The 144179-nt window shown below is 41.2% G+C and overlaps 1 pseudogene; it reads right to left on the bottom strand.

Annotated features, from left to right (window-relative positions):
- Window positions 1-44063: 44063 nt before the first annotated feature.
- On the bottom strand, window positions 44064-98037 carry LOC148028193 (protein translation factor SUI1 homolog pseudogene; annotated as a pseudogene).
- Window positions 98038-144179: the final 46142 nt, after the last annotated feature.

Raw genomic sequence — 144179 nt, 5'->3', positions numbered from 1 at the left:
GAGTTGCCAACCATACGGTTTGCAATTAACCACTCCTTGGGAGATGAGGATTCACTTTTTGAACGCTTTATGACCATAGCCCACCTGGATGAGCTAAAATTGCAGAGCTTATTACGGCAGGAGGTAGCTAAACGTTGGATGAAGCAGCTGCACGACCTTAAAGCAAAGAAGTATACCTTTAAAAAAGGGCAATTAGTTCTATACCATGATGCATGTAGGGAGTTGTTTCTAGGGAAGCTAGAACCTAGACGGGATGGCCCCTACAAGATTGTCAAGATAGGGAAAAATAGGTCTACGACTTTACTAGCTGATCTGCAAGGAGTAGAGTTTAAAAATAAGGTTAATCTTAATAATATTAAACCTTATTATTTCTAAGTATGCGAACACGGGAAATATGCATTGCAAGTCTGCATGCAGTAGGCATGTGGTAGATATCTTCCTCGCATAGCTCTTTTTAGCTTCTCCCAAGTAACTGACCCTTCCGAGATCCCTTGATCTCTGCACCATTGCTTTCACCAAAGTCTTGCTTTGTCGGTAAGCTTCAGTTTGGCGAGGATCGCTTGGTTATCGGGTGTAGTACCGGCTGCTTTAAAATAATCCTCCATGGATTCAATCCAGATCTAGGCATCCGTTTGGACGGTCCTTCCCTTGCCATCAAATTCTGGTGGCTTGATTTACTTGAGAAGAAAATTCTTCTCCTGAATCATGGCCGTGCTTAGTGTAGGGGTCGGACTAGGAATCTGCACTTGAGGTTGTGCCTGAGCAATGAGATTCTTTATGTTAAAAACTTGCTAAGCGTTTCTCACATTACATTAACATGTCTAGTTTAGCTTTTATCCAAGTGACCTAATCACTTAACTTCTTTACCAACCTTACAGCCATGACAGTCATTGATAAAAAAAGTCTATTCCATTCATGTGGGCATAGCCCTTTTTTCGAGTACAATTATTTTTGGGAAGATGGAACAAGCTGATACATTAATTCTGGGAGAATAAGATTGTGTTACATTTAGCTACGGGAACTGAGTAATAGTATGGATTGGGGTCATGGATTTTCAGGAATCGATAGGTCATAGGAAGCTTAGGATATCCTTTCCTTTGATACACGTTCTTCTCATAACGTCCCAACACCTTGATTCTATTGGCACGGATTACTCGAGTCACTTCCTTGTACACATACTTGTTCTGCTTAACCTTTTGACCATTGACATGTAGGCTTGCATTTGCATGAGCCTCAACAAAGATGAACAGCTTCACGATCTTTAGGTCCTCCATCCACTTGATTCTCTTCAAGTTGGTTCGAAGGTACACAAGTCGGTGGGCAACTATGTAATAAATTCTTGAATCACCCATCCATCTCCGTTCCACCTACAGGGGTGAAGGATTGTAGATGCAGTCTGGGATATTCATTATATCGAGCTTGCATCAATAAGTCGAAGCACACATCGCCGTCACAAACATAACCTGGAACACCAAGAATCTGTTCCATGCTTTGCAACTCTGCAAGTCAGCATTGATAAGTAAGTAAGGAAATGTTCTTAATAGCAACATTTGCTCTACTTCTCCTGTAACGTGTCCACCTGTCCACTAGTCGATCACATCTTAGCAGCCCATCGGGAAGAGAGTCCAAAAAGTGTCGCCTAGCAATCCCACGAAATGTCATGGGGTTTGCGATCTAGGTCTTCCTAAGTCTGCCACGAAGTAGAAGCATTCCGGTCGTTTCCACTTAGGACTAACCTGAATCAGGGTTTTCCTAGTGGTCAAAATCCTAGAACGGTAGCTAGCGTCGAGCCCCAGGTGAACTACTTTACGCAAAAACGTCAGGGTCAAAGCAGATCCATGCTGCACTTGGTTCAAGGTGAATGGAAAATGAGAGGGATGCAAAGCTTGACCTCTCTGCCCGTAAGGCATAGTCCCATTTTGTTCCCCTAAAACAACATAAATCGGGACTCTAGTACTCTAGATTCTAGGGAATCATTCCTTGCTGTCAATTTCCTTTGAGAAAATTTCCTGGCCAACCGAGACTAACCTTCCATAGGACGGACCCATGGTCGCATCCACCGCACTTTCCTCAGGGTTGCTTTAGTTATCTAATTACCTATCACATTTAGTTTGACATGCAAAAGTAGCTTCCTTAATTAGCCAATTATTCACCGGTTCCTTCACGTAACTTAAGCACTGACATAAAAAAAGTAATGTCAAACAAGTTCCTTTTCAACAATTGATCTTATTTATCAGTCTTTGGAATACATCATATAATCCAGCCCAAAGGCTATTCCATAATTCCACCCGAAGGCTAATCCATAATCCGCTCGAAGGCAATCCAACAATCCTCAAGGATCGCTATTCCAAGTTTCCGCCGGTAGACTAGTATGCAGGCCTCGAGATCCAATCCCGAGTCATGTTGGCCTCTTGTGCAGGACCCGGAGGCAAGGGATTTACAATGAGAGCCTCCTGGCACCCAAGAATCCTCCTGCTCCAAGTAGCACCCACGAAAAGACCTCTCGTAGTGGGTTTGGTCCACATACCCGATGCGGCTAACAATCCCCTTGGATAGGGTCAGGCAGACAGTCGGGGGTAACTGAAGCTGCCTCTCCCTCTAGGCTTTTAACTTGAAGCATTAGATATTTTTCGAGCATTAGATTCTTTGAGCAAAGAAGAACAAACATGCTCCTAACTGTACAATCACAATCAATCTAGTGGTTGTTTATTTGGCAAACTGCTAAGGAGTGAATTCCTTCTCTCCAAATGCATCCAGCATTCGATCTAGGATCAATTGCGACTTGGCAAGATCCCCTAAGGGTTTCATAAGCTGTGTTTCTAGTTTACCCTCCTTCCTTGGGCTAGGGTTTATACCCTATTAACCCAAATTAACAAACACCTTAGGTTCCTTATATTAAGGTCCATTGCTTGCCAGGGAATCCATAGTTACCCTAACTTGGCAACTCAGCCTCACAGAAGGGTGATGTAGCAGGATGACTACTCATCCTCTTGCAAATTAAACTTGTACTTAGAACCTACCAACCTTGTTCCAAGGAGTGGAAAATCTATCTTGTGATTTAAACACAAAGCCATGTGACGTTGCAACTTGTTGCATGAGACAAGTATCGCACCTAACTTGTGGGATCTTTTCTCCCATTGCATGGTATTCCTTGGTCAAGGATACCTTGGTCAAGATGTAGGGTTTGGGAGTCCTCTTGACCCAACCCAACCCTAATCTTACTAGGCCGACAACGTTTGGCCGTAGGGTTTCTAAATCTATACGGAGGTCTAGTCTTTGGTTAATTGATCGTTAGGGTAAAACCCTAGATCATTCTTGCATAGGCGTTCAGCTAACCCTAGCATTCTATTAATGTGGATAGGATCTTTGGGATTGCAAGTCTTGACTTGGCATCCCAAGTGCAATACTAGGCAGAATTTTTAGCATACTCAGCTCTAGCTAGTGCATTGAGGTAATCATTGTTTGAGTTACACCATTGCAAGTGAATTACCTAATTGAACTAATTGTCTTGTGACAAGAAGTAATCTTTCCTTAAAGATGCTAATAATTTTTCCTAAAAAGATGTAAATAATTTCAAAATGCAACATTCCATGCAAATATACGGTTCATGGACTTTTTTCTTCTATGCAACTATGATATTTACAATGACCATTTCTTTTCTTTGCCTATACTATAAATATTGAAAATTTAGGACTAACTCGTATAGAAACCTACGTTGAATTACATCAAGAACTATACCTATAAATCCTTTGTCCAATGCATTGAATTCATGATTTAATATGAAATGCATCTTTTTCTAAAACAACTTTGATAAAAGAAGTTCATGCATGAGTGAATGTCATAGGACTATTTATTGACTTAATCCATCCTACATCATTTAACCCAACCTAGGATGTAATTAACATCGCATGCAATATGGATGGTACATAAATCCCTTTCATGCAATGCAACTACTTGGACAACATTTTATGGACGCCAATGATTATCTCGTACGAATCATAAGTAGGAGATTACTATCAAAATGCATTATGCGCTGTTTCTTTTTTTGCGAGGAAATCAAGGATGCATTTGGACAAATCCACCTTATAACCTATGCAATATGCGTCTGGGATTGCAACTTGGAAGTGTAAGCATTTTTCAAAGGCATGACGTGCACTAACTTTGTAAATGAATGGATAATTGCGTTTAAAATTTCCAAATGTATTTAACTCGACTACGTCTATTAAAGACATGCTTAAATGCATTCTTTCCATGCAAAATCAATTTCTAAGAACCTGGGCATTGAGGTTCGGGGTGTTATCCAAGTAGAAGCTTCCGCGTGTGCGCCTCACATCTTTTGTTTGGGGGCCATGTGACACAGTAATTTCATTCTAGCAATTCTCCTTACCCTTGTTCATGATTTCCGAAACTACCTATTAGGCAGATAATTCTCTCTCCTGCAGAAACTGGGGCCTTTCAGTTATGGTTTTGAAAACCCGAAAGCATGGGGTGAGTAAGGATTATGGAGAGCTTCAATAGAAGCTTCCAAGCTTCTGTGTCAAGCTGAAGTCGTGGAGAGAGAGTGATGATGAATAGGAGAGGGTGATGACGCTGATGACGGTAATGATGATTATGACAAAGATGGAGATGGGGACGTAGGATGCATAGCCTGGTGGCAGCAATATGGCCGTGTGAAGGAGCACGGCATCCTCCTCAGGCGGTAGCAATCCATCTCCCTCCTCCCCCCAAGCTTAAGGGGGAGGCTATATAACCTTTAGGGGGGGGGGAAATAGTCACCCCTGTGGAATAATTGCATGCCTTCTCCCTCCACCATGCTCTCCACCTCACAAGGACTTCTCACACTCCCTCTCCTCGCCATGCATCAGCTGAGGGGATGGAATTAATAGTTAAGAAATTTGCACCAAAATTATCCATTACCCTTTTGCCTTTCTCGTGAAGGGTTTTCGTGCGTGGGCTTGCGGGCTTTTAGCCACGGACTCTTGTGTGAAATGCGGGCTAGGATTTGATGATGCACGCAGGGTAAGTACTTAGCCAATGTCTTTTTTGTCACGGGAAGGTCACTTGAAATCGCTCACTACGCGGTGTGTGCAGGGTCTAAAATTATTAATATTTCATGCGGAAATATTACATGCAGGTAGAGCAATTTATTCTATGGGTGACCTATATTCAGGATATGACCAGTTTTAGCTTTTATTAGAAAGCCGAGACATTACCACAATGAAGACACCTCGTGGATTGGTCTGCATGTGCACTCTACCACAAGGTGCAACAAACTCCGTAGCCCATATGATGAATGCCATGCACAAAGTCTTAAGGGACTTTATTCCACAACTTACTCTTCCATTTCTTGATGATATACCTATCAAGGGATGTGAAGTCAATGAAAAGAATGAGGAGCTTGACAAAGATGGCTACAGGACATTTGTAGTTAACCATATTCATGATTGTGACAAGATTTTGACAAGGCTAGAAGAGGTACATCTTACCCTTTCTAGAGAAAAGTCAATTTTTGAAGTAGAAGAAGTCCTAATGGTTAGTCATCTATGTGGCCCCTATGGACGCAAACCTTCTCCAATCAAGATAGATGCCATTAGCAGAATGCAAGAAAAATGCACAAATATCTTAGAGGTGAGAAGATTTCTTGGCACATGTGTATTCTATCTCATATGAATACCACATTTTACTCATGTAGCCAAAAATCTTTATCAATTATTAAGAAAAGGCCAAAGATTCTCTTGGAATAAAGTGTATACTCTCACTATACGTAAATCAAAGAAGCTGTTAATTTTAGCCCCCACTCTCAAAAGGGCTGATTATTCAAATGGTCAACCCATCATCCTTACTGTGGATAAAAGTCCCATTGGGATAGGATGGGCTATTGGCCAAGAGGATCTTGAAGGTAACAGGTATGCAATTCATTTGGGAGCAAAAGTTCTTAATGAATGCCAAAGAGGGTATGCACAAGTAAAAAGGGAATTGTAACATCATTAAAGTATGATCGTGAATACTTTATAGGTGATTCTGTAGTGGTAGAAATTGGTTTTCTTTTCGACTCTTAGGCATGATTGACAATTGCTCTACACCCGGCATTGCTATGCTAATATGGATTGCATATATTAAATCTCTCAACCCCAAATTAAAGCATATTGCAGGAAAGGCAAATCAAGTTGCTGACATACTATCACGTGCAAGATATGATAATGAAGAAGAGTTGATGGAAGAAGATGAAGCTGAAGAATCTATACTTGTTGAATTTCATTCCATGGTTGCTGAAAATACATTTTCAGTTATAGCATATACTGGTCCAAAGCTGAAAACAACAAGGTGGTCAACTAGAAGTGAGCATGCTCATTGCATTGCTCAAGTTCTAGTTCATTTCCTTGAAAAAGATTATGAAGAAGATTGGCTGAAGATCGGCCAATATTTGAGCACAATGAAGAAGAAGGAGACTTGGGCTGATGAGGAGTTTAAGCATATCAAGAGGAAAGCTTATGGTTTTTTTCTTAAAGAATGATATCTATGGAAGCATGCAAAGAAGAAGAAAGGAGAACATGTCCGAGTTATAGGTAACAAAAGGTTGCAACAATAGATAAGGAAGGAATCTCATGAAAGCTTTTGGGCAGGACATAGAGGCATATGGGGAACCTTTAGTAAAGTCAAAGAAAAATATTGGTGGCAAAACATGTATCGGGACATAGCACATTTTGTTAAAACCTGTTATGTGTGTCAGATGTATTCTATGGTCAAGCATCAAGATGGGTTACAACCAACTTATCCCTCATCTATACATTATAGATGGGCTATTGATATTGTAACCATGCCTACAGAATTATGGAATATGGGGTATTTAGTGCTTGTGATAGAGGATTTAACCAATCAAGTTGAAGGCATAGCCTCAACAAACAAATCCACTCAAGCTGTTTGTCGTTTTTTGCTAATAGCACTCCGAAGTGGGAGATGAAGAAGGAGTGATCTGGCTGAATTTTGGCCAAGTTTCCTAATATTCAACCCCCCTTTTGGATCTAATGAAAGCATCTAATTGGCGATCTAAGCAACATAGAGGAAGGTATAATTTTGTACACATTTTTGTCTATTAGAGTTATATTTTCTCATAATGCTGAAAGAAACTGATAGGTTTTATCTCTGTTAGTATTATTCTATATTCTCTAATTCTTTTTGGGAGTATTCTTCTACATCTTCAATTTCTTCAAACCCCTTCTCTTCCCTCTGCTCCTCTCCTTAAATCTACCTTCACCCTGCTGTCTTTTATCTTTAAGAACTTGGCTTAAAACCTTCAACCCTTCTCTTATCTCTACCATCTTTGGAGTCTAAGCTCTTGAACCCCTGAGGTGACCTTCAACTCTATGCACTGCGATATTGTGCAGTAAATATGCGATGCTAATAGCAACGATAATAGGGACTTTTTTTTGTGGCAGGACTACCCTACCACAAATAGCACTATGTGCTTTATTTGGGCCATACAAAAGAGTTTCAGTAATGTGTATAATGCTCGTCTAAATGAAGGCAAAGTATACTTGAATCATAAGACTGATACATAAAATAAATACAAGATCGCGTAATGAAAGTGACAGTACAATCATGGCAAGATACAAAGGATGATAATAACATAGTGCATAGAAAATGTCTATATAAATCACATGGCCAAAAAAGAAGAGCATGTGTGCCCCACGGTTCCAAGGTCGAGCTATAGATCCTCGCCATCCGAAAGTTCATCCCGCTGCAAAGAAGCATCGAATGGACACATCAAATGGACTCTGCACAAAAAAACAACAACTACACATTAGTCTACCATATAATAATGCATTTTAATTAAAATTTAGTAACTATGGACAAGAAAGATGAGTGACTTACAGGGCTGCCATGTCCATACAATCAGTCAATCAATACAGTGAGACTGTGTCTCTCTGCATATTGAGTCTCTAGGCCGGTGGGATTGCGGTTTGTAATGTAGTGCTGCAAAGAAAACAAAATACAACTGTTAGAAACATGATTGTCAGTACAAGGAATATTGCAAAAAAGTAAGCAAGCAGAACAAAATAAAATTTACAAAGTCCTTCAGATAAGTCCTGTGGCCACCACTCCCAAGATGATGGACCACTCCTACCTCCAGTCACGCCCTCTCGCTACTGTCTCCAATGTCTTGGAGAATCTGTAGTCTTCTCCCCTGAATCAGCACTAGTCATCTGCATCTATCCACTCCGGCTTTGAGATCCCACTCTTAAGTGCCTTGCGTGCATTCGATCGTCTATGTGACATGTAGCATGCAAGCACTCCATCATCTAGCCTGTGGAAAACCTATCTACTGTGGCAAGTACCGGAAACTCCTCATGGAAGGATACTACTATGTAGTCCCTTCTGTTAACTATATATAGCTAACACCTTCTCACCTTCGGTGTGTTCTTCCAGTGATCTAAGACATTGTGCCGAAAAACTTGTTGACACAATTCTCTCATACGGGCCATCACCCTCCTCCCCTCATCATTCATGATGATGGCTCCTGTCATATCATCTACAAGGTATCCATACCCCTTTGGGGTATGCCTGATGGACCTAAAAACGGGCTGGCACTGGCTCATGCACTAGCCGGACCTCGTCACTATGCACAAGACAACCCCTCGGCCTCGCGGCCAGGAGTGTCTATCGAAATCTCTGCCTTCCTACACATTGCGTTCGTAATACGTTGTAGTCCAACTGATCCTAACCTAATATTACTCCTCAGAGGGAGTCCCTTTCACATAGCCAAAAGGCTCGAATCACATACACATGGGGTTCCTCCTACGGCTGAATGCAGTCAACCCTCTGCGACTCTCCTACACCTTGGGGATTGGCCCCTCGATGCGTCGCTCAACATTTAGACATTTCGCACAAACGTCGCTCAAGGTACCCAATAAGCGTGTCCAGGAATGTACCATTGTCCTTATTTGATTTCCCCTTTAGGATCCCACGACTAGCCTACAGCATGGGTATCTCACTGCCTCTCAACGTAGGTCATATCCTGATAAACCAATTGCAATGCATGTTCAGGAGCTGATCACTGATACTTTTAAATTATTTTTCATGCTCCATGAATTTGGTGGATGCCTAGTGCTCAAACATTTAGCAAAACAGTATCGTGCACAAGTGCAAAACATCCTTTTCATGGATCCTTTTTAACGATTGTGCTTCGTTGCTGGAACCTAGCACCGAATATTCTTCGTGCTACTAGGTTCTTTATTAAATAACCGTCTTTCTCTATATGCCATGCAAAGAAAATCAGCAACTTTCCTTCATTTTATGTAGCATTTAAATGAATTTTCATGCCATGCTTCCATCATCCACTTATTGCTTCGTTGTTCGCTATTTAGAATTTCTTCCCTTATCATTTTATGTGTAAAAATATGGAAAAAACCCACTAAAACACACAAACAAGGCTGAACTGAAACAAATCTCCATGCTTCAGCCTTGTTACACATCCACAAACATTTATCTTAATTTTTCTAATCTTTTCCCCCCCCCCAAATGTGGTTTTTCCCTATTTTTTGGGGGTTTTCCATCATTTTATGGGTATTTTCCCCTATTTTTCCCATTTTTTATTGGCTGAAAATAAAAAAAACCGGTTCATGGACTGTGGCCCTTAGTTCATTCGCTGAATAAAAAGATATTTAGTTGATGTGTATTAGCATTTTCCCCATTTATACGCCCAAAACCCTTGTTTTCCCCCATTTTTCATGCGTTTTCGGGTTTCTTGACATTATTTCAAGCCATGAAATGCATGTTTTTTATAATTTTTGGTTATAAACAGTAAGAACTCAGAAGAATCAGCAACATAATCAAATCTTAGTCCATATGAACGGCATTCCATCAATCAAAAGCATAAAACACTAAATTTTCTTTGTAATTTTTAGTTTACCGCTTAAACGCGTGTTTTGGGTTTTTTTTCCATGCTGCAAATCAGGAAATCCAGCAGCCTTCAATGCTTCTGACGGTCACGCACCATTGTCTTCAGCCCGTGGAACGATCCGATCCGTGTCGGACAAGCCTTCGTCGTCCTTTCTTCATTGCTCCTTCCCACACACGAATTGCCTCTTAGGGGAGAGAGAGGGAGGAGAGAGAAAGACTGAAATTTTATCTCTCTGATTAGTCCACCGTTTTGCGCGCGAGGAGTGGCGATTCGATGCCGAGAAATCATGCAGTCTGGCCCTGCCATCACCTACATCGAGTCTTCATGACCCACATCCATCATTTCATGGGGGGGGGGGGGGGGGGGACCGTTTTTGTCGCGCGCGTGCAGGTTGACAACCTCCTCTCGTCCTCGCGCGAAGTTTTGTGGGGGGGGAGCCCCCAAAGGGCACCCCCCACTAACTATGTCTTTTCATTCCTCCAATTTTGGCCTTTCTTGCGGGCGGTCGGCCGCTTTTGCGCAATCTTGAGCATCCGGCATCGAAACTGAGTTCTGGAAATTTCTGTGAGTTCATCTCGGGCCCTCGGACAGGCCTGCAGCTTCACTGACTGGCACGGGCGCACGGAAAAATTATGAAAATTCACGGAGTGTCGCACGGGCGCCCATCAAGCACTTAATGCTTAAAATCGTCCTAGGTCGAGCTGCCGCCTTCGTGGTTGAGCATTTTCCCCCACATTTCCCCATTTTTCTCCTATTTTTAGGCACGTTCCGGGGCCTAAACTCCAGCTTTCATTGGCGACCACGGGATAGGACGACTCAGGCCGTCGAACCCTCGAACATATCTGCACATAAACAACCAAAGGAGCATCAAACTGCTACAAAACAGATACACAACAAAACACAAGCAGCTCTCACCCATCCCCTGCCAAAACCAAGGCATGAACTCCACGAGGAGAAGTCCAACAAATGGCCAGAGCTAGTCACAACTGACTGCTCCAACACGGCCAAGCTAAAAAGCCTATCAAAGGGGTCACCCTAAGTGGTGGTCTGAACTACCGTCCTAACAAAGGACAACCTAACCAGGAGTCCCTCCTATGCGAGGTCTCCTATAGCCTGAACGAAAGATATTCTTTTTTATCTTCTTTTCTTTCCTATCAGGGATTTATCCCCCCTACTCTGGCGTGTAAAAAGGAGGGAGCTGAGCGTAGCATCCCAAGGAGGACAGGGCATTGGCCTCAGGTCTAGTCTCGGTACCCAAGAGCCTACCAAGCCCTCGCAAGGCGACACTAAAATATTCATTTTTCTTCCAACGCTCACTTTTATTTTCGCTCCAACCGTTTGGATTTATTCTTTTCCAGCATGATGCCACCCCTAGGAAGACAAGGCATCGGCCTCAGGTCTGACTCATCCCCAGGAGCCTACCAGGCCTTCGCTAGGCGATAGACAACCGCTTATAATTTTCTTTTCTTTTCTTTTTCTATCAGAGGGGTTAGAACCCCTTTTTACACACCTTCGCATGGTGGCTTATCTTCTTGATTTTTAAGGTTTATCATGCTGCTCATTTTTCTTAGGCAGGTATTTCTATCTGCCTCACAACTAGAAGATACTCCTAACTCAGCTGCCTAGCAGGCTAGCAGGACAGGGTCACTTGGACTACATCTGAGATAGGTCTTTGGCGCCTAACAATGCCTTCACAGACAACTGCGACTAAACAGACCGCTATCGGCTATGCTCACCTAATCCTGGGACTTCATGCCTTGGTTGCCGGTCCCCAAAGAAAGAGAAAAAACCCTCACAAGTACCCAGACACCTGCAACAACAAAACTCAGTACTCGTAAAGGGTGGATGTCACCTGGACTGTCCATGAGAAGCGTTGATGCCGCGCCAAAGGCTCCCTCCAGCTCCACAGAACCTGTCAAGCACAAGACTAAATAGAACACGGTCAAAAGCACCCGTACTCGACAGACACACGGCCCTCTTGGCCTAAAGAGATCAAACGATACTACTCTAAATAGAGTCGGCCCTCTTGGCCTAACGAAATCAAGCTTTAAAAACATACCTAAATGGCCCTTTTGGCCTAATAAAATAAGATAAATCAGCACCTAAAACCTCCTTAGGATAGGAAAGATACAAAGACTGCACGCCATATCCGAAGGAGAAAAAGAGGGCTCGTAGCCCTAAGCTAAATGCATAAGGTTGTGACCCATCCCTCCTGCATACAAGGCAAGGGGGGTATGAATAATATGCTGCCTAATTAACCTATGGGTCAATGATAGTAACGGCAGATTGGTCTCGGCTATTCTCTGCATCACTCATATCAACCATCGCCTGCCAAATATAGCATGTTCCAGCAATATCCCCATAGAAGACCGGGTCCTGTCTCATCAGTAATAACTATATCCGGACTAGGACCACAATTGAAGAAAAGATCTTCTTCATAGGCCAGATTTGCCAATGAATCCGCAAACTGATTCCAATAACGTGGAACCAGCTGAAGAGACACTCTTTCAAAATCCTCAAGAAGGGTCATGGCAGTGCGATGATACATTGAAAGGATGGGATTTCTCACTGTGTATGTCCCATCTAGCTGACTCAGAATCAACTGGGAATCCCCTTTGAGTAACAACCGTCGGATACCACCTTGCTTGGCAATATTCAGTCCCATAATCAAGGCTTTGTATTCCGCCATGTTGTTAGTAAACCCTATCCCAAGATAGGCTGCTAACTTCATAATAACCCTATGATGGGGATCACGGATAACTACTCCTACGCTTCCTTTCCTTTGCGGACCCCTAGACGCTCCGTCGAAATACAATGTGTACGTCCAGAAGGGGTTCACATAACCAGCCATCACTACCACCTCTATTCGTACTGATGATAATCAAAGTTCAGCATACGCAGAGGGTGCACTGACGGCTCCATCCCACCATCCTCATTGAACTCAATAGGGATGCTAGTCAATATACGCAGACAATGATGGCAGAAGACTTTGATCTCCCAGACAAAAGTTCCGTCCTCTTGCTCAATCACCTTATAACCCTTGCTCCACCAAATTAGCTTTCCCTGATGATATCTCTGCTCTAGATAAGGGTGTTCTAAATAGGGGATTAGACGACCCATCAACCTCTATCACGATTTCCTTGCAGATGTTTGATCGATCTTGCCTAGACCTGCAAGGCAGTTATAGCATTAGTGTAATCAGAAGTAATAAGGTTTAATCTTATTAAGATTAACCTTATTTTTAAATTCTATCCCCTCAAGGTCAGCTAACAACACTGTAGATTTATTCTTTCCTATCCTAACGATCCTATAGGGCCCATCCCATTTGGGCTCTAACTTGCCTGGAAATAATTCTTGTCATGCGTCATAATACAGAACAAGCTGTCCTTTCTTGAAGGTGTATTTCTTGGCTTTGAGGTCGTGTAGTTGCTTCATTCGGCGCTTCGCCACTTCTTGGTGCAATAAGCTCTGCAACTTAAGCTCATCTAAATGTGCCAGTGTCGTCAAGCGCTCAAAAAGTGCGTCTTCATCACTCAAAGAATGATTGATGGCAAACCGAATAGTCGGCAGCTCAATCTCTAAAGGCAAGACACACTCCTCCCCATATGCTAACTTGAACGGGGTATGGCCAGTGGCTCGTTTGAAGGTCGTATTATAGGCCCACACTGCCACGTATAACTTTTTATCCCAATCCCGTTTCTTTTCCGACACAATTTTAGACAGGATGCCCACAAGCTGCTTGTTGGTGCTTTCAACTTGACCATTGGCTTGCGGATTATATGGGGTTGTCTTGTTATGCTTGATTTGCCACATCTCTGTCAAACCTTTGATCACCTTATTCAGGAAATGGGTTCTGCGGTCCGACACTAATTCTTTTGGCGGACCAAACCGGCATATTATCTGCTCTAAAAGGAAACTAGCAATTTCTTTAGCATCATCTTTCCTTGTTGCACATGCTTCTGACCACTTTGTGAAGTAGTCAATTGCAACAATGATGTACCTCTTTTGCGTAGTCGACGACGGAGTAATAGGACCCACAAAGTCTATTCCCCACTTCTCAAATGGAAGTATCACCATAATAGGGGTGAGTGGTCGTTTCCTATTCTCTCGGCTATCATGTCGTTGGCAAATATCGCATCGCTTAACATACGCAAACGCATCCTGGAAGATGGCAGGCCACCAATAACCTGCTCTTAATGCCTTTTGTGCTGTGAGCCCTCCAGCAAAATGGCCACTGCAAGCAGAATCATGGCACTCTTCCAAAATGAATGGCACCTCGTCAGGCATCACACACCGGCGATAGATGTCATCAACCCCTTGCCGATATAATGTACCTGCGATCAAGGCAAACTTTAACGCTTGCTGCTTAATTTTCCTTTTCTCAGCCTTAGATAATTCAGATCCCGCCTCTCCCGTTGACAAATAATGTGTTATTGCAGCATACCAGGAGGGAATAGATGCCGTATCTATTCTAAATAACCACTCCATATCACTCCCTTCAGCCACAGATTCTTTCGGCTCCCCAAAGTCCACAAGACATTCCACGATGCCTTGCAACCTTGGTGGCTTACTCTTGATTTCATAATCAAATTCTTGCAAAGTGATTAACCACTTCGCTAAACGATCAGGCGGCTGTAACTTATTCATCAATAGTCGAAGTCCCTCCGCTTTCGTATAAAGCACGACTTTCTCATAGAGAATGTAATGCCTGAACTTCTTGGTCCCAAAGACCATCGCTAGACATAATTTCTCCATGTAAGTATAATTGATTTCGGATACCCCCAGCTTCCGGCTGGCAAAAGCAATCGGGTGGTACCACTTCTCTTCCCAAATTTGGGCTAAACAGCAGCTGATACTATACATGGTGGCTGCCGAAAATACATAAAACACCTCACCTCTTTTAGGGGCTTTTAACACGGGCGCTCTTGCTAGCTCTTGTTTCACGTCCTCGAATGCTACCTTACAAGGGTCACCCCATACAAACGAACAGCTAAAGGACAATAAATTTGTAAGCGGCAACGTTCTTTCTACTAAGGCATTGATGAATCTACGATAGTAACCAACCGAAGACAGAAAGCTATGAACCTCTTTCGGAGTGCGTGGTGGACCCATGGCAACTATAACTTTAACCTTCTCAGGGTCTGTTGCAATTCCTACCGAACTGACCACATGACCCAACAATAGTCCATAAGGTACTCCAAAAACACACTTCCGTGGGTTTAGGGCGATGCAAAATTGTCTACAGCGCTCAAAGCATTTTCTCAAAATGATCAATTGCCTTTCTCTCACGGTGGCAGCCCCTAAGTCATCAATAAACACCTTCAACTCTTCAGGAGATATGTCACCGAATGTCTTATCTGCTGTTCGTTGCCACGAACTAGGCGCATTGCATAAACCAAAAGCCATCACATGGTACGCAAAAGTACCAAATACAGTAATGAAAGTTGTTTTCAACTTATCCTCTTCTGCAATTGCCATTTGGTTATATCCTGCAAAGCAATCCATAAACAAATATATCTCCCTACCTGCTAATTGATCCAAAATCTGGTCAATAAATGGCAACGGGTAATAGTCCTTAACTGTCTGCTTATTCAGCTCCCTAAAGTCTACACATAAACGGATCTGATTATTCTTCTTCTTTCTAATCACAACTGGTGAACACCATTCCGTGTGTTGTACAGGAAAAATCAAACCTGCTTCTCGAAGCTTCTGTAACTCTTCAAACAGGCCGTCCCTCAATTCGAAAGGCATACGCCTTACTTTCTGCCATACAGGACGACTGCCCTCTTTCAACGGAATTGTATGAACAACAAGACTAGGAGGGATGCCTCTCAATTCATCATAACTCTAGGCAAAGATATCACGGAATTCCTGGATCAGGGCCACATAGTCCTCCCTTTCTGCTGAACTGAGAATAGAACCTAATTTGATTGGCCGCGAATCATCAGGCGTACCAAGGTCTAGCGCGATAACATCTGCATCTCTTATACGATCTTGGCCCTCTATCGGCTCATTCAAAGTGATCTGATAGATGTCCTCCGTGGTGGATCCCTCTTTGGACTCATCGCTCGATGATGTCTCACTGGCAGATAAATCTTCTAATGTCTCCAATTCTGTAGAAGATAGAGGAGCTCTCTCACTCTGTGGGGACTCAGGATAAGCATCAACCACCACACGCTGGGCACCTCTGCCGAATATCAGTCGACCGGCGGGTATATCTACTTGGCAGTTCGCTTGCAAGATCCAAGGTCGTCCGAGTAATACTTGGTAACTTGGATGGCCTGCAAAACGAATCACCCTAAAGTCCAACATGCATTCTACATTTGCAACAGTGACGTGGACCTTAGTAATGCAGCCTTCCGGCTGTCTCAAACTGTCATCTGCCATTCTGAGAATTGTGGAGGTATCTTTCTGGATCGCAAGACCCAACCTTTCCAGCAGTTCAGAACTCATAATGTTAACAGATGATCCCGTGTCGACAATGGCATAATCTACTAATATCCCATCGACATAGGCTGCAACCCTTGGGCAATGCTTCTCAGCATGCTCAAACCAGTCATCACCAACTCGCGCAATACCCAAAGGTTCTACAATATACCCGGTACGTAGGATCTTTCTAAATTCCTTGCGTACTCCTGGGGAAAGCTTAATAAGCTGTAAGAGGTTCACATCCGGATTGACTTCGCAAAGAGAGCTCGCCAAATCAAATTCATGATAGTTTGATAGAGCTCGCTTTTCACGCCAAACCATCCGCTCTTTAGGTCGCTGAACTGGCTTTATTGCCTCTTTCTTAACTTTCACCTTCTTCTTTGGTGGTTCCTTATCGGCTCTACTTTCTACGGGCTTCAAAGGTCCCCCTTCCATGGCAGGATCCAAAACTTGCGTTCCTTTGTCGCCTTGTTTAGGGTTTCCGTCGACAGGCTTATCCTTGTTGGCTTCTCTACCCTTTTGACCTCTTGTAAGGACAGCTCGCAGATTAGAGGTTTCAGCATCATTAACGCGTACAGCCTCAATCAAACTAACCCCGCTGCCACTTGGTAGCTCCTCCACTGTAGTCTTTGGTCGTTGAAGTATTTGTTTAGGCCCATTTTCTGGCTGGGAATCATTTCCTTGGGCACGATGATTAACAGGCCCTAGTTGCCGACTTCCTCGCTGGAGGGAACTGATCTTACTCCAGCAAGTAGCTGCTAAATGGCCAGATTTTCCACAAATGTCGCACTTAACATTTGGGCAATTCCTTGGATAGTTGTAACGTGTCCGCTAGAATCATTCCGGACACATCTTAGCAGTCCATCGGGAAGGATGTCCAGAAAGCTCCGCCCGGCACTCCCATGGAATGTTACGGGACTTGCGATCTAGGTCTTCCCGCGTCTGCCACGTAGCGGAAGTATCCTGGCCGTTCCCACTTAGGATCGACCTGAATTTGGGTTTTCCTATTTGGTCACTAGCTAGCAGCAACTAGCGTCAGCCCCGATCGAACTACTTTACGTAGAAACGCCCGGTCTGAAGCGGATTCAAGCTGCACTTGGTTCAAGGAGAATGGGAAACGAGAGGGATGCAAGGCTCGACCTCTCTGCCCTCTCAAGGCATAGTCCCATTCCGTTCCCCTAAAACAGCGCGAATCGGGTAATAGTTAATTCTAAGTCATCGTTCTCGGTACTTGTTTCGGTGATGACGATCATCCTCTGTTCGTTGAAGACTTTGAGAAAAGTTCCCGGCTAACCGAGACCACCCGTCCATAGGACGGACCCATGGTCCATCCTCCGCACTTTCCTCGGTTTGTTTTAGTTATGTAATTACCTACCACATTAGTTTGACATATACAAATAGCTTCTTTGATTAACCCTGTTATGCACCGGTTCCTTCACGTAATCTTATCACAGGACATAAAGAAAACAATGCCAAACAACTTCTTTATTATCATTTTATCCTTTTATCTTTGAAATACAAGGAGTTCCGCTCGTAGGCATATTCATAATCCGCCCGAAGGCTATCCAGTAATCCACCAGGGATCACTAATCCAAGTTTCCGCCCGTAGACTAGTATGCGGGCCTCGAGATCCAATCTCGAGTCACGTTAGTCTCTTGTGCAGGACCCGGAAGGCGAGGGATTTACAGCCAGAGCCCCCCCTGGCACCCAAGCGTCCTCCTGCTCCAAGCAGAACTCAACGGAGAGACCTCTCACGGCAGGTTCGGTCCACGTTCCCGGCGCGGTTCACAACCCCCTTGGTTAGGGTTAGGCAGGCAGTCGGGGGTAACTGAAGCTGCCTCTCCCTTCAAGCTTCAACTTGAAGTATTTAGATATGTTTTCCTCCTTTAGTTCATTGAGCAAACAATGCAAACAGTGCTTTTCTAACGGTTACAAGCACAAACAAATTCTAATGGTCGTTGTGGTTGGCAAACTGTCAAGGAGTGACTTCCTTTCCTCCGAATGCAACCCGCATTTGATCCGGAATCAATTGCAACTTGGCAAGATTCCTATCATTCTTGGGTTAGGGTCATACCCTACCCATACTTTAGGTTTGTTGTGGTAGGTTCCAGCGACCATGTCGCTTTAGTTTATTGTCTGGTCATTTGCAAATACCTAACTTTCCTTTCCCTTGGCAATTATTTCCCAAGGAAAGTGAGTAACAGGATGATTACTCATCCTCTTGTAAGTTAAATTCCTTCAATAACTTGCCAACCTCATTTCGAGAGATGACAAAAACTCTCTTGTGGACAAATCTCAAGTCTATACAATGTTGTAGCTTTTTGCACATGTATTGCATCTAATTTCACGGGATCATTCCACCCATTGCTTAGCATTTTCCGGACACGGAATTTACCTTCAGGGTTTTAGGGTATTCTCCAAACCATTCCTAGTTATGTGGCCCATGGTACTAAAGATAGGCAACTCCGTCGGGGTTCCATCATTTTGAACGAATGATCCTTAGGATAAAACCTTAGATCATTTTATGCATAAGCACCTAATTGACTCGACATTCCGAATGTGTGTAAGATCTTAGGGTTTGCGGTTCTAACTTGGCAACAAATGTAAAACTAGGTCAATTCTTGCCGCACCAAACCCTAGTTAGCACTTGGGATACTTATCATATCGATTGAACCATGCCCAAATGAATCCCTTGTGGTTTATGCGATTTAGACAACACAATATACTTGTCTTGCGACAAGGATGAACCTTTCCCAAAGGTGATAAACTAGATCAATAGTTACAACTACACCAATACGTGTAAACATGCGATTCACTGCTTCTACGCATCACATGGTTCACAATAACCCTATCCTTTCTTGGCAAAGTAAAAATGCCTGATAATCTGGACACTAACTTTCCTAGGTCCTACTAGGATTTATGTCAAATAATCATGCCACTTGCAAGTCCATAGATCATTTTCATGCCTTCTATTCCTTTTCGAATAACATCTTATGGGTGTTAACTTATTACAAGGAAGATTTATCCAAAAACGGGACATGCCAATAATCTTTCCATGCCTATTAAAAAGGTGTACCTCAATAATTTCAACCTTGTAATGAGGCAACAGATGTCCTAGGTTCGTCACTTTTGAATGCACAAAAGGAACTTACTAATAAGGTCCTGCGAATGCATAGACACCTTATGCTCTTTTCATTAACTCCATTGAACGTACCAATGATCAATTTCCATATCTTAGGCTATCTCTAATAAATGTTCAAATAGCCAATTCATTTTCCAATTGCACTTAACTTGACTAGTTGAATTCGAGCATGCATGAGTGCTTCCTAATCCGTGAAGTTATCGTGATTAATTCAATACTTTTGTGTGGAATCCAAATAGATCAAACCTGGACTTGTGAATTCCGGGAAATGTCCACGTATGCTCGGGGTGAACCTTCCGCATCGCACCTTGTGATCTTTTTTAGAGGCCATCGCGAATTCGATCTCCAGTTAGCCTTTGTGGGTTTCAACTTTTGGCCTTGGCTTGCAGTCTTATGACCTTGGTCCGTCTCCCTTGTATGAGCAATTCTCTTTGATATATGGCTTCCTTGACCGAAGTTCCGACTTGCGGAATTTGCCTTGGGAAGGCCTTAGGGTTCTTATGAGGTCCTCTGGACAATGGAGATTTGAGAGCTTTTAATCCACCTTGAAATTTCGGGTTTAGGAAGGATTGTGTGGGCCTTACGATGATGTTCGCGGAAAAAGGGCTCTTGCGAGTGGGCCTTGCAAGAATGGGCTTTAGAGTTCTTCTTCTCCTTCCCAAAAATCCTAGGCCCAGCCTTGGGGGGATTGGTGGGGAAGGACCTTTATAGGCTTCCTCTTTTACTCTTCAAAATCCCGAGGGTTAAAGATATTGTGGAAAGGTGTTAAGAGATCCCCTCTTCTTCTCTACAAGATCTGGGCCTAGAGGCCTTATGGAAAATCGGTGAGAAGGTTCGTCGCCTCCTTCTCTTCAAAGACCCGAGGGGTGTGGATAGACTTATGGGCAATGTAGAGGAAAAGACTTTTGTCACCTCCTTTTCTTCAAATTCCGGGATGGGCTTATGGTGATTTGGTAGGAAGGGGTGTTATGGAAGCCCCTTGGAAGCTTCCAAATAAGAAGCTTCTAGCTTCTGAACATGGACAGCAGCGTCCACGTGTGGAGGAGGAGGGTCGTGATCCAGGCGGCCGGCAGCAGACTGCAGCAGTCGGGCAGCCGTGGCGGTCTGGGCGGCAGCTATGACAGACGGCGGCTGGCGGCTCCCTTCACGTGGCGACGGCCTAGTTTCCTCCAGCTCCTCCCACCCTCTCGTCCAGCAACCTCCTCCCCACGGCGCGTCCTCTCCTTCCACAGCCCGTCCACCTCCCTCACGTCAGGCACGGCGACCTCCTCCCTTCACGTCCGGCACTCTCCCATCCTTCCTTCACACGATCTTCTGCCCACGACCGTCTGTCCCTTTTTGTCCTTCCCCCACGCCAGCCTTCCGCCCATTGTTCCTCCACACGGCCACTTCCCTCACACTTTCGGCACCCCTCACGGTCCCTTCCTTCACCTTCACACGGCCTTCCACAGCCTTCTGTCCCTTCCTCCCTTCACGTCCGGCCTCCCCCTCCTTCACACGATCAGCACGTCCTCCCTCTCACGCTTCCTTTCCCCCCCCCCCCCCCCAAGAGGGGTTCTTATAGTCCAAGGGGGGGAGAGGGGACCTCCCCACGTGGCCTGTTGCATGGCTCTCTCCCCCACGTCCTCATGCTCCCCTAGCCCATCCCTTTCCCCCAGCCACACATCGGCTGGGGAGAATAATAAAAAAATTTGCAATAATTCCACCTTTATCCCCTTATCCTCCTCCCAAGAGGGAGTTTTCCCGCGGCTATGTAGGATTGAATCCCCGGCCTTATTTTCGTAAGGTGGAGTGTCTCCATTTCCCGCGTGTGGCTATAGATTAGCTACTGGCACTAGTGATAATCTTTGCACGAGATTTACACGACGTGCGGGAAGTCAATATTTACGGCACGCAGTGTGCGGAAATATTACAATAGTGCTGCCCACCACACCATTTGCAACTAAACCTCGAAGGTGCACCCTCCTCTGGGTATCTACTTCCTATTAAATTTTGTTGTTTTTTAAGGAAGTTGACATCAACGGCTATTTGTCGATACTGTTCCGTAATCATGTCGGTATAATGCTTCATCATGTCCTTAACCTCGCCAAGAACATTGGAAGAACTCGACTCATAGCCTTGGTCATTACCATGTCGTTCAATCGGCCTAACAATTCGATTAGGCACAGGTTGTTGAGTCACAGGCATGGTATTAGGATTGACCGCCTGGCCTCCACCACTTGAAGCCATTTGACTGCCCGTAGGCATCGACATGCCGGGGGGAGCTGGTAATAAAGGCACATTCTGCATCATGTTCCCTCTCCCATTAGGGTTAGCCATTGCTATCCCTTGGCCACTACTGCCATTGGCCATTGCCATATTGTTTCCCAGCACTAAACCCATATTCGAATTGCCTCGAGAAGCATAGGCTGCTTGTAGTCGGGATTCCACCTCTTGTGCTCGTGTAATGGCAGTATCTATATCCCCCAAGGGAACACTACTCAACTGCAATTGGATATTAAAGTCTAAACCATGTAGGAAATATTGCAATTGGGCAGCTGTGGGGATAGGGATAGAGGTGTCCAACTTACGAAAAACCTCTTTTATCTTCTTCGCATAAGCACGAATATCTTCGTGTGGTTCTTGGCGGGTCACGTTGAGTACACGCAACCAATATTGCCCACCCCTTTCAGGGGCAAACTCCCTTCGAAAAGCTCCATAAAATGCATCGATGTTCAATATGGTTTCGGCTTCTAAACCATGATACCATATAGCAGCTCTTCCTTTGAGAGTCATATTGAAGAACATCATTAAATGTCCTTCCTCTTGAATGCGACAGTTAAACATCAGTTTTTGAAACTCCCTAATGTGGAGTTCTGCATCTTCCTCAACTAGTTCATTAAAAATGGGTAGCGGGTAACCTAGAGCCGGCAAATCCGTCGTTCCTGCTGGAATTGCAATAGGCTGCGCCATGACGAGGATTGGATTTGCACTAGGAATAGGGGACGGTGGGGTTACACCTCCCACAATTAATATGGACTAGCTTATGGCAGGAAGGGGAGCACTAGAGCTTCCACCTTCTCCTAACTTACTGCTTGTGGTCCTAAGACCACTAGATCCACTCCCTCGTAAGGGTTCAGCACCGCTACGCTTAGGGGAATATCTCCTAAAAATTTCAGCACGTCGCCTAGCTCTTTCGTCTCTTTCTTGCTTTTGGATTTCTGCTAGACGATGCTTATCAATAAATAACGGATCAATCTCAGTGTCCTTTGGCATAAACTGCTAGTTGGTCCTTAAACAACTAGGATTCGAGAACCGCCACTTTTAAGCGGCTCCCGGCAAACGCACCACTGATGGACCTAAAAACGGGCCGGCACTGGCTCATGCACTAGCCGGACCTCGTCACTATGCACAAGACAACCCCTCGGCCTCGCGGCCAGGAGCGTTTATCGAAATCTCTGCCTTCCTACACATTGCGTTCGTAATACGTTGTAGTCCAACTGATCCTAACCTAATATTACTCCTCAGAGGGAGTCCCTTTCACATAGCCAAAAGGCTCGAATCACATACACATGGGATTCCTCCTACGGCTGAATGCCGTCAACCCTCTGCGACTCTCCTACACCTTGGGGATTGGCCCCTCGATGCATCGCTCAACATTTCGACATTTCGCACAAACATCGCTCAAGGTACCCAATAAGCGTGTCCAGGAATGTACCATTGTCCTTATTTGATTTCCCCTTTAGGATCCCATGACTAGCCTACAGCATGGGTATCTCACTGCCTCTCAACGTAGGTCATATCCTGATAAACCAATTGCAATGCATGTTCAGGAGCTGATCACTGATACTTTTAAATTCTTTTTCATGCTCCATGCATTTGGTGGATGCCTAGTGCTCAAACATTTAGCAAAACAGTATCGTGCACAAGTGCAAAACATCCTTTTCATGGATCCTTTTTAACGATTGTGCTTCGTTGCTGGAACCTAGCACCGAATATTCTTCGTGCTACTAGGTTCTTTATTAAATAACCGTCTTTCTCTATATGCCATGCAAAGAAAATCAGCAACTTTCCTTCATTTTATGCAGCATTTAAATGAATTTTCATGCCATGCTTCCATCATCCACTTATTGCTTCGTTGTTCGCTATTTAGAATTTCTTCCCTTATCATTTTATGTGTAAAAATATGGAAAAAACCCACTAAAACACACAAACAAGGTTGAATTGAAACAAATCTCCATGCTTCAGCCTTGTTACACATCCACAAACATTTATCTTAATTTTCCTAATCTTTTCTCCCCCCCAAATGTGGTTTTTCCCTATTTTTTGGGGGTTTTCCATCATTTTATGGGTATTTTCCCCTATTTTTCCCATTTTTTATTGGCTGAAAATAAAAAAAACCAGTTCATGGGCTATGGCCCTTAGTTCATTCGCTGAATAAAAAGATATTTAGTTGATGTGTATTAACATTTTCCCCATTTATACGCCCAAAACCCTTGTTTTCCCCCATTTTTCATGCGTTTTCGGGTTTCTTGACATTATTTCAAGCCATGAAATGCATGTTTTTTATAATTTCTGGTTATAAACAGTAAGAACTCAGAAGAATCAGCAACATAATCAAATCTTAGTCCATATGAACGGCATTCCATCAATCAAAAGCATAAAACACTAAATTTTCATTGTAATTTTTAGTTTACCGCTTAAACACGTGTTTCGGGTTTTTTTTCCATGCTGCAAATCAGGAAATCCAGCAGCCTTCAATGCTTCTGACGGTCACGCACCATTGTCTTCAGCCCGTGGAACAATCCGATCCGTGTCGGACAAGCCTTCGTCGTCCTTTCTTCATTGCTCCTTCCCACACACGAACTGCCTCTTAGGGGAGAGAGAGGGAGGAGAGAGAAAGACTGAAATTTTATCTCTCTGATCAGTCCACCGTTTTGCGCACGAGGAGTGGCAATTCGATGCCGAGAAATCATGCAGTCTGGCCCTGCCATCACCTACATCGAGTCTTCATGACCCACATCCATCATTTCATGGGGGGGGGGGGCGTTTTTGTCACGCGCGTGCAGGTCGACAACCTCCTCTCGTCCTCGCGCGAAGTTTTGTGGGGGGGGAGCCCCCAAAGGGCACCCCCCACTAACTATGTCTTTTCATTCCTCCAATTTTGGCCTTTCTTGCGGGCGGTTGGCCGCTTTTGGGCAATCTTGAGCATCCGGCATCGAAACTGAGTTCTGGAAATTTCTGCGAGTTCATCTCGGGCCCTCGAATAGGCCTGCAGCTTCAGTGACTGGCACGGGCGCACGGAAAAATTATGAAAATTCACGGAGTGTCGCACGGGCGCCCGTCAAGCACTTAATGCTTAAAATCGTCCTAGGTCGAGCTGCCGCCTTCGTGGTTGAGCATTTTCCCCCGCATTTCCCCATTTTTCTCCTATTTTTAGGCACGTTCCGGGGCCTAAACTCCAGCTTTCAATGCCTAAGATGTGTTCTCTCCCACCTACAACCACGCTCTTGGGTATATCTAGGAGACCCCTGTACATCTGGTGTACCTACGGGGGTAATATCTCTCAGAGTAGCACCATAGGGGTGCCACTTGCAGACGGCTGAGCAAAAGCTGGAGTGACTGGAGTAGACATCCCCACAGGTGTGACAAATCCCATAGGTGACACAACTCTAGTAGAATGACGAGACGGAGACATTGTGTTGGTACCTCCACAACAACCACTTGAGCCACCCTCTCTCCAATGTGCACGAGAGCCAAGAGTAGCACTTGTATCCCAAGGTGACCGTGGGCTCACTACATCCACGTCTCTGCAGCATCCCCTAGAACCACTCCCTCCATCCAGCCCAAGTTTGGAGTGTCGACCTCGTTTACTGGAAATTGAAGCATCAGAGCACACAAAAGTAAATCTAGTAGAATGGCCTGATGGTATCCAAGACATCTCCTGGTCCGCTATATCTCTAAATTGAGCCATCTGATCTGGAGACATATGTATGAAGATCTCCTATACCTCCTCCTATCTCATCCTCAACTCATCATGCTGATCTAAATATCCACAAAGGTCACCTGCACATACAAAAATTCATGTTAGTATAATCAATATAAATCAAGCAAAGCACGATAATATAAACTTTAAAAAATGATCTTACTTAAAATGCATATTTTATGTACCCTTATAAGTGATTCAACAACGAATTGAGTAGGTGGATGCTCCAAGTATGAAATACCCTATGGTCCCATGTCAATCTTCTGGCACAACTTCGCATACATTGGAAGGTGGATAGACATGTCACCACAAAAGTATAAGTCCACCTCATTCTCAAAGAATTCTTGGACTTCTGTATTTTCATCATTGCTACCTAATTCTGGCTCCTCTATATGCTTCAAGCTTTCAGTGGTCTCCACCCCTTGCAATATCAACCCCTCTATTTGCATACTATCCTTATCTATGTTGGGAACATCGCTTTGATCATATACTCTCACACTTTGAGGAGCTAAAGGTATAATATACCACCATCGAGGTTGTCGAGCATTTTGATAAAAAATTACATGTTCAAAATCTTGTATAAGGGAGATTTAACTTTTGTGACATGTACCATGTGTCATAATAAAAGTAACAAAAAACATGAGTTCATGCACCTGTTCACAATGAACTGGCAACACAAACATGTTGCACAAATCTGTTCGTCTTTTTTTGGAATCTAGAGAGATTTAACTTTAGTGACATGTACCATGTCGTAATAAAATTAACAAAAAATATGAGTTTATGCATCTGTTCACAATGGGTTGGCAACACAAACATGTCGCACAAATCTGTTCGCCTTTTTTTGGAATCTATTTCGAGAAATCTAGATGGACCTCGTCGAACTGTTGCTCCAGCTCCTTCAAGTACCACTTTAAACCACTACACATGGAATAGGATCAAGGAGAAGCTACAGTAATACATCATGATAATACTTTTCAATTTTCCAAAATACTGCATCTCATATCTATAATCGTGTTTGGATCCGTTGCTCATCGTCGGCTCTCTTGCTCGAACTTTGCCATGATAGCACAATCTGTTGTGGAGCGCATTTTGTTGATACCCTCCACGTGAAAATGCTGTCTGCATGACCATGCCGCATTATATATTTTGTATTGTACATTGAAACACTCAATTATTTGTTGCATATGAAATGTAGCTATGACAAATCCTAAACACATCGTCATCTTTGGACTACATCCCCTCGAGAATTCTCACTCCTCGGTTGAGACCTCTGCCCCTTTGCGAGATATTGTGGTCAAAGCTCCATGAAACCATCGCGTTGACATAAACCGTGGCATCTCCTCCATGCCCTTGGGATATCGAATCAGTCGACAGCGCATACTACATCGAAATTTAGATTGCGCTTCTTTTCGATCTTTCCTAGCTTGCTTCTACTTAGCGAGCCACATCTCCATACAAACATGGTGCAATATACAAAAGTGATTCAGTTTCTCCTCCATTGCAACATCCATTCTTTTTTCTACTCCATTTACAACCACATCTCCGATCAGTCTATCATCGTCCTTCAACGACCAAAGCATATTGTTGCCTAAATCCACTGTTGGTAGCCATTGTGAAATATGCACTAACACCTCAAACACCAAATAACCTTCAGCTATGCTACCTTCTGACCGAGCTCATTGTCCCACAAAGTCTTTCACGGTTTTCATGAAGCGCTTCAATAAGAACATCCATCGCATGTGGACACATCCATCAATCTCCACTTCATCTACAAGATGTACAAGAAGGTACATTTGTATCATGAGTATGCTGATGGGTAGGAATTTCTCAAAGAGACAAACTGTCTTCACTACTCCCTGCCTTGTGGATTCAATAGAGGATGTCTTGATCTCCTTTTGTGAGATCCATTGCACTAAATTTGACAATCTATAAATCACTCCACGTATTTTTGGAGTAAGGTATCCTGCGATTGCGATCGGTAGTACAAACTACCACAAATAAGGAAGCATTATGAACAACGATTACACTCCAAATAGCAAAATATGTGGGCCACTTACAATCCATTCGTAGTACAAACTAATTTTACTTCCTTTTGGAATCAAGCTACACTTATCATTAAAATCTTTCACAAAGTAACATTTTGCATTAAATCAAACTTGCAACCCTTGCTCTACCACTTGACCAAAATAGACACTAATTTTTTTGTGATGGATGGCACATATAATTCATCTGACAGATTCTTTATCTGACCATCATGCAAGGACAAGGAAACTTTTCCAATGTGTGAAAATTGGGTGGCATGAATCACCACCAATCTACACATAACTTGGATTTTGTAAATATTACATCTCTCCAAACAATTCAACATGACTATTCATATGATTAGATGCACTGAATTGACATACCATATATCATCATGTGTCCCCTTTCATGTAACAATATTTATTATATGCTACATAACAAACAGATACTCATTTTTGTCTTCATTCTTTTGTGAAGATGATACATATTTACTTGTTGTAATGTACTAGTGCGAATATAATCCTTCTTAGCATAACAATGAGCTAAAATATAACCTATTTTGCTACAATAATGACAAACAATACCAGGATTGTCAGAACCTTTTTTCTACCATCCACCTCTTCCTCTAGAGCTCCCCTTGCCTCTAAAGTTTTCACAGCCTCTTGAAACTTGTATTTCACCAATCAACATACAACATAATAAAGAAAGAGAGAAAGAGAGAGAGAGGGAGAGAGAGAAGAGAATGAATGGATAAAAAACAAAGAGGCTTACAAAAATAGAATATGTCTTTATTGTTCTAGGCCTGGGATGGTTTTGGGGATGTGTTCTTGGAGTTCGTACTTTATGGCTCTTCTTGTGATTTCCAGCTTCTTCTTTAGGCCTTCTATGTTGTCCTCACCTCCTACATGAGTTACATGAAGCACAATATTTAGAAAGGCTTGTTGTTGGACCTCTAGCACTACTACTACTACTACCACTACAAACAAGAAAAGAACAAATTAAAGAACTACTACTACTACTACTACAAACAAGAAAAGAAGAAATTAAAAAACATGATCTTACTCTCTCTTTGTTTTTTATCCATTCATTCTCCTCTCTCCTTCCCTCTCTCTCTCTTTCTCTCTTTCTCTATTATGTTTAATGTTTTTTCCCTCTCTCTCTCATTCATTCTTTATTTTTTTCTCTTCCTCTCCCTCTCTCATTTCCTCTCTTTCTCTCTTAGTACACATAAAAAACAAGCAAAAGAAAAGGAGAAAAAACAAAAACAACCAAGAGGGAACAATGCACTCACTGCAAAGGCCTAAGGATGGATTTAGCGGCTCCTCTTCGCAATGGCGGTTCCTCTTTGCCCTCCGTACACTTCTTCCTCTTCTTCGCAAATGGCGGCGGCGGCAGTGAGAAGCTCTCCTTCTCCCTCTTTCTCTCTTTCTCTCCCTCTCCCTCTCAAACGCAAGATACAGTTTACTCTCCCTTTCACTTCCTCTTTCATTCGTTTGCGCAAAATGCCGTACTCGGGTTTCGGCCCGCTTTTTTTCATGTGAGACGCAAATAGCGATGCCGCTAATTTGCGTCAGAAATGGCAATCACTATACTCTTGTATCCTTGTAGTGGATTGACCAAAAGTGTATTGAATGATTACTGAACTTTATCTATCTCAACTGCCTTAAGCAAAAATCTAGGACTAGCAAGGCAATCATAACTTGAGTCCCCCTAAGTCTCTTTGCAATTGAAATGATGAAGGATGAGGATGCTATCTTAATTTCCATCAATGTCATTATAAGGATAAAAATCAAGAAAAGGGAGAGCAAGCATTGTTGGACCAACAATTGACAATGGATTGGTGGTAGAGAAGGGGAGTGCCAAAAAAAGAGAACCATGCAGAGATCAAATTAAAGAGTAAAGTCTTGATAGCACTCCAAGGATTGACCACCATTTCAAGTGCAGAGAGTAGCTTTAGTGCATCCCACATAAAAAAAATTGGTTGGCAAATACCCTGATCTAGACAACAATTAGGCTTAATTGATAAAGTAAAACATTGGCTTAAGAAGGTGCAAAAGGAGTTCCCAAACTAAAAAAGTAGTAGAGGGCATGAATATACCTATTATCATAAATAATTCCAATTCCATGACATGGAACCTAGTATCATTGCAAGTCTCGCCTCCACTACCATCATAACCCCCTTAAGAACCTATTGAAAGGGATTCTAATGATTTGGAGGAACTTTATGAGATAGATTAATAGACATGAAACAATTGAACTGACCACTCAAAATCCTCCATAAAAGAGAGTACCCATCCTACCTAGCACACCAACCTTAATATCCCTAGGTGTGAACACATTTTAGCAAGGATACAAACTCCAACCTACCCACCATAGCAACCTTAGGATCCCTAGGTGTAACCACATTTTTGGAAGGAGCCAACCTCTATGCCATGAGTACCCATTCTACCTACCACACCAATCTTGGATCCCTAGATGTAAACATATTTCAAGAAGGCACAAGATCCATGTCATTCTTCTTGTGAAAGGCTTTGGTGACTCCATAAGGCAAGGGATAGTCGATACAAGAGGAAGAGTTAGTATTGAGAATGGAAAACTACTCATGGAGGACCTTTAAGAGCTAGCTTGGTGGAGATGAAGTAACTAAATCAACCACTCAAAATCCTCCACAAAAGATAGTACTCATATTACCCATTATACTAACCTTAGGATCCCTAGGTGTAAGCACATTCTAGGAAGGAGCCAATCTTCATCCTATCCTTTGATAATTTTTCAATAGATAAAGCTAATAATGCATGGGAAATTTTCTATTCTAATATTACTATTGACACTTGAAAGAAGAGCTTTATAATAATATGGAGCACCACACTCTCTTTTAGGATTAATATAAGAATTTGGAGATTTATTACTGAGAAATTGCATATCAAGGATAGAATGAATTTTATAGACCTCTCATATGTACCCCCTTTTGCATGAAAATTTGAGGAATCTATGAAGCGTCTTTTGTGGGATACTGAGAAGTGTATAAATGCTAGAATCTAATTATGAAGGATACTATAGCTGTTTGCCCTGATTACCAACTTAGTTGGAGGCAAGCTTTGCTTTGTGATAAGACACTCGAATTGAAATCTTATATGATTAGGATTATAGTTAGAGCTATCATTGTAGGGCTATATGCATTCTGTAGAAATGCCATTCTCTTTGGCCATGTGAACTACAAAGGTGGGGTGTAGGATTTTAAAAACCCCGTGTTCCTTTAAAGATTTTTTCCTTGTTTAACATTTTGGGAAGAAAGAACAGAATTTTTAAGAGTGGTGAAGAAAATACTTATAAAGCTAACCTCATCTTAGATGTTTTGATTACTGATGTATACTACTCTTTAAATTTTTTTAAAAAAGAACATTTTGCATGCATGTAGTTTTCCTTCCTTACATGAGGCAAGAGAGGGAAGGTATCCCAAGAAATTTTCTTGTCAATGTTTTTGCAGTTGTATGTATATTCAATTGCAACATCTCAGCTTGATCAATCAACTAACACATTAATCCCTTGAGAGCATACATCAATGCCATGGCAATGAGCTCTTTCCACAATGCCTTTCCATCTTCCATGTAAGAAATATTTATAGAAGGTGACAATGTTACACTATAAGGATATAGGGGAATAGTGACGGGCAGTTGTGATGCATATTAGTAGCATCACAACTATTTGCAATGCAAATAGCGATGATACTTGTAACAAGTAGGATACACACCGACTAGGGTTTAGACACCCCGTCACAGTGACTGGGGTATTTAAGGTGTAAGAGCCCCAGATTAGGGCAACCAGTTATTATCAAGATCACACTCTTCACCTTCATCTCTAGCTTCCATGGCTTCCTTCTCCTTTCTCTCCTTTTTTCTCTCTTTCTCTCTCCCCTCAACTTCTTTCATTACAAGTGGTATCAGAGCTTAAAGCTTTGATCCTTTTCCTCTTTCCCCTTTCTCCCTTTTCAAATGCCAAAAACCCTAGTTACTCAGCTTACAGATACAGGTACAGCAAGAAGGACTGCAGTTAACTCAAGCTTTTTGGAGCAAGCAGGAGCTATGGCTGGAGACTCAGACATATTTGGTGGTAAAACAGTTAAAATAGCAGGTCGTTGTCAGAGATGCGGGATCTAGAGCATGGCAAAGGTGGAAGCTATGGAGGATGGAAGATAAAGGCACAACTCATGTTGATATGACAATGTAGACAACTGTTACACAAGTGAATTAGGTTTCAAGATTGAGACTTGAACTCATAAACACAATCTTGTGTATGGACAACAATGACACAGACACTTGACAGAAAGAGAGAAGTACTATTGCATTATCATCATATGAAAGTGATAGTTCAAGTACATCATTATATAGAGTTCTTTGGTAGCACTTAATATCCACTGTGCATATGGGATTTTGTCTCTCTTCCTAGAATGGACTACATCTTCCTAGCCTAGCTGTCCTATACAAAGGGACTAAAGTAGGTGTGATTGCAAATATCTCAATACCCTCCTAAATCACAACCAAAAGTACAAAGTGTGTAGAGGCTTTACTAAAAGCAACACTTGAAAGTGTGGGCACACCATAAACATGGAAAAACACCAGAGGCTGTCTCACAGAAAAGGGTAAGTGTGGGTACCACAAACATGATGGACATCCAGAGGCTGTAGCAAGGGACTTACAAAGTGTACAGAGGCTGTAGTACAAGGATAACTGAGGAGTTTTACAATTTTATGTTTGAGACATTAGGACTAGGAAATACAAAACTAAAAAAGTCTATTTGAATAGAAGGACTGATGAGGTTTGTCCTTCTCCTAGTGGTCTTCTTCTTCTTCTTCCTTTGCTCCATTTTCTTCTTCTTCTTTGATTGCAACTAGATAGGCCTTTTGGGACATCTTTCTTGCATGGCAGAACTTCTCGGTGTGTGGATCCTTTTACAGAAGTCACAGAAGAGCTGATCCTTCTTGCCTTTATACCTGTTGCCAACATATAATGCATGCTCATCTCTAGAGGTACTTGGTTCTTCCTTAGTTTTTAGCTTCTTTTCCTCTTCTTATAGTGATGCCTGGATATCAATAAGTTCAAGATTTGGCATGTTGATTAAAGTTGTTGATACATTATTATATTCAGGAGGCAAACTCTTAAGTAGAACACCGATGCAAACATCTTCTTCCATTTTAATGTTGATTCCTGCAAGTTGGGTTAGACGTCCTTCCATGTAATTTAGATGTGTGGAAAGTGATGTGCTGGACTTCATTTCAAGCCTGAAAAACTCAATCAGCAAACCATATTTTGATGATTTAGATTGTGCACCGAACAAGGTGTCAAGTCTCTTCCATGTATCCTGTGAGGTCTCACAATTATCCACATGGTGGATATAGCTGTCGTCTAGCTCCAGTTTGATAATGGCCTAATCCTTATCATCATTCTTTTTCCAAGTTACAGCAAGATCTACATCACGAGGCTTCTTTTCTTTTCCAGTGGTAATGGCCCAGAGGCCCTTCTTCATCAGGATGAGTTTGATGCGGGTCTGCGAGGTGTGAAACCCGACTCCTTTGAACTGAGTAGTTGGAGAGTCTTTGCCCATGTTAGACTTACCGGAACAATAGCAAATCAAATTCAAAATTTTGAGATTTATCAGTGGAAGAGCAGATTACAATGTGTCAAGCGACACAAGTAATGATAGTGTAAAAACACACTATGCGAAGACTATGTCTGTGTTGATGTTGAGCTTGAATCTTCTTTGTTCGAGGTCATCGATCCTTCTTCAATCTTTCCAGGTTCTTCCCCTCCTTGATTTGATGCTGGGACAATAGATCAGAGTGGCAATGTGTTGCTCCAGGTGGCAGGAGAGAGAAAATAATGAGATTTTTTAGCTTGAGTGGAAAATTGGCTATGGTGGATTTTAGGGTTTCATGATAGGGGCCTGGTTTTTTGCTGATTGTAGGAGCTATGGTTGATCATTTTCAAAACTTTTTTTATGGAAATGTAGCTCTTTTCAAGGCCTATCAAAGCCCTATGATCCTCACTCAGATCACGGCTTGTAGCGATGGCGGTAGCAACTCGAACGTTAGTAGGCACAATTCTGACATCAGCGATGAATTTCAACAATCGTTGCATACAGTGGCCAATCTCAAGCTATGTTGTGCCATGATGATTCACCTGAAGTTGGGGAACAACTTTGTAGAAGAAAGCATGGAGAGTTATGCCCTCTATTGCAAGATCCGACTCCTCAAAGTTGGCAGGGTCTATCTAGCTATGGCAGACACAGAGGGCAGCAAATGTGTAGACTCACAATGCTGAGCTTGAAATGGCCTAATGTTGAGCTCTGAAGTGATAGAGAGGAGCTCCAGGAGCAGGGCTATAGTTTTCCAGAAGAAAGCTTGTCAAGATCTTGTCTGATTGAAGAGATCTAAGAGCTTAAAGTAGGATAGATGCATGATGGCTATGGCTGCCACAAGGTCAAATGGAGAAGGAGTAGAAGATGAGATCCCAGACTTAACCTGAGCTAGACTGAGCTAAAGCTGAGCTAGATGAGAGTACAATGGAGGTGGAGGAGCAGTGCCATGCCCAGTTGGGCTCTGATACCATGTCAGAGATGTGGGATCTAGAGCATGGCAAAGGTGGAAGCTATGGAGGATGGAAGATAAAGACATAACTCATGTTGACATGACAATATAGACAACTGTTACACAAGTGAATTAGGTTTCAAGATTGAGACTTGAACTCATAAACACAATCTTGTGTATGGACAATAATGAAACAGACACTTGATAGAAAGAGACAAGTACTATTGCATTATTATCATATGAAAGTGATAGTTCAAGTACATCATTATATAGAGTTCTTTGGTAGCACTTAACATCCACTGTGCATATGGGATTTTGTCTCTCTTCCTAGAATGGACTGCATCGTCCTAGCCTAGCTATTCTATACAAAGGGACTAAAGTAGGTGTGATTGCAAATATCTCAACAATCGTCACTTCTTTTCATGCAAATTTTAAGGGTTCCAAGCCAAGTTTAGAGTCCCAAAAGTTGGAAGAGGGAAAAACCTCACTTACTTTTTTCCTCAACCCTCTTTCTCTCTCTTCTCTTGCAAGCTGCCATGGCTGTCAGCCCAAAGAAATCCCAACAAACCTAATCTAAAGGTGCTCCCTGACATCCACCAGCCCCAGGACCTCATCCCTCACCTCCCAAGCTCCTGATCAAGAGGTGGATTGGGGGGATTTTCTGTCCAGGAGGCCTACGGGATAGCCCCGCAATTTGCGGCGCATTTTGCGTTGGTTGTCCTACTCCCCCCCAGCCCTCTTGCCACTTCCCCTCTTGCTGCCCTCCCCTCCCTGCCACTCCAGGGCACTACTCCAGCTCCTTGGTCCTCCCCCTTTGGCATCCTTGCTCCCGGGAATTAGCTCCCATGGTGGACAGTAGCTCGGACTGTTTGAAACAGTTTGGAGCACCCATGGATTCTCCTAACTAAAGCTTCCTTTGACCTGGAGAGCTCAACCCCACAACCCCTTCAGCTTGTGAAGGATTCCTCTTGCTCGGATGAAGCCATTCAACTCAACATGCATGGAAGCTTTGCGGGCAACCATGAAAGCATCACTTGAATCTTCGCGTCCTTGAAGCTCAAGCTCGGGGATAAGCTTGGGAACCTTCTTCATCAGCAAGAGCATTCGAAAGCTGAAGCACTCTTGCACGGATGCCCAACCAACAACCGGACTTAATTAATGGAGCAAGCGGCATCATGATGATTCAGGCTTCAACGGTCATCACAAGTATTAAAGAGGTATGCCACTCTGATCTTAATCTCTCAATTTAGCCACTTGTTGAGCTTAATCCATTGTTGGAGAGATTCAAGATTGCATACAAGCATCATACCTCTTCCCACAATTTCATTGTAATGGCTGACATTAACCCCTACTTTTTCTTATGATCTTGGAAGAATATTAGCCATTGTAAAGTGGGTAAGTAGTAGCCAGTGAGTCACTGGACTGACAAGGTAACCCCTACCCCAACCCTCATCATTCCTTGCATCTCATGAAAAGGCCCAATGTCTCCTTTCCAATGCATCTCATGCTGATTGCTAATTAAAAATGTCTGCCATGTATACTCGAGCTGAGGAAAAAGGCCGATGCCAGGTGAGGTGGTAAGACAAAAGAGAGATGAGCCTCTCTTACCACTTAAGACCCTAAAGGGGTGCACAACCCAGCCCGGGGGGAACTTTGCCCACCTCGCGGTGATCCAGAGCCCAATACTTGTTTGCAAGTGCAAGTAATTCCATAAGCCATACTTCCCTACCCCAATGATCCCCCTTGAATACCCCGCAATGATAATGGCACCCATGTATGCCACTTGAGGTACATGCAGTCTATGGAGATGTATGGCAATGAATGTACTTATGCATGAATGGCAGAGCTGATGGGTATGCAATGATGCTCGGGATTATGCTCAGTATGATCAAGATGCTATTGAGGTGTCAAATTAGGCCCCTTGATTTATGCTCTATCCATGTCATACATTGGCACTAAGGGATAGACAGTGTTTTTTTGTCACAGTCGTGCAAGACTGTCACAAAGATCCAATTGCAAAAAATTGTGTCCTAAATCTGGGGGTGAACCCTATATCTCATCTCAAATAGGGCTTTGTCCCCTCTAATTTGAATAAAAAATCTCTCCAATCGGAGTTACGGTGTGAAAGTTATGCCCATTTTTGTGCTCTAGGGTCACTGTGGACAGGTTGCAGACAGGACAGCCATTGTAAAACCCCTACAGAAAATTCTCATAATTTTCATTCATAAAGGTTAATAGCTCATCTCAAAGAGGCCGTCGTCTTCTTTGAGTTGAGCCCAAAACCTCAGCAATTGGAGTTTCCTACTAAGAGTTACGCCCTTTTTACTGACAGCAGGTCCTGTGGACTGCATCTAGATGGCTGGCCAGAAAGGTAAAAGAAAGGCCCAAGAGGAACTCCAGAGGGAGATTAGAGACTCTCGGACCTCCATGAATGAGAAACCAAGCTCAGCACAAGATTAACATGGTGATATATAGGAGGACATGCCTGAAACAGACCCCGTATACCCTTCTTAATCACACCCTCTATCAACATGAGCTCCGTCATATGGAACGCCACAACGATATGGTCACCAACCACCGCAAGATGATGTCTAAGTTTGATGAAGCGATTGTGCACATGGCCATCTCAAACTCAAAGACCCAACAGACCTTGGAATATCTCACTGCTCTTGTTGCTCAGTTAGTGACCGCTTCATCCCAAGAGAAGACCAATGACTCTAGACATGAGTCTAGATGCCCTCCACATCAGGAACCATCACATGGATCACAGGGTATACTTGGCGCTAAGGGAATTTCCCCTTCTACCTATGAGATCGGGGAACCCTCTCACATGCATGATGAGCCCCTATTTAATTCCCCTATCCACCATGCTGACAACATTCACTTCCCCTACCTTGGGTCTAATTTCACTTGCTGTACCTAGGAGCCTCCATGCACCACATATGAATCAGCCCCATCAAGGACAATATGGTACAAATGCCCAGCCTGGCAATTATGGACAGCATGGCTATAATGGACAACATGGGCTAAATGCACCACAAGGGATGTATGGATAGCAGGGCATGTATGGCCACCACGGGATACATGGACAACAAGGATTTCATGGGCAGCATGGCCCCTATGATTTGCATGACAAGGTCATTCTCACAAAGTACAATGGGCAATCTCTCTCACCATCTAACCTGGAAGAATGGACATCCAAGTTGGAGTCCTACTTCAACATCTACCCATGCACTGATGAGTAGAAAATACTTTTTGCTTCTCTCCACTTGGAAGGTTTTGCCCACACTTGGTGGTGCTATATCAATGGGGAGAATCAGCAGTTCATGGATTGGGAAGATTTCAAAATGCATATGGTCCAAGTTTTTGTGTCCCTTGTGAAAAAAGAACGGTTGGCAAGAAGATGGTACACTCTTGACCAAGGTAACCTCACTATACGTGCCTACACCAATCAATTCATGAACTTGACCATGTATGTGGAAAGCATCAATAATGATGCTAAATTGCACAAGTACATCTATGGGTTGGAACCGAGTCTATCAGCTGATTTCATGGCCCAAAAACCCACTACACTGTTTGATGCAATCGAACTGGCTGAGAGATATGCAAGAAAGTACCATAAGAATGAGTATTTTTAGCAAGGTGTTGGACCTCTCCGCATCCCTTCACGATCAGCCCCATACGGAGGTGGTTTTTGAGGCTCTTCTATGCCTAATAACAGCCCCAAAGTACCCGCTTACCCCGCCTTCCATGTTGAAAGAAAAATGGGCACTTTTGGGACAACATCGAGCTCTATGACTGAAAATCGGTATGCTGAAAATAAACAGTCACTGCATCACCTTCCCATGGATCCAGTAGTCAACTGTTCATCTCCCTAGATATTGTCAAATAACGGAAAGAAAAGGGCCTATGCTTTAAATGTGGAGATAAGTACACTACTGATCATGCATCCAAATCCCCCTACAAGTCAACTAAGGTCAAAGTTTATAGCATGTATGTCATGGAATATTGGCACAATGAGGAGGATGAACTGGCCATTGACTAGATTGAGCCCATGGAGGATGTTGATCATGAGTAGCTCTATGACCTGGAGGATGGGTTTCCCTTTGACCTAGGCGGTGCACCCTCACAGATACTTGATTTAACATCCCACCCACCTCCCACTTCCCTTTGCTCGATCTCCTTGGATGCTTGGACAAGTTCACGTAGCCCCAGTATCCTTCGCATTCAAGGCAGTATCAATGAAAAGCATGTTTTAATCCTTGTGGATAGTGGAATCACGCACAGTTTTGTCAATAAATCAGCCATTGAGATCGGTTGAAATGTATTCCTATTGCATTATACCATCCCTTGAAGGTCCAAGTAGCAAACGGAGAAGAAGAAATCAGCACACATGTATGTCCCGCAGTTGCCTTATGCTTGGCTGAAAATTATGTGGCACTGGTTGATCTAATTGCCCTAGATATGGACCCCATTGATATTGTCTTGGGCTGTGATTGGCTAAAACAATTGGGGAAAATTGCTATGGACTTCTCTAAGCTTTACATGGAGTTTATGATGCATGGACAGCCTATCCACCTAGAGAGAGTTCGAGACCATGCTGATTTTCAGCTCATTACAGCAAAGCAACTTAAACGAAAGTTTAAGAAATGCTCACTGATCTTTGTTTTGTAATTAAATAAAGACAATTCTGATAAGCTCTCCAGTATCATATGACTCTGCCTTGCAGGCCTTATTTGAGGAATACAATGACTTATTTTAGATGCCTACATCCCTCCCTCCCAAAAGACAAGTGGACCATCCACTTGACCTAGAGCCCCATTCCAAGCCAGTGAACAAACTGCCCTGTAGACTCTCCAAGTGTGAGCGTGAAGAGGTTGCAAAGCAAATCAAGGAGTTGCTGGAGATGGGTTTCATCGAACCGAGTTCTTCCCCCTATGCATCCCTTGTTCTCTTAGTCAAAAAGAAAGATGGCTCCTTCCGCATGTGTATTGACTATAGAGATTTGAATAAGATTACAGTGAAGAACCGCTACCCCATCCCATGGATTGATGATTTGTTGGACGAGTTAAAAGGGGCATGCTTTTTCACTAAGATTGACTTGTGCTCTGGCTACCATCGGATTTGTATGCGGGTAGGACATGAGGTCAAAACGGCCTTTCGAACTGATTGTGGACTTTACCATTTTCTTGTAATGCCTTTTGGGTTGACTAATGCCCCTACCACTTTTCAAAGCCTCATGAACAAAATCCTACAGCCCTTTTTTTTCAAGTTCATACTTGTTTTCTTTGATGACATCCTCATTTATAACAAGTCATCTATGGAGCACTTGACACACGTTTGGAGGGTGTTTGATATATTGAGAGAGCATCGACTCTTTGCTAAGGAGAGAAAATGTATATTCATGCAGATATCTGTGGATTACTTGGGACACATTGTAAGAAAAAATGGTATACACGCTGACCCCAAAAAGGTGCAATGTGTTAAGGATTGGCCCACTTCTTCCACCACCATCTCCTTGTGTGGCTTCCTTAGTCTCTCCTCGTTCTATAGACACTTCATTAAGCACTATGCCACCATCGCAGCACCTTTGATTGATCGCTTGAAAAAAGAGTCATTCTTTTTGGATGCCATGGCAGATCATAGCTTCAAAAAATTAAAGGATGCACTTGCTTCAGCCCCCACCCTTGTTTGCCCTGACTTCTCTAAGCTCTTTACCATTCATTGTGATGCCAGTGGCCGGGGTATTGGTGCAGTATTGTTGCAAGAGCATGGTGTGATTGCATTTGAAAGCCGCAAGCTTGATGATAAGGAGATGCAAATGAATGTATACGACCAAGAGGTGTTGGCCATCCTCCATGCCGTCAAGAAATGGCACCACTATTTGTATGGTAGCCGCTTCCAAGTGAAAAGTGATCACCGAGTCCTCCAATACTTCTTGACTCAGTCTACTTTGAATCCTAAGCAAAGGCGATGGGTGGCAACCTTACAGAACTATGACTTTGACATTTCACACACATGGGGCAACGATAATATTGTGGCTGATTCTCTCTCTCGAATGTGGGCATGCACAGTGTCATCTATCTTAGAATTGCATGGTGATTGGATTGAGCTCCAGGAGGCTTACTTGTTAGATGACCATTTCAACCACATATTTCAAAAATTACAGCATGGAGTTATGGCTGAAAACTCCCAATATCAGATCAAGCATGGCCTTATTTTGTCCCATGGCAAGATTGTCATCCCAGATACTTTCCCCTTCATGCAGAAGATCATGGAAGAAATGCATTCTTGCCCCACTTCGGGTCACTTGGGTGTTTTCAAAACATATGATAGGATCACCAAGAGCTTTCATTGGAAAGGCTTATGGAGAGACGTCAATGACTTTGTGACCAAATGTGTTCCATGCCAATAGAACAAGGATAGTGCGCTCAGGCCCATTGGCCTCTTGTAGCCTCTCCCCATCCCTGACAGGAAATGGACTCACATCACAATGGACTTTATCACCAGCCTTCCCGTGACTAAGAAAGGATGGAACGGTATCTATGTGGTAGTTGATCACCTCACCAAAGCTGCCCACTTTATCCCCATTAAGGTCCAATATACTACCTCTCAGGCGGCCACTCAGTTCATGGAAAATGTCTTCAAGTTGCATGGCCTACCACAAGTCATAGTACATGATCGGGATGCAAAGTTTATGAGAAACTTCTAGCAGACAAGTTTCACCTCCATGGGGACCAAGCTTGCTCCATCCACTGCATACCACCCTCAAACTAATGGCCAAACTGAGAGAGTGAACAAATGGCTTGAGACATACTTGAGGAACTTTTGCCATGATGTACAACATAGTTGGGATACGTGGCTTCACTTGGCTGAGTTTGCATATAATAACTCCACATACTCTAGCATTGGAGTTTTCCCTTTTGAGGCCTTATATGGGTATAAGGTTCCCCTTCCTACAGTCTTGTTTAGTGATAAGATCAATCCTCAAAGTCAAGCGGAATTGGATTGCATGCAAGCGTTACTTCAGTAATGCAAAATGAATCTTCAGAATGCCCAAACACACATGAAATTCTATGCTGATGAAATATGCACACATTTGGAATTCCAAGAAGGAAAATTGGTCCTTTTAAAAGTGCCTAAGTCTCGCTACCCCACTCTCAAAGAGGGCAGCAGTAACAGGCTTGCCCACCACTTCTATGGCCCATACCGCATCCTGAAGAGAGTTGGCGACTTGGCCTACTGCTTGGAACTTTCCCCTACCACCAAAATCCACAATGTGTTTCATGTTAGTTAGCTGAAACCCTTTGTAGGCTCCTAAGTGGACTATGTGGAAGAACTTCCCCCCATCAATGAAGAGGGCATCACTCAATATGTTCCTAAAGCAATCATTGGGCAGCGAGATAAGCACTTACGATCCCGATCCATCAAAGGATACCTCATCAAATGGCAAGGCCTATCCTTGGAAGAAGCCTCTCAGCGCCCAGCAACCATCCTCGATGGATTTTCCTATCTTCGTGAACCCCAACGGCTGGAAGACTAGCCGGTCATGACCCAAATTACCCACTTCTCACCCGCAGATTGCGCACTATTTTAGAACAGTTTTGTACTTACTCAAATCCAATGCATGTGCATTCTACATAGGCTGAAAGTACTCATCATAAGCTCCGTTTTGACATATAGTACGCCACATTTGGAGCTACTATCAAAAGTTATAACTAGTTTACTTCAGTCGACCGGTCCAGGACTGCATGTTGTCCCTAGTCTCTCCACACCTATTCTTCATTGTCAGAGGGCTCTAAGTAGTACTCGACAACCCTCCCTTAGGCCACCCATCACTCCCCTCTGTTTCTCTTTTTTTTAAAAAGGAAAAAACCTTTTGAGTGGGAATGGATTGTAATAAGCATGATACACACCGACTAGGGTTTAGACACCCCGTCACACTGAGCGGGGTATTTAAGGTGTAAGAGCCCCAGATTAGGGCAACCAGTTATTATCAAGATCACACTCTTTACCTTCATCTCCAGCTTCCATGGCTTCCTTCTCCTTTCTCTCCTCTTTTCTCTCTTTCTCTCTCCTCTTCTAGTCTTCTTCCTTCTTCTTCTTGATATCATTCTCTCTCCTCAGCTCTCTTTCTCTCTCCCCTCAAATTCTTTCATTACAGTACTGAGACAAAAAAAAAGCAGCTAAAACTCGAGTGTGGCATTTTGTCACAAAGAGAAAAAGAGAGAAGAAATAGATCGTGTGTTTGGGAGAGAGAGGGAGAGAAAGAGAGAGGAGAGCTTCTTGCCGCCACTACCGCCACCACTGTTAGTAAAGAAGAAAAGGAAGTGTACGAAAGGCAAAGAGGAGCCGTCGTGAAGAGGAGACGAAGAATCCATCCTCGCGCCTTTGTGGTGAGTACATTACTCCCTCTTGGTTTGTTCTTGTTCTTTATTCTTTTCTTTTGTTTGTTTTTGTTGAGAATGAGGTCATGCATTGAGAGAGAGAGAGGAAAAATAAGAGAGGGAGAAGAATAAAGGAAAATGAAGAAAGAACAAGAGAGAGAGAGAGAGAGGGAATAAACATGAAACATCATAAAGAGAGAGAGAGAGAGAGAGAGAAAGGGAGAGAGAATAATGAATGAGAAAATAAGAGGAGGTAGAGAAAAACAAAGAGAGGGTTTGTTCTTGTTCTTTAATTTCTTCTTCTTTTTATTTATTTTTTCTTACAATGATGTGCATTGAGGGAGAAAGAGAGAAAATGAGTTAAAAAATGAGAGAGGGAGAAGAAGAAAGAAAAAGAAAAAGAGAACGAGAGAGAGAGAGAGAGAATAAACATGAAAGATAACAAAGAGAGAGAGAGAGAGAAAGGAGAATGAGTGAGAAAACACTAGCTTGGGGTGGGGAGCTCGAGTAACTTACTTATGAATATATGTGCGCATCACGTAGGTTCAAAATAAGGTATTCTTGAAATACCATTTTTATATATTTTTTACATATAGAAATGTGTAATATAAAATGAATAATTATAGATAGAATAAAAAATGATTATATTTTATTTAAAAAAATTCACAGATAAGGATATTTATAAATAAGCCGTGAACGCAACTGATGTGCATAATATACATATAGTAACTTCCCCGAGATGGGGAGAAACAAAGAGAGGGTTTTTTTGGAGAATGAGGTGCATTGAGGGAAAACAATAAAAAATGAGAGAGGGAGAAGAAAAATGAAAAATGAAAAGAGAGAGAGAGAGAGAGAGAGAGAGTAAGCATGAAAGATAACAAAGAAATGGAAAAAGAGATAGAGATAGGAGAGAGGAGAACGAGTGACAAAATATAAGGGAATGGAGAGAAACAAAGAGAGGGGCAACAAAGAAAGAGAAAGAGAGAGGAAGAAAAAAAAGAATAGAGAATGAGAGAGCAAGAATAAACATGAAAGATAACAAAGAAATGGGAATATATATATATATATATATATATAATGAGGGATATGAAAAAAGGAAAAGAAAAAGAGAATGAGAGAAAGAGAGAATAAATATAAAAGATAATAAAGAAATGGGAAAAGAGAGAGAGAGAGAGAGAGAGGGAAGGAGGGAGGGAGGGAGGAAGAGAGAGAGAAGAATGAGTGAAAAAACATAAAGGAGTGGAGAGAAACAAAGAAAGGGGCAACAAAGAAAGAGAGAGAAAGAAAGAAAGATAGGAAATGCCCTAGCCTACGTTTTCAGCCTAGTTTATGAACGGGTCCAGGTGCAAGTTCAACACGATCGTTTTGCCCTAGTTTACGTTTTTGTCCTCGTTTATGAACCAAGCAAGAGATCGACGAAACCTAGTAGTAACGTCACGTTAAACATTCCAGTAGTAGGACGGGTGGTGGAAAGCATAGCAGTATACTCTAACAACCCGTTTATGATCGATAATTGGTGAATTGTACAGTTCAACCGGACTGAAGCGGCCACTGCAGATGATGATGATGGAAACTTCAGAATTGTGGCGTAGTTTTCCTAACATGTTTTGATGACGAATAACAGCTCTGCTGCATACCCCGAGTTGTAACTATGAACACTGAAATGCGGTAGAACTCCTCGTATCCACCCCATCCACCATACATTGCCTTCACGATCAAAGATGTCAGAAACCGTGAATTTTGATCCGGTCTTTCTTCACAAGGCCAGCCTGAAACAGCCAAGGCCAAAGGGAGAATCAGTAACAACAGATGTTCTTTGAGACGAGAAGGGGAGCTGGACGAGAAGCAGATGCCATTTTCAAGAAGTTTACCAGAATGATGAGTAAAAGCATGACGGAAATACGTAGTACCTGTACAAGGAAGTTAGAGACGTTCTTGCGCTGGTCGCCTTGAAGCTGGATCACCTGGCCAAGCTCGGGATCGTTTACCACAGTCCAGTTGCAGCAGAACTCCTTCTTGAAATCCTTCAGTATCCTGTGGTAGTTGTATTGCTTCTCTAGGCCTTGCACCGTGGTCAAGCGCTTCCTGCCATTCCTTTGGTGCACCCTCACATGCACCGAATGATGCCCTTTCAGTCCAGGATATGTTACAGTACCAGAAGTTATATTATTCAGATCAACCTCCCTGAAAGGATCTGTACAGACGTGAAATCAGAAGCAGTCAGAGGCAGCAATGTCCAGACCTTCTCCACAGGCACATACACGTCAAAGGTCAAGGCTCACCTTACACATGTACATGCTGCTTAACCACAAGATCTGAAACGAGAGAGTCCAAGAGACAGATAGGAGGGATTAAACTATCCTTACCTGCCGCGGAAAAACAAGGAAACTACACGAGCTAACTTCCATTTGACAGAATCCCCCACAGGATTAACAATCTGACTAATTAAAGCCCTAACCGCCACGTCCTTGCAAGAGAGAGTGCAGGACGAAGCCTTGCACGAAAGGTAAAAGACATACAGAACACCTCCGACATGGCAACACCCATAGCACCACATGCTATATAATATTTTGCAAAGAAATTACATATTCGATATGTCATCATTGTCAAGATGGGTGCAAAAGCTAGTTAAAAATATAAGATTAATAACTCATAAAATAAGTACGAGACTAGTGATAACAACTCATGAAACTACATAGAACCATGGAGAGGAGAGTCAAAATAAACATAAAATTTTATTTGTAAATATTGTAAAGTGTGATTTTATACAAAGAATGATAAGTACATCCAAGAAATGCTACATGGGAGAGGCTTGCAAATATATCAGAGGAACAAAAAAGAAGATGATGTGTGCTCCATGAATCCAAGTGCATGCTACAAATCCTTGCCATCTGAAAGCTCATCTCAACGCAAAGGAGCATCGAACAGACTTTGCAAAATAAATAACCAAACATTAGTCCACTATACATAATGTATTATTAAAAACCTAATGACTACCGACAAGAAAAAGGATTGACTTACTGCATCGATGCGTGTATACAATCTATCGATAAGTGTAGTGAGACCGTGTCTCTCTATATATCGAGTCTCAGAACCTACGGAATCACAGTTTGTGATGGAGTGCTACAAAGAAAATAGAATAGTATTATTAGAAACACAAGTGTTAGTGCAAGTGATATTCCAAATAAGAAAGTGAAAAAACTTACAAAGTTTTCCAAATAAGTCTTGTGGATATCACTCCCCAAATGATGCACAACCCCTACCTCCAATCGTGCCCCTGCTGCCTCCCGCTACTACTATCTTCGTCCTGGTAATTTGCAGCCTCCTCCTTTAATCTCTACCAATCTTCTACATCTAGCCACTCAAGCTTTGAGGCGTCACTCTTGATTGCCTTTCATGCATTAGATTGTTTTTGTGACATGTATACACACATATACTCTATCATCCACTAAGTAGAAAAGCTCTTTGCCATTGTAGGTACTAGAAACTCCTCATGCAAAGATGCCACTACATAGTCCTTGCTCCCCTTAGGTATATTCTTGCAATGGTCTAGAATGTTGTGCCTAAATATTTGTTGGCACAACTTCCTCATTCAAGATATCACCCTCCTCCCCTCATCATTCATGATTACAATGTCTATCCTTTCATCATCTCTATGAGGTATTCGTACACTACTAGGGTATGTTTAAGGTGTGTCCTCTCCCACCTATAACCACACTCGTGGGCATAACCAGGAGATCCATGTATATTTGGCAAACGTGTGGGGGGTAGTATCTCTTGGAGTAGCACCCATAGGGGTGCCACCTATGGATAATTGAGCGAAACCTAGAGTCACGAGAATAGATGTCTCTATAGGTGTGACAAATCCTCGAGGTGAGAAGTATCCACCAGATTGATGAGATGAAGACAGTGCATCAGTGCCTCCACAACGCCCATATAAGTCACCCTCTCTAGAATTGATATAAGAGCGAGGAGTAGCAACCCTCTCTAGAATTGATCGTTGGCTCATAGCATCCACATCTCCACAATACCCTCCAAAACCACTTCCTTCATCTAGGGCGATTCTAGAGCATCGACCTTGTCTACTAGAAATCAAAGCATTAGAGTGTGGTGAAGTAGACATAAAAAATGACCTGATGATGTCCGTGATAGCCTTTGGTCTGTCATATCTCTAAATTGGGCCATCCGATCTGGAGACATATAGGTAAACATCTCTTGCAACTCCTCATCGGTCATCCCTTGACTCATCCTGCTCTCTCTGGGCATCGTTAGAGGTAACTTGCATAGATCGAAAATGATATTAGCATTATAAATATAAAGATTTAGATGAAGTAGGATAATACAACTCTGAAAAAAATGATACTAATTAAGATGTATATACTAAAGTATCCTTAAAAGCAAATCATCAATGAATTGAGCAAATAGATGTAAATATGACTCGGTCTATGGCCCTATGTCAATCTCTTGGCATAGCTCGACATACAATTGAAGGTCTATAGATAAGTCACCATAGAAAGAGGAGTCTAATTCATTCACAAAAATTTCTTGGCCTCCTATCTCTTTATCTATGTTACATGTGCCTATCTCCTTTGCACGCTCCAAGCCCTCTTCGCCCTCCACCATCCATAATATGGACCCCTTCAACTGTATACTCTCCTTGTCTATGCTGGAAACATTTCTTTCAGCATATACTCGCGCACTCCAAGGAGTTGATGGCACAACATACCACCATCAAAGTTATCAAGGATTTAGATAGGAGATTACTTATTCAATATCACATATAAGAGTGAATCAGCATTTGTCATTGTTTCATGTCATGGAAAAAGTAAAAAAATAGGTAATGTACATGTTCACAATGACCTGATAGGACAAACATGTTGCACAGGTCTGTCCATCTTTTCTTAGAATCTATTTCTAGATATCTAGATGGACCTTGCTGAACAGTTTCCCTAGCTCCTTCCAATACCACTTTAAACCGCTGAATGTTGAATATGATCATGGAGAAGCTATGGTAATCCATTGAGATAACATTTTGCAAGTTTCCAAAATAATCCATCTCATCTACCATGGTATTTGTATTCATGGCCCATTGTTTTCTCTCTTGCTCGAACTTTGCCATGACACCACAATCCATTATGGAGTGCATTTTGTCAATGCGCTCAACACAGAAATGTTGCCCGTGCAACAATGCCACACTACATATTTTGTACTATACACTAAAGTAGTTAGATCAGTTGTTGGACATAAAATCTAAATACGACAGCAAATAAAGCATGTGGTCGCCTTTGGACTACATCCCCTTGATAATTTCCACTTCTCTGGAGAGACCTCTACCCCTTTATAAGAGTCTATGATCAAAGCTCCATGTAACCATTGTATAGACATAAAACATGACATCTCCTCCATGCCCTCAGGATATTGAATCAATCGATGGCATGTAATGTGCAAAAATTTCAATTGCGCTTCTTCTCGGTCTTCTCTGGCATGCTCATACCTAGCAAGCTACTTTTCCATGGATGCATGATGCAACATGAAAAACCGATTCACTTTCTCCTCCATCGCAGTATCTATTCTTTTTTCTACTTTATTTGCAACCATATCTCCAGTCATACTATCATCATCCTTGAGTGACCATAGTATATTGTTGTTTGAATCCACCATCCGTAGCCACTTTGAAATATACGCTAATGCCTTCGATACTTGCAAACCTTTAATCATGATATCTTCTGGCCAAGCTTGTTGTCACACAAAACCCTTCAGTGTTTTTATGAAGCATTCCAAGAAGAACATCCATTGTGTATGGACAGGTCCCACAATCTCCACTTCATCTATGAGATGCACTAGGAGGTTAGTTTGTATCATAAAGCATTCTCATGAGCAATTACTTCTCAAAGAGATAGACCATGTCGCTCCCCATCTTGTAGATTCCATAGAGGATATCTTAACCTCCTGCTATGAGATCCATTGCACTAAATTCAACAACTTGTAAATTGCCTTTTGTATTTCTGGAGTGAGGCACCTTACGATTGCAATCGGTAGAATAAAATTGTCACAAATGGAAAATAGTTATGAACAAAAGAATCGATACTAAATAGCAAAATGTTGAGGCTACTTGCAACCAAGATCAAGAAAAACTTGACATATCTTATGCCAATTATGGGATTTTAGCCTTGATAACTGGTCATCTTTAGAGAAAGTAGACCTTAGAGGATGCATCATACTCGTTGGGGTGTAGATAGACTTGATAATTTGCTTTATGATGCATTCTTCTTTAGTGGACAAGACCCAAGGAGCATGAGGTAGTTGCAAGTGACCATTATTGCTCGATTGTGAAAAAAGTGCCTCCATCTTTCCTACCTCCTTCAAATCCATTGGTGCCCCTTCAGTGTCTCTCTTTCTTGTGATATGGTCCAATATAAACTGTCCACATTCTTGAAAATATGCATGGGATTCAATAAATGGTTGATTTGAAAGTGGGTCCAATATGGCAACTCATTGAAAACTGAGAATCATTGCATTTTTCTTGGATGTGACTCCTTGTGGACCATTTTCAACTCGTACATTTTCTCTCTTGCTTTGTTACATTTCCTATTTTTCTCACTCTTGTTCTCTCTTTCTCTTTCTTCTTCTTCTATCTCTCTCCTTTCCTCTCTTCCTCTCTCTCTTTTAATACATCTCATTACAAAGAAAAATAAAAAAAGAAAGGAAGAAAATATAAAAACAAAGCAAGCAGAGGCACTACTTACCACACAGGCTCAAGGATGAATTCTTTTCTGCCTCCTCTTTGCAATGTTCATTTTTTCTCCCTTGCACTCTTTTTTATGTACAATGGCATTGGTGATGAGGAGGTCTCCTCTCTCTTTCCATCTTCCTCTCCCTCTCCCTCTCAAGGCAACAAACACTATTGCTCTCTCTTTCACTCTCTCTCTCTCAAATGTTTGCTGCAAATGCCACACTCGAATTTTTGGCCTTTTTTTTCCTCAAACCAACATCACTATTTGTGTCCCAATTAGTATCACTAAGCATTTCTATCAACATCAAAATTAGCATCACTATTTGTGTTGAAAATAGTGTTGCTAATGGATTTTAATGATGCTAATGTCGATGCTATTCGCGACACAAATATAGCGATGTAAATAGTGACGCCATTATTTTACATCATAAACTGCCGTCACATGTCCCCATTCCCTTATAAGGTTTCTATCACCAATGCAAGCTTTCATGACTTTGCGAAGTATGGAAAAGATTCTACAGATTGCATCATGTACTTATACATGAAATAATATTGTGAATCTATTTTTATATGGTAATGCAAAATTTTTAGATATGTAAATGATAGTATGCCTGCTCATGTTGTATTCTATTATGTGTAGTTCCTCATCATAATGAAATGCAAGTAAAGAAAGTTTAAGTTGTAGGGCACTTGCTCAAATTTGCAACAATCGAAGATACACCATTAATTGTAGAATAGGACCTATTTTTTTGGGCATGCAAAGGGAAGCAACCACATACTTACCTTACAAAATGGCAAAGTGAGTGAGGTATAGCCTTGTGAGCTTTGCAATGATTCCAACCCATGAAGCATGGTTAGCATAGTAAAGAATGAGAAAAATAATTAATATTGCTTTTTAAAACACTTGCTCATGTCGTTCTTTGTCTTTCTTCCTTTCTTGTACACCTCTTAATTTTAATTTCATGAAATCTCTCTCAACCACATCTCTCGTACATATCTATATCTCTCAAGCAAGAGAGGAGATAGTACATAAATAATGTGAGTCATCAGTTGTGTGGGCACTTGCAGTAGCACCCCCTCACCATCGATACATATTGCTATCAATATATGAAAATGCATGATTGAGCAAAGAGGAGAGAGCTTGTATGTATAGGCATAAAATAATAGCAAACATGCATGAGATGAGAGAGCTAAATAAAAAATAGTAGTTAGGTCAGCTTGCATAAAATGAACAAAATCACATCTCCCTCTCTTTCCCCATTTCTATCTCCCTTTCCTCCATCATTGTTTGAGTGGTTCAAGTGCTGCCTAAGTGCCTTAGGACATGGGGAGGTTGAGTCTATCCAAGATTATAGTATTATGGGTAATGTATCCAACAAGTTTGGATTTAAGAATGGATATGATACTCATGTCTTCAAGTGGAAGAATGCTTTAAGGTAGACAATGGATATGGAAACATCTAAAACTATCTTAATGAGAGTAAAGAGAAGACATGGGGGTAAGAGAGGACCACAAACCTAGAAGTTTTCTAGTTGTAAATATGTTAAAAGTGTGTATATTGTTACCTTCTTATTAATGTTGGTTGTGATAATTATGCATTTTTTAACTTTTACAAATCTAGTTTCATGGGCCCAAGAAGGAAATGTAAGTTCAAAGCTAAGGGGAGTTTTGAATGTGTGTAACCTTTTAAAGGAAGTTTAAGATGAGAACCATAGTACATCATTTTATTCATTTAGGGTTTTTGTTTTGGAGGTTCTAGTTGATAAGATCACATCTTAGCAAAAGATGGGTGGATGGTACTTTCAAAATGAGTTATGATATCTTATTTTTTTGGAGCTCTATGGGCTTGTTTTTTGTCATAGCTGACCATTCTAGTTACACGTAAGGAGTGTGACCATTGGGGTTCCACTTTGGTTTATGACGAAGTATTAAAAAGGTAAATGGATTTGCCTATGGAAGTAATTGATAGAAATCGCATGATTATATTTGAAAGATGATATGAAGTATTTGAAGGCTCAATAGTTTCAAATATACTATTAGTGATGCTATTGGATTCTTTCTATTTGTCATCCAAAATTTTTTCCCTTTAAGAGTCATCTTGATAGCTTGAGAAATATCTTTCACTCTCGAAGAAAAAAAAAACGAGCGAAACTCAAGAGCGAAACCCGAGTGTGGAACTTTGCTGCAAAGAGTTTGAGAGAGAGTGAAAGAGATCGTGGCTTTGGGAGGGAGAGGTAGAGGAAGAGAGAAAGAGAGCTTCTCACCACTGCCGCTGCCACCATCCTTGTTCGCGAAGAAGAGGAGGAAGTGCACAAAGCAGGAAGAAGAGGGGCCGTTGCAAAGAGGAGATGAAGAATCTATCCTCGGGTCTTTGCGGTGAGTACATAGCCCCCTCTTGGTTTGTTCTTGTTCTTTCTTGTTTTCTTTTATCTTTTTTTCTTGAGAATGAGATGCATTGAGGAAGAAAGTGAGAAAATGAGAGAGTGAGAAGAAGAAAGGAAAAGGAAGAGAGAGAGAGAGAGAGAGAGAGAGAGAGAGAGAGAGAGAGAATAATAAATATAAAAGATAACAAAAAAAGAGAGAAAGAGAAAGAGAGGGGGAGGAAGAGAGGAGAATGAGTGGGAAAACATGAGGGGGTGGAGAGAAACAAAGAGAGGGTTTGTCACAAAGAGGAGATGAAGAATCCATCCTCCTCTTGGTTTTTTTTTGTTCTTTATTCATTTTTTGTTTGTTTGTCTTGAGAATGAGGTGCATTGAGGAAGAAAGAGAGGAAATAAGAGAGGGAGAAGAAGAAATGAAAAGAAAGAGAGAAAGAGAGAGAGAAAGAGAGAATAAATATGAAAGATAACAGAGAGAGAGAGCGAGAAAGTTGAGAAAGAGTGAGAAAACATGAGGGGATGGAGAGAAACAAAGAGAGAGGCAATAAAGAAAAAGAGAGAGAAAGAAAGATCATAGAAGGGGTAGAGAACATAAAACGAAGAGCGCAAATAAAGGTGGATAAAATTTGTTAAGTAAATTAGAAAACTAAAGCTACTCTTCGAGGGAAAGGGATGAAGGGGGTGTTTAGATTGCCCATGGATTTTTTATACAACAAAGTTGTCTTGGTTAGCCAAGAGAATTCCAATAAAAATGTGAAATGCTAGATTAGGTCAAGTTAAGAATGATTAAATGTCAACTATCCTAGTGTGTCATCCTAGATCCAAATCAATGTTATTTTAGGGGGCTTCAATTGAGACTATATCTTATTAATAAAGTGGTTGATGCATATTACTCCCCTCATTTCTCACTCTCTTTAAACCAATGCAATGTTCTACTTAAGTTTGAGAGATGATAGCAAAGTAGTTATCTTAAGCTAATATTAGATAACCATGGTAGGAGACTATAGTAACAATTAAGGCTTGCTTTGGGTTAATCCTTGTGGGGTTTTGTACACATCTTAGATTGACTTTATGATCTTTTTACATTATAAAAGATTTTGGATATGGAATGACATATATTGCTTTATCAATGCCAATCACCTTCCCTATATTAGAATCAACATTAAGTAGATATAGTGGATAGAAAATCTAAAAGTTGTTTAATGTTTATTCTGAAGGAATCTATGGTTAACCATACTATTAATGTGTATAATTTCCATTTATCTAAAGTTGTTATGTGTTTTAAACCAAGGCGTTTTATTTGACATTATTTTTATTAAGTTACAAGAGAAGAAATCCTTTCTCAAACAAATTAAAAAAAGAAAATAGAATAAGAACAAAAACCAATTGTTTATCGTAATGTAGACAAAATGAAAAACAATGATGGTCGTGATGTTCAAGATCGCAAGGCATATCTTAATCAATATATCATATGTCCTTGCTCTCAATGCAAGTTGGCAATCGGATGAAAGCATTGGTTGTCTACAGAACATGTATGATGCTTCCAACCGGAGATCACTGATTATGTGATCTCACACTTTGAGCAAACAGTAAGAAAAATATTTATCAATTGTACCTTATATTCACAAACTATTTGAATATCATATACAAAAACATTAGACATGGCCATAAAATTTATACAAGGAGGAGTGCCCAAGCCAATCCACCACTTGGAAGGCACAACACAGTCTATATCGTCAATACTAGAGGAGATAGGTAGCTTGACGGTACCAGAGGAGACAAGTAGCCTTTTAAACTTTCCTACAAACTTGGAGCTTGAGATGGAGGCAATGATTGATGCATTGATGCCCATGGATGCAGAGACATCTGATCCGCTAAGAGAGGAAGTATCCAATATACAACACAATATTAGTGAGTTTGGGAATCTTCCAATTCCCATTTTTTGAATATTAAAAAGGTGGCACCCGGATAACATGCCCATAAGTTTCTCAAAACCATATGGTGTGGCCTATCATTGAAAAGCGCTTGAAAAATAGAATCTATTGAGCTATAGAGCACTCGATTTGGAGTTATAATGTTCAAGTTATGACAAATCCAAAGATTTGACCAAGTGTCCCAAACTTATGGGAATTTTCATATTCTCCAATACGGTGTTATACCATTATATGATGGGTACCGAGTATCTCATCGGAAGACATTTCTTGCACTCCTAAGTGTGCAACCAAAATACAGGTGGAGCGATACGAGTGTTAGGAAAAGTCTGGTTACCTTAGGTTATCATGCATGTCCATTGTGTGGGCCACAGTTAGACTCCTGAAGGTCACGAACCATGAAGAAGATGGTATATCAAAACCACGCCGCTTTTTGGTCTAAGGGTCTTGAACTGAGGGAAGGTTTTTTTGGATGACCTCCAGCATGAATGAATGCCCAAAGCAGGTACGAGCTGAAAATGGTCCACATGAAGTCGCACCCAAATAGAATGTAATGGTTCTCAATTTTCTACGAGTTGTTGTATTGGATCCACTTACAGATTAATCACTTGTTAGATCCCATGCATATTTTCAAGAATGTGGGAAGCTTACTATGGGACCACATCATAGGAAAGAGACACTCCAGGGGCAAGAATGGATTTGAAGGAGATAGACAAGATGGAGGCACTTTGGCCACAGTGGAGTGGTGATGGTCGCTTGCAACTATCTTGCGCTCCTTGGGTTTTTTCCACTAAAAAAGAGTGCATTGTGAAGCAAATTATTAGGTCTATCTATACTCCAACAAGTATGATGCATTCTCCCAGATCTGCATCTTCTAAAGACAACCAACTATCAGGGCTAAAATCCCATGATTGGCTAAAAACAATTCACTTTGTTTCTTAAAACATGCCACGTCATTTTGTATGTTGCCACGTCATTTCTTAAAGTGAATTGTTTTTGTTGTTGTAGCCTATAGTGGTTAACTATAACATCCCGCCATGGCTTTCTATGAAGAAAGGACACCTAATCCATAGCTTGCTCATTCTTAATGCTATAAAGTCAAGAATATGGACGTCTATCTCTGTCCATTAGTTGACGAGCTTAAGATTTTGTGGGAGGAGAGGTCGCCGTGGAAGATATGAGCAAGCACAATGGTTGAGAATCTATCAATATACGAGCCATTCTCATGTGGACCACGCATGACTTTTCAGGATTTGGGGATTGCTCAGGTAAGTAGGCTTTTGTTCTCATTGGTCATATCTATCATAGTTTGTTCAAGTTTGTGTTCACTAAATAGGGGTGTTGGGACATGTCTGGTTACCTCAAATTATCATGCGTGTCCATTGTGTGGGCCATAGTTAGATTCTTGAAGGTCATCTATGAAGAAGATGGTATATCAAGGGCACTCCTCTTTCTTGCCAAAGGGTTATCAACTAAGGAAAAGTTTTCTTAGACAACGTCTAGCATGAATGAATGTACAAAGTTAGTACAAGTTGAAAATGTTCACGGTTCTTATTTTTCTACGAGTTGTCATACTGGACTCACTTGTAGATCAACCATGGATCCCATGCATATTTTCAAGAATGTGGGTAGTTTACTATGGGACCACATCATAAGAAAGAGAGACATTGTAGGGGAAAGAATGGATTTGAAGGAGGTTCTTTGGCCATAGTCGAATGCTGGTGGTCACTTGTAACTACCTCACACTCCTTGGGTTTTGTCCACTAAAGAAGATGGCATTGTGAAGTAAATTATGAGGTCTATATGCACTCCAACGGGTATGATACATTCTCTTAGATCCGCTTTTTCTAAAGACGACCAACTATCAGGGCTAAAATCCCATAATTGGCATAATATATATCATGTTTGTACTATGAATGGATTGTAAGTGATCTGTGTATCTTGCTACACTACAAGGGAATGGGGCAATAGCAATGGCCATTTGCGACGTCAAAAAAGCGGTGTCGCTAAAAGCGTCGCTATTTGCATCGCTAATAAAATTAATGACACAAATAGCGATGCATATAGCAACGCAAATTGTAATGTCTGGCTCTCATTCCGCCCTTACACATTGCAAGGAAACACACTTTTGACATTGGTGCTCACCTCTAAGGATCGGATCTAGTAGTGGTAGTCAAAATTAGTAGGCGTGTTAGTAGGGTGAGATCGAAGGAGTTAGTTGATTAAGTAAGGTTAGTAAGTTAGTAAGGGTAAATTAAAAACGTTAGAAATATAGAATATGTTAGTAAAGGTTAACATTAGTAATATACTATGGTATAGTATATAAAGCTTACCTGAGACAGGTGAACTCGCCATCTCCCGCCACCTTCACGACGACTGAAGCCGACTTCCACATAATCATCATTATTGTCAGTGCCAATGTCATTCTCACCCTCGTCATCATCTCGAGCTGGTCGTCCATGCGAGAGGACACGACTGCAAGCCTGTATACTTATGCCACCTGTCGGGAGCATGAGGAAAGCAACCCCTTCCCCCCCAACTATATAATAATCCTTTCTCCCCATTGCAATGGGTGTTCTCACCTCCATCACCTGTGCCTTCGGCTCGCTGTAGGCAGCCATCAATATCCTGAGGCCTCGCCTTGTACACCATTTTGTTTCCCTCGCCAGGTCTCCAGCGTCGCCACCTCCCTGCAACCTTCGTACGGGTCTTTCTTCCCCCCCTGGACTATCTGCATCAGCGGCAGCCTGCCAGGATGCTCCGCCACCTAGTCCACGTCTTCCCCCCTGGGTCAAACTGCGGCGGCAGTTTTGCAGGCCGCTCTGCGACCCAGTCTCCCCCCCCCCCCCCCCCGTGACATTTTCTTCCCCGCATCAACTCGACGTAGGCCACATAGTCCTTTGACCCTGGTCAACTTTTCCCCCCTCTATTTTGGGACATCATGGACCCCCCCTGGGCCCCAATTCAAACCGCCACCATGGACCCCAACAGACTGTTTTTCCCCAGGTTGTTTTTACCGTGAGGTGAAAGAAGGAATAGGGTGGGAGAAGATAAAGAAGAGTAAGGAGGGAAAGAGAGGAGTGAAGGAGGAAGAGTAGTGTGAAAGAAGGAATAGGGTGGGAGAAGATAAAGAAGAGTAAGAAGGAGGGAAAGAGAAGAGTGAAGGAGGAAGAGTAGTGTGAAAGAAGGAATAGGGTGGGAGAAGATAAAGAAGGTAAGAGAGAGAGAATAGAAGGAGGTAGAAGAGTAAAAAGGAATGTAATATTTCCGTTGTGATAATATTTCTAACCCATGTGATAGTCATGCAAGGGAATTCCAGCATCCAAAAATACACGGACGGTGTGATTTTCAAATTATCCACAACGTATCTTGATCTCCACTTGCATAAACGAGTTAAAAGAAAAAAAAAACCCGTTTAGTTACGTGGGAACCTCCTCCTAGGAGGCTAAAAGGATAAGCTTTAGGAATAATGGAATTTTTTTTTATTATTCCCTCCTCTTCCCCCAGCCCTTAAGAAAACTTTTATCCAGGCACAACCCTAGGTACAGGTTCCAAATTCGCCTCCTACATCAAGTACTGCTGTGACCCAGGAGAAGAAGTTCCTCCTCAAGCAAATAAAGCCACCCGAGTTTGACGGGAGAGGCAGATTCGTCCAGGCTGATGCTGAAATTTGGATTGAATCCATGGAGGATTACTTTGAAGTAGCTGGTACTGCACCTACCAATTAGGCCATCCTCGCCAAGTTAAAACTCACCGGCGAAGCCAGACTTTGGTGGAAGCAATCGTGCAGGGATCAAGGGATTTCAAAGGGGTCCGTTACCTAGGAGAAGTTGAAGAAAGCCGTGCAGGGAAGATATTTGCCACCTGCATATCGTACGCAAAAAATGAATGAGTTCTACGAGCTAAAACAGCTAGGACTCACTCTTGACGCATACTACTCTAAATTTGTCTCACTTTTAAAGTATGCGCCACAGATGGACATGACGCAGCAGGTGTCCAAATTTTGTGCGGGCTTAAATCCACCCGTAAATACCTGTCTCGAGTCTATGCGTCCATCAGATCTTCAGGATGCACTCATTCGAGTGGCGCCTATAATTCAGGAGGTGCAAGCTAGACCAAGGGGTAACAAAACTTGGTCCTATAGTGACCCGAACAGAGGAGCATTCAGACCTCAAATGAAGAGAGTTCAAGGTCATAATCCGGGAAAAAGGAAGAAAGTAAGGACAAATAACGTCAACAACTTTGTTCCTACTCAAAGTAATGGCCAAAACCTCCGTTGTTTCCACTGCAACGAAACTGGTCACTTCAAGAGGCAATGTCCCAAGCTTAGCGGAGGACATCGTCAAACGCCTTTCCAAGGTGCAAGCCGTGGTCAAGGAGCCATTACTGGTGGAAGAGGAAGAACCGCTCGCATTGCCAATAGGCAAAGATGCGAAGAAGAAGAAGAGGAAGATTCGATTATGGAAGCTGATTCGAAAAAGCGACAGTCCATGCCGCTTTACACAAGAAAGGGCCGAATCGCCAGTTTTCGGTAATTCAGACACCGTCGGACTATCAAGGTAAAGGTTTCAAAACCTTGATTGATTGTGGCAGTACACATTCCTTTATCTCACCAGGATGTGCAAAAAGTTTAGGAATAACCACAGTAGAAGCACCTACCCTGCTTGTGGAGTTGGCAAACGGTCGTGAGGTAACTTGTACCAGGAAAACTGCTAAGGTGGAATTCTTTCTGGGATGAAAGAAGACTTCAGTCAAATTAAGAGTCATGAATTTAGGTATCCATGAGTGTCTACTCGGGATGGATTGGCTTAAGCCCAACGACGCCCACATCCACTGTGGAAAGGGTAAAGTTTCCTTTCGAAACTCTGAAAGGGAATTTGTCACAACTCAAGGTGAGGCAGGAGTGCCAAGAATCCAATTAGCCAAAGTATCTCGGATCATAAAAGGAGTCAGAAAAGGATTACCCGTTTACCTGATCAAACTCAACAAGTTAAATCTAAAGCAAGAGTCTCATGAAGGACCTTCTTGGCTAAAGGAATACACTCACGTATTCCCTAAGGAATTAACTGAACTTCCGCCCCAAAGAGAAGTAGATCATGAGATTAGGCTAGTACCTAGAGCTGCACCAATTGCAAAGAGACCTTATAGAATGTCCATACCGGAAGCAATTGAGTTGAAGGAACAACTCAAGCAACTGTTAGATGAGGGTTACATCCGGCCTAGCAACTCACCGTGGGGAGCTCCAGTACTATTCCAGAAAAAGAAAGATGGGACACTTCGACTATGTATTGATTACCGAGGGTTGAATCAATCAACAGTCAAGAACAATTATCCTATTCCTAGAATAGATGAGCTTCTTGATCATCTTCAAGGTGCAAAGATCTTCTCCAAGATTGTTCTCAGGTTAGGTTACTATCAGATAAGAATCAAGGAAGAAGATATTCCAAAGACAGCCTTCAATACAAGATATGGGCACTTTGAGTTCCTGGTTATGTCATTCGGGCTTACAAATGCACCTACCACCTTCAATAAATTAATGCAAGATATCTTTAGACCATATCTTGATGATTTTGTGCTTGTCTTCTTCGATGACACTTTAGTTTATTCTAAACAGGAAGAAGATCATGAACCTCAACTTCGGATTGTCCTTGAGATAGTGAGGTCTCATAAGCTGTATGCAAAAATGAAGAAGTGTGCATTCTTCAAGCGTCAGATTGAATATCTGGGATTCATAGTATCATCAGAAGGAATATCAGTAGACCCTGCCAAGGTCAGAGATGTGCTTGAATGGCCAACACCAGTATCCGTCAAAGAGATACATAGCTTTCTTGGATTGACAGGATGGTATAGGGTCTTCATAAAAAACTATGCTTTGATTACAGCACCTCTTACAGACTTACTAAAGAAGCAGACTTCCATTACATGGTCAACTTTCGAACAAAATAGCTTCAACAAATTGAAGCAAAGTTTGGTATCAGCACCTATTCTAAAACTTCCTGACCTCAATAAGGAGTTCGAGGTAGTAACTGATGCTAGCATTCTTGCCTTGGGGTGTGTACTTATGTAGGAAGGTCATCTAGTAGCATACTCTTCAAGGAAATTGAAGAGTCATGAAAAGAATTATGCCATGCATGATCTGGAATTACTAGCTGTCATCCATGCTCTAAAGCTTCGGAGACACTACCTGTTGGGTAACAAGTTTACTCTAGTAACCGATCATAAGAGTCTCAAATGGATTTTTACCCAGAACGAGCTCAACATGAGACAACATCGGTGGATTGAAGTATTGGAGGAATATGATTTTGAAATCAAGTACCGACCAGGGAAGGAGAATGTAGTTGCCGATGCACTCAGTCGCAAGGCATTCCTAAATTCCCTAATCTTGCAGAATCCATCAATAGCCAGATCTCTGGCTACAAAAGTATCTATGCCAAACAACCCTATACTTGAACTAGCTAGAGAGGAAGCATGCCATTATTTGGCCTACCAAACAATGATAAAGGAAATATCTACCAAGGAGCAGAATCAGAAGTTGCAAGCTAAGTATAAGGAATTTTCCATTGATAATGGACTTGTCTACTACAGAATAAGGCTATGTATACCAGCAAGCCAGTCACTTAAGCAGAAGATATTATGGGAAGCTCATGATTCTCCTTTCGCAGGACATCCTGGCTATGCTAAGACTCTTAATGCAGTTAGGAAGAGCTACCATTGGGAGACGCTTAAAGGTGATGTTCTCAAATATGTCACTGAGTGTTTATCTTGCCAACGTATCAAAGCCAAACATGTCATGATGCCAAGGAAACTGCAACCGCTTGACATTCCCCAAATGAAATGGGAATTCATTAGTGTGGATTTTGTTGTGGGCCTACCCCAAGTCCAAGGAGGATAAAATTCCATTATGGTTGTGGTTGACATGCTTACCAAGGTTGCACACCTGATTCCAGTAAAAACAAACTATAAAGCCTCCGACATTGCAAGATTGTTTATCAAGGAGATATTCAAGCTACATGGGTTACCTAGAAGAATCATTAGTGATCGAGATTCTCTCTTCACATCACACTTCTGGAGAGCTATCTTTGAAGCTATTGGGACTCAACTCTGTTTTAGCACCGCTTACCATCCCCAAACGGATGGCCAAACAGAGCGAGTAAATCAAATCATTGAAGATATGCTTAGGGCATACTGCTCTCGAGAGCCGAAGAGGTGGATTCAATACTTGCCATTAGTTGAATTTGCCTACAATGCTTCTTACCAGTAGAGCATTCAAATGACCCCTTTTCAAGCATTATATGGTCATGATTGCAGAAGTCCCCTAAACTTTTCTAATCCAACCCTAAGAGTTGAAGCATCAAGACAGATGTTGGAAGACATGGATGATCAAATAAAGTCAATAAGACAAGACATACAAGCGGCCAAGGATAGACAAAAGGCATACGCAGATTTGAAACGTCAAGAAAGGGTCTTCGAAGAAGGAGACATGGTCTTCATTCGTGTACGCCCTAAAAAGAGTTCTCTATCCCTAGGAGAATGCAAGAAGCTAAGTTCAAGATATTGTGGGCCGTACAAAATCCTCAAATGCTTAGGACCCAATGCTTATAGATTGCAACTCCCTGAGAACCTAAAGGTTCACAATGTATTCCATATCAGTCTATTGAAAAAGTATGTACCCAACCCTAATCATGTACTTGATGACCAACAAATTGTAATGCCTAGTAAAGGAGTCCTTGAACTAAGGCCGGATAGGATCTTAGATGTTAGGGAGAGACAGTTAAGATCTAGAACCTTAAGAGAATGCCTCGTCCAGTGGAAAGATTATTCCAAAGAGGATGCCACCTGGGTAGATGAAGGCACTCTCATCCATCAGTATCCCAGTTTACCTCGAGATGAGGACATCTTGATTCCTCCAAGGGGGAGAGAATGTAATATTTCCGTTGTGATAATATTTCTAAATCGTGTGATAGTCATGCAAGGGAACTCCAACATCCAAAAATACACTAACGGTGTGATTTTCAAATTATCCACAACGTATCTTGATCTCCACTTGCATAAACGAGTTAAAAGAAAAAAAAACCCGTTTAGTTACATGGGAACCTCCTCCTAGGAGGCCAAAAGGATAAGCTTTAGGAATAATGTAATTTTTTTTTTAAATTCCCCCCTTTTCCCCTAGCCGACTGTCGTGCTGGAGGGGAGGGGAATAGCAAGGATGACTGAGCATCCTTGCTGGATGCCGTAGAGGGGATGAAACCCATGCATGAACTGTGTGGGGGAGGGGAGGTACCTCTCCCTCTCCCATATAAACCCCCTGTGGGGGGAGGGAAGGATTAGAGAGAGGCAGTCGTAGCCATCACTGTGTTGAAACCCTCGTGTTGATGAAAGGCTGGAGGAAGGAGGCGAGTTTCTGTTGGTCACGTCGAGGAGATCAAGAGGGAGGAGGAAGCACCGCATGAGGCCGCTGACATCCACCAAAAGTGGAGAGAGGAGACGTTAAACTCCTGGCGGCTGCCGTGGAGCCAAAAGAGGTCGCCGCCATCTGCAATCATGGGCCTCGCCGCCTGTCCAATTTGCCGCCAGTCATCGTTTAAGTTTCCCCCCCCACGTGGGAAAGCTTTAGAAGCTTCCTAGGGGGGAAGCTTCTAATGGGCTTTCTTAGCCCCCTTTCACCCCCCATGTGAAAAACCCCCCTTTCCATGGGTATTAGAACCCCCCCTGTCGGGTTTTAAAAAAACCTTTTAGTCCCCTTTCACCCTCATGCTAAAACCCATTTCCTTTCACTTTGGAGTCACTCCTCCCCCTAGAGCACAAAGGCCTTAAGGGTCTTAATACTTTTCCCCCCGTGTATAATCCCTAAAAGCCCCTTTTCCCTAGCTTCGAAACCATCCCCCCCCCCCCCCCCCCCCGTGATTTATCCTTTAAGCCCTTTCTTATAGGCTTCAAAAACCCTTTCACCCCCTTCTTGTGCCTTACGAAACCCTTTTTATTACCCTCGTGTTTAAAGCATTATATACCCCTCCCCATAGCTGGAACCCAACCTCCGTGTTTTTTTTAAATTTTCCTTTAGCCCTTCCTCTTTGGCCTCAGAATCATTTTCCCCCTACGTGTGTAAACCCTCATAAGCTCCTTTTCTCCTAAATTGCCTAAGGGTCCTTGGACCCTTACTTATAACCTTTACGGTTATTATTTTCCCTTAGAGCTATCTTGCACCTTGTGTCTTTTCCACACCTTGTTATTCCCGTTCGTGCGAGCTTACAAAGGCCATTAAGCCTTCCCCATGGCTTCAATGGGTCTTAGTTGTAAAAGTTTCTAAAACACCCTTTCGAATTCCCGAATTCAAGGAGGGAGCCTTCCAAAAACTACTTTTGACGAACGGTGCAAGGGAGCGATGATGGAATTCTAAGGAGGAGTTGTAAAGATGCTTCCACGTTCGACGGACCACATTTGCGATGCCTCCTAAGAAAGTCCAAGGCGTAGCCGCGGGAGGATCATCTCCCGGTATCCATGTGGATATCTCACCCCAAAACCAGGTTTTTCTTCTTGGCTTTAATTCCGTTTTAAGTCGATCATGCAAAGAGAAATTGTTAGGGATAGGATATATTTGTCCAAGTTATTTGTAATAAAGGAGTTTAGTTTATTTGAATGAATGATAATGTATAGAACTTAGTTTCCTTCGAGTTGCGTCAACCATTATAAAGTACGAGCAAGATTATCCATTTACTATAGTAGTATATTTTAGTTAAATCCTAAAGGTGTAGAAATTATATCTTGCACCATTAGTCTTATTCCTTTCGCAACGAATCATTGTAAATGGTTAAATTAAGGTGTCTTTCGATGCTCAAATTACTAGGAAGTTATCTTTGCTAATTGCACATCTTAGCAAGGCAAATGTTGTTATTTGGCATGAGTTCATCTGTAAGGAAAATGGAAGTTTAAATTAAACTGTATTGACTTAAAAGTAAATTGTCACAAGGATAGCAAAACCGTGACAAGACGATTAATATTACCTTCCAAAAGAAAACTAAACTAATCTAAGCATAGAAATATTCATACCCTAAGCACTTGACTACTTTCCTTACTATAGGGTCAATAAATTCGTAAAGATAAAGAACTAGGGTTTGTCCCTAAGGTTCTTAAAAAAAGAAACCCTAGGCCCGACATACGTCAGCTTAAAGGATCTAAAACAGATTATTCCATCGCAGGACTTGCGCAGCAAGTACGAAATCATTTAGTCTTGTGATTGATTCACAAGGAGAAAGGGTAAAAACCCTCAACAAGGATGGCAAACCCTACGCAAATTATCTTGCAAAAGGACATATTTTTGCATATCCTCCTAAATAAGGAAAGTTGTAAACCGGAAACTAGCATATCTAATGAACTTAGGGTTGACCAAGTTGGGTTAATAAGGTACGCCCTACACCGGAATGTAAAGGATCTTGCCAATTTACAAGACACCTTGGGAACGAGTGCTGATACACTAAAAAAGGAAAGAACACTTCTTTAGCAGTTTGCCAAACAACACGGTTGATTAATGGAAATGTTTGTGCTTGCTAGAGATTTTAGGGCTCTGTTTGAATTATGAATTACAAATTAAATGAGTACCTATACTTCAGGTTAAAAGCTGAAGGAAGAGGCAGTTTCAGTTACCCTCGACTACCTGCCTAACCCTAACCAAGGGGGTTGTTCACCGTGCCGAGAACGTGGACCGAACCCACCGCGAGAGGTCTTTCTATTGAGCTCTACTTGGAGTAGGGGGCTCTGGCCGTAAATCCCTCGCCTTCCGGGTCCTGCACAAGAGGCGAACGTGACTCGGGATTAGATCTCGAGGCGGACATACTAGTTTACGGGCGAAAGCTTGGAATAGTGATCCCTGGGAATCAGTGGATAGCCTTCGGGTGGATTATGGACAAGGCTACGGGCGGAACTCCTTGTATTTCAAAGATAAATTGATGAAATGTTTAAAAAAAGAAACTTACTTGATATTGTTTTTCTATGTCACGTGATAAGATTACATGAAGGAACCAGTGCTTAACAGGATTAATTAAAGAAGCTGATTGTTATATGTCAAATTAATGTGTTAGATAATTATATAACTAAAACAAACCAAGGAAAGTGCGGAGGATGGACCATGGGTCCGTCCTACAATTGGGTGGTCCCGGTTAGCCGGAAACTTTTCTCAAAAAACCTCGAAGAACAACAGGATGATCATCATCATCAAAACGAATAACGAGAGCGAGGACCTAGAGTTACGTCTTACCCGATTTACGCTGTTTTAGGGGAACGGAATGGGACTATGCCTTATGGCAGAGAGGTTGAGCCTTGCATCCCTCTCATTTCCCATTCTCCTTGAACCAATTGTAGCGTAAATCTGCTTCGGACTTGGCGTTTCTGCGTAAAGTAGTTCGTTCGGATCTGACGCTAGTTGAGGTTAGCTAATGACCAATCAGGAAAACCCTAATTCCGGTCTATCCTAAGTGGGAACGGCCAGGATACTTCCGCTACGTGGAAGACGCGGGAAGATCTAGATCGCAAAACCCGTAACATTCTATGGGAGTGCCGGGCGGAGTTTTCTAAACATCCTTTCCGATGGACTGCTAAGACGTGTCCTAGATGATACTAGTGGACACGTTACAAAGGAAAAAAGAGGAGTGAAGGAGGAAGAGTAGTAGAAGAAGGGAAGGAGAAGGAAAAAGGTAGAGGAAGTGCAAGAAAAGAGAATAATTCCCTTTCTATACCTTTTACCCCAAGCCCAAAGTTCTCCAGAGGTTCATGTGGTTGCAAAGCCACACTCACCCATAACCTTTTTGCCAAGTATATACCCTATAGGGCCTTTTTAGGCTTTATAAATCTTTCCCTCTCCAAAGAAGCTAAGAACCTAAAGGTCTTATTATTTCTTCCCGTGGTCAACCATTTACACAGCTCCTTGCCTCGAAAGAGAGACGTTGGAAATCCGAAAGAAAGAGTAAAAGCTGCCTTCACGTTGGAACTACGATGCCGCCTAAGAAAGTCCAAGGAATAGTTGCGGGAGGGTCATCCCCCGATATCCATGTGGATATCTCACCCCAAAACCAGGTTTTTCCTTCTTGGTTTTATATGGGTTTTAAGTCAATCACGCGAAGATGAATTGTTAGGGATAATATATATTTTTCCGAGTTATTTACGATGAAGGAGTTTAGTTTAATTGAACAAATGATATTGTATAGAACATGGTTTCCTTCGAATAGCATTATGCATTAAAAGGAATTACGAGCAAGATTTTCTACTTACTATAATAGTATAGTTCGGTTAAATCTTGAAGGTATAAAAACTGCATCTTGCACCATTAACCCCTATTCTTTTTGCAACGAATCATCATAGTAGATGAAATTCATGAAAGGTTTCGTACATTGCTTGAACTCTAGGAAGTTATCATTGCTAACTGCATATCTTAGCAAGGAAAAGATTGCTATTTGGCATGAGTTTCGTTTGCAAGGAAAAAGGAGGATTAATTGAATTTACCTAATCTCAAAGCATTAAAGTTTAGGACTAAAAAATCAATTGTCATAAGGATAACAAATCGTGTCGAGGTGATCTCAATATTACGTTTTAAAAGTTAACCGAATTAATGTAAACTTAGAAATACCTATGCTGCAAAATATATATTGGAAATGATTTAAAGACCAAGAAACGTTTATACCTTAAACACTTGACTACCTTCCCTGATTGTAGGGTCAATAAATCGTAAACAAAAAAGAACTAGGGTTGTCCCTGAGGTTCTTAAAAAGAAATCCTAAGACTGACAAACGTCAGCTTAAAGAAACTAAAACGGATTGTTTCATCGTATATTAGGATGCAGGATTTGCGCGGCAAGTAGGAAGTCATATGGTCTTGTGATTGATTCACAAGAAGGAAGGTTGAATACCCTCAGCAAGGATGGCAGATCCTTACACAAGTTATCTTGCAAAATGTTGTATTCTTTGATATTCTTCTAAATAAGGAAGGTTAAAAATCAAAACTAAAGTATCCAATGAACTTTAGGGTTGACCAAGTTGGGTTAATAGGATACGCCCTAACCCAAAATATAAGGGATCTTGCCAAGTTGCAAGACACCTTGGAATGAGTGCTGATGCATTTGAAAGGAAAGAATCATTTCTTAGTAGTTTGCCAAACAACAAGGTCGATTAATGGAAATGTTTGTGCTTGCTAGAGATTTTAGAGCACTGATTGATTTATGAATTACAAATTAAATTAATATCTATACTTCAGGTTGAAGGCGTGAAGGGAAAGGCAGTTTCATTTACCCCGACTGGTTGCCTGATCCTAATGAAGGGGGTTGTTAACCGCGCCGGGAACGTGGACCGAACTCGCCGCGAGAGGTCTCTCCGTTGAGCTCTACTTAGAGTAGGAGGACGCTTGGGTGCCAGGGGGGGTTTGGCCATAAATCCCTCTCCTTCCAAGTCTTGCACAAGAGGCTAACATGAATCAGGATTGGATCTCGAGGCTCGCATACTAGTCTATGGGCAGAAGGTTGGATTAGTGATCCTCATGGATTACTGGATAGCGCGAGCAGATTATGGACAAGCCTGCGGGTGGAACTCCTTGTATTTCAAAGATAAAAATGATGATATGTTAATAAAGAACTTGTTTGATATTGTTTTTCTATGTCACGTGATAAGATTACGTGAAGGAACCAGTGCTTAACGGATTAATTAAAGAAGCTAATTGTTACATGTCAAATTAATGTGTTAGATAATTACATAACTAAAATAAACCGAGGAAAGTGCGGAGGATGGGCCATAGGTCCGTCCTACGGTTGGGTGGTCCCGGTTAGCTGGGAAATTTTCTCAAAATCTCGAAGAATAGCGAAATTATTGTCAAAGAAAATGAATAATGAAAGTGATGACCTAGAGTTATGTCTTAACTGATTTACGATGTTTTAGGGGAACGAAATGGGACTATGCCTTATGGTAGAGAGGTTTAGCTTTGCATCCCTCTCGTTTCCTATTCTCCTTGAACCATCTGAAGCATAAATCCACTTCAGATCTGGAGTTTCTACATAAAGTAGTCTGCTTGGGTCCGATGCTAGTTGTTGTTAGATAATGACCAATCAGGATAACCCTAATTCTGGTCGATCCTAAGTGGGAACGGCCAGGATACTTCCGCTACGTGGCAGACGCGGTAAGACCTAGATCGCAAATCCCATAACATTCCATGGGAGTGCCGGGAGTAACTTTCTAGACATCCTTTCCGATGGACTGCTAAGATGTGTCCTCGATGATACTAGTGGACACGTTACAGTTGGTATCAGAGCCGACCAACAATGGAATTGTTTTTATGAGATCTCAATACAATGAAGTAAAGAAATTGTTGCTATCCAAACATTTTTTTACCTTCAATGCTGTCTTGCAAAATTATGAAGCGTGGAACAAGTTTTTGGTATTTTGAGTCATGTTTATGACTGCAATGCGTTCTCCGCTTTATAGACAAAGAATTGGGATGATGAACATCCTGGAGCAGATCTATAATCCATCACCTTTGTACATGGAACGAAGATGGATGAGTGCTTCAGGAATCTATTATATAGCCGCCCACCGGTTCGCTTATCTACAGACCAACCTAAAAAGGATCAAGTGGTTGGAAGACTTGAAAGTCGTGAAGCTGTTTGTTTTTGTGGATGCTCACGTAAATTCGACTTTACATATTCAAGGTCGGAGGGTTGAAATGAACTCATATGTATATGAGGAAGTAACCCGTGTAATCCCCACCGACAGGATTAAAGTGTTGGGCCGCCATGAGAAGTATGGATTCCAACGGAAAGGATATCCTGAACTTCCAATGACTTATCAATTCCTGAAGATCCATGACCCAAAGCCCTACTATTACACAGTTCTTGTAGATAAATGCAATACAATGTTGTTCTCCCCAAACTAAATGTAAGAATTGATTTATCATCACAGGGAACGTTGTATTCGAAAGGGCTATGCCCATGTAAATACAAATAAAGACCTTTTTTTTATCAATATCTGGTTGTGTATAAGAGTTTATAAAAAGTTAAGTAGCTACATTGTTTATGAGATAGCTGAATTAAAGATGTCATATAAGCTAATATATATTATCATATAATAATATTAAGAAAAACTTTATTCAGGCACAACCCCAGGTACAGGTTCCTAATTTGCCTCCTACATCAAGTACTGTTGTGACCCAAGAGAAGAAGTTTCTTCTCAAGTAGATTAAGCCACCGAAGTTTGACGGGAGAGGCAGATTCGTCCAGGCTGATGCTGAAATTTGGATTGAATCCATGGAGGATTACTTCGAAGCAGCTGGTACTGCACCCGCCAATCAAGCAATGCTCTCCAAGTTAAAACTCACTGGCGAAGCCAGACTTTGGTGGAAGAAATGGTGCAGGGATCAAGGGATCGCAGAGGGGTCCGTTACCTGGGAGAAGCTGAAGAAAGCCGTGCAGGGTAGATATTTACCACCTGCATATCGCAGGCAGAAAATGAACGAGTTCTACGAGCTAAAATAGCTAGGACTCACTCTTGACGCATACTACTCTAAATTCGTCTCACTTTTAAAGTATGCGCCACAGATGGATATGACACAACAGGTGTCCAAATTTTGTGCGGGCTTAAATCCACCAGTAAATACCCGTCTCGAATCTATGTGTCCATCAGATCTTCAGGATGCACTCATTTGAGCGGCACCTATAATTCAGGATGTACAAGCTAGACCAAGGGATAACAAAACTTGGTCTTATAATGACCCGAACAGAGGAGCATTCAGACCTCAAATGAAGAGAGTTCAAGGTCATAATCAGGGACAAAGAAAGAAAGCAAGGACGAATAATGTCAACAACTTTGTTCCTACTTAAAGTAATGGCCGAAACCTCCGTTGTTTCCACTACAACGAACCTGGTCACTTCTAGAGGCAATGTCCCAAGCTTGGTGGAGGACATCGCCAAGTGCCTTTTCAAGGAATAGGCCATGGTCAAGGAGCCGCTACCTGTGGAAGAGGAAGAACCGCCTACGTTGCCAATAGGCAAATGTGCGAAGGAGGGGAAGAAGAAGATCCGACCATGGAACCAGAGTTCGAAAGAGCAACAGTCCACGCCGCTTTACACAAGAAAGGGCCGAATTGCCAGTTCTCAGTGATTCAGACACCGTCGGACTATCAAGGTAAAAGTTTTAAAATTTTGATTGATTGTGGCAATGCACATTCCTTTATCTCACCAGCATGTGCAAAAAGATTAGGAATAGCCACAGTAGAAGCACCTACCCTGCTTGTGGAATTGGCAAATGGTCATGAGGTAACTTGTACTAGGCAAACTGCTAAGGTGGAATTCTTTCTGGGAGGAAAGAAGACTTCGGTCAAATTCAGAGTCATGAATTTAGGTATCCATGAGTGTCTACTCGGAATGGATTGGCTTAAGCCCAACGACGCCCACATTCACTGTGGAAAGGGTCAAGTTTCCTTTCGAAACTCTGAAAGGGAATTTGTCACAACTCAAGGTGAGGTAGGAGTGCCAAGAATCCAATTGGCCAAATTATCTTGGATCATAAAAGGAGTCAGAAAAGGATTACCAGTTTACTTGATCAAACTCAACAAGTTAGATCAAAAGCAAGAGTCTCATGAAGGACCTTCTTGGCTAAAGGAATGCGCGGACATATTCCCTGAAGAATTGAATGAAGTTCCGCCTCAATGAGAAATGGATCATGAGATTAGATTAGTACCTGGAGCTGCGCCAATTGCAAAGAGACCTTATAGAATGTCCATACCAGAAGCAATTGAGTTGAAGGAACAACTCAAGCAACTGTTAGATAAGGGCTACATCCGGCCTAGCAATTCACCATGGGGAGCTCCAGTAATATTCCAGAAAAAGAAAGATGGGACACTTCGACTATGTATTGATTACCGAGGGTTGAATCAATCAACAGTCAAGAACAAGTATCCTATTCCTAGAATAGATGAGCTTCTTGATCGTCGTCAGGGTGCAAAGATCTTCTCCAAGATTGATCTCAGGTCAGGTTACTATCAGATAAGGATCAAGGAAGAAGATATCCCAAAGACGGCCTTCAATAGAAGATATGGGCACTTTGAGTTCCTGGTTATGTCATTCGGGCTTACGAATGCACCTGGTACCTTAATAGATTAATGCAGGATATTTTTAGGCCATATCTTGATGATTTCGTGCTTGTCTTCTTTGATGACACTTTAGTCTACTCTAAACAGGAAGAAGATAATGAACCTCAACTTCGGATTGTCCTTGAGACAATGAGGTCACATAAGCTGTATGCAAAAATGAAGAAGTGTGCATTCTTCAAGCGTCAGATTGAATATCTGGGATTCATAGTATCATCAGAAGGAATGTCAGTAGACCCAGCCAAGGTCAGAGATGTGATTGAATAGCCAACACCAGTATCTGTCAAAGAAATAAGCAGCTTTCTTGGATTGACAGGATGGTATAGGGTCTTCATCAAAAACTATGCTTTGATTGCAACACCTCTGACAGATTTACTAAAGAAGTAGACTTCCATTACACGGTCAACTCCCGAATAGAATAGCTTCGACAAATTGAAGCAAACTTTGGTATCAGCACCTATTTTAAAACTTCCAGACCTCAATAAGGAGTTCCAGGTAGTAACTGATGCTAGCATTCTTGCCTTGGGGAGTATCAGGAATTTTCCATTGATAATGGACTTGTCTACTCCAGGACAAGGCTCTGTATACCAGCAAGCCAGTCACTTAAGCATAAGATAATGTGGAAAGCTCATGTATCCCCTTTTGCAGGACATCCTGGCTATGCTAAGACTCTTAATGCAGTTAGAAGAAGCTACCATTGGGAGAGGCTCAAAGGTGTCATTCTCAAATATGTCACTGAGTGTTTGTCTTGCCAACGTATCAAAGCCGAACATGTCATGATGCCAGGGAAACTGCAACCGCTTGACATTCCCCAAATGAAATGGGAATTCATCAGTATGGATTTTGTGGTAGGCTTACCCCAAGTCCAAGGAGGATACAACTCCATCATGGTTGTGGTTGACATGCTTACCAAGGTTGCACACCTGATTCCAGTAAAGACAAACTATAAAGCCTCCGACATTGCAAGACTATTTATCAAAGAACTATTCAAACTACATGGTTTACCCAGAAGAATAATTAGTGATCGAGATTCTCTCTTCACATCACACTTCTGGAGAGCTATCTTTGAAGCTATTGGGACTCAACTCTGTTTTAGCACTGCCTACCATCCCCAAACGGATGGCCAAACAGAGCGTGTAAATCAAGTCATTGAGGATATGCTTAGGGCATACTGCTGTCGAGAGCCGAAGAGGTGGATTAAATACTTTCCATTGATTGAATTTGCCTACAATGCTTCTTATGAGCAGAGCATTCAGATGACTCCTTTCCAAGCATTGTGTGGTCATGATTATCGAAGTCCCCTAAACTTTTCTGATCCAACCCTAAGGGTTGAAGCATCAAGACAAATGTTGGAAGACATGGATGATCAAATAAAGTCAATAAGACAAGACATACAGGTGGCCAAGGATAGATAGAAGGCATACGCGGATTTGAAGCATCAAGAAAGAGTCTTCAAAGAAGGAGACATGGTCTTCATTCGCGTACGCCCTAAAAAGAGTTCTCTATCCCTAGGATATTGCAAGAAGCTAAGTCCAAGGTATTGTGGGCCATACAAAATCCTCAAAAGCCTAGGACCCAATGCTTATAGATTGCAACTCCCTGAGAACCTAAAGGTTCACAATGTATTCCATATCAGTCTATTGAAAAAATATGTACCCAACCCTAACCATGTACTGGATGACCAACAAATTGTAATGCCTAGCCAAGGAGTCCTTGAGCTAAGGCTTGATAGGATCTTAGATGTTAGGGAGACACAGCTAAGATCCAGAACCTTGAGAGAATGCCTCGTCTAGTGGAAAGATTATCCCAAAGAGGATGCCACTTGGGTAGATGAAGACACTCTCAACCATCAATATCCCCAGTTTATCTCGAGATGGGGACATCTTGATTCTTCTAAGGGGGAGAGGATGTAATGTCTCGCTCTTATTCCGCCCTCACACATTCCAAGGAAACACGCTTTTGACATTGGCGCTCACCTCCGAGGATTGGATCTAGTAGTGGTAGTCAAAATTAGTAGGCATGTTAGTAGGGTGAGATCGAAGGAGTTAGTTGATTAATTAAGGTTAGTAAGTTAGTAAGGGTAACTTAAAAACGTTAGAAATATAGAATATGTTAGTAAAGGTTAATATTAGTAATATACTATGGTATAGTATATAAAGCTTACCTGAGACGAGTGAACCCGCCATCTCCCGCCACCTACGCGACGACTAAAGCCGATGTCCACATCATCATCATTATCATTAGTGCCAATGTCATTCTCACCCTCGTCATCATCTCGAGCTGGCCATCCATGTGAGAGGACACGACTGCGAGTCTGTATACTTATGCCACCCGTCGGGAGCATGAGGAAAGCAACCCCTTCCCCCCCAACTATATAATAATGCTTTCCCCCGTTGCAATGGGTGTTCTCACCTCCATCGCCTGTGCCTTCGGCTCGCTGTAGGCAGCCATCAATATCCTGAGGCCTCACCTTGCACACCATTTTGCTTCCCTCGCCAGGTCTCCAGCGTTGCCACCTCCCTGCAACCTTCGCAGGGGTCCTTCTTCCCCCCCCCAATGGACTATCTGCATCAGCGGTAGCCTGCTGGGATGCTCCGCCACCTAGTCCACATGTTCCCCCCTAGGTCAGACTGCGGCGGCAGTTTTGCGGGCCGCTCCGCCACCCAGTCCCCCCGTGACATTTTCTTCCCCCCATCAACTCAATGTAGGCCACGTAGGCCTCTGAACTTGGTCAACTTTTTCCCCCTCTATTTCAGAACGTCATGGACCCCCCCCCCCCCCCCCCCGGGCCCCAATTCAAACCGTCACCATGGACCCCGATAGACTGTTTTTCCCCAGGATGTTTTTACTGTGAGGTGAAAGAAGGAATAGGGTGGAAGAAGATAAACAAGATTTAGAAGAAGGGAAAGAGAGGAGTGAATGAGGAAGAGTAGTGTGAAAGAAGGAATAGGGTGGGAGAAGATAAAGAAGGTAAGAGAGAGAGAATAGAAGGAGGTAGAAGAGTAAAAAGGAGGCAAAAAGAGGAGTGAAGGAGGAAGAGTAGTAGAATAAGGGAAGGAGAAGGAAAAAGGTAGAGGAAGTGCAAGAAAAGAGAATAATTCCCTTTCTATACCTTTTACCCCAAACCCAAAGTTCTCCAAAGTTTCATGTGGTTGCAAAGCCACACTCACCCATAACCTTTTTGCCAAGTATATACCCTATAGGGCCTTTTTAGGCTTTATAAATCTTTCCCTCTCTGAAGAAGCTAAGAACCTAAAGGTCTTATTATTTCTTCCCGTGGTCAACCATTTAAACGGCTCCTTGCCTCGAAAGAGAGAAGGTGGAAATCCGAAAGAAAGAGTAAAAGCTGCCTTCACGTTGGAACTACGATGCCGCCTAAGAAAGTCCAAGGAGTAGCTGCGGGAGGGTCATCTCCCGGTATCCATGTGGATATCTCACCCTAAAACCAGGTTTTTCCTTCTTGGTTGTATATGGGTTTTAAGTCAATCACGCAAAGATGAATTGTTAGGGATAAGATATATTTTTTCGAGTTATTTACAATAAAGGAGTTTAGTTTAATTGAACAAATGATATTGTATAGAACATGGTCTCCTTCGAATAGCATCATGCATTAAAACGAATTACGAGCAAGATTATCTACTTACTATAATAGTATATTTTGGTTAAATCTTGAAGGTATAAAAACTGTATCTTGCACCATTATCCCCTATTCTTTTTGCAACGAATCATCATAGTAGATGAAATTCATGAAAGGTTTCGTACGTTGCTTGAACTCTAGGAAGTTATCATTGCTAACTGCATATCTTAGCAAGGAAAAGATTGTTATTTGGCATGAGTTTCGTTTGCAAGGAAAAAGGAGGATTAATTGAATTTACCTAACCTCAAAGCATTAAAGTTTAGGACTGAAAAATCAATTGTCACAAGGATAACAAATCGTGTCGAGGTGATCTCAATATTACCTTTTAAAAGTTAACCAAATTAATGTAAACTTAGAAATACCTATGCTGCAAAATATATATTGGAAATGATTTAAAGACCAAGAAACGTTTATACATTAAACACTTGACTACCTTCCATGATTGTAGGGTCAACAAATCGTAAATAAAAAAGAACTAGGGTTGTCCCTGAGGTTCTTAAAAAGAGATCCTAAGACTGACAAATGTTAGCTTAAAGAAACTAAAACGGATTGTTTCATCGTATATTACAATGCAGGATTTGCGTGGCAAGTAGGAAGTCATATGGTCTTGTGATTGATTCACAAGAAGGAAGGTTGAATACCCTCAGCAAGGATGGCGGATCCTTATGCAAGTTATCTTGCAAAATGATGTATTCTTTGATATTCTTCTAAATAAGGAAGGTTAAAAACCGAAAACTAAAGTATCCAATGAACTTTAGGGTTGACCAAGTTGGGTTAATAGGGTACGCCCTAACCCAGAATATAAGGGATCTTGCCAAGTTGCAAGACACCTTGGAATGAGTGCTGATACATTTGAAAGGAAAGAATCATTCCTTAGCAATTTGCCAAACAACAAGGTCGATTAATGGAAATGTTTGTGCTTGCTAGAGATTTTAGAGCACTATTTGATTTATGAATTACAAATTAAATGAATATCTATACCTCAGGTTGAAGACCTGAAGGGAGAGGGAGTTTCAGTTACCCCCGACTGGCTGCTGACCCTAACCATGGGGATTGTTGACCGCGCCGAGAACGTGGACCAAATCCGGCACGAGAGGTCTCTCCGTTGAGCTCTACTTGGAGCAAGAGGAGGCTTGGGTGCCGGGGGGGCTCTGGCCGTAAATCCCTCACCTTCCGGGTCCTACACAAGAGGCTAACATGACTCCGGATTGGATCTTGAGGCCCGCATACTAGTCTACGGGCAGAAGCATGGATTAGTGATCCCCGTGGATTACTGGATAGCCTTCGGGTGGATTATGGACAAGCCTACGGGCAGAACTCCTTGTATTTCAAAGATAAAAATGATGATATGTTAATAAAGAACTTGTTTGATATTTTTTTTCTATGTCACGTGATAAGATTACGTGAAGGAACCAATGCTTAATGGATTAATTAAAGAAGCTGATTGTTACATGTCAAATTAATGTGTTAGATAATTACATAACTAAAACAAACTGAGGAAAGTGCGGAGGATGGGCCATAGGTACGGTTGGGTGGTCCCGGTTAGCCGGGAACTTTTCTCAAAATCTCGAAGAACAACAGAATGATCGTCAAAGAAAATGAATAATGAAAGCGATGACCTAGAGTTATGTCTTAACCAATTTACGATGTTTTAGGGGAACGGAATGGGACTATGCCTTATGGCAAAGAGGTTGAGCTTTGCATCCCTCTAGTTTCCCATTCTCCTTGAACCAAGTGCAGCATAAATCCGCTTCGGATCTGGTGTTTCTGCGTAAAGTAGTCCGCTTGGGTCTGACACTATTTGCTGTTAGATAATGACCGATCAAGATAACCCTAAATCCGATCGATCCTAAGTGGGAACGGCCAGGATACTTCCGCTACGTGGTAGACGTGGGAAGACCTAGATCGCAAATCCCGTAACATTCCATGGGAGTGCCGAGAGGAGCTTTCTAGACATCCTTTCCGATGGACTGCTAAGATGTGTCCAAGATGATACTAGTGGACATGTTACACAAATAGCAACGCTAATAGCGACGCCGATATGGGGAAGAAGTTTCAAAAACCGAAGCGTAACATTTGCCGAGAAAACATTTGCGAGAGAAAATGAAAGAGAGAGCAAGAGAACTTAAAGCTTTGAGAGGAAGAGAGAGAGAGAGAGAGAGAGAGAGAGAGATGAAGAGGGAGAGAGAGAGAGAGGGAGAGGGAGCTCATCACCATTGTTGTCGCCGCCGCCGCTATACATGAAGAAAAAAGAGAAGTGTGCAACGGAGAAGGGAGGGAAGGTGCAAAGAGAAGGTACAAAGGGTTTCATCTTCAGGCCTTTGAGGTAGGTACATTGCCTCTTCTTGCTTTTATTTTGTGTTCTCTTGTTTTCTTTTTTTGTTTTTCTTTGCAAAGAGATACATGGAAAGAGAGGGAGGGAGGAAAGAAGGGAGAAGAATGAAGGGAGAGAAAGAGAGAAAAAGGGAGAGAAATGAAATAAAGAGAAAGATGAAGAGAGAAATGAGAGATGAAGGGAGGGAGAGAGGATGAGTGAGAGAAACAATGAGAGAGAGGGGGGGAAAACAAAGAGAGAGGAAACAAAGAAAGGAAAATAGAGAGATAAAGAGAGGGGGAGAGAAATAGAGAGAGGGAGAGGGAAGCAAGAGAGGCAGAGGATGTAGAAAAAAAGGGTGAGGTAAAGAGAGGAAGGAGAGTGAAAAGAAGAGAGAGAGAGAGGGAGAAAGAGAGATAGAGAGAAAAAATAAAGAGCAAGAGAGAGGGAGAGAGAAATAGGAAAACAATGAGAGAATAAGAGAGAAGGTTAATAAAGAAAAGTAAGGGGAGAGGGGGGAGAGGGAGATAACGAGAGGTGGGGTGACATTTCTTTCAATATCTTTGTTTCTTAAGCTTTTTATTTTCTATCTTTGATTGTCTTTGCAATGAGATGAGTTGAGTGAGAGTGGGGAGGGAAGGAGGGAGAGAAATAGAGAGAAGAAGGGAGGGGAAGGAAGAGAGAGATGGAGAGAAATAAAAAACAGGAGAGAGAGGGGCTTCATAAAAATTTGTCAAAACCCGAGCATGGCATTTGACAGGTTTGTAAACAAGCAAGAGAGTGAGAGAGAGAGGCCGTCGCCACTACCACCATCCACGAAGAGGGAGGAGACAAGTGTAAAGGAGAAGGAAGGAACTCCCGAAGGAGAAAAAAATGAGAGAAGTACAAAGGGATTCTTCTTCAAGCTTTGAGGTAAGTGCATTATCTCTTCTCTCTTTGTTTTTCTCTTTTCTTTACTTCTCTCTTTCTTTTTGTTGATGAAGAGTGTATTGAGAGAAGAAGTGAGAGAGATCAACATGTGCAAGGGAGATTGAGAGAGACAGAGAGAGAGAGAGAGAGAGAGAGAGGTCGCTGCCACCGCCAATCCACCACAAAAAGAGAGGGCACAACTGCAAAGAAGAAAGAGGGAACCCGTGAAGGAGAAGAAGAAGAAGGAGAGAAGCGCGAAGGGATTCTTCTTCAAGCTTTGAGGTAAGTGCATTATCTCTTCTCTCTTTGTTTTTCTCTTTTCTTTACTTCTCTCTTTCTTTTTGTTGATGAAGAGTGTGTAGAGAGAAGAAGTGACAGAGATCAACATGCGCAAGGGAGATTGAGAGAGAGGTCGCTGCCACCTCCAATCCACCACAAAAAGAGAGGGGACAACTGCAAAGAAGGAGGGAACCTGTGAAGGAGAAAAAGAAGAAGGAGAGAAGCGCGAAGGGATTCTTCTAAGGGATTCTTCTTCAAGCTTTGAGGTAAGTGCATTATCTCTTCTCTCTTTATTTTTCTCTTTTCTTTACTTCTTTCTTTCTTTTTTTTGATGAAGAGTGTATAGAGAGAATAAGTGAGAGAGATCAACGTGCGCAAGGAAGATTGAGAGAGAGAGAGAGAGACAGAGGTCGCTGCCACTGCCAATCCACCACAAAAAGAGAGGGGACAACTACAAAGAAGAAGGAGGGAACCCGTGAAGGAGAAGAAGAAGGAGAGAAGCACGAAGGGATTCTTCTTCAAGCTTTGAGATAATTAAGTGCATTATCTCTTCTCTCTTTGTTTTTCTCTTTTCTTTACTTCTCTCTTTCTTTTTGCTGATGAAGAGTTTATAGAGAGAAGAAGTGAGAGAGATCAACGTGCATAAGGGAGATTGAGAGAGAGAGAGAGAGAGACAGAGAGAGAGAGAGAGAGGTCAGTGCCACCACTAATCCACCACAAAAATAGAGGGGACAACTAAAAAATAGAGGTGTATATGGATACTAGCTAGCAACCCCGTCTATCATGCTAGATCTAAACACATAGAGATTCATTACGATTTCATCAGAGAAATTGTACTTGCAGGACAAATTGATCTACTTCATGTGAAGACATAAGACCAAGTAGCCGATATCTTTACCAAATCACTTGGTAAAGAGAAATTTATTTGTTTCATGGATCTACTTGGAGTACAGTAACTAATTTGAGCTCAAGAAATGGAGTTTGAGAAGGGGGCGGATGAGCTTGATTCTTTTGACCTTAAAACACCTCCATCCATTGAGATTGAGGGTGAAGACAAGAAAGAAGAGATAGAAGATGACTTAGACGTAGGTAAAAACAAAAAGGAAGAAGTAGATATTAGAGACACTACCACTCCCTATATAAGGGTTTCTGGCTCCAACACCATGGTATAACTCTTACAGATGTCCAAATGCTCCCCCAAAAAGACTTGAACAATTTTGGAATAAGCTGGAGTGAGCAGAATATCAATGGGACTTATTCATACCTCAGGGTCCTGACTATAATGAAACCTTGAAGTGAAGCTCTTCTTCTTGGGCCTAACAAGTGATAAAAAAGCTCCTTGAGTAATAATTTTTTGAATTGATTATATCTAGCTTTTGTAATCACAATCTCTTTTTCTTCTCGGGCCTAAGCAAGTGATGAAAAAGCTCCTTGCAAAATACATTTTCGAATTAATTATATCTTGCTTTTGCAATCCAAGGATTCAATTTTCATATAAACCCACCTCTTGATGCATCTTGTAGATGAATTGAAGATTGTGTGACCTGTCCATATGTGATGGATATTCTTCTTGGAGTGCTTCATGAAAACCTTGAAAGGATTTGTGCAATAATGAGCTCAACAGGAAGGTAGTATGTCTGAAGGTTGGTTGGTGTGTCAGAGACATTAGTGCATATTTCACAACAGCTATCAACGGTGGATTCAGACAACAATATGCAATGGTTGTTGAAGGATGATGATAGAATGATTGGAGATATGGTGGTTAAAAATGGGATAGAAAAAAGGATGGATGTTGCAATGGAGGAGAAAGTGAATCCTTTTTGTATGTTATACCATGCATCCATGGAGACATGGCTCGCTAGGTACAAGAAAGTTAGGAAATATCGAGAAGAAGTGAAATCAAAATTTCAACACAATATGCGCCATCGATTGATTCGATATCGCGAGGGCATGGAGGAGATGCCGCAATTTATGTCTATGTGATGGTTACATGGAGCCTTGAGGAAGTTACTATATGTATATTATCTACATCACATATATTCAAGGCCTATTTATAAATATCCTTATCTGTAGATTTGTCAAAAATAAAGCATAATCCTTTTCTATTCAATTTATAAATTATCCCTTTATATTACACCCTTCTATATGTAAAAATATATATAAAAATGGTATTTTAAAATACCTTATTTTGAACCCACGTGATGCACACATATATTCATGAGTAACTTACCCGAGCATGGAGCTTTGATCATAGCCTCTCGCGAAGGGGTGGAGATCTGTACTGAGGACTTGAGATTTTCAAGGGGATGTAGTCCAAAGGTGACCACATATTTTATAAGCTATCGTATCTAGATTTTATATGTGATAACTAATCTAAACGTTTCAATGTACTGTATAAAATATACAATGTGCCATGGTCATGCGGGAGACATTTCCGCATTGAGCACATCGAGACAAAATACTCTCCATAATAGATTGTGGTGTCATGGCAACATTCAAGAAAGAGATCCCACCATGAGCCAGAGATCCAAACACCGTTATAGATGAGATAGAGTATTTTGGAAACTTGCAAAGTGTTATCTCAGTGGATTAAGTGTATAAACTATTTTTTTACATTTTATTACGACACATATATGTCACAAATGTTGAATCTCTCTTGTATGTGATTTTGAACATGTAATTCTATCCAAACCCTTGATAACCTCGATGGTGGTACAGATGGCTCAATTAAGAGATATGGTGGACCAGGAGCTGTCTAGGACAGCATCATGATTTTGTTAGATCTACTTCGGCATGCTCTGATACTTCGATTTTCAGTAGACAAGGTCCACACTCCAAACTATAGAGGGAGTGGTTCTGGGGGATGCTACAGAGATGTGGGTGTGGTGAGCCCATAGTCAGCTTGGGATATAGGTGCTACTCCTCGCTCTTGTGCTGCAGGTTTGAGAGAGGGTGGCTTAGGTGATTGTTGTGGAGGTACCAATGCAATGTCTCCGTCTCATCGTTCTAGTGGAGTTGCATCACTTGTAGGATTTGGCATACCTGTGGGGATGTCTAATCCAATCACTCTAGCTTTATTTATCTATGTGGCACCCTTGTGGGTACTACTCCAAGAGATACCACCCCCATGGGTAAACTAGATGTATAAGGGTCTCCTAGTTATGCCCAGCAATACGGTCGTAGATGGGAGAGGACAAATTTTAGACATATCCCAGAGACGTATGGATACCTTGTAGATGACAGAATAAGAGTCATGATCATGAATGATGAGGGGAGGAGGGTGATGTCTAATATGAGAGAGTTGTACCAACAAGTTTTTCCACATAACATCTTAGACCATTGGAAGAACATACCCAACAGGAGCAAGGATTACATAGTAGCATCCTTGCATGAGGAGTTTTTGGTACCGAACATGGTTGTAGAGAGGGACTTGAGGTAGCCTATCCTAGTGGGCACTAGAGTAAGGATATGGGTGTTCTCTTCTCTACTCTAAGAGTATTGTGTGAGAAGTATTGGAAGGAGTGTAGCTTCTTTCTCACCTTGAGATGTGACAATGTGAAGTTAGAAGTTCTTTATGTTGTGGGGTATCTAAGTAACTTATGGCCCTGTGTGTTCTCTATGTTTATACAAATATTATATTATTCCCTTTTTTGTGTATCTTTACTATATGTATATGTTATATAGTAAGTAATAGGGCTTTGAGTTTGGATAGTGGTGTATTATTTATTTATGTGAATGGGTGAAGTTCTTGAGATTTTTTAAAGCTAGGGTGTGAGATATGCGTTACATATGGATATATGTTGAGATTCTCTCTAGAAGTGCATGGGAGTTGGTTGAAGGATCATTTGTGGGGGACTAATATGATGCTCAAGGGGCAAAATATAGAAAATTCGAGCACACTAATAAGCGAGGATCCAATTGACGCAAGCTAGAGGCAATTCTATAAGAATCGAGCTCCTTCTATTCACTGTGAGAAGTGAGCAAGTTTGAGGGAGATACCATCTATGAGGTACATCATGGCTATCGTCAATTTGCTCTCTTGAGGATCTTGCCAAGTCGCAATTGATCTCGGATCGAGTGCTGGATGCATTCAAAAAGAAGGATTTGCTCCTTAGCAGTTGGCCAAAAATAAATACCAATGGAAATGATTGTGCTTGTAACAGTTTTAAGAGCATTGTTTTGCTTTGTTTTCTCAAAGAATTAAAGGATGAAAAGATATCTAATGTTTCAGGTTGAAGGCTTGCAAGAGAGGCAGCAGGTGGACCGAACCCGCCGTAAGAGGTCTCTCCGTTGAGCGCTACTTGGAGCAGGAGAATGCTTGGGTGATAGGGGGGCTCTGGCTGTAAATCCCTCACCTTTTGGGCCCTGCACAAGAGGCCAACGTGACTCAAGATTGGATCTCGAGGTGCACATACTAGTCTACGGGCGGAATCTTGGATTAGTAATCCCTGTCGATTGCTGGATAGCCTTCGAGTGGATTATGGATAAGCCTACGGGCTGGACTTCATGTATTTCAAAGATAAATATGATAAACTTTTGAAAAGGAACTTGTTTGACATTGTTTTTCTATGTCAAGTGCTATGATTACGTGAAGGAACCAGTACCTAATGGGCTAATTAAGGAAGCTGATTGATACATGTCCAACTAAATGTGTTAGGTAATTAAATAACTAAACAACCTAAGGAAAGTACGGAGGATGTGGCCATGGGTCCGTCCTATGGATGGGTGGTCCCGGTTGGCCAGGAACTTTTCTCAATCATGATGGACAGCAAGAAGATCGTTCAAAGAACACGAACAGCAAGAGCATTGACCTAGAGTCTAAGTTATAAATGATCCCGATTTATACTGTTTTAGGGAAACGAAATGGGACTATGCCTTATGGCAGAGAGATTGAGCTTCACATCCCTCTCGTTTCCCATTCTCCTTGAACCAAGTGTAGCATGAATCCGTTTCGGACCTTGTGTTTCTGCGTAAAGTAGTTTGCTCGGGTTCGACGCTAGTTGCTGTTAGAAAATGACCAATAGAAAAAACCCTAATTCACGTCGGTCCTAAGTGGAAATGGTCGAAATACTTCTGCTACTACGTGGTAGACGCGGAAAGTCCTAGATCGCAAAGCCCGTAACATTCCATGGGAGTGCCGAGCGGAGCTTTCTAGACATCCTTTCTGATGGGCTGCTAAGACGTGTCCTGAAGATAATAGGTGGACACGTTACAGTTGGTATCAGAGTGAACCAACGAAGGATTTATTTTTATAAAATCTTAATAAGATGAAGTAAAGCAAATGTTGTTGTTCCAAACATTTCCTTACTTTCAATGCTGTCTTGCAAAATTACGAAGCATGGAACAGGTTCTTAGTGTTCAGTGTCATGTTTATGACTGCGATGCATTCCCCAGATTATCGGCAAAGGGTTGATATGATGAATAGCCTAGAGCGTATCTATAATCCATCACCTCTGTACATGGAACAAAGATGGGCGGGTGCCTCAAGAATCTACTATATAGCTGCCCACCAGTTTGCATACCTTCAGACCAACCTAAAGAGGATCAAGTGGTTAGAGGACATGAAAGTCGTGAAGCTGTTCATTTTTGTGGAGGCTCACGTAAACTCAACTTTACATATTCAAGGTCGGAGGGTTGAGCTGAACTTATATGTATATGAGGAAGTAACCTGTGGAATCCCCGTCGATAGGATTAAAGTGTTGGGGCGCCATGAGAAGAATGGGTTCCAAAGGAAAGGATACCCTGATCTTCCAATGACTTACCGATTCCTGAAGATCCATGACCCGAAACCATACTATTATCTAGTTCCTATAGATAAATGTAATACAACATTATCCTCCCCAAACTAAATGTAAACAGTTGCCCTATCATCGCAAGAAATGTTGTATTCCAAAAGGGCTATGCCCATATAAATACAATAAGAATTCTTTTCATCAATGTCTGTGTGTTCATGAGAATTGATAAGAAGTTAAGTGGTTAAATTGCTTGGTTGATAGCTGAAATGGAGATGAAATATAAATCATAACGATTTAATGAGTAATAAAGTTAAGAAATCTTTATTCAAGCACAACCCTAGGTACAGATTCCCAGTTTGTCTCCTACATCAAGTATTGTTGTAATTCAGGAGAAGAAGTTTCTTCTCAAGCAGATTAAACCGCCTGAATTTGACGGGAGAGGCAGGTCAGCCGGTACTGCACCCGCCAATCAGGCTATGCTCGCCAAGCTGAAGCTCACCAGCAAAGCCAGGCTTTGGTGGAAGCAATGGTACAGAGATCAAGGGATCGTGGAAGGATCGTTACCTGGGAGAAGCTGAAGAAAGCCGTGCAGGGAAGATACTTACCACCTACGTATCGCACGCAGAAAATGAATGAGTTCTACGAGCTAAAATAGCTGGGACTCACTCTTGACACATACTATTCTAAATTCGTCTCACTTCTTAAGTATACGCCACAAATGGACATGACACAGCAGGTGTCAAAATTTTGTGCTGGTTTAAACCCACCAGTGAATATCCGTCTCGAATCTATGCAGCCATTAGATCTACAGGACGCACTCATTCGAGCTACCCCTATAATTCAGGAGGTGCAAGCTAGACCAAGAGGTAACAAAACTTGGTCTTATAATGACCCAAACAAAGGAACATTTAGTCCTCAAATGAAGAGAGTTCAAGGTTAGAATCAGGGACAAAGAAAGAAAGCAAGGACTAACAATGTCAACAACTTTGTTCCTACTCAAAGCAATGGTCGAAACCTCCATTGTTTCCACTGCAACAAGCCCGGTCATTTTAAAAGGTAATGTCCCAAGCTTGGAGGAGAGCATCGCCAAGCACCTTTCCAAGGAACTGGCCGTGGTCAAGGAGCCACTACCCGAGGCAGAGGAAGAACTTCCTATGTTGCTAACAAGGAGATGTGCGAAGAAGAAGAAGATCCGACCATGGAAGTAGAGTTTGAAAGGGAGACAGTCCATGCCGCTCTTCACAAGAAAGGGCCGAATCACCAGTTCTCGGTGATTCAGACACTGTCGCACTACCAAGGTAAAGGTTTTAAAACCTTGATTGATTGTGGCAGTACACATTCCTTTATTTCACGAGCTTGTGCAAAAATATTAGGAATAGCCACAGTAGAAGCATCTATCTTGCTTGTGGAATTGGCAAATGGTCATGAGGTTACTTGTACCAAGCAAATTGCTAAGGTGGAATTCTTTCTGGGAGGAAAGGCGACTTCGCTCAAATTCAGAGTCATGAATTTAGGTATCCATGAGTGTCTACTCGGAATGGATTGGCTTAAACCTAATGACGCTCACATTCATTGTGGAAAGAGCTAAATTTCCTTTTAAAACTTTGAAGGGGATTTAGTCACAACTCAAGGTGAGGCTGGAGTGCCAAAAATTCAGTTGGCCAAAGCATCTCGGATTATAAAGAGAGTCAGAAAGAGACTACCTGTCTACTTGATTAAGCTCAACAAGTTAGATCAAAATCAGGAGTCTAACGAAGGACCTTATTGGCTAAAGGAATACGTGGACGTATTTCCTGAAGAGTTGACAGAACTCTCGCCTCAAAGAGAAGTGGATCATGAGATCAAGCTAGTACCAGGAGCTACGTCAATTGCAAAGAGACCTTATAGAATGTCCATACCAGAAGCAATTGAGCTGAAGGAACAACTCAAGCAACTGTTAGATTAGGGCTACATCTGTCCTAGTAGTTCACCATGGGGAGCTCCAATACTGTTCTAGAAAAAGAAAGATGGAACACTTCGACTATGTATTGATTACAGAGGGTTGAATCAATCAACTGTAAAGAACAAGTACCCTATTTCTAGAATAGATGAGCTTCTTGATCGTCTTCAGGGTGCGAAGATCTTCTCCAAGATTGATCTCAGGTCTGGTTACTATCAGATAAGAATCAAGGATGAAGATATCCCAAAGACAGCCTTCAACACAAGATATGGGCACTTTGAGTTCCTAGTTATGTCATTCCGGCTTACGAATGCACCTGCCACCTTCAACAGGTTAATGCAGGATATCTTTAGGCCATATCTTGATGACCTGTACTCGTCTTCTTCGACAACACTTTAGTCTATTCCAAATAGGAGGAAGATCATGAGTCCCAACTTCGAATTGTCCTTGAGACAATGAGGGTACATAAGTTGTATGCTAAGATGAAGAAGTGTGCATTCTTCAAGCGTCAGATTGAATATCTAGGATTCATCATTTCAGCGGAAGGAATCGCAGTGGACCCCAGCCAAGGTCAGAGATGTGCTAGAATGGCCAATACCAACAACTGTTAAAGAAATACATAGTTTTCTTTGAATGACAGGATGGTATAGGGTCTTCATCAAAAACTATGCCTTGATTGCAGTATCTCTGACAAACTTACTAAAGAGGCAAACTTCCATTGCATGGTCAACTCCAGAACAAACTAGCTTCGACAGTTTGAAGCAAAGTTTGGTATCAACACCTATCCTAAAGCTTCCAGACCTCAACAAGGAGTTCGAGGTAGTAACTGATGCTAGCACACTTGCCTTAGGATGTGTGCTCATGCAGGAAGGTCATCCTCTAGCATACTCTTCAAGGAAACTGAAGAGTCATGAGAAGAATTATGCTACCCATGATCTGGAATTGTTAGCTGCCATCCATGCTCTAGAGCTTTGGAGACACTACCTGTTGGGTAACAAGTTTACTCTAGTGACTCATCATAAGAGTCTCAAGTGGATCTTTACCCAGAACAAACTCAACATGAGGTAGCGTCGGTGGATTGAAGTGCTGGAGGAGTATGACTTTGAAATCAAGTACCGACCAGGAAAAGAGAATGTAGTTTGCCAATGCAATCAACCGCAAGGCATTCCTTAATTCTCTAATCTTGCAAAATCCATCAACAGCTAGATCTCTAGCCACAAAGGTATCTATGCCAAACAACCCAATACTTGAGTTAGCTAGAGAGGAAGCATGCCATGATCCAGCCTATCAAAAGATGCTAAGGGAGAACTCTATCAAAGATTAGGACCAAAAGCTGCAAGCTAAGTATCATGAATTCTCTATCAATAGTGGACTTGTCTACTATAGAACGAGAGTATGTATACTAGCAAGCCAGTGACTTAAGTAGAAGATATTGTGGGAAGCTCATGATTCCCCTTTCTCAGGACATCCTGGCTATGCCAAGACTCTCAATGCAGTTAGGAAGAGCTACTATTGGGAGAGGCTTAAAGGTGACTTTCTCAAATATGTCATTGAGTGTTTGTCTTGTCAACGTATCAAAGCCGAACATGTCAAAATGCTAGGGAAGTTACAACCACTCGACATTCCCCAAATGAAATGGGAATTCATCAGTATGGACTTTGTTGTTGTCCTACCCCAAGTTCAGGGAGGATACAACTCCATCATGGTTGTGGTTGGCATGCTTACTAAGGTTGCGCACCTTATTCCAGTAAAGACAAACTATAAAGCTTCAGACATTGCAAGGTTGTTTATCAAGGAGATATTCAAGCTACATGGGCTAGCCAGAAGAATCATTAGTGATCATGACTCTCTCTTCACATCACACTTCTGGAGAGCTATCTTTGAAGCCATTGGGACTCAAGTCTGTTTTAGCATAGCTTACCATCCCCAAACTGATGGCCAAACGGAGCGAGTCAATCAAATCATCGAGGATATGCTTAGGGCATACTGTTGTCGTGAGCCAAAAAGGTGGATTCAATACTTGCCTTTGGTTGAATTTGCCTACAATGCTTCTTACCAACAAAGCATTCAGATGATCCCTTTTCAAGCATTTTATGTCCATGAGTGTCGAAGTCCCCTAAACTTCTCAGATCCAACCTTGAGGGTTGAAGCTTCAAGGCAAATGTTGGAAGAGATGGATGACCAAATAAAGTCAATAAGATAGGACATCCAAGCCGCCAAGGATAGATAGAAGGCATACGCGAATTTGAAGCATCAAGATAGAACCTTCGAGGAAGGAGACATGGTCTTTATTTGCGTACGTCCAAAGAAGAGTTCCCTATCCTTAGGAGATTGCAAGAATCTAAGTCCAAGGTATTGTGGACCGTATAAGATCCTCAAGTGCCTAGGACCTAATGCTTATAGACTGCAACTCCCGGAGAACCTAAAGGTTCATAATGTATTCCATATCAGCCTCTTGAAGAAGTATGTACCTTATTCTAACCATGTACTTGATGACCAACAAATTGTAATGCCTAGTCAAGGAGTCCTTGAACTAAGTCCTGATAGGATCTTAGATGTTAGGGAGAGACAACTGAGATCCAGAACCTTGAAAGAATGCCTGGTCCAGTGAAAAGATTATCCCGAAGAGGATGCCACTTGGATAGATGAAAGCGCTCTCAACCACCAATATCCCCAGTTTATCTCGAGATGAGGACATCTCGATTCCTCTAAGGGGGAGAGAATGTAACAATTCCAAGCTCTAACATTGCACTCCTCACGAGAATCTCCTCTTACAAATAATCCAAATGAAAATTGTTAGAAATATGGTAAATTTTTTTACCCCCTTTCCTCCAGCCAACAATCGAGCTGGAGGAGAGGGAAATAGCAAGGGTGAGCAAGCTCCTAGAGCTTGCTGAAGGGAGAGGGCATGCACGATGTCGCATAGGGGAGGGAGGATCCCCTCCGCTCACCTACATAAACCATGTGGGGGGCCGATCAGACGAGGGGACGTGGCCGTAGAGGAGGAAAAAGGCTGACGGTGAAGAAAAAAGCCATCGGACTACCTAAATCGCTGCCGTAGAGCTGAAGGAGGCAGAAGCCGTCACGTCGCTGTCGAGGTTGAAGGGGAGAGGAGAATTGCTGGCTGCCGCATGTCAGCTTGCCGTGCCACCACCTGGGAAGTACAAGCTGCTGCCAATAGTCGCTTCGTCACCCCCACGTGGCATCTCCACGACGAGCCCAGAAGCTTTGGAAGCTTCTTGGGAATCTTTCAAAGCCTTAGGAAGCCCCCTTTCATATTCCATTCCCCCCAAAAATCATCCTAGTGGCCTTCCTTCTAGCCCGTGTGCATGTGGGCTTGATAAACCCCCCTCCCCCCCCCCGGGATCCAAAACCCCCCCATTCCCATGGACCCTCTCCAAGTTTTTTTTTAAAAAAATCCCATTAGGCCTTTCTTTTTTCCCCCCTCACATTCCTACTCAAGGATTATTTCAAACTTCAGGGTACCTTAGAATCCCCTTTCTATTGGCCTTCACAAGACACCCCTTTTTCCCCCACACAAAATTCCCTCTTTAAGGTCTTTCACACCCCTTTTCCCCCTTTTTTCCATTTCACCCAAGGGCCTTTGAAAAGCTCATTTATCCCGGGAGTTAAGGCTTTTTCCCCCCTTTGGGTTCCCCACAAGCATCCACTAGCCCGAGCTCGAAAACCTTTCCTATGGGCCATTGTTATTGCCTCTCTAGTGGGTTTAAAAGCCCATTTATTCAAAAACGAAAAGGCCGCATTTGCGATGGCTCCTAAGAAAGCTCAAGATGCAACCGTAGGAGGATCGTCTCCTAATATCCATGTGGACATTTCACCACAAGTCCAGGTTTTTCTTCCTAATTTTGATTTACGTCGTTATAATTCAATCGCGCATGGATCATTTTTTTGAAATAGGATGCATCTTTCAATTTAAATACTCTGACTAATTTAAAGGAAAGAGCTCACGATGGATGAATTCGGTCATTGGTTTTTTTTTCAATAAAACGAACAAAATAAAGTGAGCATAAGATTTCTATGCATTTCTAGCAAGTGGCTTTATGCATTAACTAGATTGATTAATGCCCATCTTTACAAAACGGAATTATGATTGTATACTTCAATTAAGCATGGAAGGTTTAAACCGCTTATTGCATTATTGAACATCTTTTTTGAAATGATTCTTAAAGAAAGTTGCTAGCAACCATAGGAAATTGCTAGGGCTGCATGAAGAAGATTTAACTCTAGGCATGTGGCCTAAAAAAAAAACTCAAATCAACAGAAGATTGGGTAAGTTTTGCATACAACAAACTCATTCGAAAATGAAAGAAGAAAAAAGGCTGCATGTTTAAACATAAAATCCTAAAACTTAGTAGCATGAATCTTGTTTGCATATTATAGGATGATCAATTGGAATTATGCCTATACTTTGATCTTAACCCGAAAAGTTAGGGTTTGTAAATCAACTTATACGTAGACAATGAATCATGTTCAAGACCAGACAAGTTAAATTGGTTTAAACCTAAACACCTAAAACCGCGAGGTACTCGTTTAGGAAGGGTTAATTCAATGCAACGTATCCCAAAGAGCTAACTAGGATTTAACACGTTGATGACATTACCTAGTCGCTCGTAATTCCCAAAGCTGAAACTCCTATACCCTAAAGACTTGCCAACATTCACGGAATGTAGAGACATTGGAACATACTTGCGAGAAGTGATCTAGGGTTTTTCCTAAGAATCTCTCGCTAAAAAGATGAAACTCGGAACCCTAGGACCGACAATGTTGGCCTAATGCAATTAGGAACGGATTGTTATATCTAATCAATGATACTGTGATTAGAAGATACCGTTGATGGGTAGAATAGTCCCATAGTTGTTATATCTAATCACAAGGGAATGGCCAATTTCTCGGAATGAGATTGGCAGATTCTTATGCAAGTTTATCTTGCAAGAGGATGAATAATTATCCTGATATAGTACCTTTCTTGGGTAAAGTGACCAAGATATGGGATTAGATATTTTCTTGAAGCAAAAGACCAATCGGTGAATTGGAATAACATATTCACTGCTAATAGAACTTAAGATTTTGATTAAGTCGGGTTAATAGGGTACGGCCCTAACCCAGGATATAGGGTTAACAAATAAACCCTTGAGGATCTTGTCAAGTCGCAATTGATCTCGGATCGAGTAATGGATGCATTCGGAAAGAAGGATTGACTCCTTAGCAGTTGGCCAAAAATAACGACCAATGGAAATGATTGTGCTTGTAACAGTTTTAAGAGCACTGTTTAGCTTTGTTTGCTCAAAGAATTAAAGAATGAAAAGATATCTAATGCTTCAGGTTGAAGGCTTGAAGGGAGAGGTAGCTTCAGTTACCCCCGACTGCCTACCTGACCCTACCCAAGGGGGTTGTTAACCGCACCCGAAAGGTGGATCAAACCCACTGCGAGAGGTCTCTCGGTTGAGTGCTACTTGGAGTAAGAGGGCGCTTGGGTGCTGGGGGGGCTCCAGTTGTAAATCCCTCGCCTTCTAGGCCCTGCACAAGAGGCCAATGTGACTTGGGATTAGATCTCGAGGCCCGCATACTATTCTATGGGCGAAATCTTGGATTAGTAATCCCTGTGAATTGCTGGATAGCCTTCGGGCGGATCATGGATAAGCCTATGGGCTGGACTTTATGTATTTCAAAGATAAATATGATAAACTATTGAAAAGGAACTTGTTTGACATTGTTTTTCTATGTCAAGTGCTATGATTACGTGAAGGAACTAGTACCTAACGGGCTAATCAAGGAAGCTGATTGATACATGTCCAACTAAATGTTTTAGGTAATTAAATAAATAAACAACCTGAGGAAAGTGCGGAGGACGTGGCCATGGGTCCGTCCTACAGATGGGTGGTCCCGATTGGCCAGGAACTTTTCTCAATCATGATGGACAGCAAGAAGATCGTTCAAAAAACACGAACAGCAAAAGCGTTGACCTAGAATCTAAGTTATAAATGATCCTGATTTACGTTGTTTTAGGGGAACGGAATGGGACTATGCCTTATGGCAAAGAGGTTGAGCTTTGCATCCCTCTCGTTTTCCATTCTCCTTGAACCAAGTGCAACGTGAATCCACTTCGGACCTCGCATTTCTGCGTAAAGTAGTTCGCTCGGGTTCGATGCTAGTTGCCATTAGGAAATGACCAATAGGAAAAACCCTAATTCACGTTGGTCCTAAGTGGGAATGACTGGAATACTTCTGCTACATGGCAGACGCGGAAAGTTCTAGATTGCAAACCCCGTAACATTCCATGGGAGTGCCGGGCGGAGCTTTCTAGACATCCTTTCTGATGGGCTGCTAAGACGTGTCCTGAAGATAACAGGTGGACACGTTACAGTGCTCGTATGCCCAATGTATATACAATGACAAATCTAAGTGAAAATGAGATAGTTCAAGGAGAAGAATTGGGAAGAGGTATGTATGGTATAATATTCAAAGTGAAAAGTATAGGTGTAGTTGGGTTTGATCCCAGTAGAATCTATGCTGGAAAGTGTTATCAAGGGAAGAATTATAGAAGGAAAGTAGAGCAACGCAAGGAGATTATAATGCAAATTAGACACCAAGTATTGGTGTCATTGTAGCCACTGCTAAAGAGCCCTTGTGGACAATTACACCGAACTTTAATAGAGGTAGCCTTGGGGACTTGATGACCCAACTCCCTTCATCCCATGGATGATTCACAAATTTTTTTCTTTCATGCAGGGGCAAGAGAATGCGTGATGAAGATAGTCAATCAGCAATTGATCAAATATGACGAATCACTAAATTTTGCAAATGTGTATTGTCTGCTATGCATGCTTTAATTTTGGGAATGTGTCGATACACAAAGGGAGGTGGATGCACACAGATTTACATCCAAGAAATATTTTTTTGGATTTTGTTGTGGTGTGTTGTGTGGGAATAATAGATTGGGGTAGGGTTCTGGACTTCTTAGAGCAACGAAGGGCATTTGCAAAGCCACCTAGAGAGTGTCAGGATGATGATGAAACATATGCAAGAAAATTGAATCATTGCAAATTGGATCATGCACGAAGGAAATGGCTAGCCCTTAAGTTGGAAGATATAGCATAGAAGGGATATTATACACCCATGTCAGATGTTTATGCATTGGGATGGGTGCTAAGGGAGATTTTTCAATTCTATTATGATGCCTCAGACTACTTTGAATTAACAAAAGCTATCACTCCCTCCTTTCAAATGATAAGACACTTTTCTCAAATTTTTGAAGAAGAAATGATGAATACAGATCTAACAAGCAGGGTTTCCTTTGAAGAGATGAAGAGCTTGTTTGCAAGCATCCTGGCACGAACCGGGAGTTGGCCATGTGACCCTTTGAGAAGATGGATCCATCTTCTACATGAATAATTTGTGGCACCATGTAAATCATAATGCAGTACTAGTTTTATCGACTTCACTTCACACTATCTTAGAGCATCTCTTTTCTATTGTTCTTTTTCTACTAAACAATGAAATGTCTTTCATAGAGGCATCTATCATTTTGACATGGCTTTAATATGGTGAATTATATCTTATTTCTAGATAACCTATGAATTTATCATTGGATGTATATTGTAAATGTAAAATAAAAAAGTAAAGTACATTTGTTACAGCGAGCAAGAAGTAGTGCTTGTACCAAGTAGTGGAACCACAAATCATATATGCGTTACATGGTACAATTATTTGTTATGCGCGTACTCTTGTATAATAGAGTCATTTGTGAATTTTTTCCTTGATGTGAGTGCATGTTTCCTACCCCTAATAAGCTATTGATTAACAACATAACTTTTTCTATTATGTACCTAGATACAAGGCGGCCAACAACTCATGGCTTCAAAGACTTGCATGAAGGTTTTTGAGCATAAATCTAGTGAGAAAGTGCTTTTGGGGTATGTTCGAGTTGTAGCTGATTCCACATACAGTGCAATATGACAAGAGATAATATAGGATGGGCTTATTTGTGGTTCATTTAAATTTATCATTGAAAATGAAGATGAAAATAGTGGATGTTGCACAATAAACCCAATACAAGAAGAACATTGGCATGTAGAAAATGTCAAATTTATCACTATAAGGAGGGATTCAATCATAGTAGATGAGACTTGGGGTGAGGTTTGGCCCACAAAGCAGATATGCAAGGACTTGATTGATATTGTAGAAGTTACAGGCTTCAAAGCAAGCGATAAAGCTATGCACAATCTAGTTGATAACCCAAAGCAAGCTATACATAAGCTCAAGAGCATGTTGCTTTCAAAGTCTACACTTGAAAGTTGGCTAGCCCAATGTGAGAGTACTCGAAAGAAGTTGAGGGAGCTCAATCCACTAAGAGATGATAATTTTGATCTTACCACGGAAGATCTAGATGGTGGACCCTTGGCTCAAGTATGATGCCATGAATGTGGATCTACTTATGGATCAGGAATAAGCGGCAAGCAATCCTCCTACTCATGCCTTTCCAATTTCATGGGAATCCATGTATTGGAGAATCAAGCACATCAAAGAAGGTTTCTAACAAACTGAGGGTTGAAGGTTGGAGTGATATCTAACTCAAAGGACATAGAAGAAAGCAATGAAGATGACATGACAATGATTTTAGCTACTGTAGAGGAGATGAATATTTTGAATAGCACTCATGAAGGCAAGTCACTTTCTTCTAAAAATTGAGACCTTGAGTAAACTGTCTTTTGTATATGTAGCAGTCCCTAGTTTAGGAAAGAACTGTAATTTAGTTTTGTTTAACGATCGCATGTGCAATCATTTTACAGCTGATACCTAATCCCTTTGGATATTAGCTTTGTGACTTTCAGCTTGAAATCATGTAGGATCTAATTTTGAGTTTGCTGAGGCAACCTTGCGTGGCTATAAAGACAAAGGAAGAGTAATATTTGTATGTAAGTATGATCAAAAGTGGCTGCACTTGTGTCCTCAAAGACCAAACTTGCAAACACTCCTTACAGAGCATGTAAAGTCAAAGTCTCACATCATGGTTGTATCCAAAACATCATCCACCAGTCAAGTAGTTTCAGCAAATGCTTGAGGAAGACCAAGAAATATTTTTGAGGTGGATCCATGACAAAAGTCATTGGGTGCCTTTCTCCAGTCAACCCAAAAAAGTGCAACACCAATATATTTGAAAACACCTTCTACTTGTATAGGTGACTCAAGCATTTCTCCTTCATGTGAGTTGAATTTTCTTTGTTGGGGATTATGGAAAAGAACTATAACTTACAAAGGTTGTGATTTGGATATAAAATCGATGCTACATGACCTTAAAGTAGGGAGTGTGTGGTATCCAAAGCCATACACAAAAGCTACCTTATATGACCGGTCTATTGAAATCAAGGTTGATGGATACTATAGGCATGTGAATTGACTTCGAATTTCATATGGTGGTGGAAAACCCTTTGAAAATTTTACTTGTGAATATTGCGAAAGAATTCCCACTTGTGATGATTTTCACATGAGAGTGTATAGAGAGAGAGCTACTATTGAAAAGAGAGGGGCTAGGAACACAGGAGAAGGAAGACGATTAGATTATCTTAGTGGTGAAGAGCTAAAAAAAGTGACAATTGAGACCAATAGAAACTTGAAAGAGGCCAAGAGGGAGCTATGGTGGTTGCAAGCAAGAGTTGCTATGCTTTCTGTGAGGATCCGGTCCTTAAAAGAAGCAAACTTTCAATGCCTAAATATGAAGGATGTGCGACGCTTTTGTAATAACATAGTTGAGGCCCATCGATAAGGTAAAGTCGGAGGTAAACCAGCCTTGTGGGACTTTTTTCAAGATGTAGCAAGGAATGTAGTGCAAGCCAAGCAAGCACAAAGATTCACTGAGACTACAAAGACCATGTTTGAGCTCATTAAAAATTGGGGTGGGCCACACTTGCATGACTTTTTGAGTGCCAACCTTGGAGGGCCATCCATGTCTATTACAAAAAGGCAAGGAAAGAAAGCAATTCACTTCATACTTGGAGAACATGAATACATCTTTGAGGAAGTGGGTAAGATATATATGGATGAAAAAATAAAACATGGGGTTCCATCAATGGTTCCGATCATCATCGTTGAAGATGAGACAACCATCAAAGTCGCATAAGATAAGCTTGGATAGCTCTAATATGTTGTGGCTTACATATTTTCTTACTTTCCATCGTGTACAGAAGGTATACAATTGATAAAAATCTAAAGATGACTTCATTTTGTGTAGGTGGAACACAAAGGATGACACTCTTATTGGGTTTTGTGGAAGTAAGGGAGAACATCATCAATGCTATTGCAACAATACAATTGTTGTGGGAGAGGGATCACAAGGTTATGATAGGATAGTGGATGCCTTTCAAAACCATGTGGTGGGGAGATATGCAAGACTTTTGATAGTAAACCCTTTCCATGAGAGTCTTCCATGACTAGCTTTGGTGGCACAAGCCACATGTAATCCATTTGATAGTGTTTTTGTTAGAAATCAATGGAGCATTGTGGAATGTTTGTGGGATGCAAAGCTAAGGGATACAATAAGCCCAATAATTGGGCATTCTTCAAATGGAGATAGTAGATGGCTGAAGCTTATGCTTGAAGTTTACCTTGGGAAGAACAAGGACTAGTTCTTTATTAATTGGTGTGGATGGAAATTAAAAGGGAGAATAGTGGAAGGACGTGTGTATGGCTTACATGCTCAAGACTTTATATACTGTGGAAAAAAGCTTATTGGTCCACTTGATAGCCCTACTTGACAACTTGCAATTGGTAATGTTTGGATTTTGGATTACACTCAATCATGTTACAATGGTCTACACCTCATTTTCCATCGGTCAACACAAGCTATGAGATGGAGATGCACAAAGAGATGACCGCCAGAATTGGGCACCTGCCTAGAGGATTGCAAACAAACAAGTGCAACATTGTATGAGGCAATTACAAAGGACAGAGAGAAGCATACAAGGAACTATGGCATATTTGAATGTTTTCTTTGATTCTTCTCTTTAAAAATGTTCCCATGCACCCAAGTTCTCATTGAGTATTTCATCATCTCCCGAGATCTTGGTCTTGATGGTAGAACATTTTAACATAAAAACCAACACAAGAATTGACACCACATGCTAACTAGTCGTAGAAGCATTCTAAATTTTCATATTCTAACTTAAAAAAGCTTGAAACTTTACAATATGTGCAAGAATCCATTCTCTACTTTGAAAAAAGGATGCTACAACATTTTATAGTAGCACTACGACATAAAGCTATATGCGAAAATCTCTAAGATCCACATGTCCAAAGTATATCCCTTACATTTGGACTCTATAGTATAGGAAGATATATATATATATACTATATAAAATAAGCAAACATAAGTATATTGTCTCCTGTTGCTTTCATCACTATTTATCTCCATGCATAATGTTGCCGAAGAATCCCAAAAGTTCAAAATGCAATAAAATTGTTCTGAAAGCAAGACAAAAGTAAATCTCTTGTGTCAAGCACTCATCAATAGCACATACAAAGTATGTAGCATAACTAAAATCAAAATAAGACTAGACAATAGAAACACTATATACAATATAGTTTGTTCATGATGTAATCCCAATACGTCACCTTAATATTTTAGCAACAAAAACATACTTCAGTCAACCTAGTACCTTACCATAAGATTAGTTTGAAGAGCTCTCAAAAAACCCTTTGGTAGCAATACTTCAGCTGCAAAGAGTATGTCCTAGGCTTGTGAGGTGCTAGCTTGAAGATCCATTTCCTACAGGAAAAATGACTATAAAAAGTGTAACTAGATTATTTAGAAAGAAAATACAAAGCTTGTTCCAAATTGAAATCACTTACTTGGAGCATGCATGTGATTACTCAACACACTTGAGAAAGTCATTAAACAACTTATAATCATTCTCATCTAGTTGATATCTTTCATTTGATGGATTGTATGTTAGATTTGCCAATGCGATCACCAAATCTATGGAAATCATGTTCAAGTCTATCAAGTCATATGTAAACATACGTGATCCTTTCACCCTCTGGTACCAACCAAGATTAACTTCTATGCCTTGAGGTTGATTTGTCAAATCAAAGCCTCATTTACAATCCACATATCTACCTCATACTTTTTTCCTCATCTGTTGGACCCTGCCAAGGTATCATGTGCTATGAGACCTGTCCATTTTATTCAAGTTTGTGGCTTTTCCATCTCTCTTTGGAAGCTTACCACTTCCTTGATCGTTTCTATCATATACAAAATATACTGCACAATCATAACCTATCCCAAAGAAATTCATATTGCTTGATTATTGTGATTTTAGTTTATGGTCAAAGTAGATACCTTGCCTCACTCTTGTCAATCGAGCCTTTAACAAAGTCGAACTCCCATTTAATTGATTGACCAACGTGGTCTTGAAGATATACTTTCCATCAACTTCCATTGTTGGGTTGATCTTCTGACTTTCTATAACAATACTTGAGACATGAACCTCATCTAAGAGCCCATCAATTTCATGTCCAAACTCACTAAGAGCAATAATGTCATCATCCCCATTTGAATTCTCTAATTGTTCTTCATCACTAGTTTGTTGTCCAATGTCATCACATTCATCAACCTCCCCCATTTCATCGTCTATCTTTGGTCACATAGAATTTGTATCCTCCCAAGGCTCTAACCACCACTTTAAGTTATCTGTCTTGCTGGGTTTCAATCCCAATGACTCACACAACCTTTGTACTTGCTGCAAGCCCTCTTTCAATGCATCTACTATTATTTCGTCTGAAGCCACACATTCATAGGTACCTAGATCTACCTTTGAAATATTTCTTGTATATTCAAACACTTCCATATATGCTCCTACTTCTTGTGAGCCCTTGATAAGATTAGCCCATTTGAACTACATTCATGCATGGCGATCTCATTCAAACTACCGACACTATGAAAAAGGTCTCCAAAGTCAAAGGTTCTTTCTTGTCCCACCATACCTCCAATTTTACTAAATTAAATTTTAGTTGCATATGATCCAGTGAGATGTGATGGACACTTGAGATCTAGAAAAAGTTTACTAAACATCTTTATGAGAAGCACAACAAAATGGCATGAAAGTTGAATATCTGTCTAGGTATCCTTACTTATGAAGTTTGTCTTCAAGTTATACGTGGCATGTTGATGTAGCCACAACCTTCGAATCTTGAAGAAGAAACTAACCTTGATTGCCATCACCACATGCTCCCTCAATATTAGTGAGTTTGGAAATCTTCCAATTCCCATTTTTTGAATACTAAAAAGGTGGCACCTGGATAACATGCACATAAGTTTCTCAAAACCATATGATGTGACCTAATCATTGGAAAGCACTTGAAAAATGGAATCTATTGAACTATAGAGCGCTCAATTTGGAGTTATAGTGTTCAAGTTATGAAAAATCTAAAGATTTGACCACGTGTCCCAAACTTATGGTGAATGCAATTCCATCTACATATGTTATGAAGTTGTATCTATTGGGAGGGGAGGGAGGAGGTTATATATTGACTATTAGGGGTTTATGTATTATGTAGATAAATCCTTGTGTGAATGGGGGTGTGGAATTTAAAATATTTTAAGTTTAACCCTTGATAAGGGATGTATAGGGGGGGAAATGAACTATTTAGCTATGTGAGATGGAGGCAGGGATTTGAGATGAATCAAATCATACTTTGCATGTAAATAGTGAGATTATCCCTTTGGCTTGCTAGCTAAGTTGGATGAGATGAGTATGAGGAGAATTGATAGCTTAGTGGTGATATGGGGTCCTTGCTTGTAGCATCATGTTGCCATGTGAAGGACTGCTATGGCCAAACAATGATCAAATATGTAGAAATGCATCATTTGATTGATAGTGGGGTATGCTAATAGGCCACCATCATGTTGTGATGCATTTCTATTATCCTTTATCGATCATTAGACCAGACCTCCTCTCTTTCATATCTATTAAGCTTCTTATGAAACCTTTGAAAAAGTAGATATTTTTGGTCCCTTTGACATGGGCAGGTACACTAGAGATGGGGTCTTCAACCAGATGGAAGAACTACAAGTATGGATTGGAGGCTACAATCACAAGATTTTATTGGGGCTATCTTGAAAATTCATATGGATTCTTTATGTTTTAGTTTATCGCTTGTTTCTATGGTGAAGGTCGAGATGATGCTATGCCTAAAGTTGGAAAATCTATTGGTTTTTAGAGACACTTTCATAAAGTGGAGGCTCTCACATCATCAGAAAATTCTTTAAAATCTGATCCCAAGCCATGGTCCTAGTCTTGAAAGAAAATTCTATGTTTTATGTTGTGTAACTAGATCCATGGGTCTAGAAAATCCATGTAATGGGTGTTTCTTATATGGGATGTATTCACCTTTTCAAATATAGACACTTTTACTCACATGAGAGCCCCTCCAAATCTCCCTACAGGTGTACTTAATATCATTTATTGTCTTAAGCTAGTTTAAAATATGTCCCTTGTATATTTTATTGTATCTACTACTCAAGGTCATTACCTTGTATCTTATCTTGGCTCTTGCACCCATGATTTAGGCCATGATTATCTATGGTTGTTGTGCATGGCTCCCAAAGAGGAGTTTTCCCTCTAGTAGATGGCTATTGTATAGGGTTGTAAAAGTGTACAAGATTGCACACTCTAGTGTTTATGTGTGTATCAATGGAAGAATAAGGAAATTGTAATGAGGGTCTCATGATCCTTTGTGAAAATTCTCGAGTTTCTATTATATTGCTTTGGTTTTTGGGGTTTTTTGTTTCCTTATATGGGTGGGTAGCTATAAATGTTTAGTTGTTCATCTCTGTAAACTTCTAATAGCATTTAAAATATTGATATGATGTTTGGATATTCAACTCAAATTATCATGAAAAAATTTGACATAGAGTAGTGTGGCATTGTGTTTTTATTTGAATTGTATAGAAGGGGTTATAAAAATGAACCTCATCTCAAAATTTAGATTTACAAAAGGAATACAAATATTACCTTCAAATTTCACAAAAGGGATGTATAGAATGGTGCAAGTTTTTTTAAAAGGTATTTTAAAAATACCATTTGAATGCATGTTATTTAGAGGGTTAACCCAAGGTGGACTCCCCGAGATATCAATTCAATAAACTAAATGGATGGAGAAACCATGGTATCAAGCTCATTGATATTACTTAGCCATATGAGATGCAATGGAATACTGAAAGTTAATATACTAGAGGAATTATATTAATAAGCATATAAAAGGATTACTCCACAAAGACAATCGAAAACAAAGTAATGTAATACTTAAAGAGACAAGCACTCAGAAAATCGTGACCCAGATCTAATGTAGTAATTAAACATTCTTAATATACCATGCGAATGGAATATTTGTACTTAAACCTCCCTTCTATTTGTCAATTTCATATCCAATAAAGCTATCATCACATACCATAAGTTGTAGCATTTGTTGACACAATTAATTGTACCTTAAACTCTTCTAAAGATCTCATAAGCTTCATGGATACTAAAACATTTACAATTAATTATACCATGGATATCAAAATCACAATACAATTTATCATACCAAAACATTTTGATTCTTCTCAAGTATAAGCAAAACATCATTCCATGTTAGAATAGTTTGTTCCTCAACCTTGATGGATGGATTCAAAGGATCTTGTGATCTCCCCATTGTCTCCCCATATGACAAATATTCAACTTACACTAAATCATCTCAAAATCTACCTTAGTAAAAAGGTTGATCTTATAATAGGAATATATCATCACTCTATAACAAGACACTTAATAGATGGTTGTGGTACTATACCACTTGATAGAAGAAATGAAATAGTCTCCTAGTTGAGATAGTTTCCTCTATCTAAATAAGATCCATCTATAGATATGTATGGAGAATTGTATATCAATTATCCCCCCTTGCTTTCTTACACTTGTTAAAAGAAAATAAACATGCAAAGATATAAAGAAACAATAAAGGAACAAATAAATGTGAGGGTAGCCTTGGTCTAGTATAATGTGAAAATGGATCATTGAGGCTATTAGAGGAGGAGGGGGGTTGGTGGGCTAGGACTGCATAATGTAATGGGAGGGCTTCGATGTTTTCAAGTCACCCCTCCTTGCATGGTATGGTGGGTCCATCATGAAGGGGGGGGAGGGGGGGGGCTTGGATTGCACAATGTGAGCGAGTGCTTGATATTTTCAAGTCACCCCTCCTTGCATTGCGTGGTTCCATATGAGCATGGATCCACTTAATGCAAGGGGTGCCCTAGGACCGCACAATGCAAAGAGGGGGACTTTGAGAGTTTTAAGCTCGCGGAAGTTACTATATGCATATACTCTACATCACATGTGTTCGAAGCATGTTTATAAATATCCTTATCTGTGAGTTTCTCTTGAATAAAATATATCTCTTTTTTATTCAACTTTTAAATAATTCCTTTCTATTACACCCTTTTGTATGTAAAAAAAGTATAGAAATGGTATCTTAAAAATACCTTCTTTTGAACCTAAGTGATGCTTTCACACATATATTCACGAGTAACTTACCCGAGGTTTCAAGTCACCCCTCCTCGCGTTGTGTAGGTCCAATGAAAGCATGGACCCACAGAATGTGAGAGGTACCCTTAAGATTTTTAAGTGCTTTTCTTCTCACATTGTGCTCGTCTATTGCCAAAACAATGCAAGGGGGAGTTCACCATTATATTTGGAAAGGTCTTATTAGGTTGTGTGGGTTACTACCAACCGGCTTCTTTATAGATTGGTTTGCTAGTGTTCATTTTCAGAAAATTTTAATATCCCACTAGGATTTTGGACTGTTCTAGATATACATACATTTGGTATTTAAAAATGCTCAAAATGGATAACAAGACACTAAGATATGAGGAAATGTAAAAGATACCCAGTAGGACTGGTAGAATGTGAGGGGGGTATCTATCAATTCTGGTAGGGGCCACCCTTACATTGTGCCACTCCTTGTGGGTTGACATATCGATAAAATGGGTCATGTCATTATGCTTGGAATAACCCAAAATTGCCACACACAATGCAACCAATGAAAATTGGTAGGGAAGCCTCTCATGTTATGAAAATCCTCTTAAGTTGACCTTTTGGGTGTAAATTTTGGCAAAACCAATTGTTTCATTGCTTGCAAAATGAGCAAAAACCACTATTTAGGGTCAAAAAGCACTCAAAATGGATATCGAACGGCCAAGATATAAAGAAAAAAAGTCACCCAACAATAAGGTTTTGCACAATGCAAGGGGGGCCCATCCTAAAGAGGTCACCCAAGGAGGTTTGAGAGTTGCATTTTAGGAGACAAATTTAAGTCGATCTAGAAGCAGTTTGAGCTCGTTTTAAAGCGAAAACATGGCCGGGACGAGTCAACGAGCCAATTTTCATGAAAAAACAAATAGAAGTGGATGGTCAAGCTAGAGTTTTCCTAGATGCATTTCGACATCAGGAATCCAACGAAAGTCTCAGTTCATCAATCGGAGGTCGTTTGACCCCCCATTTAATTCCAGCAAGGTTCGATGTTATAAAGGAGCTACCATATCCAAAAACCCTAAAGTGTGTGGGAGAGGCTAGGTTGATGGATTTCGATGCCACAAAGGCGACTGTTCAGTCAGACTGCAAATTGGAGCTCCTTTGGGTTGTAATATTTATCAAATAAAATAAAAGTAAAAAAAAATTCCCCCCTCCTTCTCCCCCAACCGATGTCACGTTGGAGGGGAAGGAGGACACAGAATACAACATGTTGGCGCCCATGTAGATGCTGGGGCCATGTGTGCTGCTGTGTAAGAGAGGGAGGATTCCCCCTCCCCTCCTATTTAAGCCAGGCTGTGTAGGTGCAAGGGAAGGGCGAAATTCGAAAGGACTCACTGCCGCCGTGCAATTAGTGGAAGGAGGGAGGGACAAGCCGCCTCGTCGCCACTCTGCCCTGACAAGGGCTGTTGAACTGCCGCTCAGCCAGGACGGCATCACCCTACCGTCAGTCCGTGCTACCCACAGCTGCTGGCCGTCACCGTCACGGCGTCAATCTCCCTCTCCTGGCCACGTGTGAACCTTAGAAGCTTTTAGAAGCTTCTAAGGGGGCTAGATAAGCCCCCTTTCACCCTTCACCTTTCCACTTTTACCCTTTCACCCGCGCGTTTTTTTTAAATCCTCCTAAGCCCTTTTCACCCCCCCTTGTGTTACCCTTCATCTTTCCCCCCTAGGTTTTAAACCCCTAACCCTTTTCACCCCCGTGTGTCCACACACCCCACCCCCCGTGTCCTAAAACCCCTCCAAGTCCCCCTTCCTATACCTTTCACTCTCGTGCCCAAAAAAATCTCCCAATGCCTCTTCTTATGCCTTTTCGAACCACACACACACACCCTTCGCCCCCCCCTCCCCCCGTGTATAAACCCCTATAGGGCCTTTTCCTTAGGCTTTGTAAGCCTTTCCCTCCCAAAAGAATTAGGGCCTTAAAGGTCTTATTACCCCCTCCTCATGGTTAAACCCTTAACGGTTCCTTGCCTTTCCAAAATACGCTTGGGACTTGGTTTCTCCCCTACTCGAAAAAGAGAAGAAGAGTATTGATGTGCAAGGGAGCGATGGTGGAATTCTGAAAAGGAGTGTAAAGCTGCTTCCACGTTCGAAGGACTACAACTGCAATGCCTCCTAAGAAAGTCCAAGGAGTAGCTGCGGGAGGGTCATCTCCTGGTATCCATGTGGATATCTCACCTCAAACCCAGGTTTTTTTTCTTCTTAATTTTATCGTTGTAATTCAATCGTGCAAGGATGAATTGTTAGAGATAGGATATATTTTGTCTTAGTTGTTCACGACGAAGGAATTTAGTTTAATGAAACATGCAAAATAAATAATGCATAAAAGTAATTTTTTTTTCAAATAGCTTTATGCATGAAAAATGCAAATCATGAAAGGATTCTTACGATGCATAAACTCTAGGAAATTATCGTTGCTAACTACTTAAATTAGCAAGGAAAAGGTTGCTTATTTAGCATGAGTTTGTTTGCAAAGAAAAGGGAAGATTAATTGAATTAACCTAACCTCAAATCGATAAGTTTAGGATTGAAAAATAAATTGACACATAGATAACAAATCATGCGGAGGTGATCTCGATATTACCCTCTAAAGTTAACCAAATTAATATAGACTTAGAAATACCTATGCTGCAAAATATTCATTTAGAATGAATTAAAATCCAAGAAACATTTATACCTTAAACACTTGCCCACATTCCCTGATTATAGGGTCAGCAAATTGTAAACGTCAAAGAAACTAGGGTTTGTCCCTGAGTTTCTTAAAAGAAAATAATAAAGCTAGGAAACCCTAGGTCTGACAAACGTCAGCTTAAAGAAACTGAAACGGATTGTTTTGTAACCCCATTATCGCATAGTACGATGCAGGACTTGCGTGGCAAGTACGAAGTCATATGGTCTTGTGATTGATTCACAAGAAGAAAGGATAAATTCTTGCAACAAGGATAGCGAATCGTTACGCAAGTTATCTTACAAGAGGATGTATACTTTGATATCCTTCTAAGTAAGGAAGGTTAAAAACCAGAAACTGAAGTATCCAATGAACTTTAGGGTTTGACCAAGTTGGGTTAATAGGGTACGCCCTAACCTAGAATATAAGGGATCTTGCCAAGTTACAAGACACCCCAGATCAAGTGCTGGATGCATTCGAAAGGAAAGATTCCTTCCTTAGCAGTTTGCCAAAAAAAAAAAAAGATGAATGATTAAAGGAAATGTTACCCTTCATCTTTCCCCCATGGGTTTTAAACCCCTAAGCTTTTTCACCCCCGTGTGTCCACACACCCCACCCCCCCATGTCCTAAAACCCCTCCAAGACCCCCTTCCTATACCTTTCACTCCCGTGCCCAAAAAAATCTCCCAAGGCCTCTTCTTATGCCTTTTGGAACCACACACACACACACCCTTCCCCCCCTGGTGTATAAACCCCTATAGGGCCTTTTCCTTAGGCTTTGTAGGCCTTTCCCTCCCAAAAGAATTAAGGCCTTAAAGGTCTTATTACCCCCTCCTCGTGGTTAAACCCTTAACGGTTCCTTACCTTTCCAAAATACCCTTGGGACTTGGTTTCTCCCCTACTCGAAAAAGAGAAGAAGAGTATTGACGTGCAAGGGAGCGACGGATTTTGAAAATGAGTGTAAAGCTGCTTCCATGTTCGAAGGACTACAACTGCGATGCCTCCTAAGAAAGTCCAAGGAGTAGCTGTGGGAGGGTCATCTCCTGGTATCCATGTGGATATCTCACCCCAAACCCAGGTTTTTTTTCTTCTTAATTTTATCGTTGTAATTCAATCGTGCAAGGATGAATTGTTAGAGATAGGATATATTTTGTCTTAGTTGTTCACGACGAAGGAATTTAGTTTAATGAAACATGCAAAATAAATAATGCATAAAAGTAAAAAAAAAATCAAATAGCTTTATGCATGAAAAATGCAAATCATGAAAGGATTCTTATGATGCATAAACTCTAGGAAATTATCATTGCTAATTGCTTAACTAAGCAAGAAAAAGGTTGCTTATTTAGCATGAGTTTGTTCGCAAAGAAAAGGGAAGATTAATTGAATTAACCTAACCTCAAATCTATAAAGTTTAGGATTGAAAAATAAATTGACACATAGATAACAAATCATGCGGAGGTGATCTCGATATTACCCTCTAAAGTTAACCAAATTAATATAGACTTAGAAATACCTATGCTGCAAAATATTCATTTAGAATGAATTAAAATCCAAGAAACGTTTATACCTTAAACACTTGCCCACATTCCCTGATTGTAGGGTCAGCAAATTGTAAACGTAAAAGAAACTAGGGTTTGTCCCTGAGTTTCTTAAAAGAAAATAATAAAGCTAGGAAACCCTAGGTCTAACAAATGTCAGCTTAAAGAAACTGAAACGGATTGTTTTGTAACCCCATTATCACATAGTACGATGCAAGACTTGCGTGGCAAGTACGAAGTCATATGGTCTTGTGATTGATTCACAAGAAGAAAGGCTAAATTCTTGCAACAAGGATAGCGAATCGTTACGCAAGTTATCTTACAAGAGGATGTATACTTTGATATCCTTCTAAGTAAGGAAGGTTAAAAACCAGAAACTGAAGTATCCAATGAACTTTAAGGTTTGACCAAGTTGGGTTAATAGGGTACGCCCTAACCCAGAATATAAGGGATCTTGCCAAGTTGCAAGACACCCAGATCAAGTGCTGGATGCATTCGAAAGGAAAGATTCCTTCCTTAGCAGTTTGCCAAAAAAAAAAAAGATGAATGATTAAAGGAAATGTTACCCTTCATCTTCCCCCCCTGGGTTTTAAACCCCTAAGCCTTTTCACCCCCGTGTGTCCATACACCCCACCCCCCCATGTCCTAAAACCCCTCCAAGACCCCCTTCCTATACCTTTCAGGATTAATATGGAAAAATTCGCGCGCTAGAACACAAGGCGGAAAGAAGGAAAAATGTGCCAAATAATGTGCCCGACAAACCTATCACATCAACACACAGTTGCGATTGAGAGAGGCTACATTCACATGGAAAAAACCCAAAAATCATACTCGAAAAGGGATTTGGAAATTATTATGGAATGATCCGTGCATTGGAATAGAGGATAGTAAAAAGAAAAAATGTCCGGAGAAAGGGAATTCACAGGATTGTCACGTCAAAACTCACTGCTAGTGGAGTGAGGAGGGGTTCACATGCAAAAAACACAAAAAAGATTCCCAAAAACATATGAAAAAAGTAATAACTAAAAATCCGGCAGTCGGAAGAGGGGGGAGGAGAAAGGAAAAAGTGGGGGAAAGGCCGGCGGGACACGTCTGTCAAATTAAACAGGACGTCCGGTGCAAACAAGGCATGTGCACATGGGAAAAATATAGAAATTACGCATGAAAAGGTCCTGAAAATCTGCAAAATTTAATAGCGGACCAACCATGTATCGGAAGGATAGGGAGCAAAAAGAAAAAATGTTAGGAGGAAGATGAAGGACAAGGCTGGCATGTCAGATGGTTGTTTGGAAGCAATAAAGGGGTGTTCACATGGAAAATCGTCCAATTTACAGGAAATGCTTCAAAAATTAATAACTCAAGAACCATCAGTCGTCGGAACAAGGGTTGGTAAAAAGAAAAAATGGGCAATTCAAAGGGACAAACATGGCTATACGGAGGGATTTGGATTTTGGTGAACGTATGATGTATTCACATACAAAACGTCAAAACAAGGGAGAAAGGGAAATAGGGAAGGGACGGTCCAAAGGGTGGGGTAAAGTTAGACAGGTGGGTTGGAAAGGGACACCATGAGGGCAGAAAGAGCTCATGGCATACATGCACAATCAACTTGAGGCATATATAGGGGGTATGCACATCAGACACGTAGGGACGTTTCCCCACACTTAAAACCTTAACGGACAGAGTAGATTGATCAACATGGCCACAAACTTGTCAACCGACTGGATGTTGGCGTCCCCACACTTAAGGCATCACATACACTTGCAAATAAAAAAGTAAGGTTAGGAACACTTGGCCCGTTTCGCATATGGTCAAAGGAACTGTCACTGCTACAAGAAATGTTGGAGTCGGCTGCCAGAGGTACCATGGTTCGCTCCAGCAGTCAGCCAACATGGCAGGGACCAAGCAATAGCATTTGTATCCAGGGAATTAGCCGGTTGATAAAGCCTGTCGGGGGAGGTGTCGAGGATGAAAGATAGTCACCCAACTCACTGGCACTCAAGAGAGGAATGAAAGAACAGTCACTTGCGCCATAACTTACATCACTCGAGGTAATATTGATGAAAACCCAGATCTCACACCCAGTTTAGGAATCGACAATGGGGTAGTACAGAGGGAGTATGCCAGGGTGCACAATTGATGGTGCATTAGTGCGTCCAACCCCTCTGGCATATGTGCAAGCAGGAAGGCCAGGGAGCCTGGTAGTGCAGTGTATAGAACAGAGTGACGTGTCTTGTGCTGATGGCAGAGACCTATCCCGTGTGTGCATAGGGAAAATAAATGTACCTGACTCCAATGGTCATAATGTCCCTCAATCCTCACCTCTCAATAATTGATTGAAGAAACACCAATCACACGTAGCCCACCCTCTGTCTCACTCTCTGTTGAAAGATATAGAGGGCAGCCCATACTCACATCCCCTTCCTGTTAGGATGAAAGCTCACATCAATCAAGGGGTTGGTGATGAAGATCATATCGGCTATTGTTGTCAGCAAGATCTTGAAGACGAGGCGTACCCAGGGAGGCAGCCAACAAGTCTCGTTCTTCAATTATTTGTAAGAAAGGTCGTCTGTTAAGAAGGATAGACTGACTGATATTGCAGAGACAATGCACCAAGGGAGCTGGCTTCAAATTACTTGCTGAAAAGGTGCGCCATTGATGAATCAACTATCCTGAACTGCGGGGTGTTACCACCTTTTCCACAGTCAGCTTCCCACCCAAGGGTGTTTCCACCTTTTCTTGGAACGAGGCCTGTTATGACAAGAAATTTCTTTATTTTCTCCCATAACAATTTTGTTTGTTTGTTTTTTTTTCTCTCTTTTTTCTTTTTTTTCTTTTTTTCGAAGGTGGAAATACCGTGTCATGACCAACCTCGCCACCGTTGTTGGATCAAACGAGAAGAGAACAAGGTCGGGTTGAGAGGTATTTGTGAGGGGCTAGCAGAATGAGACCGCCTCATGAGGAGAATCATAAGGGCTATCAGAAGCACGAAGAGAATGACAGTGCGACGCCCAAAAGGGAGAGGGTAGGTCGACTATGATTGTCAAGATCCCCAAGGAGGGAAGTACGTCTTACCATGTGTCAGGACCAACCTCGCCACCATTGTTGGATCAGACGAGAAGAGAATAAGGTCGGGTTGAGAGGTATCTGTGAGGAGCTAGCAGAACGAGACCGCCTCATGGGGATAATCATAAGGGCTATCAGAAGCACGAAGAGAATGATAGTGCAACGCCCAAAAGGGAGAGGGTAGGTCGACTGTGATTGTCAAGTTCCCCAAGGAGGAAAGTAAGTCTTCAAACGATAGCCATTGATAAAAAAAAGGATCATCAGAGGCATCAATGGTCTGCACCTGAACAGAGCCATTAGGATTGATAGCAAGTACCTTGTATGGGCCCATCCACCATTGTCGAAGCTTGCCAGGAAACTTGCCAAATCTCGACGAATCATAGGCTAGGACAAGATCACCTTCTTTGAACTCCTTGTGCTTGATGAAACTGTCATGATAGACCTTGCATCACGCTTGAGTGGTTTCCATACATTATAGGGCCATCAATCGTATCTCATCCAAGCATTCCAAGGGTAGGAGGTGGCGTTGCAGTGACTCATAATCTCCCAAGCGTTCTTTAATTGCCACTCGCAAAGAGGGCAATTCCAGTTCAACAGGGAAGACAGCTTCTGTACCATACACTAGCTAGAAAGGGGTCTGTCCTTTCTACCTTATGGGAGGTTCTGTATGCCCAGAGGGCCTTTGTAAGTCGATCATCCTAGTTGCAATGATGTGCAACGATCGTTCTTGTCAAGATCGAGTAGAGGATGCAATTGGTGACTTCAACTTGGCCGTTTCCTTTGGGGTAATAGGGAGTGGACTTGCGATGGCGGATCTTATATAGCTTTGTCAGCTTCTCCATGATTTTGTTAAGGAAATGAGTATCTCTATCACTTACCAGCTCGAGGGGACTGCCAAAACGGGTGATAATATTTTCGTACATGAACAAGGCTACGCTGTTACCATCATCCCGCTTCAGGGCTTTAGCTTTACACCACTTTGTGACATAATCCGTACATACTAAGATGTATTTTTTCTGCTTCCGTCTGGTGAGTGGATCAATGGGACCCACAAAATCAATCCCCCACTTCTTGAACGGTCTTAGGGGAAGAATAGGTTGCAGTGGCATGGCACTTGTTTTAGTGGGTTTCCCCATTTGTTGACAAGCATCACATCTCTTACAGTAGTCATATGCATCCTTGTGGAGGGTCGACCACGAGTATCCTGCTAATAGAGCCTTCGTGGCTATCGCTTCTCCTACGAAGTGTCCACCACATGGTTTACCATGGCATGCTTTCAATACTATGCCAATTTCATCCCCTGCAATACATCTTCGCAACACTTCATCTTTGCCTCTCTTGTACAATGCACTGCCTAAGAAGGTGTAAGGGGCTGATTCTAACAAAAGATTCTTCTTCTCAGAGCTTGAGATGCCAGGAGGATACTGTTGAGTCACCAGGAGGTTGGCTATGTCTGCATACCAGGGAGTAACTGTTTCAACTAGAAACAAGGAAGCATCAGGAAGGTCTGCATCATCCTGTTCCTCTCTTGCAGTTTGAGGAATCAGTGATAGATGATTTGCTAGGACATGGGAACGGTCAGGCTTAGTAACCACTTCAAAATCAAACTCCTGGAATAGGAGCAACCATCTCATCAATCGTCCTTTAACATCTGCTTTGTTCATCACGAAGGACAGGGCTTCATGATCCACGTAGAACTTAAAATGTGTTGATAATAAATAGTGTTGAAACTTCTCCAATGCAAACACCATTGCCAAGCACTCAAGCTCTGTCACTGTATAGTTCCGTTCCCTATCAGTGACCTTCTGACTTACATAATATATTGGCTAATCTAATTTAGAGGGGGCCTTTTGACATAGGATAGCACCTAGCCCTTCAACCGATGCATCTATGTGCACATGAAACTCCTTCGTCCAATCAAGAGGCTGTAAGATAGGTGCTTGGATAAGGCATTGTTTTAAGGTATTAAAGGCTTCTTCGCAGTCATCCGTCCAAAGGAAATCCGCATCTTTCCTTAGGAGCTTGTGTAGAGAGGCCACCTTGGTTGCAAAATGTGCAATAAATCTTGTGTAGTAGCCCACATGGCCAAGAAATCCTCTCAATTGCTTGAGGTTTATTGGTGCTACCAAGGCGGCAATATTCTCAATCTTCACTGGGTCTGTGGCAATCCCTTGTGCAGAGACAATATATCCCAAAATAACTCCTGATGAGACGCAAAAGACATATTTGTCAGGGTTGAGACAAATCCCACACTCTCGGCATCTGTCAAAACATTGCTCTAGGTGTCCCCAGTGCTCCCGGATTAAGCTTTAGACACAAAAGTCATCAAGATACACTTGAATGAAATCATGAAGATGATTCTGAAAGGCAGCCATGATTACTCATTGGAAGGTGGCAGGAGCATTACAGAGCCCAAATGGCATCACTATATAGGCAAAGGTCCCCCATTCTGTGGTGAAGGTTGTTTTGGATTGGTCCTCTTCTGCGATTTGGACTTGGTTATATCTGTTGAATCCATTCGAGAGGGAATAGAGCTCATGGCCTGCCACTGTGTCCAACAGTTAGTCTATAAAAGGGATAGGGAAATTATCATTCTTCGTCTTCGAATTGAGCTTTCGAAAGTCTACACATATTCGAAGTTTCATGTTCTTCTTAGGTAGTACCACAATGGGAAAAACCCATTCACTGTTAGCCACGGGATAAATGAACTCGGCTTCAAGAAGCTTCAATAATTCAGCCTTCACCAGAGCTAAATAATTAGGGTTCATACGTCTTTGTCTTTGCCTTACAGGTTTGGCATCGAGCTCTAGGTCAATGTGATCTTGGCATACTATGGGATGGGATCAATCCCCTTTAGGTCTTTATATGACCAAGCAAACACGTCTAAGTTCTCCTTTAGTAGATCTCGCAGGACCGCTAGTTCCTCTTCTGGAAGATTGAGACCCACTTTTAGGTGACGTTCAGTACCGTTAATATCCAGGAACGTCACTTGCCTTTCACCTTCCACTTCGCAGATAAATGTCCCACGGATTGCTTCTGGATAGAGGTTTGACTCTTTCAAGGGAGTGGTGTCACTCTTATGTTCCACTAGAACCACTGTCCTCCTTCTAAACAGATGACTCATTTGTTTGTTTTGATTGTTGGAAGGGTATTAGAGCTTTATTTTCTTCTATGTGAGTGGTGATTTCTTCTAGACTTAGGGATTCATTTTCAGAGGATGTGACCAGGAATGTCACATGGCATGGACCTTCGAGAAGCCAGGGCTTTGATAGCTCTAGATTTTGTTGGCAGGGGGCATCATCATCAACTTTTCTCTGGATTGAACAGTCAGGGCGATAGGAGGCATTGGTGAACTTAATTTTTATGCCTTTGATCCATTGCTTATGCAGATTCTACATACTTTTTGGTCCATTGGTCAACCCAAATGGAACCATGGTGATTCCATCCAATACCCTGAGATCTTCGGCCTCTGAGGTCTCCGTAGGGACATCGACAAGATCATCCACTATCAGAGGATCTTTTTCAACTGTACTTTCATAACCTGCTTTGTTTTCTTCCTCATCATTTTCATCCTCTTCCTTTGGAGGCTCTGTCTCTGCTTTTGTAGAGACTCTATAGGTGAAGAATAGATCTTATGCTTCTGCGTCCGCTTTTGCTTCTGCTTATGTCTCTATCTCTGTTATTGTCTCTACGACTGCCATGTAACAGGGAGAACAGTACATCCATGCTTCTATCTCGCTGTCAGAGGTGATTTCAGAGATAAATTCTAGTTGAGACAGGAGATATTCTTCCATAGACAAAGACTTTTCTTCCTTTGGTAGTTGGCTTACAGTGCCCACTGTTAGAGACTGTGCCTCTATTTTCTTGGGAAATATCTGTTTAACAGCTTGTTCGTCTCCTGATGTACCATCTGTAACTTGGTTGGAGAATCTGTTATTACTTCAATGGATGTGGATCCATTACCTTTTTGCGATCCATACAATTTCAACACCACTTTGTTAGGCCCTCTGCCTAGGGTTAGGGTTCCTTTGAACAAATCCATCCTGGCTCTTGCTTCAAAAAGCCAAAGTCTTCCCAATAGCATAGGGTATGAGGTCCCATAAGAATTTGGTTTAACCACTAGATAGGTCAGCCCCAGTAATATTTTCTTAGAAGGGTTGTTTTTACATATGGGAGGATGCTTAACGATTTAGTTCTACTTTGGTTTGCCAATCTGATAAGCCACTATGTAGGTTGAATTCCTTGCAACCCTAAGTCCTTCATTGTCACATCCATCATTATGTTTACTGATGAACCTCCATCAATCAATGCATCTGAAATAAAGCATCCTTCAATCCATACACTAATATTTGGAGTTCCAGGATCTAGGAAGGTGTTAGCCACATCTACTTCCTTCGCAGGTTCTACGGCTCTATTGGACTTTATTATTATTGGGGGAGCAATCCTTAGTCCGCATCTTCTTGTCAAGATGCTTTTGAATTTCTTTTGGTAGTTGGGAGATAGCATCAGCAATTGCCAGAATGTTAAGTTAGGTTTAAAAGTGTCTAGGTCTTTTACCAAGTCATAATCTTTGATAGGATCCACAGGCTTCTCCAGCCTGCTGGGGAATGGAGCTACACCCATTTTCATATTTCCTTTTTCTTCTAGTAACGGCAACATTGGCACTTCTTCTATTTCTAGAGGTGCTTCTATATCATCTATCTCCTAGACCTTTGGTCCCATTTTTGGGACTCTCCCTGTGACTCTCTATGGCACTATAGTGCTCTATATTGCACCATTCTTTCATGTACTTCTCTATCCCTTTGTTGGCAGGTTGAACTTCATAGTCTTGGCAGGAGAGTTGTTCTCTTATTGGACAACTGGTCCCTTCGTCTTAGCGAGTGTGACAACGGCAACTTTCAACTCTACCAAATTGGAGGCAAGCTCTTGTACCTTGTGTTGGCTATTAGTGGCATTGGCCTTGACAGGGGCTAGACTTGGACATTCCTTTGCAGTGTGGCCCTCTCCTTTGCATCGGCTGCATAAGGGCTTGTAATCCATAGATCGTCTAGGATTTGGAAAATTCGGGGAGATATGACACTTTTCTCCACACGTATAACATTCCATCTCTGATCTTTGACCACTGCCAGGATGTCGTCCTTTGTAACTTTGAGAGGGAAAGCTCCTTGGACCGAAATTAGGACCAAAATCCCTAGGCTTTGGTCCAATATCCTGTGTTGTCAATTCGGACTCTATCAAGTTGAATCTTGCATTTTCATCCTTCTGTCTTCATTCGTGCATCTCTTTCAGAGAGTAAATATCCTTAGTATGGTTCTTCCACAAGCAGTAGGAACAGAAGACTCTAGGAATGGTTGGCTTTCGAGTATTGCATACAATGGTTGGGTTGATCCAAAGGGTCCTCTGTTCTAGTTTTGATTCAGAGTTCCTATTGAGACTTGGGATTATTGATTCCAGTTGGTACAGTTCCACTGTTGTTGAGTCGCCATTGGAGGAACTGTTTGAGTCCATTGTTGTTGTGGTTGAACCATCATTTGAGGCATTGTCGTCTATGGTGACCCTAGTGGATTAGGTGCACTATACTGCGGCACCATTTGCATTTGGGGATAGAGGTAGGGAACTATCCTTGGGACTGCATTTGGTGGGTATACCATTCCTAGCATGGGAGGAGGTAAGACTCCTCTTCCTAGAGTCGACAGCCTTGCTTCAACTTCATCATACAATCTTGCACCTTCCAATGCAGCTTGCAAACTGACTGGTCTTCTCAGTTCCATGAACTTGTGAACTTTTGGTTGTAGGCCTCTAAGGAACACTCCTTTCTGAATACCTTCGTCCAAATGATGGTTAGTACATCTCTTTAGGATGAATTCCATTCATGAGACATAAGCTTCTACTCTTTCTCCAGAGGACTAACTTAGGTTCATGAACTCCTCTCCATCCACTCTTCAAAACCTTCACGCCTCAATTTAGTGAGGAAGGCCAACTTCAGGTCGTCCCAAGTGCCAAAAGTTACTGCTGCTTATCTCTCATGCCACTGAAATGTCGTGCCCTTGAAAGTGGCGGGGAATATTGGTAACCAATGCTCAAGGGTTTAGGAATTGTTAGCCACACATGCTACCATAAACTTTGCTACATGAAGATCAGGGTCTTCATTGTACTCTCCCTTAAAAATTGGCAATGGGACTACATTTGCTGGCCTGTCATCAATATTTCTAGGACAAATCTGACTAGGAAGGGGACCTTGAGTTGCCACGGGGACTTCTATAAAGAGTGCTTTTAGGGCATCAGAGGAGGCTTCTGCTGCAAGCTTGTTCTCATCTTTGATTTTTGCATTCTCTCTTCTCACGTACCTCTACACTCATTCTAACACTTGCCTCTTGATTGTGTCATTCATCAGGGGCTTGGGTCCAACCAGTTTTTCAGTACTCAATAAAATAGAATCAGAGAGGGACTTCAGTCTCGGGGGGACTCTTTGGCCAACATATCTTCTACTTCCTTCTTTTCAACATCTTTGAATTCGCCTTTCAAACCACTACAGAGGGGGAGATATTCCGTTCTGAAAGTATCAAAACTCATTCTTCTTAGGATCGTTGTTGTGCCATTACAATGTTGCCAGCTTTTGAGGGTTTCAACATTATATGTTGCGGAAAGAACTCTGTCTACCAACTTCTAGTGGATTGCTAATTCGACAAACAGAAGATTGTCGGTGCACCAAGCATCCCATGTAGCTTGTTGAGCATCCACGAATAAATCCCAACTCTTTTCCCTCTTGTTTTCGTGAACCTCCACAGACCACAACTCCTGAAGCTTCTTCACGATCTTCCACTTGATGATGTCTAAAAACTTCTCAATGAATGTCAAATCTTCCATGGATAGTCATTCTCTCTGCTTTTGCTCTTCAGTTTGTTTCCAAACAATATGCCACCAAGATGCAAGTTTCTGTTGCCTCAATAAGAAGAGGAAATAGTCCACCGCATAGAGCTTGCATCATAATGGTAATGTGTTTCCGCCATTGTGGGATGAACATCTTGTGGAAAGTGGCTTTGATAATAAGAATCTCCAACTCTTTAGTGAAAGAAGAAACTTTCCCAGCATCCATTGAATTCTTCTCTTCTTGGCAATGCAATTTCCTTCATTTTCAGCCTCTTCTGATGCTTGTTGATGGCAAGTTTCCCCGATTGCGCACCAAAAGCATGGAGCCCTAAAAGAGACACCAAGGAAAAGGGGATTTGACTACAATAAAATCTATCTTGAAACATCAAAAAGCTTTTATTTCATTGTTTTGATGATCAAAACAAAGAAAACAACAATTTTTCATGCAGCATCATAGTAAATATCTCCCACAGATTTAATAGAATCAACCATAATCTTTAACATCTTCATAGAATCCATCAATAGAAAAAGGAACATAAAAGAATGAACCATTTTTGAATGGAAATCAATCACATAGTATTCATCTGTAATGTCTTCATAGTTTCTCTCTCAATCTCTCATATACAGATACACTGTTTTGATAGAATTGGCTATCTCTAGCTCTCTCTCTCTCTCTCTCTCAATAGTACATCATCTCCTCCCTACAATACTCAATAATGACTCTCCATAATCCTTCTTAGATCATGGATGCACCTCCCAAGAGGTATGTATGATTTGAAGAGGCACCAAAGCCACTACAGTGTTTCTTCATAGCTCACTACTATCACTGTCACTTCAGTCTTCTCTTCAGTCTTCAACAGCTGCTTCTTCCATTTTTTTTAAGCTCTTTTGAATTTAGATTCATCCTTTTAAAAGTTAGGAAACTTTCCCAAAGTCACAAATGCATTCTACAGAACACTTACAGAAGCTCTACAGAATAGAACAGAACAGGAACAGAGCAGATACCAAACAGAGACAGAGCGGAGATAGAGGCTCTACAAAAGGTTTACAGAAGGTCATCAAAGAACATCAAATACTCATAACTCATATTACAACCATTCCAAACTATCAAAAACTATTCAATAAGCTTTCAAAATATTTCAAGCTCCATCAATCATTAATCCATGCTTCATACAGAAGAAAATCAGAACAAAACAGAGGCTATACAAAAGGTATCAAAACCAATCAGAATCTCAACAGGACCTATCAGAATATCACAAGCCTCATATTTCTACTAAGAATCATCATGAACTTCCAAAACATAATCAATATCATCCAAAACACTCTCAAACACTTCCATTAACAATCATACATCACTCTAAATCCATAAAAAATCAATCATTTAAACCTCAAAAATAATAAAAATAAGTCAAAATTTCAGTCTTTTTCCACTCTCAATAGATAACATTGAATGAGCCGATAGAGCCTCAAGATCCAATAAGAGATGTAGATATTATTGAGTTGGACCTTAGTACACCTAATGATTCGCAGTCAATTAAATTTGGTTCCATGCTCAGTTCGGAAGAGAGAGAGGACTATGTGTCCTTGATTCAAGAGTTCTGTGACATCTTTCTTGGTGCTATGATAAAATTAGGGGCATTCCCCCCAGTTTGGCTGTGCATACTATTCCTGTAAAGGAAGGTGCCCGTCCTGTACGTCAAAAAGTAAGGCACATGCCTTTTGAGTTAAGGGTCGAGCTATTTCAGGAGCTTCAGAAGTTATGAAAAGCGGGTTTGATATTCCATGTTTAGCATAATGAATGGTGTTCACCAGTTGTGATTAGAAAAAAGAAGAATAATCAAATATATCTTTGTGTAGACTTTAGAGAGTTGAATAAGTAGATTGTTAAAGACTACTACCTGTTGCCCTTTATTAACCAAAATTTGGATCAATTAGCACGTAGGGAAATATATTAGTTCATGGATTGCTTTGCGGAGTATAACCAAATGGCCATTGCTGAGCAAGACAAGCTTAAAAAGACATTTATTACTATCTTTGGTACCTTTGTTTTCCATGTGATGGCATTTGGTTTATGTAATGCACCTAGTTTGTGGCAAAGAACAACCGACAAGACCTTTGATGACATATACCCAGAGGAGTTGAAAGTACTCATTAATGACTTGGGGGTAGCCACCACAAGAGAAAGGGAGTTGATTACTTTGCAAAAGTGTTTTGAGCGTTGTAGACAAATTTTCATAGCTCTCAACCCATGGAAGTGCATCTTTGGAGTGCCTTATGGGCTATTGTTAGGCCATGTGGTCAGTTCAATGGGGACCGCATTTAACCTTGAAAAGATCAAGGTCATAGTGGCCATGGATCTACCACGTACTCCAAAGGAACTACATAGCTTTCTACATCGATAGGGTATTATCGAAGGTTTATCAATGCCCTGATAGAAAGAATGTTGCCATTGATGAACCTATTGTCTTTTAACTATTAATTTGCATGGAATGATGCTTGCAAAGTATCTTTTGATGATGTGAAACAGGAGCTTACCAAAGTACGTGTTTTAAAAGCACCTAAAAGGGGCAAAATGTTCTATATACTTTCACAGCCACCATGTAAAGTATCAGCTGTTGCTTATCCCAAATTTGGGAGGAAAAGTGATACCATCTGATAGTTGGGCATATCAGAAATTAACTATACCTATATGGATAAGTTGTGCCTTGCGGTGGTATTTGTGACCAAAAATTTCAGGCATTACATTCTTTATGAGAATGTGTTTTTTTATACAAAGGCGGAAGGGCTTTTATTGTTGCTGAACAAGTTACATCCATCAGATTGTTTAGCAAAGTGGTTAATCACTTTGCAAGAGTTTGATTACGAGATCAAGAGCAAGCCACCAAAGCTACAAGGCATTGTAGAATGTCTTGTGGATTTTGGAGAGCCAAAAGAGGTCTTGGTTGAAGGAAGTGACATGGAAACATTATTTAAGATTCATACAACATCTATTCCCTCCTGGTATGCTACTATAATGCACTATTTATCTACGGGGGAGATTGGAGCTACTCTATCCAAATCTGAGAAGAGAAAAATTAAACAGCATACATTGAAATTTTCCTTGATCCGAGGAATACTATATCGGCAGGTTTTTGATGATATCTATCTCTGATGTGTGATGCTTGAAGAGGTTCCATTTATATTGGAGGAGTGCCATGACTCCGCTTGTGGAGGGCACTTTGCTGGGCGGCTGATGGCACAGAAGGATTTAAGAATTGGATATTGGTGGCCGTCCATCTTCCAAGATTCATTTAAGTATGTTAAGAGATACAATACATGTCAAAAACATGACAATCGAGAGAATAGAAAGTGACCACTTAAGCCTACTATGGCTATCCTTCCATTTGAGAAGTGGGGCATCAACATTGTGAGTCCTATTACCCCATTGTCTACTACTCAGAAGAGATACATTATAGTATCCACTGATTACTTTACAAAGTGGTCAAAATCATGGGCGACGAGGCAGGACAATGCAAAAGATACTGTCAGTTTCCTACTTGAGCAAATTATCTGTTGTTTTCGTCCACCTAAGGAAATAGTATCGGATCATGGAACCCATTTTTTGAACAAGATAATTAAAAGCTCGATTGAAGCATGAAAGATCAAGCATAACAAGACGACCCCCTATAATTCGCAAGACAATGGACAAATTGAAAGTACCAATAAGCAACTTGTGGGTATCCTATCTAAAATAGTTTCTGAAAGAAACGGAATAGTTTCGTATATGTGGCGGTTTGGACATATAACACAACATTTAAACGAGCCATTGGCCACAGCCCATTTAAACTAGTTTATGGGGAGGAGTGTGTCTTAGCCTTAGAAATTGAGTTTTTGACCATAAGATTTGCAATCAATCATTTTTTGGGTGATGAAGATACCCTATTCGAGCAGTTTACAACTATAGCCCACTTGGATTAGCTTAAATTGCACAGTCTGTTGCACGAGGAGGTAGCTAAACGTCGGATGAAGCGGTTGCATAATCTAAAAGCAAAGAAGTATACCTTTAAAAAAGGGTAGTTAGTTCTATATTACAATGTGTGTAGGGAGCTATTTCCAGGGAAGTTGGAACCTAGATGGGATGGACCTTACAAGATAGTTAGGATAGGTGAAAATATGTCCATGGCTTTATTAGCTGATAATGGGAGTGGAATTTAAAAATAAGGTTAATCTTAATATAATTCAACCTTATTAATTTTGAATATTCTAATGCACTAAATGCATTGCAAGTCCATGCTAGGGTTGATTTAAGACCTACAGGAGAGCTTAAATTGGTTGATGGGGCGGTTAATCCCTTATTTGGAGCACCCATATCTAGAGCAAAGGTATCATCAGGGGAAGCTTATCTGGTGGAGCAAAGGATACAAAGTGACTGAGCACAAAGATAATACCTTTGTATGGGAGATCAAAGTTTTCTACCATCATTGTTTACAAATTTTGACAAGCATCCTTGTTGAGTTTAATGAAGAAGGTGGGATGGAGCTGTCAGTTCATTCTCTAAATATGTTGAGTTTTGACTATCATAATTATGAATAGGGGAGTTCTTGATGGCTAGATGTGTAAACCCATTGTGGATGTACATGTTATACTTTGATGGAGCATCTCGGGGCCCTAATAAAGGAGGGAGTGTTGGAGTAGTTATTCGAGATCCCCGACGTAGAGTTACAATGAAATTGGTTGTTTATCTCGGGGTAGGATTCACTAGCAACATGGCAGAGTACAAAGCCTTGATTATGGGACTAAATATTTTCATGAAAGGTGGTATTCAGCGGTTGTTAGTAAAAGGGGATTCCCAATGGATTGTAAATCAACTAAATGGGAGATATACAATCTGGAATCCTATCTTGCGCATGTATCATCAAACTGCTATGACCCTACTTGATAAATTTGAGAGAATATCTCTTCAGCTACTTCCACGATCTTGGAATTAGTTTGCGGATTCCTTAGTAAGTTTTGCTTATGAAAATGACCTCTTCTTTAATTGTGGTCCTAGTTCGGATGTCGCTATTGATCATGAGACAGGACATGGTCGCTTGTGGGGAGTTTTATCAGACCACACGTTATATGGTAGGCAATGGTTGATATGGGTAATGGGAAGAGTGACCGAGACCCATCTGTCACTATTATCTTGGACCCATAGGTTGATCAGAGGACATGTTATGCATATGCCTCTTGCTATATATGTAGGAGGGATGGGTTACAACTTGATGCATTTAGTTTAGGGCTAAGAGCCCTATTTTTTCCCTTGGAATGAAGTGTATTTTCGTATATCTACCTTATTCCAAGGAGGGATCTATATGAGCTAGTTTGCTTGATTTCTTTAGGCCAAGAGGGCCAATTGCTTTCAGCATTTAATGATTGATTTCTTTAGGCCAAGAGGGCCAATTGCTTTCAGCATTTAATGATTGATTTCTTTAGGCCAAGAGGGCCAGTTAGTTTGTAGTAAAATGTGCAATTTCTTTAGGCTAAGAGGGCTCTATATTTGTTTTGTGCAAGTATGTTTAATGGCTTGTTGTTTTAGTGATTGCATCGTACAGGTTGATGAAGTTGCTAGAGGGAGCCTTTGCTACAAAGGAGCTTCTTGTGGTCATTCCACGTGGTTTCGTCCATGTTTTGAGTCTTTTTCCCTTAAGCAAATAATGATACATGTGTATGTAATGGAGCTTTCTTTAATTTGTTTGTTGGGGACCGGAAATCAAGGCATGAAGTCCTAGGTTTAGGTTCTGTATATCTAGGGGAGGCCTGAGTAGTCATTGGCTCCTATACCGGCATTTTCAGGCACTAAAAGACCTATTTTAGACAGGAGTTCTAGTGATCCTATTTGGCTGACCTGCTAGGCAGATGTTCTAGGAGGTCCTGTTAGTGTGGGGCAGTTAGAGAGGCCTACTAAAAATAACCAAAAGGAAAAAACCTTGAATATTTGAAATAAAATCTATGAATATAAAAATGTGTAAAAAGGGGTTCTCACCCCTATAAAAATAGAGAAGAAAGAAAAATCTTTGAGCAGTTGTTTATCGCCTTACGAAGGCCTGGTAGGTTCCTGGGGATGCGGGGTGATGCCTTATCTTCTTAGGGTGGGAACTAGATGAAAAGAAAAGCAAATAAAAGAATGTTGGAGTGAAAATAAAAGTGAGCATTAGAAAAGGATTAAGTGTCCCCTCGTGAGGGCTTGGTAGGTTCTTGGATACCAAGACAAGACCTGAGGCCGATGCCTTGTTCTCCTTGGGTCACTACGCTCAGCTCCCTCCATTTACATGCCCAAGTATGGAAACTTAAAGAAAGATGTGCCAAAACATGATAATACTTTTTGATGAGGCTATAGGAGTCCTCGCCTCCTAAGAGCTCGTAGTTGAGTTGTCCTTAGTTAGGTAGGTAGTTTAGACCACCACTTAAGATGACCTCTTTGATAGTTCTTTTTAGCTTGGTCGTGTTGGAGCAACAGGTTAGTGACTAGATTTAGGGTTTCTATCAGATTATGCTAGGCTTATTCCTCATGGATTTCCTGCCTTGGTTTTGTCACAGGGTAGGGTAAGAGTTGTGATGTGTTTTGCTGTGTATCTATTTCGTATCAGCTTGATGCTCTTTGTGGTTGTTTTGATGTACAGATCTATTCATGGGGTTCGACAGGCTGAGTCGCCCTATCCCATGGTTGCCAATGAGAGCTGCATTTTAGGAGCCGACTTTAAGTTGATTTAGAAGCAGTTCGAGCTCATTTTAAAGTGAAAACATGACTAGGATGAGTCAACGAGCCAACTTTCATGAAAAATCAAATGAAGGTGAATGGTCAAGCTAGATTTTTCCTAGATGCATTTCGACATCAAGAATCCAACGCAAGTCTCGGTTCGTCAATCGGAGGTCATTTGACCCCCATTTAATCCCCACAATGTTCGATATTATAAAGTAGCTACTGGATTGGGAAGCCGTAAAGTGCGTGGGAGAGGCTAGCTTGATGGAGTTCAACGCCACAAAGCCGCTTGTCTAGTTGGATTGCAAATCAGAGTTTGTTTGGGCCTTAAAAATTGAAAAATCAACTTGCGGGACAGTGTGAACACAAAAAGATGAACCAATTATTTTAATGTTTTAAACTTTAGGCTTAGTAAAAGCCTTGAAACTAAAGCAAAAACTGTTGAACAGCGGGAAGCGTCAATGTGCCTCCTCATTTTTGCTCGATGCCTCTCCATTGGAGAGAAGGGGAGATTGCTAATCTACTCCCTAAGAAGAACATGATGGCTACAATATTGCAATATATGGTGAAGAGTTGGAAAAACTCATTTTTATTCTTTCTCTCTCCTCACTCTCTCTCCCCTCTAAGGGGATGTTCCTACGCACTATCTTGAAGGAAGAATCGAGAAGGAGATTGAAGCAAATGAGGATGGAGATTAATGGAGATGATGAAGCTTGATGTGCAGTATGCAATTAGAAGAAATGGAGGCTTCGTTCCCCAGTCATGCAGTCGTTAAATGTGTTTCCTGTTTCATAAAAACACGGTATGACTATTTTTTATGAAGGAAATGAAGCTTTTTTGACATTTTATGATGGAAATGATGTGCTTATGCGATGAAAATTTTTGTGAGTGCTGTTTGCATTATGTTTAATGACTGTACATCAGAAAATTCTGATTTCATAATATTTACATGCACCATTCAAATTCCACAAATCCGAAACACCGTTTTTAAAGGGTGAAATGATGTTTTTCTCGTTTCGGGTGAGTAAAATGTGTTGCTATGGGAAAAAATGGATAATAAAATTGAATTTCAACATGCTAGAATGATTGGCATGAGAAAATAAAAAAATAATAGTGATTATTGTCAAATAAATACTATAACAATAAGGGGAAATAGGGAAAAAAAAGAAATACACTTCCTAAAAATAAGAAAAAATATAATGACAGTTTGTGAATGTATGATAGTGGCGGAGCATAAGTTTTAGCCTTAGTTTTCCCTATATTTTTGTCAAAGTTCGTGATTATCACTTTTCCTACATCAAAACATGAAAAAATGAACCCCTACACCTATGCAACAGAAGCAATACCTAAACATAGGGAGTGGGATGTTTGAATGATGTGATTTGGGTGTTGATTATTGCTAATTTTACTGATGCATATCATGATATAGCGTTCATTGTATTTTAATTAAGAGGATAGTATCATGAGTGTTGTCTGGGTACTATCCTTACATTGCCGCAACGAGTTAGTGAATGAGAATTGGAAAGCCTAGTTGTGCATGACACGTTTTTTATTGTTGCAAATTATGTTTGACCACATTAGGATAGCATATCAAACATGGTATCAGGATATGAAGAACTCGATGCATAGCACTTGTTTTTCGTTATGATGACCTATGCTTGAGAGTGTGAGGGATGACCTAATCCGTAGGCTAGTCAATTGGGTTTTTTGGGAATTATTAGGTAAGGGTACATGGTATCTCCTAGAATACATTCAAAATGAAAGAGTGGAGCTTGTCTCCTGTGTACTTTATGTTGAAGCGATGCATCTTGGGGCCAATCCCCGAGGTGTAAGAGAGTCGTAGTAGTGGAGCCACGGCAATTAGTGGAGAGGTGCTTCCTTATGTTTGTGTTACGAGTCATTATGCCTATATGTCATGGCATCTCCCTTTGAGGAGAAGCGATGGTGAACAAAGGACTATGACTCAATACAAACACATAATCGATTACTGTAGAGTGGGGCTCAGACGCTCCTGGCCCGCAAGGCCATGTGGTGGGGTTTTCTGTTGTGTGCATGAGGTCCAACTAGTGCCATAGCTAGTGCTAGCCCATTTTAGGTCACATCCAGGTTCCACACAACATGAGGGGGACACAAGACAAGGGGGCAGGGGGGATGGGTGGGGGAAGGGCTCACATTGTGTGAAGCCTCCCTGGGTGACATTTTTTTTCTTCATATCTTGGCCTCTCGATATCCATTTTGAGCATTTTTTTAAAATCCTAGAGGAGGGTTTTGGGCCATTCCAAATGCAATGGCACCATTTGGTTTTGCCAAAAGTTTCACCCAAAATGTTAACTCATCGAGACGATTGGCATAATGTGAAGGGGTCCTCCACCAACTTTCATTGGGGGCTTCCCTCTCGTGTGGGTTATCTTGGGTGACACTTCTATTTCTTCATAACTTGGTCTCCCTTGTCTATTTTGAGCACTTTTGGATGCAAATGAAAACATTAAATGAAAAGTAGGAGTGAGAAGAGCCAATCAAACGCAAATTTTAGGACGAGAGACACTTCATTTAATACTTGAGTGTTTTTAAAAAAAGATAGAGGTACTAAAATGGAAGGAGAGTACTTTGATTTAATATTAAAGAATTACATGAAAATTGGTAGGATGAATGGGAGGAGAGTACTTTGATGTAATATTCAAGAATTACGAGAAAAATAATAGGATGAATGGAAGGGTATATAAGACTTAAAAAAAATGTTGTTATCTAGCCTTTTAAATTGTTTGGGAGCCCCTTTGTTTCTATGCCTCAAGGAATTTGCCCCCAAAAATACCAAATTATTTAACAATGGAAATTTCTAAGAATGAGATAAGATATTACAAAAATAAAAATTCTCAATTTTATAATAATGATAGCTTTGTCCTTATTGGTTGAGATACTTTCTCTCTCTAAAACTAAAAGCCACAAAATGTGAGTTTGTAATTGTTGATGGCCTTCACTATATCAGCACTCTAGCAATGTCTCTTTGTTTGAAACTTGGGTTCTAGCAATTACAATATGTTGCAATTAGAAGATCCCCTTGATCATGACAACACAGCTATGCACCAACAATGTTGCTATAGTTTCCAACTACTGTTAGGTGGATAGCTCCAAAAACATGGATTGAAGGTGATGTGCTAGTATAGTTGATAAAGGGTCAAAACGTCAGAGATGATGATGCAAAAGACATGATGCATGTGTAAGTAAGATAGTCCACATGACAATAGGAAATATTGGTAGGGTGCCAATTCAATAGCAAGTGAAGATGATAGAGATCTAGAACTTCAATCCCTACAGCCCTAATTCTAGTAACACACATGTCAAGTAATCTTCTATTATGATTCACTTCATATCCTCACATCATATGCAGAACATAACCCTTATTTCTCTTGCTTTCCAACATGCCTTTTCGTAGGTTGTTGTCCCTCCTTTTTATTCTAGGTTGTTGATCCTTCACCTTTACACGAATACACTTGGTATATGGTATGTATCATCCGAAATGATTCCTTGCTTGATTGGTTTTGCTGAAAAACATTGAAGTCAATGGGTGTGGTCCTTATATCAACCCCCATAAACATATGGGCTTTCTTCTTATTCTTCCTTCTTTCCCTCCTTTGCATCCTTGTCACCCTTCCTATTTTGACCTTTTTTTCACAACCCATCATGCACTACTCATCATAAAGATCTCATTGAAAGGCCAATCCTCTCCCCATGTGTTTACTTTCCCACAAAGTGTGTCCATCCAAAAACCTAGGCAAAAAGAAAATTATGCTCTAGGGCATAGTTTTCTTACTTCTCCACTCCCTTGGAGCACAAGCTTAATCCTTGGACAATCGCTTGCAAGGTAGTGTCACTTCAAGTAGTACATAGACTTTCAATAATCTCTTAATACCCACTATTGACATCGATGGAGTTACCTGTAACAATTGGCCTCCACCACCTCTTCAGGCCAATATTGGTGATGAGAAGAGGGCCATAAATTGGCACACTCAATCTTTCACACATGATATCCACTTCAAAGTTTTATTGCTTATGCTAATTTTTATGATAAATAAACCAATTCTCTAATGTCCTTAATGTATCCCATCAACTGGAGCTTTCACATTGTGAATGATAATTGGCCCCTAATTAGCATGACAACTACCTTTTTCTTCCCTCTTTATCACTATGTTCATCTCTCCATCTCTCTCTCTCTCTCTCTCTCTCTCTCTCTCTCTCTCTCTCTCTCTCTCTCTCTCTCTCTCTCTCTCTCTCTCTCAAGCTCTCTCTCTCTGCCCCTCCCTCTGAACTTTATATGTCTCATAATAGAAATTATGTGGATAGTTTTGACATTTTTTTGCCATGGTAAGATGTCTCTATTAGCATTGCTATATTAGCTACATAGAAATGTATAGGGTGATGATAATAATGATTCCAAAAGAAAACTTTGCTACTTTCTCTCACTATACTACCAATTGCTTGTAGTGACTTTGTTGGAGTTGTGGTGGACTTGGTCATATACCTTCATGACATCCTCAAAGGTAGGAACCACGAAGGGATAATGAGACTAACCAAATGTACATTGAATATTGAATCACCTACACATATTTTAATTGCCTATATCCTAAAGGGAATGGGATTGACCAAAAGTGTATTGAATGATGAATAATCTTTATTTATTCCAATTTCCTTTTCTTATCCCAGTTGCTTATATCCTAAATAGAAGGAGTCTACTTCATTCTTAAAGAATTCATGGCCTCTTATCTTTTCATCATCGTTACCCGTGTTTGTCTCCTCTACATGCTCGAGCCCTCTTCGACCTCCCCTCTCCGCAATATTGGCCCCTCCACCTACATACCCTCCTCGTCTACATTGGGAACATTGCTTTCATCATACACTTTTGCACTTCGAGGAGCTGACAGCACAACATACTACCATCAAGGTTTTGGATAGAAAAATTCATGTTCAATGTCACATATAAGACTGAATTAACATTTGTGATTGTCCCATATCACGAAATAAATTCATAAAATAGGTCATGCACAAGTTCACAATGTGCTAGCAGGACAAACATGTCACACAAATCCGTCCATCTTTTCTCAAATTTTTTTTCTAGAAATCTAGATGGACCTCGTTGAACGGTTGCCCCAACTCATTCCAATACCACTTTGAACCATTGTATATCAAATATGATCATAGAGAAGCTATGGTAATCCATTGAGATAACATTTTACAAGTTTCCAAAATGCTCCATCTCATCTATAACGGTGTTTGGATCTGTGGCCTACCATCGTCTCTCTTGCTCAAACTTTGCCATGACACCACAATTTGTTGTGGAGTGCATTTTTTCAATGCGCTCAATGTGAAAATGTTGCATGTGCAACCATGCGGTATTGTAGATTTTGACACCACAATCTGTTGTGGAGTGCATTTTTTCAATGCGCTCAATGCAAAAATGTTGCATGTGCAACCATGCGATACTGTAGATTTTGTACTATGAATTGAAATGGTTGGACTAGTTGTCACATATAAAATCTAGATACAATAGCTTATAAAACATGCTATCACCTTCAGACTGCATCCCCTCAAGAATTCCCAGTCCTCATTGTAGAGACCTCTACCCCTTTGTGAGAAGCTGTGATCAAAGCTCCATGTCACCATCGCATAGACATAAACCGCAACATCTTCTCCATACCCTGACGATATCGAATCGATCGATGACAGCTATTGCATAAGAATTTTGATTGTGCTTCTTCCCAATCTTTCCTAGCTTGCTTGTACCTAACGAGCCACTTCTCCATGGATGCATGATGCAATATACCAAAATGATTCACTTTCTCCTCCATTGACGCATCCATCCTTTTTTCTACCCCATTTTCAACAACCACATCTCTGGTTAGTCTATCATCCTCCTTCAGCGACCATAGCATACTATTGTTGGAATCCATCGTTGGTAGCCACTGTGAAATATGTACTAACACCTATGACACCAAACTTTAGCCATGCTACCTTAACTGAGCTCGTTGTCGCATAGAGCCCTTCACAGTTTTCATGAAGCACTTCGAGAAGAATGTCCATCACATATGGACGGGTCTCGTAATCTCCACTTCATCTACAAGATGCACGAAGAGGTAAGATTGTATCATGAGCATGCTAGTGGCCAAGTACTTCTCAAAGAAACATGCAATCTCCACCACTCCTCACCTTGCAGATTCAATAGAGGATTTCTTGATCTCTTTTTGTGAGATCCATTGCACTAAATTTGACAACTTGTAAATTGCCTTGCATATTTTTGAAGTAAGGCATCTTGCGACTGCGATCACGATTTGTAGTAAAAACTTCAACACATAAAGAAGCATTACGAACATCGAGGAGACACTAAATAGAAAAATACATAGGCTACTTGCAATCAAGGCCAATACAAACCTTACATATCTTATGCCAGTCATGGATTTTAGCCCTGACAAAAAGTAGATTTCAAGAAACACAACATATCCATCGGGGTGTGGATAGAACTAATAAATTTCTTCACAATGCACTTTTCTTTAGTGTATAGGACCCAAGGAGGGGGAGGTAGTTGCAAGAAACCATCAGTGCTTAACTGTGGCAAAGTACCTCCATCTTGCCTCCTCCTTCAAATCCATTCGTGCCCTTGCAATATATCTCTTTCTTGTGATGTGGTCCCATAAAATGTTGCCCGCATTCTTGAAATATTCATGAATCCAACAAATGGTTGATTTGTAAGTGGGTCTAGTACGACAACTTGTAGAAAACCAAGAATCATCATATTCCATTTGGATGTGACTCCATATGGACCATTTTCAGCTCAGACCGGCTTTGGACATTCATTCGTGCTAGAGGTCATCCAAGAAAACCTTCCCTCAGTTCATTCATGATCTTATGGCAAGAATGCAGTGTGTCCTTAATATACCATCTTCTTCATGGTTCGTGACCTTCGGGAGTGTGATAATAGACATGCAGATAACCTGTAGTAACCAAACCCATCCCAACACCCCTATTTAGTCAAAACAAACGTGAACAAGTTATGGTAGATATCATCAATGAGAATGGAAGCCAACTTACCAGAGCACTCCCCGAATCTTGGAAAGTCATGTATGGTCCACATGAGAATGGCTCGTATATTGGCAGACCACCGACTATCGGGCTTGCTCATGTCTTTTACATCCACCCCCTCTTTCCACGAAATCTTGAGCTCATCAAATAATGGACGTAGATAGATGTTCATATTCTTGACTTTATAGCATGCCCATGAACAAGCAAGCTAAGGATATGGTGTCCTTTCTTTATAGAAAGCCATGGTGGGATGTTGTAGTTAACAAGGGCTATAGGCCACTTAGTGTTAGAAGTTGAGAGGAGACCAAACAGGTTCATGCCATCCATAGCAAGATCGAGCTAACGATTACTTGGCCCTCATGAAAATCCTAGAAAGGTGGAGTCAATGTGGTTTGATACAAGTGAATTAGTTGATATTCATTGGATTCCATTTGTGGATCTATTTTGTGCATGTCACATTGTCAAGCCTGCCATGCATGACCTATAAAACATGTGATGTATACACGAAACAAGTGGAAAGTGTCTAAGAACTTTCAGAGTGATGGTTTTCCCTTGCAAGTCTTATCAATACAATATGAAAACCACACTTTGGACATGTCTCCATAATAATGTAGTCTCCTCAAAATAGCATGCAATTGTTGACACATGCATGGATACTGTTCTAGTCTATGCCAAGCTTTCATAATACTAGTTGCACATCATCACTCAAGTAACATGTTTCTAGGTGGTAATATATGATACTTTAGCAACCAGAAAAAAAATCATAAAACACCTTGAAAAAGTACAAGTGTTTTTTATAATGGAGACAAAAAGATCAACGGAGTGCACGTAGAATGCACCTGAATAACTCGCTCACACTCTCATTGCTCCACTCGTATCTCTCTTTCTCTCTTTCTTTGTTACCTTTTCTCTTTTTTCTCTCTCTCATTCCTCGTTCTTTTTCCTTCCATCTTCTCCCTCTCTCCTTTCCTCTCTTTCTCTCTCAATGCATTGCATTACAAAGAAAAAAAAATAAAAGAAAAGAAGAAAACACAAGAACAAAGCAAGAAGAGGCAATGTACCTACCACAAAGGCCTGAGGATGGATTATTCCTCTCCTCTTCGCAGCATCCCTTCTTTCTCCCTCGTGCACTCTCCCTCTTCTTCAGATATGGTGGAAACAATAATGAGAAGCTCTCCTCTCTCTTTCCCTCTTCCTCTCCCTCTCCCTCTCCCTCTCAAAGCCACAATCTCTCTCACTCTCTCTTGAAACTGTTTACAGCAAATGCCATGCTCAGGTTTTTAGTACTTTATTTTCTCAGAACAGTGTCGCTATTAGCGTCGCTAATAGTATTGTATTTTAGATATGCTAATAGCGACGCCACTATTTTCAATTGCAAACAACAGTAGCTATTAGTCTGTTTCCTTGTAGTGTACTAGCATGACAATCATACTTTTAGTCCCCCTAAGTCCCTTTGCAATTCAAATGATCAAGAATGAGGATGCTATCCCAATTTCCATCAATGCCATTATATACCAATAAAAAAAAGAAAATGGAGAGAAAGCATTGTTGGACAAAAAATTGCCAATGAATTAATGGTAGAGAAGGAGAGTGCTAACAAAAAAAAGAAGCATGTAGAGATCAAATTAAAGAGTAAAGTGTTAATCACACTCTAAGGATAGACCACCATTTCAAGTGCAAAGAGTACCTCTAGTGCACCTCACATTGAAAATTTGATTGGCGATTACCATGATCTAGACAACAATTAGCCTTAATTGATAAATTAGAGCATTGGCTTAAGAAGATGCAAGAGGAGTTACCAAACTAAAAAAATAGTAGAGGGCATGAATTTATCTATTTTATCTAGTGTACACCATTGTTGATCTCCATTTTTTCTCACACTTTTGAAAAAAGTATCATTGAGTCACACATTTAGTTAAAACCTCAAGATGAATCTATGCGTTTATCACCACAAAGTTTGAGGCATACATAATTCCAATTCCATGGCATTGAACCTAGTATCATTGCGAATCTGGCCTCCACTACCATGATAAACCCCTTAAGAACCTATTGAAAGGGATTCTAATGACTTGGAGGAACTTTACGAGATAGATTAATGGATATGAAGCAATTGAATCAACCACTCAAAATCCTCTACAAAAGAGAGTATCCATCCTACCTATTACACCAACCTTAAGATCCCTATGTGTAAACACATTCTACAAAGGAGACATGTCAAAAGAGGTGGATCTAAAGCATGGAAGATGCTATGGCGGATGGAAGATGAAGACAAACTCATGATGACATAGACAAGTAGAGACAAACTGTTACACAAGTGAATTAGGCTCCAAGATGGTAGCTTGGACTCATAAATACAATCTTGTGTAGGACTAACAAAGATAAGACACTTAACTGAAAGTCTAAAGTATCATGACATTTTATTCATTCCATATAAAAAGTGGTATTTAAGTATAATGCTTTATAGTTGTTGGATGCTAGTAGTTTTCCCTTTCTATGAATATGGGATTCAGTCTGCCTACATGTCCCAAGCCCAAAACTTCCTCATACAAAGAGGCTACAATAGGTGTGATTACAAATATCTCAACACCCCTCCTCTATCACAACCAGAAAGTACAAAGTGTGTAGAGGATTTAGTTTGGTCCTCTTCTTCTAGGTCCTCTTTTTCTTGGTCTTCTTTGCTTGCATTAGTCTTCATGTCCCCCTTAAGCAAAGATATCATTATCTTTGAGGAAATAGAAATGACTGCAAAATTTTACACTTTCATGTCTTCAAGGTCTTCAAATGGGTACATTGATGGCATTTGGATATAGGCAACTCCATGTCTTCATGTAGGTAGAGTAACATCTTCAACATAGTACAAGTGAATAATAAGAGTAGTTGTGTTACCCTTGATAGCATGTGTCCATATGAAAAACTTCATTATGGTGATTGAGTATTAGCTTCAAATTTGAGATAAATCAGTAGTGAGTTGATTCTTGAATGTGCTAACAAGCACAAGTGATGTGGCTGTGTCAAATCCCACTATGTAGTATCAAAATATAGTATGGTTTTAAAGATGATGATTCTTGTTGCTTGATGTTTGATGTTACCCCTTTAACTTGAAACCCCTCCTTGATGGTAAATCAATTAAATATTTGTTGGAAGACTGAGTGTTGTAGCAGATCTTGAATGGTAGGAGCTCTACTTGACTTAAAAGAGTGAGGAATTGAAGAGCTTGAGACTTGTAGTAGCAATGATGTTGTCCTGTTGAGCTTTGATTTCTCCAAATCTTCCAAAGCTTGATGATTAGTTGATGAAATAGTTACTAAACACTAAGTGTTTACTCAGTTGAGAGTGGTAGGAGCTTGAGTGTGCCAAGAGGAGTGAGAAAATGAAGAAAATTGAAGCTTTAAGTAAGCTTGGCTATGGAGTCTGATTTAGGGTTTCTGAGGAAGCTTGGTATTTCATTCTGTGTGGACTGCACACTTCATCATTTTCCAAAAGTTTTCATAATAGAAAGAAAGCTTATGATATGGGCTTCCAAAGCCCTATGGTCTTGGACTAGATCACGCTGTGTGTACAGGAGGAAAATAATGTACTAATTAGACTACTGCACCTTATTTTGAACAACACGCTTGTTTTCTCGAAATGCTGGGCTGAAGCAATACTAATGTCAGGACGTGATGTGCCAAGAAGGTGTGCCTGTAGTCAACGAAGATTCCCCTAGAAGGAATCATGATGAATAATGGCTTGTAGTGTGAGATCTTGGGGCTCCAAAGTTACTGGGTACTGCACCTCGATATGGAGGCCACACATGACAAAACCTGAGAGAAAGGACAATGATGAGTAGTAGATAGGGCAATGTCAAGTTCTTATGTGATGGAGAGAAGCCTTGGGAGTCAAGAAATAAATCTTCAGAAGGGAGCATGGAGAGATATGCATTGTAGAGAAAGTTATAGAAGCTTGAAGGAAGATAGGTGCAGACCTGGCTACGGTGGCCAAGGTGGAGCAAGTGGAGATGAGTTGAGGGATAAGCTCATTGAGCTGACTTGAGGTTAAGAGGGACTAAGAGAGTAGAGAAGGGAGTCATGCCATGCTCGAGTGGGCTCTGAATGATAGTAGTTTTCCCTTTATGTGCATATGGGATTCAGTCTACCTGCATGTCCTAAGCCCAGAACTGCCTCATACAAAGAGGCTACAATAGGTGTGATTGCAAATATCTCAACAAGACAAACTCCAACCTATCCACCACAACAACCTCAGGATCCCTAGGTGTAACCACATTTTAGGAAGAAGCCAATCTCCATGCCATGAGTACCCATCTTGCCCACCAAAGCAACCTTAGGATCCCTAGATGTAAACACATTTCAAGAAGGAGCCAAGCTCCATGCCATTCTTCTTGTGAAAGCCTTTGGTGACTCCATAAGGCAAGGGATATCAATACAAGAGCAAGAGTTAGTATTGTGAATGGAACTACTTATGAAGGACCTTTAAGAGATGGCTTGATGGAGATGAAGTAACTGAATCAACCACTCAAAATCCTCCACAGGAGATAGTACCCATATTACCCACTACACTCACCTTAAGATCCCTAGGTGTAAGCACATTCTAGGAAGGAGCAAAGCTTCATCCTATCCTTTGATAATGTTTGGATAGATGAAGCTAATAATGCATGGAAAATTTTCATTTCTAACATTACTATTGACACATGAAAGAAGAGTTGTATAGTGGTATGGAGTGCAACTCTCTCTTTTAGGCTTAATATAAGACTTTGGAGATTCGTTTTGCTAATAAATTGCATTTCAAGGATAGAATGAATTTTATAGGCCTCTCCTATGTGCTCCCTTTTGTGTGAAAATTTGAGGAATCCATGAAGCATGTTTTGTGGGATACAGAGAAGTGTGTAAATGCTAGAATCTATTTATGAAGGCTGTGAAAGTTGTTCGACTTGATTACCAACTTAGTTGGAGGCAAGTTTTTCTTTGTGATAAAGAGACTCGAATTGGAATCTTCTTTGATTAGGATTATAGTTAGAGCTATACTTTGTAGGGCTATATGGATTGTGTAGAAATGCTATTCTCTTTCGCCATGTGAACTGCAAAGTTGGGTGTAGGATTTTAAAAACCCCATGTTCCTTCAAAGATTTTTTCATTGTTTAACATTCTGGGAAGAATGACCAACTTTTTTAAGAGTGGTGAAGAAAATACTTGTAAAACTAACCTCATCTTAGATGTTGTGATTACTTATGTATACTACTTTTTAACAATTTTTTAAAAAGAACATTTTATGTGCATGTAGTTGGTCTCCTTCCTTTCACGAGGCAAGTGAGGGAAGGTATCCCAAGAAATTTGCTTGTCAATGTTTTTGCAGTTGTATGCATATTCAATTGCAACATCTCAGGTTGATCAATCAACTAACACATTAATCCCTTGAGAGCATACATCAATGCCATGGCAATGAGATCTTTCCACAACGCCTTTCACCACAACAGAAACGAGGCATAGACGTGCATGTTAGACATGCAAAGTCAGGCGCGTCTATCATTGCGTCTATATGCGCATGTAAAAGAGTGTATAAATAGATGCGAATTTTGTGTATATATATCTGCGCAAATAGATGCGAATATAGATGCATCTTTAGACGCGTAATTATTTAACCACCTGAAATTGGACTTAATATAATAAAAAACCAGAGTTAATAATTATTTTTGCATTGCTCTCTAATGAATGGCAATTCCTCTAGTTGACAAGACTGATATAAGTAATTAGCGGCAAGTGACAGAAACCTTATTATACAATTAATAGCAAGCATTGCATGTATCTCGTAATTTCTCTACTTGAAGATGATAAAAAATACTTCATTTTTATTATGGAAAATTCAATTTAGCTTTAAACTTAACTATCGATTCTTGAGTATGCACGTGTCCGCATGATATTTTTCATAGAATTAAGAATACACATTGAATCATTAAGCAAATTAAGTATGTTATAGTGAATGATCCATCTCATCTTTAATGAGATCAGCCCTTGCTAAACTATCTACTTCTAGGTCTATGTTACAAAGAGGTAACGAAACAAATAAGTCTATCCCACTATCAAATGTGTTGCTATATTGCTCAATAACTTCATCAATATCATCAATCACATTATTGTCCTCTTCTGCGTTTCCTTGAACATCCTTGTGAGATTCATCTTGTTTTATATCGCACATATCATCAATTATGGTGTCATCATGTACATCATCATTAATTGTTGGATTGTCATCTGCTATCTCTATGTCGGTAATATTACCATATATTGGTTTTGAACGATTAGATATAGGGATGACATACCACCATTGGTTATTGTTTACCATTGGATGATACACAACCTGTATTTGAAAAACAAAAGCAAGAAACTTAAATACTTATTATATTTTGTATATGTATCATATGTATACATATTAAAAAATTAGCTTTTGCATATATACCTGCTCGCATTGTTGAGGTAGTACTAATGTGTCATTCTTGTTTTGGTGAAATTTTGTAGAGTCAATGATTACAAAACCACTTGGATGACGTCTGATTGTGCAATGTTCACCATTTGTTACCACTTCTTTAAACCACTTCACATGCAGTACATATATAAAGAATCGTCTGAAGTCAAGCTTTAGAATATCTTGGATCAAGCCACAATAACCTTCCATGGTACCATTGGCATCCTCGAAGTGAGCAAGGACACCACAATCTTGGGTGTTTCTCTTTTCATCTATACGTTGAGTTCGAAGATGTTTACCCTCACACCAAATAGCATTGAATAATGTGCACTAGTAGTAAAAGATTAAGATCAAACATGTCAATTTATTATATAAAATATAGCTAGAAACAAATTAATTGATAGTATGTCTCACCTTTGATAAGCAACCTCATGCGTATTCCCACTCTTCTTGTGATATATTAATTTCCTCCTCTTTTCCATTCTCTCAATTTCCTCATGTAACCAATCTATATCAATATGACGTGGGAGCGCATTTAGATGATCAGGAAATGAGACATTACGCCCATATCTGGTGCGAAATTCTTGTCTTTCGCTTTTTCTTCTTGCCCTTGCTTCATTATATAATGTCACCCATTTGCTCATTACATCACTATTGAGCACACAAAAACTATTTAACTTACGAAGTTCTTCTTTTGTTAGAACTTTACTCATTCCTTTTCCTTGAGGTATTATAGAGGTCATCCTCAAGTCTTCATCATCTTTCCATAGTCGTGGTTGAGAGGGGTCCACTTCAGCAAGATATTCAGATATATAAACAAGGGATGATTGCACTAACCAACCCTCAGCCATGCTTCCCTCAGGCCGTGCTTTTTGCCTCTCAAAATCTTTCAAGGTTTTCATGAAGTGCTCAAGAAAAAACATCCACCTTGCATGAACTGCCCCACAAAGTGCAATCTCATCAATCAAATGTACGAGTAAATGTAATTGAGTAGTCAAAATGGATCGAGGAAAAAATTCCTCCACCAAACAAACCACCTCAACAGATAATACTCAAGCATATTGCAATGTGTTTGGATCAATTTCCTTCGAGCTCACGTATCTGTCAGGATGTATTTGACAATTGTTTATTTTTGTGTAGAAATTCAAAGATATATAATGAAAAAATACAATGTATACACACCTCACAAGCTCTCCCATCTTGTAAATGATATCATGTACATCTTTGGATACACAATGGGATATGCTAGTAGGAAGTACAAACTGAATGTAAACAATATTCATAGATCAAATGATTAGTTGAGGAAAAAGTCATCATACCCCAAATTTTACACATAGTTACTCCACTAATTACTATATTCATGGTTAGAGATACCCTTACTTGAATCATTTTGTGCCAATCGTGGGACTTCAAACCAAATAGTTGCTCCACACCTCTTTTCTTTTTCTTTATGAAGGCTCCCTTGAGACATCTCATACATCCTATGGGTGTTCGAAAGCTACATATTTGTTCCTTCACTATTTTTTCCTCGTTCTTTGACAACATCCAAGGTGCATGGGGTAGCTCAATCTTTCCTCTGGGTCCAATGCATGGCCAGGCTCGTCTCATGCAACCAATGTTACATAAATCCTCCCTAACATTGATTGAATCACGAGCCCCTATCAAGTGATCCCATAATGTAGATACAACATTTTTGAATATGTGCATGGGGTCGAACATGTGATTGATCTTGAGTTCAGTCCAATACGAAAGACGAAAAAATACAGAGAACATAACAAACAAACAATATATTATGTAAATAATTCTTTATGCTAAATACTTTAAAGTCAATTGAGAGAAATGCACTTCTTACCGGCTCATTCCAAGTGGAGGGTGGCTATCGGCATTAATCCATCTCTCCTTCCAATCTTGAATGGTTAGAGATTGTGAAGTCATTCCATTAGTAGGGAGAATATATTTGGGATGGTCAATAGGAAGAAATCGATGATGATTGTCATAGATAACCTTCTTTAAACGTGCCGGCCTAGAGGAAACTAGAGAGAGACCGCAAATAGAACATGCATGATATCCTGATATGGTTAAACCTGAACAAATAAGTGAATTAATAAAATGCAATTGATTCAAGACTTGAATTTCAAATATAGAGTTATATACATGTACTTGAACACTCTCCGTATCCTGGAAAGTCATGCATGGTCCACAACAATATGGCCTTCAACGTGAAATCTCTAAAGGATGCAGATGCACTTGTATCTTGCACCTCAATACCTTCCCATAACATTTCTAACTCTTCAATCAAAGACTCTAAGTAAATGTCCATGTTTTTTACCTTGTGCTTTCCAGGAATCAGAAGGGACAACATTACATGTCCATTTTTAATTGCTATGGATGGAAGAATATTATAGTTCACCAATACCACTAGCCATACACTATGTGATGTGCATTTGATGCCCAATGGATTGATTCCATCCATACCTAAACCAAATCTCAAATTTCTTGGCTCTTCTTTGAAAACGAGCCACAAATTATCTATATGTTACCATGTTGGTGTGTCTGCAGCAGGGATCCTCCATTTTCCATCACTTGAACGATGACTAGCATGCCATGATATGAGCTTTCCAATAGACTTACACTTGAACATAAGTTGAATACGTGGAACAATCAGAAAATGTCGTAAAACCTTATGAGGCACATCCATTGACTTCATCTCCACTTCGTATCTTGATTCGCCACAAACAGGACACTCTCGTGCGAACTCATGAATCCCATGAAATAAGACACAATCATTGACACATGCATGGATCTTGACATAATCGAGGCTTCCCAGAGATGTCAAGTAATGTCTTGCTTGCTCTCTCTTAGTTGGCAATTTGTTTCCTTTTGGAAGCATTTGTGATAATAACCTACACATATTTTTAAAAGTGAGTTAAAAAACCACCAACATATATTTGTGTCTGATTTCCAAATAGAACAATTAATATTATGATTCATAAGCCAAATTGAATTGATACCTACTTCAATAACGTATTCAAACTGACATTACTCCATCCATAAATTATTTGCAAGTTAAGTATCTCGAGGGATGTACGAAGAACGGAGTACGTACAACCTTCATACAACAGAGTAGATGACGCTATGTATAGTGGGTCATCTGGCTTCGTAGAGTGACCTTCTCCTTGAACCGGTTGCGAAAATAGATGGTGTACCATGTTGTCCAAAATCTCATCCTCTACAACTTGATGGGGCATTTCATGAGGGCTACTATCATGGTCATCAGTCTCCACTCTTCTTGAAGACTTTGCCTCCTCGCGTCGACATTTTGCAGCCTCTCGACGCCCGGGAGGGAGCATCTGAGGATGTGGCACCGCATCCTGCTCAACCACAAAAGGGAGTTTCATGTACATTGATATATATTGAGTAACATAGACTAGCAATCTTAGTGTTTAAAAAAAACAATGAATACCAGTGATTTTTCTCGGTCCCATTCTCCATACATGCTGAGGTGTGACATTGCAACTCGACGTGCTTGAAAAATACACCCTCGACAACGATCACACATGCATTTAATTTTTCATTGTAGCCATGCATCTCGATTATGAAGACGTAATGTTTCATCCTCACTTGAGGATGTGCTCGTTGACTCATCAGTATGCACTGCACTAGGTGATGACGACGACATGATTAAACCTAATTTATGATAATATCAAATTTGTTATTCATATGTTTACATAAAAACTTCAAGTTGGCGTATTAATTATTCTAAGATCTCAATTTTAAATACACAAAACTTATCATAAATACATAAAAACTTATGAAAAAAACTTAATATCAAAACTTATCTTAAAAACAAAAATTCATGATAAAAGCTAAATGCGCGTCTATATCTGCATTTACCTACGCGTCTAAATCTGCGTCTATTTGCACATCTAACTTCACATCTATACGCGCGTTTACGTAAACTTAGACACACATATACACACGAAAATAGACGCAAACATCAAAATTCAAAAGATACTTGAATCATTTTTTTTCAAACTGTGCCTTTCCTTTCCTGCGTTTTTTGCGCGTTCTGAAGTTCGAGTTTAGCCAACATGCAGTCTCTTCATGCCTCACCTCATCATGACTCACCTCTTGTTTCACTTCAAAGAGACAAGAGAAAAAAAAGGAAAGCCAAGGAGGGGAAGAAAGAGAGAAGAGAGAGAGGAGAACAAGAGGAAGAAGAAGCAAAGGGAGGAGACAACAAGCAGTAAGCAAGCATCAAGGGAGAGTAACTCACCAAGGAGAGGAAGAAAGAGAAGGAAGAAGCACCACCACCCGCCACACCAAACACCCAAGGTGAGTCCTCTCTCTCTCTCTCTCTATGTATTAGGATCTATGATTGAACTTTTTATAGCACAAATAAATCATGAATGGCAGTCATTGGATTGAAATCAACCGACTGAGTGCATTTGCCAGCGCATCTAAATTTTAGTATAAACGCAGATATAGACGCGAAGCTATGTTTGCTATCATTGTGTCTGAGGCCGCATCTCATAGTGCGTGTATTCTACGTCTGAGACGCGAGAATACACGCACATTGTACAGAAGAAGCCTTGACTTTAGAGTCGCATCTCCAGGCACATGTATCCTGCATGTGAGACGTGGGAATACACACGCCCTGCCCAAAAGCTATGACTTCAGAGTCACTTCTCCAAGCCTGTGTATTTTGCATTTCACATGCGAGGATATATACGCATCCAGAAGCATTGACTTTAGAATCGCATCTGAGAGCACGTCTATGCTGCATTTCAGATTCGGATATACATGCGCTCTGACCAGAGGGTTGACCTCAAGGATGCGTCTGAGAGCATGTCTATCTTGCATTTTAGACGCGCCAGCCAACTCTAATAAAAAACAATTTTTTATTTGTGGAATTATACGAATTTGTCTTTTTTCTGTGTTTTGTTTGCAGATGTCGCATCTTGGTTCATCTAGCAATGACCCAGATTTGGATCACATGAATGATACATTGGGCTTGTTCAGCAGAGGGGTCAATGCATTTTTTGGAGGTTTTCCTAGTAAGGAAGACTTCATGGGAGAGATAACTAGACACCTTCGTCGCTCTCCCACAACAGACGAGGTGTTCAGTGTCATGACTGGAACACCTCTGACATCTTTACCTGGCACTGCTTCCCAAACACCAAATGTCCAAACTCCAATTGCAGATACTCCACGTATAGCACCTATACATGCATCGGCTGAAGCACAAGCGTCAAGCGACGCATGTACATTTGCAGAAGCACGTGCATCCAGCGAGGCAGAGGGTAGTCGACAGAGAGGGAGGAGGGAGAGTCGAGGGAGAGGATGAGGCTTGTGTGGGGGTTGCCTAGGAGGTGGCGAGTGATCACCCTCACCAGAAGATCACGTAGATGAGCCAGTACGCCAGTACTATAGAGTTACAGATACTGGTGGCATCTTCCATGATGATGAAGGAAGGGATGTAATGGCGTACATGAGGAGTGTCGTACATGCGACATATAAAGATTGTTTCGTTTACTTTAAGAATCAGAAAAGCGGCTTGTGGCAAGAGGTGTTGAGGGCAGTCCATAGGGGGTACCCAAATCCTGAGGGTCAACGATTCTCGGATGATTAGGAACGCACAAAAGTGAGCGATTTACTTCACAATAAAAGATCCCACCTCATGACACGCGCCAGGGAGTCACTGCGGAGACAAGAGGAGGGGCGTGGAGCCTATAGCCAACCACCTATGTGCCACCGCATAGAGTGGAAGAAAGGCAAGAAGAAAGTAGCAGAGAAAGTGAAGAGTTGCCAGCATGCAGAGGCGCGACGCATCCAAATGGAAACCATAGGATTGTTGCATTACGGATCGGGCGGCAGAAAGTCGTGGCAGGCAGAGTTTGTAAGTATATTTTGATTTCTAGTTTTTTAAAATTTATATTTCTTTCAATTCTTTATATAATTTGTTTTAATACATTGTGTCTCATAATTGTTTGTATATATCATAATTGTTTTGCAGACTACTATCGTTGATAGGATACCTTCTCCTAGAGAGGTAAGTTACCATCGAGGCCATAACTGCGCAGCCACATGGCTTCACTTCTATGAGGAGGGTCTCATCACTGAGGAGCAATACAACCAAGCTATGAGGATTCGACAGCCAGAGGAGGTATGTTTTTCTTACTTTCTATTAAAAGTATAGCTAATTATAACTTTTTCTTTGCAATTGTACGTAAGCAACCTTAATCTTTTGTGTGTATAGGCGAACCCTGATGTGGAGCATAGCGAGGAGGGGGATAGCAACGCTAGTACACTACAAGGGACTGGGGCAATAGCGACGCCGATTAGCGACGGCGTTTATCGGCGTCGCTATTGGCGTCGCTATTTGCGTCGCTATATGCATCGCTATTTGCGTCGCATTTGCGACGCAAATAGCGACGCATATAGCGACGCCGAAATGCGACGCAAATAGCGACGCCGCAGGGAAAAAAAGCCCGGCCGAAACCAGAGCGCCGTTTTCATTTTGTTTTCTTCGCCTTTTGAGAGCGAGAGCGAGGGAGAGAGCCAAGGCTTTGTGAAAGAAGAGGAGGAAGAGACTTGTTGCCGTCGCCACCGCCACCGCCACCGCCACCGTCGTTGTTCGCGAAGGAGAGGAGGAGCCCTCGTTGCAAAGAGAAGCCGCCCACGCTCGCCATATCTCATTGGTGAGTCTCCCTCTCTCTTTCTTTTACTTGTTGAAGGTTTAAATCGTTCTCTTTTGTTTATTTAGGAGAGGAAAAGAAAGAGAAGAAGAGGGAGAGGGAGAGAGAGGGAGAGAAAGAGAGGGAGAGGGAGAGAAAGAGAGTGAGAGTGCATTCTCTCTCTCTCTCTCTCCCTTTTGCTTGTTTAATGTTTAAATTACTTTCTTCTTTGCTTGTTTAGGAGAGGAAACGAGAGAGTAAGAGAGAAAGAGAGGGAGAGGGAGAGGGAAAGGGAAAGAAAGAGAAAGAGAAATAGAGGGAGAGGGAGAGGGAGGGGGAGGAAATAGGAGAGGGAGAGAAAGAAAAAGAGAGGGAGGAGGGAGAGTGCATTCTCTCTCTCCCTCCCTCTCCCTTTTGCTTGTTTAATGTTTGAATCACTTTATTTTTTGCTTGTTTAGGAGAGGAAATGAGAGAGAAAGAGAGTGAGAGGGATAGGAAGGGGAAGGAAATGAGAGAGGGATAGAAAGAGAAAGAGAGGGAGAGTGCATTGTATCTCTCCCTCTCCCTTTTGCTTGGAGGATGTTTAAATCACTTTATTTTTTGCTTGTTTAGGAAATGAGAGAGAAAGAGAGATAGAGAGGGAGAGGGAGAAAAAGAGAGGGAGAGGGAGAGGGAGAGGGAGAGGGAGGGGGAGGGGAAGGAAATGAGAGAGGGAGAGAAAGAGGGAGGGGGAGGGAGAGGGAGCGAGGGAGCGAGGGAGCGAGGGAGAGGGAGAGGGAGAAAGAGGGAGAAAGAGGGAGGGAGAGGGAGAGGGAGGAGGAGGGAGGAAATGAGAGAGGGAGAGAAAGAGAACGAGAGGGTGAGGGAGAGGGTGAGAGAAAGAGAGGGAGAGGGAGAGGGAGAGGGAAGGGAATGAAATTTAAGATAATATACGTATCGATAATGGTATGCAATGTGCTTTGCATACGGCCACGTACTTCATCAAAATTAACCCAAAATTATTGTTATAGAAGTGGAGATCCCTTAAATTGAGTATAGGATAATTTCTCTCAGGTCTTATGACTATGAGTAGAATTGATTGAAATAAATTTTATTACTATAGTTGTAAAATTTCATAGATGGTGCGCATTAATTTTAAA

This window comes from Lygodium microphyllum, chromosome 12 (assembly GCF_053477565.2).
Source record: "Lygodium microphyllum isolate KBCC chromosome 12, Lygodium_microphyllum_v1.1.10, whole genome shotgun sequence".
NCBI lineage: Eukaryota > Viridiplantae > Streptophyta > Polypodiopsida > Schizaeales > Lygodiaceae > Lygodium > Lygodium microphyllum.
Note: the sequence above shows the minus strand (reverse complement) of the source record. Positions and strands in the feature narration are given on the sequence as shown.